This window comes from Electrona antarctica (genome assembly GCF_951216825.1).
Source record: "Electrona antarctica genome assembly, chromosome: 24".
Taxonomy (NCBI): Eukaryota; Metazoa; Chordata; class Actinopteri; order Myctophiformes; family Myctophidae; genus Electrona; species Electrona antarctica.
This window is the reverse complement of record NC_136803.1, coordinates 16213939-16347584: the sequence shown is the minus strand read 5'-3', so window position 1 is coordinate 16347584 and position 133646 is coordinate 16213939. Positions and strand designations below refer to the sequence as shown.

The window sequence follows — 133646 nt, the reverse complement described above, 5'->3', positions numbered from 1 at the left end:
GCAAACACAAAGAAGCGCTACAGTCATGTGCAAATCAGCATATTGGTATGCATGTACATGTGCGGTTTGCCTTCTGAACACGGGCATACATCAACTTGCCTGCCTGCCCCCCCCCCCCCCCACCCCACCCCCCACCCCACCCCCCACACACACACACACACACACACACACACGTGCGCGCGCACGAGAAGCAGACAGTCTGTAATAACAGGGTGATGACAGAACAGAGAGAGACGGTCTGAAAAAATAAAAGCATGTGTGTGTCAACAATGAGTGAGACCCTGCAGGCTCCTGCAGGGGCCCGTGCAGATGGCCCTGCTGCTATCTGGATAGAAGTGACTCACCCAAGGCCTTTGATTTCTGCATGGGGACGACGCGCCCAAGACTCTAGCTCTCAATGAGTCACATCTATCAGTGGCGGGAAAAGTACTCCAATGTTTTACTGAAGTAAAAGTAGCAATACTGCAATATAGAAATACATAAGCTGTTACAAGGGTTGGCTGTGTTGCAGCTTGCCTATATCAGGCCATGGCTCTTTAGCCAACTGGTAACGTAAGTGCCATAGGATTATAGCTCCCGAGTTCGCCTCCCGGCCCGAGGCGCTACATGAACACAAGTACAGAATTCCAAATGTACTTGTGTAAAAGTACAAAATAATGGTATCAAAATGTAGGCTACTTAAAGGGATAGTTCAGATTTTTTGAACTTAAGTTGTATGAAATACTTACCATTAATATAGTGGTTGCAACTGTATTAATTGATTGCCCGAGTCCCATGGTGGGAGTTCTGCTCTGGTTTTGGTGAAATATCAAGTAGTTCTGGTCATTTTGTGGGGGGCACTGGGGGCCACGCAGTAAAAGTAAATTAATCCACAAAACTAACGTCATTTGTATTGTTGACCTATTTCTAAAATATTAGTGCAACTTTCGTTCTTTTTTTACCCCTCTATCACCCAGAACTATGTTTTTTGTGTCCATATCACTACGCCCAAAAAATAGTTCCATGTGATAGAGGGGTCAAAGTTGAACGAAAGTCGCGCTAATATTTTAGAAATAGGTCAACAATACAAATTACGTTAGTTTTGTGGATTAATTTACTTTTACTGCGTGGCCCCAGTGCCCCCCACAAAATGACCGGAACTACTTAATATTGACCAAAACAAGAGCAGAACTCCCACCATGGGACTCGGGCAATCAATTAATACAGTTGCAACCACTATATTAATGGCAAGTATTTCATACAACTTAAGTTCAAAAAATCTGAACTATCCCTTTAAAAGCACAAAATGGAGAAAGTGCATGCTGCTTATTATGCAGAATGTCCCATTTCAATTAAGTTAAGATTATTCAGCGTTCAGCATGATCACAATGTTTAAAAAGACGGGTGCCATGAACAACACTGAATTATTTTGCTGATTACAATATAAAACTTCTAATCTAAAATGCAACTGCCTACAGTATACTGTATCTATGTGCAGAATGGGTGTCAGCTGGCACGGAGCAAGAAGAGACCGGAGTAAATGGAGAGGACTCGTCGCCCAATGTTCCAATATAGGAACGGGAGGAACAAAAGTCTAAGTCTATATCTAAAAATCCAATAACTTAAAACACAAATCTAAAATCCACTATCATATAAGAGGCTGCACATGTACAGTATGGGATTGGTTGATTTCTAGTATCTCTGGGGGGGGGGGTTCTGCAGTTGGACTTGAACCGCTTCCTGGCAAAGTCAAGGCACAGTTGGGTGCCTTGCCTCTCTGCTAGAGTGCACAATGTGAGGGTATATTATGCAGAGAGCTTCTGTGTCTCCAGAGTATACCTCCGGCCAAGTATGATTTTGCAAGCCCGTTTCTGATCTCTCTTTCTCTCCCTCTCTCTCCCTTTAGTCTCCCCCTCCCTCTCTCCCTCAGCCATCAGTGCTGTGTTTAATATTTCCTCCAGGGTTGCCAGGGAGACGTCTCCACAGTAAACACTAAACAGGGTGATTGAGCACCACAACAAGTCACCGCTATAACGTGTCTGTTCATTTTGTTGTTGGACCCGAACGCTAGCCGTTTGATCCATGGGAGAGAGGCTGCACAGAGATACACTCCAATAAGTCCAGGGTGAATCTTCTTCACTGTAATCTGATCTGTATTTGCGGGCATTTGTTGTTGTGGATTCCGTTGGATCTGGGGTTTTGGCTGCATGTCCCTGCTCTGACTGGTGGTAGTGGAAAAGTCCTATTCACTTTTTTTTTTCAATTCAAAATTTACTTAAGTAGAAACGCAAACGTATTTATCAAAATGAATGTACTTAAAGTACAAAAATTACAACAGTTACAAAAGTAGAAAGTACTCATTATGCAGAATGTATTCAAATGTATAAAAAAATCTTTTGAAAATAGCAGATCTACAAGCTGACTATTTTCAAATGGCCGAAGATGTATATAGGGCTGAAGTGGTTACTGTATGTTTTTAATAATCAAATCTACAAAGTAACAAGTAATTAAGTTGTCAAATAGTGGAATAAAAGTACAATATTGGCCTCTGAGATGTAGTGGAATAGAAGTAAAAGTACTGAAAACTGGAAATACTCCAGTAAAGTAAAGTAAAAAAAGAAGAAAGAAAGAAATAAAACAACCTCAAATCATACTTAAGTACAGTACTTGAGTAAAAGTACTTTGTTACTTTACACCACTGGTGACTGGTGTTCGTGCTGTCATGATCATTATCATCATTATTGTATAAATTAGATTAACAACATACATACAGAATGGATACAATTGCATTTATTCATGAAAAAGTTACAGTGCCACTTTCATCCATCACTGAAATTAAAATATTATGCAGGAGAAAAATCTCTCACACACACTTCTCGTCCCCATTCCCCATGTCCCTAAATGCCATGCCGCGGGGAGGACTTTGAGGGGGGAAGAGATTGAACGATTGTACTCCCTTCGGACTGTTCCAAAATGGGATCTCTCTAGAGAGAGAGAGAGAGAGAGAGAGAGAGAGAGAGAGAGAGAGAGAGAGAGAGAGAGAGAGAGAGAGAGGTGTGTGAGAGATGAAAGAGGGGGAATTGAAACCGGCACGGGAAGCAATTCGAGATAGATTACTGTCTCTCTAGTCTGCATGGGCCATGAATCTGTCACTGTGTGTGTGCGTGCGCGCACGTGCGTGTGTGTGTGTGTGTGTGCTCATCATGCCTGCTCCCAGAGGACGCTGCATGGGACAAAGCAGCAGGAGAGACTCGGTCCATCCATGCAGCAGTGTGTTATGGTGCTGGATGGCTGGCATGGTGTGTGTGTGTGTGTGTGCGTGCGTGTGGAGGATACCTCCACTGTGGCACACAGGCAGCTGTCACATGGCCCTACTGTATATACAGTATACTACACTGCAGTGGAGGAAAGAAATAAGTACTCAGGTGTTGGTTGTATTTAACAATGTCCAACCTTCGATTCCCGCTGGGGACGCTGTGGGCGCTGAGGGCGTGTTCCCTCCTCCGCGTCATCAGTGCCCATACCCGATGCGGGGTTGGTGAAAGGGCCTTTCTGTGTGGAGTTTGCATGTTCTGCAAAACATGCAGTAATCCTGGTCTCTATAAACTACCTCCCCCTGGCCAGCCGGGGCGCCTGATGGAGGGGAAAGGAACTGGTGGGAATAACGTGTTCCTTCCACGCGCTACGTCCGGCCGGGGAAATTCCCCCCTGTCAGGTGAAAAGAATTAAGCAGCTTGTACTCCTCATGCATAGAAGGAAGCATGAGGTCAGTCCGCTGCCCCCCCAGGTTGGCAGAGGGAGTGTACCGCCCAGGATTACATTAGATAATTGAAACTGGGTGAAAAAATGGGTCGCAAAATCATGGGATAAAAATTATAAAAAAAAAAAACAATGTCCAACCTACAGTTTTCAGCAAGGGGCGGGATGGGGAGAGGGGCACTGAGTGGCAGGGAACAGAACGAGCACGCGTGACAGGAGAGCTATGACGTTGACAATTGCAAGCCATGCTCGCAAATCGGCACAAGGCCTGGTTTGAGTATGGCTATAGCTTCAGAGTGGTCTGATTCCGAATAATATAGAGCCTATATTTCTTTCCAATATGGCTGCTATGCATATAGAGTCTATATGCATAGCAGCCATATTGGAAAGAAATTGGGCCGCTTTGTTACTTTCTTCACAGGTTTTTCTTACCAAATATACTAATTATTAAGGCTCTGTTCCATTAGTGTAGCACAGTGGTTCTCAAACTTTCTTTTTTAATTTCAAGGACCGCCATAACTCCGTTACACACCCGTACAGGGCAATTTGGAACCCACTTGAGGACACTTTAATTGAGACCCACTGGTGTAGCAGTGTTTCCGGTGAGCCAACATGCACAACTGAACATATCAGAACCCTGACTCTTTTTGACAACAGAGTTCATTACGTATGGTTGGCGTGCATAGAGCATTTTCTGTTCACATGTAAAAAATAGCTGAGTCATGGTCTGAGAGTCCACTTTCAAAGGTCCCCATTTTGGTTCATGTAATTATTGTAAAAAGAAAAGAAATACCGTCATTGCCTTCACGCTGTGGAATTCTAAACAGTGACAGTGCCCCACCCCCCTCCCTCTAAGTGCCCCTCTAGGCCATTGATCCATCCACCTCCCAGCGCCCCTTCAAATCAAAGCAGTCCACACTTCGCGCCGAGTGCCAAGTCCCTTGTAATTAACGTCGCCGGGTAGATTAGTCACCTGCTGCCCCGTGCATTCTGCTCCAGTCACTGATATCATTTGTCACAAGTCCAGTCAGTCAGCAAATCACGTCTGGCCTAATGTGAAACGAAAATAACGTGTCCCCTCTCCTCTCAACTCCCCTCCCCTCCCCTCCAAGGGTACTCAAAGGTCTTTTCGGTCAAGACAAAGAAGGAACCCATTATGGAGGTGCTCCATAGTTTGTTCCTCACCACAGGTGAACTGCTTGGCTTAAGGACTTTGCATTCTCTAAATAAATACATTATGGGGGTGGTATACCGTCTTTCAGCGACACAGAGGCCGGAGATCTCTCTCTCTCTCTCTCCTCCTCCCACCTTGTGGGTGGAGCTCTGATAACACAGCTGTACCGTTTGATGTACTGTTTACATAACGTTATGGTTGTTCAGATAACATGGTTGTTCAGTGTGGACGCCGACCTAATATCCGTATAGTTATAGTTTCCTTATTGGCTATTGAAGTGGTAGTTAGGCAATTAAATGTGGCCTGCGGTAGTGTGTGTGGGAGGGTGTGGGGGGGGGTGTTGTAACCAACTAACCATAGATATAGAAACCTAGATACCTCATTGGAGCGATCTGAATCGCGGCGGCCATATTTGGGGAGTCGTGCTGCCACTCAAAGCGACTATTGGCCAATCACAGCACGTCTTTTCCCGGGACTTGTCAGCATCTCGAGAGGGTTTGAAATAAATGGACGACCAGAGGTCACACACAGGTGAGCCCAGTGCCTTCAACGCACCCTGGGTTATGAAAAGACCCCCCCCCACCTTGCCTTTGAATGGCGTGCCGAACGTCCCCTTGGCGCACACGGAAGATTGCCTTCCCTGAAATGGCGCCCGAGATACAGATGGCCCAGAGCCGGAGGAGGCGTCTGCCTTTCTATGTCTATATGGTTGCACCCCCAGGCTCTATGGTGGCATCCACAACAACCTCATGAAGTCATTATTGATTCTGAATTGAATTTTAATTCACACATTAATCATGTTACCAAGATTGCTTTTTTTCACCTTCGAAATATTGCACGAATCAGAGCCTATTTGTCATTGGACATGCAAAAAATTGGATGCAAAAACGCTAATCCACGCCTTTGTTTTTTCTCGGCTTGATTACTACAATGCACTTTTTTCTGGACTGCCTAAGAAAACAACTGACAGATTACAACTTGTCCAAAATGCAGCAGCCAGCGTTTTAACTAAGAACTAAGATGAGAGAACATATTACTCCAGTTTTGGCTTCACTGCACTGGCTTCCGGTTGTTTTTAGGATTGATTTTAAATTTATTTTACTTGTTTATAAAGCTCTCAATGGTCTCGCACCTTCCTACCTATGTCCCTAAATATGTCCCAAACCGCCCCCTAAGGTCTTCCACTGCTGGCCTGCTCGCTTTGCCTAAACAAATGGCAACTAAAAAAATACGGGGAAGCAGCGTTTTGCTTCTACGGGCCGACGGCGTGGAACAAACTCCCACTGTACCTTCGACAGGCAGCCTCTGTAGACATTTATAAATCGCAGCTCAAGACCCACTTCTACACTCTTGCTTTTAATTGATCTTTTATTTTTTTGTTATTCATGTCCTAACTGTATTGCATTACTGCTCTTGTTGTTTTTTAATGTTTATGCCTTTTTCATTTTTTTCTGTAAAGCACTTTGAGCTGCATTTCATGTCATGAAAGGTGCTATACAAATCAAGTTTTATTATTATTTTTATTATTATAACCTTACCTGATGACAGGATTCAGACACAGGGCGGACGGGATGGGACGTCCTGGTGGCCTTAACGCTTCAGAGAAAGGGGGGGGGGGTGCACCTGGCTTGTCATTAGGTGGTGACGGGCGCGGTCCCAAGGGTCTCTGTGTAAACAACAGTGCCCTGTGTTTTGGTCAAGGTGGGGCTCACACAGGCTTAGAGGGACTTGGATTGGAACAAAAAGGATGTGGAGACTAGAGCCACTCATCTCCCTCTGTAGTGTAAGTGTAAGTACGTATTTGAGTGTTACTTGTCACAGCCCCCTGTATAGTAGCTTGCCTAGCAGGGTCTGTGCTGCCTACTCTATCTTCACAAGCCCTGCAGGTTGGGAAATTGGGGTGCCAATCAGTGCATTGGGAGCACCTGGCCAGTATTCCCAGTGTGCTCTATAAAGGGCTGGATGTTGGCCACACTCACCCTCTCTCTCTCTCTCTTCCTGATGGCAGCAACACTTTAGATTTTGTTTAGCCTTTGGTTTGCACCAACACCATACACTACATTTACCACACATCCACTCACCTACACTACTGATTTCACTGATTAACACACCACACATGATTACGTTTGTTTATATTGTGAATAAATATTACTTTGTGCACTTTTAAAAGCAGTGTCTTAATTCCTCCTTTTTGTTATGGCCTAAGAGCCAGGTCAACTACTTCAGTACAGTTTTGAGGTACTTTGACCAAAACCAAATGAACAGAAAATGTCTGAGTATTAAATCAATCAAATTGATACTTTTACTTTAATAATAAATACAATACAAATGTGAGTACTTCTTCCAAGAGACGCGCCACGAGATAAACAACGAATTAAGTGCATTTTCGCCCTTTTTCTATCTCTCTGAATGACGTCTGAAGCTAAAAAAAAATAAAAAAAATAATTAAACACGACCAAATTGAGTTCGCCGACCCTATTAAGTGCGTCACCTCGCCGGTCACAGCGTTTAATTGCATGAAGCCATGCGTTGTTCCCCTGCATGGGGAGGTGGCCTTCATTTTGTGTTGCAGACAGAGCACCCATAACACATTCAAACCGGGAAGGCATCTGTGCTGTTTTAGAATTTAGCTAGTACTGTATACATACAGTAGCCTATGAGTGTGTGTGTGTCCAAATCTTGAACATTTTTAACTCAAATATTTGCTTCTGGGAGGTCCCTGGAACAAAACATTTTGAGATGGAGGTCGGCGTATAATTTTTAGTGGTCCTTGACGTGAAATAATTTCAGAACCACTGATGTAGAAACATAATGTTTTCAGAAAACTGTTTTAGAAGACATTTGTAGAATCGGGCCCTCAGGTATCAATGGGGTTAAGACCAGAGGGCGATTCTAACATCTAAAATCAGTTTAGTTCTTACACATTCCAGATGTTTCACAACAGCTGTACACAGAGCTTGTGTGTCTGATATTTTGTTTATCGGCAACGCAAAAAAGAAAATCTAAAATAATAACACAGAGGCACTTTCTCGGTTGTAATGGGATAAGCCTGAGGTTGCTTGCTTAATGCTTAATTACATCTGCATTCATCTCACATAACCCATTTTGACCTGAGATCAGATTCTAAAAATGTCTTCTACATCCTGACAGTTTTCTGAAAAAGCTATGTTTCTATGTCAGTCGTTCTTAGACTTTTCAAAAATAGCAGACCTACAAGCTCGTAGCGCGCCACTCGGTGGCGCGCTATGAGCTTGTAGATCTGCTATTTTTCAATAGCTAAAGCATAACATAATGCTAACGCCCAAAATGGGATAATTACTGTTTGGCATGCAGAGGCCAGCCAGAGTTCATTCTACACAACCTCATCAACCCCACCTGTGATGGAATGGATCTCCGCATCCATCTATCTATCCATCCATCTATCTAGGTTTATCCATCCATTGATCTGCTCTCTAGTCTCTACTTAAGGGAAGAAACTGCCGATCCCGCCGGCACCAACTGGAAGGGAAACACCTTTCCAGACCATTACATCATACAATAGCCCCCTCGCATTATTGTAAGCGGCACATGTGCTGAAACCACTGCCACAGTGCATGCAAACCAACCACACACACACACACACACACACACACACACACACACACACACACACACACACACACACACACACACACACACACACACACACACACACACACACACACACACACACACACACACACACACACACACACACACACACACACACACACACACACACACACACACACACACACACACACACACGGTTAAACCATCATCAGTGATGAGAGAGAGCGGTCTCCAGCTGAGCCAACACAGGGCCGGGTGATGTGATCGCCCCCATGGGGAGCAGAAGAGAGACAGGCATGGGGAACTCATACACAACGAGCAGGGCTCTGTGAAACATTTCTCTGGGATCCCACATGCACCCGAGGACAGCGTGGAACAGCTGGTATTATTATTTTGTAAATGTACACCCATCCCACAGAAAAAGAGAAAAACAAAGTAGCCGAATATCTAATGTGTGGGCCTGGCAAGTCCATGGTCGGGTTTTTGGGAAAATAAAATCAGGAACGATGGTAAAGTGCCCACTTTGTTGAGCGTCTAGAAAAAAACCCATAATTGGCCCGTGTTCCGGGAGTGAAGCCAGGCGGAGAGGATGATATTTGTCTGAATTCTTAAAGGCTGGGAACAGCACCTGTCAGTACAGGGAGTGTTGGGCAGGAGGAGTAGGAGGAAGGCTCTACGTACAAGTCTACGTCCTCCCAGTGAGGGCACTGGCAAGGGAGGTGAGTCAGTATACAACAGCAGTGACAACACATTTGTGGGGAGGAATCTAATCTGGGGGATGGAAATGGGGGGGAAGTGAAGCATAAACGAAATACAAGTTGTTGGAGGCACTGGGTAGACGGAAGGCAGTAACCAAGATATTTGTGACAGGATTCAACTGAGGGGCCATCGTGCAGCAGCCTCCAGCTTTTCACCAGAGGAGAAAAACAGCAATTATGTTTTATCCAAAGTTGAGTTGAGTTGACCTGAGATCAGATTCTAAAAATGTCTTCTACATCCTGACAGTTTTCTGAAAAAGCTATGTTTCTATGTCAGTCATTCTTCGATTTTTCAAAAATAGCAGACCTACAAGCTTGTTGCGCGCCACTCGGTGGCGCGCTATGAGCTTGTAGATCTGCTATTTTTCAATATCTAAAGCAATAACATAATGCTAACACCAAAAGGGGTTCCCGCCCAAAATGGGTTTTAATAGCACAGGCAGACTATCCACATACTAGAGCATGTCTGAAATAAATGTCAGTAATTGTTTTTAAATAAATCCAATGACTTAGTGTTAATCAAGGTGGGTCACATTTGAAGATCCTTACTGCAGATGGCATCCATTGGCTATACTACTGTTATGCATTTCAAGACAAAATTAACCCATTTTGGGCGGGAACCCCTTTTGGTGTTAGCATTAAGTTATGCTTTAGCTATTGAAAAATAGCAGATCTACAAGCTCATAGCGCGCCACCGAGTGGCGCGCTATGAGCTTGTAGGTCTGCTATTTTTTTTAAATCGAAGAACGACTGACATAGAAACAGCTTTTTCAGAAAACTGTCAGGATGTAGAAGACATTTTTAGAATCTGATCTCAGGCCTAAATGGGTTTAAAAAAAGATGAGCTGGTTGAGAGTCCCTTGTTACGGTGCACTATGTTACGTTCTCTGGTGAGTGAAGTCCGATTCATACTTGGTGACGAGGAGGATGCTATTTTCAGCTCGTAAAACACCAGCGTGCGGTGGCCGGACGGAGCATATATATGGACATAAAACACCAGCGTGCGGAGGCCGGACGGAGCATATATAAATGGACATAAAACTCCAGGTCACTCCAGGCCTGGGTCGTCCTGAGACTGAGCATGCGTTGTTGTCATCACAGCACATGCACAGCGCTGGTTGTTAGCATCCGGAGGCATGCTGCTCATAAGGGATTCATTAGGAAAGGCTGCAGCCTGCATGTCATCACCCTCAAGCAGGGCCATGGTTCGGGGAGGGAGGGTCTGGGGGGGTCTCCAGACAACAACAACATGAGTCACTTTTCCACTGTAAACATAATGGCTTCTTCCCAGCAAGCAGGAGAGGAGGGCTCCGCTGGAGCACGTGGTTTATGGGTTAACGAGACGGATGACTATACCTGAGGAAATGAAAAGTGCCGCAGGGGGTGGGGGTGTTGGGGGACATGCTGCTTTTACCATCAAGACACATGAAAGCGTTTTAATAAAGCCGCCACGTGAGACTGATATTCTCTCTTAATCTCATGTTCTTCTTGCAAATATTTTTTACTTAAGTAAAAGTATCACTATAGTCTGCAATGTAGAAATAGGCTACTCTGTTACAAGTAAAAGTCCGGAATCCAAAATTTACTTGAGTAAAAGTATAGGCGTCAAAACGTACTTAAAGTACGAAAAGTAGAAAGTACTCATTATGCAGAATGTCTCATTTCAAGTTTTCAAATGTTTAAAAAACGATGCATTGTGAGCTTGTAGATCGGCAAATTTCAAATGGCCAAAATGCATATACTGTAGGGCTGAAGTGGGTAATGTATGTTTTGTAATAATAATCCACATATACAAAGTAAATAGTAACAAAAATACTGTAGTGGATGTAGTGGATTAAAAGTACAATATTTGCCTCTGAGATGTAGTGGAGTAGAAGTAAAAGTATTGGAAATTGGAAATACTCAAGTAAAGTACAAATACCTCACAATTGTACTTAAGTACAGTAGAATACATAAGTAAATGTACGTGGTTACTTTCCACCACTGCCTGAATGTCATGTGCTTAGAAAAATGATATAAAAACACAATTCATTATATACCAGCAGCTGCTACTCTCATTCACCTCATTTCTAAACGTCATGTAGCCTACATAATGTTTAGATGGATAATATGCCGTAGAGAGAGATCTTGTCTCTTATTGTTTTGATTCCTTATTTCCCCCCCTTCTCTTGACATTGTTTATAATGGGCCTGGGTTCGAGGACCATACCGGTGGTCTGGCATGTCTAGCTCATTGACCATGACTCACTGTTTATTTGCTAGATTAGCTGCTGACCATTTTCCAAAGCATGCAGCGGTCTGGGGGTCTTTCATTTCTGTACGGTACAAAAGTCAACTTGTAGAGCCTGAAATGTTCATTAAAAGGTATATTCAGTCATTTCACTTAATTCAAATATCACTTATTTTTTGGATAATCCTCCCTACTATAAAGTGTGCTGACCATATAAGGAGTTCCTCCCTGTCCCCAGTGAGCCCCTGGGGTCAAAAAACCCTAGTTTCGGTTTGGGCTTTGGGTGGCAAAGCCTTCATCCAATCAGGATGAGAGGGGCCTTCTTCCAATCATGATCGAGTGGGGCGGGCATTGGTGCACGTGCTTTTGGTCTGTTGTACTTCCCCCACTGTAGAGCGTGTGCATGTGCACATCTTGTTACCGGGTGGACCGTTTTTTTTCTCCAAATCACCCAAATCACTGAATGCTCCTTTAAGATATCAGATCATCTGCCACTTATTAATTAAGCACAGTCTGCCAACATTGACTCAAATACTCAGGTACAGTAAATGGAAATAAAAGTAGAAATATAAATATTAATTTATGGTAATAGCCGTGAATAGAGCCAGGCAAATTCTCAAACTCGTCCATGAGGGCACTCGCAAATTAGCATAGCCTCTGGCTATGAACACTTTTGAGGAACATAAATGTATTAACTAAAATATTTCCTTCTTTTTTTTGAGACACACAAAGCTGTGCATAGGAGGGGCTAGTGCCCCTCCTATGCACAGCTTTGTTTGTGTGTATGAGCACGGAATGTGATCAGACGAACAGCTTCGTGTGTATGAGCACTGAATGTGCTCAGCTGATTGGCTGAGCACGGAATGTGATGTACAGTATGATGATAAGAGCTCCCCTCACTTCACACAAGTGTGATGTTTTTTTAAACATGCCACTTGATGTTTTACTTACAGTACAAGGTACTTTGTAGATTTTGATTACAAAACATAACTTATAGCTAACTAATAGCTGATGTACAAGCTCACAACTTTGTCAAAAAAAACTGTGAAAACAGCCATTATAAAAGCAGAGAAAAGGTTGCATGCCGTGGTGTTCTGAGCATGTCTGCAGTTCCTCATGGCTGCTTTGTGTAACAATCTACCACCCTGAAAACTGAAGCAAGTTCAAAGGACAAGAAAAGACGAGTTAAGGCAACAGCGTGAGAGATCACAACGGAACACGTTTATTTCTGCTCGTGTCCTTTTGTTCCAAACAAACACCCCGAGGTCACTACAGTGTTTTACGTTTCTTTCACAAACACTCGACCCATTGTTTTGCTTAAAGTTCCGTAACGTTAAGGTTGTAAAGGGACTGAAAAGGCAATCGGCTCTACTGGGTAGAAAATTATGCAGATTGGTTCCATATATTATTATAAAAAAAAGAGACAAATACAACTTACTAAAAATAAAATAAATTTGAAAAGGCTCAGAGTTATAAGACATAGTCCTAGCTGCGAGACACACTTACCACAGCAAAAAAAACAAAAAACTAATAAAACAACAGATGAAGGGGTCGGCAGGGGCTTTGAGCTACAGTACAGACAATACATGCATTGTGCTAAAACAATCGCACAGAAGGGACGCACTGAATCTAGCCTAGCTAATCTCTCTCTCTTTTTAATAGAAACCATTAAATACGAAGTACAGTAGTAGTGTTCAAGGCGTCATTACGAGTAGTGATGGTTTTAATTCTAGGCTATAATTATGATCGAATGTGGCGAGAGGCAAAGAGCTGCTGTTGGAACATGAGGTCTGTAGCGTTAGAGTATATATGAATAGAGACGGCACCCGGAGGAAACCCTGAGGCGCAATGGACATAGTGGCCGAATTTGATATTGCAGCGTGGGCCAAACACATGAACGCGCTGGTCCGTTGACTATCATTGCGCGGTTTCAGTACAATGGCAGCGCAATCAATCCCAGAATGCACTCTGTTCCTACCCGGAAGGAGGAGTGAAATCGCCTCATGCGCTTTTGAGCAACTTAATGCAAGTGGATGGGAGGAGAACTCGGGTGACGTCTCTATTCATATATACTCTAGACTAAGGTCTGTAGGCTCTATGCACAGTGGCCATATTGGCAAGAACTCCGAGGGCCTCTTCCTTACTTCCCTTACAGGTGTTAACAATGATACCGATTAAGGCTCGGTTCCATTTTGGTGTAGCAGCACAGTGGTTCTCAAACTTCTTAATGGGTCCCCAATAGAGCGTCGCAGTCCCGCCCCCTACCATGGACCAGGAAATGATTCTCCGTTCATTTTCCTCAGACATTTCAGAAAGTATTTATTTAAAGACGTTTACGCCGCGGACAAAGCCAACTCGAGCCGTGACAAATCATGACAACAAACACAATTTTTGGGGGCGAACAAATAATTATTAAGAAAAAAACGGAAGGTTACAACACGTTTTTTGTTGTTTTTCTTCTTTGTAATTATTTGTTTGGTCCAAAATATTGTTTGTGTTGTCATGAGTTGTCACGACTCGAGTTGGCTTTGTCCGTGGCGTAACCGTCTTTAAATAAATACTTTATGAAATGTCTATGGGAAAAATGCATTGGGTTTCATTTCCTGGTCCAGGGTAGGAGGCGGGACTGCGACGCTCTATAGTGTGCAAATGGAACCAAATGGACCATTGTGCACTCTGAGTTACACACACCCGTAAAGGGTCATTTAGAACCCCTCCAGGGAACCATGAGAACCAAAATAAGCACCCTGACCCAGTTTGACGTGAATGGATAAGCCTTGAGCCTTCATTAGTATCATTGGCAAGAGGAAGAGGCCCCCGATTTCTTTCCAAATCATGGCTGCTGGGCATAGAGCCCCTTAAATCTGGTTTGAGTTGTTTAGGCGAATAGCCGAATACACAATGGTGTCCCAGGCAAGTTGTATGATGGACACCGCTATCTGATACCGCGTAACGTTTAGTACAGCATAGTGACTTGGAAAAATGCAGGACGTTTTGGAGGCTTCTTTCTTGTGTGCCGAGTGCTCTTCAGTCACAGTGTTCCGTAATGAAGTGATATTTATTTGGTTAAAATAATAGTCGAATAAATAGCTCTATATTCAGGTAGTAATCGTTGTTATAGTGTTGCTCCTCGTCTCTCCAGCTCGTTTAGTAAACAGAAAAAAAGAAGCATTTTCAGGTTGCTAACCCAATCAATCTGATCAATTAAAACAGAGAAAAACATACAGAATACAGGTTTAACAACTCTGCAAACACTATAGCAATGATTGCTATCAGAAGAGAGCTTTAACACTTCTTTTCATTTTACCCAAACGAATACCACTTAGTGGTTAACAGACTGGACGATGTTGGAGGAGCCATAAAGCTTGAATTGACTGTTGGATCCGGTTGTGTGTGTGTGTGACTGTGTGACTGTGTGTGTGTGGGTGGGGCGACCCGACTCGGGACGCCCCAAAAGCACATTAAAGTTTGAGGCGATACAAAAACAAAACTCCACTGGGAAAAGGAAAGTCGTGACATTTTCTTAACAGTCGAACGATATGAGCCAAACACACACACACAGCTTGCATCGGTACCGCGTGTGTCGTGGAAATTGGCTGGAGAAGAACCAAAAAGTTACATTTCAAGTTTTTTTCGTGTTCGTAAAAGATCAAGACATCATGCTATGTAACTGTAAAGTAAGGCACGTTTTGTGCTACTGTAGTCACTTTTGTTTTTTGTAATAAATTCACTGGTTTTACTTCAGAGCAGTGGTGGATAGTAACTAAGTACATGTACTTGAGTACTGTAAAACAAAAAGTATATCATGATGTACTATACTTTATTGTCATTTTTTGGGGGGTGGCGGTTACTTAACTTTCTCTCCACTACATTTCAAAGACAAATGCTGTACTTTTTACTCCACTACATTTCTAGGAAGGGGGAAAATAAATCCTTTTACATTTCTTTCAAAACTGTTGAGCACTCTGTCCACCACTGCTGCATGAGCATATTACAGTCCTTAAGTTGTGATGAGTCTAGACCATGGGTTACCCAAACCTTTCAGTGCTGGGACCCCCCAAAATTATCACATTTTAACCCATTTAGGCCTGATCTCAAAATTTTTAAAAAATCTTCTAAATCCGCCAGTTTTCAGAAATAAATATTTTCACGATTTTTCAAAAATATCAGACCTACAAGCTCGTAGCGCGCCACTCGGTGGCGCGCTATGAGCTTGTAGATCTGCTATTTTTCAATAGCTAAATTATATCAATGTTTAAAACACCAAAAGGGGTTCCCGCCCAAAATGGGTTAACTGGAGGGACCGCACACCCTGACAAGCAATTATAGACATTACATTTACGTAGTTTGACTCGGTTCTACAGATAAATATTGTGAGAATAGCCGATCTACAAAATCATCCGCATCCTGCCCCACCATTACATCCACGTACTGGACCATTGTCTGCGTGGGAGACCACTGGCCTACATCCGCCAGGAGGATGAGAGGGTGCTGTTCTGTCCCGTTCGTATGACCATGGTTCCACTGCGCCACTACTGCGTCAGCATCAACCCTGTAGTGAACGACAACGACCAGGTGCCGTCTGACCAGGCAGGTCAGGCTAAAATCCCGACACCATCTTGTAGATCGGCTATTTTCACAATGTTTGCCTCCCCCTTTCTTACTCAATATTTGACAATCTGGTCGATTTGCTATTAAAAAAAGGTTTTAAAAGTCCTTCCAGTAAAAATTGGAACGTTCCAATGTTCAATGCAAAAAAAACACTTAATTTGTTAATCGCTATTATTTGTGACAATTACATATCAATTTAAATTTGTAATGGTGACAGCCCTACCGACCCCCAGGTTGAGAACCCCCGGTCTAGACATACAAAGTACAAACCAACCTCTGTTTCATTGAGTTCTGACGGGCCAACGTTTACATGAAGCATCCAGTCTCTGTGACCAGCCAACGTTTACCTAAAGCATCCAGTCTCTGTGACCAGCCAACGTTTACCTGAAGCATCCAGTCTCTGGTAGAAGAGATGAATGTTCCAATTATAGACAGCGATTCAGTACAATCTATTTGGTAGGACGCTCTCTCAATTCCACCTAGACACAAAATATGAATAAACCATATGTTTGTTTTGGAAGCATTAAAGTTCCCTACAATTCCCAAATTCTCCCCTAAACCAAGACCGAAATATAAAACATGAAAATATGTACTTAACAAATAAAAACCAAAGACCTGATTGTTCTATTTCTCCAAAACGTAGAAAGTAACAGTCCTTTGGGTTTCAAAGAAAACCACTTTTAGGTTTTTTTGCATAATGAGAAGGCTCAGAGGATAAACACGAAATAAGACAATAATAATAAAATAAAATAAAAACACAAAAAGATCATATCTGTAAAGGTTTGGGTTTGGTTAAGATAAATAAAAAAAGAGCATCTGACAAAAACAAAAGAACAAACCCTACAAAAGGCGAACGTGATAGTTCTCGATGCATTAGCGGTGATATTAGATATCCCGGCATCGTCGATTCTTTCCAGTTTTTTGAAACATAATAAAAATTAAAAAACAAAAAAAACAAAGCACTTCCATTGGTTCTCAGCATCGTCTTGGTGCGAGAGGCTCATGGTTAAAAAGTTCCCCCAAAAAAAGGACACTTTTTACCCATTAAGACCCGAGTCTAAAAATGACTTCTAAATCCTACCTACGTTTTCTGAAAAACATAATAAAATAATAATAATAACAATAACAAAAAAAACAATAGATATGTTGCTGTACATCATCTCCAAAACTGTGACGTTTCTCGATTCAAGTTAAAAAATAGCAAAAAGTAGCAGATCTACAAGCTTAAAACAAGCTTGTTACTTTTGTGTGTGACACTAGTATGAGTGGTTTTCAGATCAAGGTCCATTACTGGATCCGAAAGGGTAAAGGTCCTTGCAGACCACTGCGTTTTTTTTCATCCTTTTCCCGAAAAAACACAGCAGTCTACAAGGACCTTTAATGGGTTAAGGTTAAACCATTAAGACTGGGAACACATCTGTGTCACTTTAACCATTATTTTATACTTTGGCTATACAAAAATAGCAGTAGATCTGCTATAGTTGAAAAGAATCATGAAAATGTATGCAAATCTTTAGAGATGTATATATATTTTTTTATAAATTTTTTAGATGGGGGTCTGCGTATAAGTTTGGGGGTCAATGCCATGAAACGTTTTAAGCACCAGCTCCAGAAAACTGTTAGGATTTAGAAGACATTTTGCAGAATCAGCCTCAGGTCGAGATGTGTTAAAAAATAATAATAAAAGATTCCCGGCGCCGCTGTAAGATGCTCCCTCCCCGAGCCTCCAGATAATAACAACAATTAATAATAATAAATACTACGGGTTGGCTGAAGCTGTTTAAAAAGGCTGTTCAGAAGTTCTTAAAGATCTCCAGGTCCTTCTGAGGCACGGGGGCGTCCTTCTTCCAGTCGTCCTCGGGGTAGACGTCGAAGTTGGACGTGTCTCCGTCGTGGGACACCTTGGGGACGATGGGTGGCTGCGGGGAGACAACAGCAGCAGCAAGGTGTGCAAAAAGTTCATTGATTAGATTGATTTAAAAATAAATTAAATAAATCAATAATCAATAAAGAATGAATAATCACTCACCATCTTAACACTTTGACGGCGGCTAATTGTTTAATCCAGGGTTCCACCACGCGTAATACGCTAAACCCGCTATTTGTTTAATGCGTTTAATTCGCCGTTTTTAAATAATTAAAAATAAATAGCGGATTTGTCCCGGACCTGGTGACAAGGCCGTCGCGTTATGATGACGAAACCGGAAATCAAGTCATCCTCTGCTAGCTAGGGCTTCTGGGAAATTGAGCCCAATGCATGTGAACGGGCCGTTTGTTTAAACTACAACATGCTGTGCAGGGTGGTTTCGTTTCGCATTGTCATGGCCACTGGTTCTTCTGATCATAACAACCCATCGGACTATTTTTCGCCGGATTTTTGTGGTTGAAAGCTGCAAATACTTCAGCGTATGCTCTAAAGGTAATAAAACAATCAGCGTAGAAGGCAGCGTAGAATATTGGATTAAATAGCAGGGAACGCGGGTTATGCAGTAATACTGTCAACATGTCGTAGGGGGACCCTTGCCGTAGGGGGACCCTTGCCGTAGTACGCATTAAAAACAAGAAGAAAACAAACACCCTGATCAAGCCATGCTATTCTGTATGTGTCTGATGCACTGCACTCTAATAAAATCCATTTATATCAACACAGTATATATAATAGATAATGACTCAAAAGGGAGCCATTTGCAAAATGCTTGGGATTGATGTCTCATGCCAGCACAGATTCAATAACAGCATTTTGGGATAAGAGTACAGCAGCAATAAACCACCCGCCAGATGCCCGTTTTACAACAAAGACTGACAGCTGCCTTCTCTTTTCAATTCGCCGGTTCGAGGATCCAATTTTCCTCTCAGGGTAATTGATTCTACGCGAGCCGTACGGGGCCGACGCTAACCTCACAGAAATGTCCCCGAATCCCCCCGTTAAACACAACCGCAAAAGGTGAAGACAACTTATTGATTCATTAAATGAAATGAGCTTCAATCATTGGGTGGATTGAATAGCAGGATTTTGTCCAGGCCCCGACTACAGTGGTGTGGTGGTGATTGGTTTTAGCTGGGGGGGGGATGCTATTTTTAATGAATGTGCACAGACACGCTCCGACCAGTATTATGAAATATAATGTTTTGTTCGATTAATTAGATTAGGTTCACGTGTACAACCACATGTGGTTTTAGTTAGAAATGTACTATTTTCTGTTTTAGTTCTAATTCAGCTTTAGTCTTCTGTGTAACTTTTCCAAGGAATGCCTTGATTTATAGAACCTAATAAAGAAACGTAGGACAGTAGAATGCATATATCCTGTCAATCTGTGACGGTGGAATAAAAAACAAAAACTAAGATGGACGCTAGTGCTGCACGATTCTTGCTCAAATGTGAATCTCAATCTTCCTCCACAAGAATTGAGATCACGATTCTCACACGATTGTTTTTTTTTCCATGACAATATTTATTGTCTTCAGTTGCTGAACATTCATACTACAATCAAAATGTGGCACAGACAACATCAAAGTGCTTGATTTTAAGTCAAGCACGCCCCTAAAGTCTCTTTCGTAGCAAAAACATAACGGTAACAAAAATGTATTGGACAGCCAGCCAACTAGTGTTGCATGATTCTTGCTCAAATTTAGAAAGGAGATCTCATAGGTGTCTGAATCTCGATTGTGATTCATCGCGTAGCACAAATCGACACTGATAAGATTATCGTTCATCACGTTCATGCCCATGCAGACCAACATTAATTTGCAAAAAAGTTTCCATGTCAATCTGAACTGGGACAGAAACGGGATGGAATCAACTAATGAAATGATTCCCGAGCGCAGCACGGCTGCAGCTCACCGCTCCTTGGCTGCGGCTCACCGCTCCAAGAGATGGGTCAAATGCGGAGAACAAATTTCACTGCGGTAACGTGTGTGACAAATCGTACGACTTTGAGCGGTCAGATGATCAAACGGGCAGACACTCACCTTGAGTTTTCTCAGAGGCACCGCGTCCCAGTCAATGGTCTTGAACCACCTGTGTTTCTTCACATCATCTGCCCCGTTCTGACCAAACGAAAAGAAAAAAGGAAAAGAAAGTGTCATGTACAGTTAATCAAACCATACAATGTGATCAATTATTAGACAGAAAATCTATTTTGAACAATGAAAGATAATACATACAGTATACGCTAAGGGTGGGACGAAAAACATGTATTAAATAACACTTATTCTAACAAAACAAGCATCCCTTACAGTACACCACATTTCTGTGATTAGCACCAGTAAATGAACGATCCCACAGTGTGCCCAGCATGTGGTTATTGGCAGCTGTGAATCAACTAGAAGCTCGTCTAACGCCGTGAATCTGTGTCGCAGTGAGATCCAAGTGAGATACACACACGCACAGTCGCACACACACACTTTCTGTGCCCACTGACCGTGTGTTTTCCGTGCTGGGCCGGTTGTGTTGTCGTTGTTCCGTGTTGATTTTTCTCTGTGAGTGTCGTGTGTTCGCTGTCCGTGTATAGTATATACTGTCCGTGTATAGTATACACTCGACCCATCGCATCACGGAAGGGGAAACCACGTGGGTGGGTTGCAAATATTAGAGACCTGCGGATTTAGCCGAGGTTGCCGCGGGTAACCGCGCTTGGCGGATGGTGCGGTTAATATAAATAGGATGATATAATGTGGTTGGATAACGGGTGAGTTGGGTTATGAGTTATGCCCTCATATATTTCCATTGTGGTATCCCAAGCCAGTAGAGACCTGCAGATTGGCGGATGGTGCAGGTAATATAAATAGGATGATGCGGTTGGATAGCGGGCGGATAATGAATTTGCGGTTTGCGGGTGACAATAAACTCCATCCGCAGGTATCTTAACGGGTAGGGTCGGTGGCATATCACAGCCGCGAAGCACAGGCGTAGCTGGCTCTTCTGCATGCGTCATGGTCTACGACTTGCCGAAATGAACTGCGCACAAAATGTTCGGCGTTGCTCACAATTGGTGTGATTAACTCCTCAAGCCTCAAATGTATTTAGAGATACCAACAGCATGTCTGGTTGGAGTTAATCACACTGCTTATACTGAGGTCTGCTGTTATATTATACCCCTGACTTTTTGTTGTGTTTATTGTTGCTTTTTGAGTAATGTCGCTTCAACCACTCTGGTCCTAGGGTTTTAAATAGGGAACACTTATATTATCCACACTGACGAATCACGAAAAATGGCAGGCTACTGAAACGGACACGCTTTCCAATTTTCCACTCTGTAATTATCTCACTCCAAACCGCTTTGGGAATAACAAACGAATAAATAAGTAAATAAAATAAGTCTTGCAAATCCCTCCCGAAATGGTGAAGTGAATGAAAACTCTCTCCCGCCTCCCAAGATGCTCTCCCAAAGTGCCCTTGTCTTGTTGCTCACTGGGTCTGATAAAGAATATCATGTGACAGAAGAAGAGTCACTTGTCCGAGAGCAAATAATAAAGTTTGACTGTGTTCCTGACGACGAGGGAATATAATAGTTCACCCAAAAAAATAAAGTTTTTTACTATCAATTACTGTCTCCACAGTGGTCATCAAATGATTGGCTTAGGAATGCGACAAAAACAAACCCATGAATTCGAGTAATCGCTGGGGGTGAACTATCCCTTTAAAATCCACATGTTTTGGTTTTTTTCCACATGTGAAAGAAATGGCAGTGTACTGTATCTATGCAAGGCAGGAGTCAGAGCAGGTGGGTGGGGGTCTGGGGGAGGAGGTTGCACGGGGTCACACTCACAACCGTCTCTGCCGGCTTCCAGCTAAATATAATGGGGTGCTAAGGCGTCATCGCTATTTGGCCATTGGACTGAGCAGTAGCTCCCTGTGTGCAGCGCTGCAAGTTGTTGCTGCCAAAATCACACGCGTGCCAAAGACTGTGTGTGTGTGTGTGTGTGTGTGTGTGTGTGTGTGTGTGTGTGTGTTTGTGTGTGTGTGTGTGGCTGTGTGTGGCGTTGGAGTAAAAGATTTCATTCCACTGAGAGGAATTAAGGGTTGTTTTTAAAAGAGGAATAGCTATATTTACGCTGCTTGCCAAATAGGTTACCGTACATCGGTGCACGTGCACAATGCACATGCAGCCTGTGGAGCGATGCGATCGGTTTTGATATGAATAAATCTCGGTCCTTTTATTAACTAGTGCCGGGAATTGTTTGATCCAGTGTTGCGTCGCTGCGTAATACGACAGACCCGCTATTTGTTTTATGAACCTAAATCGCATCGCATTAAAAATAATAAAAAGGTCCGCCTCTGCCGTGGAGCAGGGGGAGAGAGCGTCATGTTATGACGACGAAACCGGAAATCGATACTTATGCTGGGCTGCTAGGGCTTCTGGGAAATTGAGCCCAATGCAAGTGGACGGAGGGCTTGTTTGGACTACAACTTGCTCTGCACTCTGGTTTCGTTTCGCATTGTCATGGCCGCTGGCTCGTTTCATCATAACAAGACGACGGACCATTTCTTACCCGATTTTCACAGAACAAATGCCCAAATACTTCAGCGTATGCTCCAAAAAGGTAATAAAACAATCCAGGCAGCGTAGGAAATTTGATTAAAAGTCGGGTTCCGCGTGATGTGGCGTCAAACTGTTAATCTCCCTCCTGAGCGCTGGACATTACCATTTGACAGGACGGAGAACTCCGTTGACGCCGCTCAGGGTGTTAACCCATTTTGACCTGAAATCAGATTCTAAAATTGTCTTCTACATCCTGACAGCTTTCTGAAAAAGCTATGTTTCTATGTCAGTCGTTCTTCGATTTTTCTAAAATAGCAGACCTACAAGCTCGTAGCGCGCCACTCGGTGGCGCGCTATGAGCTTGTAGATCTGCTATTTTTCAATAGCTAAAGCATAACATAATGCTAACACCAAAATGGGTTAAAAGAGTGCAAGGGCGACCTCTTCTGCAAGCCTCCCTGAGCTAATTGGAAACAAATGTAGACATGGTCATGTACTGTAGTAACTCTTTGCTGACGTCAGACTACCTGCTGGAGTCATCAGATGTCTGTGGTGCAGGCAGGCACGTAGCCTGGATTCAATTATTGAATGATTGGGCAAATTAGCATAGGGGCCGATAGGTGAGAACGACTTTGCCGACGTGCTAATGGGGGACCATTCTAAAACATACAGTAGGTGGCATGCTGTGGTTCGCTACTAACATTTGCATGCACAGGGGGCGAAGGGCTGCCAATGTAGGCTACCTTTGTTGTTTTTCTGTTGGTTTTTTCGCCTCTGTTTTTCAGAAGCTAGACTGGGCAAGATCTAAATTGACTGGGCCAGTGCCCGAGTGGCCCAATGGACCCTACGCCAGTGTGTGCAGGGGGACAGAGACAGGGGGACAGGGACAAGCACAGGGGGTACGGGGGGGACAGGGGGACAAACACTCAGGGTACGGGGGACAGGGACACTCACCTTCATATTTCCCAGCCGTCTGGCTCGGTCGATCACCAGGAACTTCTTGATGAGGTCCCTGCCAGCAAGAAAAACAAAGGCATGTCAGAACAACCACAAGTAAAGGGCACAGGACACTGCATTTTGTTTTCGTTTTCCCGCCGTTTTTTTTCTTCTTTGAAAAACGTGCCCAGCCTGCAAGGACCTTAATCTTAGTAATCCCATTTCACATAATATAAACACAAAGTTTGGAGAGTTAACGTTAGTCGATTATTTCTCCCCTTTAATAATACCAGTTGGTATCTTGTTTTATATAATTGCCATCGTTGATTAGTCACCTTTCCAACGAGGTACAGCTTGTAAGGATCAGACATTGGTGGAATGAGCTAAATGTGTGGGTAGCGCCCAAATTTGTTTTTGCCCAAATCCCCTGCAATATTTTTCTGTGGGCATTCACTCTCGTTTTGAGCTCCAAGTGCTGGCAGGTGTGTGCCAGTGTGTTGAGTTTGGCCCAATTGAACACTTTGGTCAGCTTGTACGTGCTAGAGTGACCAACAGAACCACGTATCATACAAACATGCATGTATGTCCGAGGAAAATGACGGAATGGAAGAAAAGGTAAAAGTTCCTCCCGGAACTGTCAAGAATGAGTCGAAAGACTGATGCTGTAGCGGCTAGCCCAAGTCCCCAGAGTCTCTGGGAAACTCTGGGAAACGTTGAAGCTGCGCTGCCCTACTGGCCAAAGCTGGAACTGCAAACGGGCGGTTTTGCTCGTGCATGTAGCACGAGGAAAAGAGCGAGCAGCTGAGGTTTAACCATTGAGTTATAAAGGTTCGAGGAGCAACTTCACAAAATGCGGAAGTATACTTCCGGGTCCTTCAAAGGCCACTGAGCAACTTCCATTGAAATTAATAGTAGGCAGCTGTCCATGTTTATATATAACTCTAGGCTAGCCTGATAAAAAAAAAACCCTGTAAAATGTGGCGCGAGGAGGCCAGGCATACGTGAGTTGTGTCCCTTTGACAATCTTTTAATTGGAGAAAGTGTAGCATCCCACCCCTCTCTCCCCCCAAGCCGACAGGAACTTTCTATGACCATAAAGATGGGAAGGTGATTCACGGCAGCTTTAAGATGACACAGTGTGTTACTGTACCGGTGTTCTGATGAAATGTGATACCTGCCTCTACCAAGAGGCACCGCATTATGTCTCTGTCCGTCGAGGTGGGGAAACCTTGTATGTCCAAAACCGATGCTTTCCATGAAAACGGATGTGGGCTCTAATGTAGTTATTAAATAAACTCATCTGTTCTCTCTCGCCTTTAATTGCACCTGATTTACCTGTATATTGATTTCCAGCTCTGTGCTATTGTATGCTCTGTTTTATATTTTATTGTCTCTTTTCATTGTTTTATATTGCTATGCTCTACTGTCTTGTTTTCACTCTGTTCAGCACTTTGGTCAGCTTTGGCTGTTGTAAAGGTGCTATACAAATAAAGTTTGATTTGATTTGATTTGATTTATTATTGACTCACAGCAAGCACTCGTTAAGATTTTGGCTGGTTGTTGGTTCAATAGTTCGTCTCTGTCGGGTGGAAACCTCAGACGTCCGAAACCGTTACCCGCGTTCAAAGCTTGTCGATCGGCGACGTTTGTGTGATCAAGTTACAAAAAGCAAAACATTAGAGATAAGGTTTCTGCCTGACAGCAACAAACAGCAACATAAAACAAACAGACACAGTTAACCACTTAACCAGAATATTCAGAAAATAGCAGATCTACAAGCTCAGATCTGCTATTGTCGCTACTTGTGTGACACTCTGATAAAGTAGGGCAGTGGTTATCAACCCTTTTCATTTCAAGGCCCATTATTTATTCAGCATTTGAGCCACAGACCACCATTTGATGACATTTAGTCACTCAGACCCAAACCGATGAACTATGTTGTCTGGTTTTGAAGTGCTAATGGATAAGCGGTGAGGAAGTTGGTTTGAACAGCCTGGCAGGCATTCATACCGATGTTGATACTGGGGACCACCTGGAACCCCCTCAAGGCCCACTTGTGGTCCCCAGACCACCGGTTGAAAACCACTGAAGTAGGGCATTAACTCCTGAAATAAACCATAGAAAGTTGTAACGTGGAGATACAAGGTTTCTGCCAGAGACTGGAGACGGGCCCATAAAGTACGCCCGGCACGGATATCCACACGTCAGCAATTTTTTGCCAGAAATACAGTTTTTTTAATTTGCATTTAAATCCCTCCCTGTGCTCAAAGTGTCCCCGGTGATAATTTACAGGAAATATTAAATAAAGTAAAACAAAATGTAAATCAGCCTGATTTGGTATTAGCCTCACATTTTTAATTTCCTATTCTGTTTCAAAGCATGAATACATTATATTATTATAATTATGAACTCAGCACACAAGGTTCGGAAACGCACACACACACACGCACGCGCACACGCACACACACGCACGTGCACACGCACATGCACACACACGCACACGCACACGCACACACAGAGTGTGCTGAGCCTGTAATCGCATGGCATTCCTTGTGCCTTCCAGCTGTTCCAGTAATAGTGGTGTTGAACGGGCAGGGGGAACGTGTCGAGTCCGGATCATTAGTGAACCGCGGCGCGCTCCACAGTCCGCTCCGGCCTCGAGACCGTCTCTTTAACTCTAACGACTGAGCTAATTGACTCCCCCCCGTTAGAGAGCCACCGCCGGGGGCGTAACAGAGCCGGCGTGCATTGCGGGCCGCCAGGGACCGCAGGGGCCCCGGCCGTCTGGTTTTGAAGTGCTAATGGATAAGCGGTGAGGAAGTTGGTTTGAACAGCCTGGCAAGCATTCATAGCGGTGGCAGGCACACAGTGCAGAGCAGCTATAGAGTCGACTAAACCTAGGACGAAAAATGTTCGCAGACTACCTTTTTTCACTGACAAAAACTAAATGAAAACGACATAAAAAATGACGACTAAAACTAAGACCAACTATATTTACAATTTCATCAACAAAAACGAAACAAACAAAACTAAATCTCCTGTCAAAATATATCAAAACTTAAAAGCACAAACGCCAGAACAAGGAGTCTGTGTGTGTTTGGGCTGCCTGTGACCCTCTCTCCCCAGTCCCACCCCACCCTGTGAGCTTACTTTACTGTGACCCTCTCTCCCCAGTCCTAGCCTCGCATAGCCAGCCTTCATCTGCCTTTGCAATGCATATTGCCCCAGGCAGATTAAGTCTGGCCCCTCTCAATTGTGGGAGGACTTCACGGCCGAAGTGGTGACGAGCCAACCAGGGCCCAGTATGCAAATATGGGGCGGGACATTGCAGGGAAAAAAATCGAATACTGAGAGGGACGGGACTAATATCCATGCAGTGATATTAGTATCACTACGCGAGGCTACCCCAGTCCCACACCAGTCCCAACGCACCCCACCCGTGAGCTTACTTTACTATACTGTGAGCCTCTCTCCCCAGTCCCACCCCACCCGTGAGCTTACTTCACGTAGAAGTCCAAGTGTCGGGGGAACTCCAGCTTGCCGGCCAGGATCTTCTGGTAGATGCCAAATGGATTGTCGTCAAAGAACGGCGGATACCTGAGGGTCATGGGGGGAGAGAAGAGAGGAGGGGTTAGGGTTAGGACACCTGAGGGTCATGGGGAGAGCGAAGAGAGGAGGGGTTAGGGTTAGGATACCTGAGGGTCATGGGGAGAGAGAAGAGAGGAGGGGTTAGGATACCTGAGGGTCCATGAGGAGAGAGAAGAGTTGAGGCATATTCATACTAGGTTGACTCATCAACTAAAACTGAAGTATGAATAGGCCTTTAAGGTTAGAGTACCTGGGGGTCCACGAGCAGAGAGAAGAGGAAGGTCAACTCCAGCACGCTCTATTATTACAACAAAAGCTCCCAACCTCTTCAGGCCGTGACCTCCAAACATAACATTTCAACTGGGGACTGCCACCCTTATAAGCACAATAAGAATGTAGAGTTGTTGAGGCATTCAATTTAGAGTAGATCTCACAACAACACAAGGCTATTTTCACAATCTTTGCCTCTTTCTTATATTATTTGACAATTTGGCCAATGCTTGACTATTTAAAGTAGTTTGTTGATTACTTTTGATGCAGTAATGGTCTTTTTTTTTTTAGGCATTACAAAAAATCCTTAAAGGAGGTTATGCCATGAATCTCTCCTAGGTACTAGGAGAGCTTTTTTCTAAAAGGTTTACAGAAAGTGCTACAATTATGTTTTTATGTGGCCACAGCACACCCACTAGTTTATTAAGTATGCCTGGTTTTCAGGTGGGTGGCCACCTTAACAGAAGCCGCACCCACAGCTGTTGTTGTGTACTGTATGTCAAAGTATGATAAAGGGGGTGGGGATCATATTGTGATGTCATGTGTATCATGTGTATTTCGATTCAGCCTTTTGACTCAAAGGCTTTCAGCTTTCAGGAAGAAACAAAAATTACACAGGGAAGACATAATTCACAAAAAGTTAGACAAAAGTCTAACCACACCTGGGGGTCTATTAGAGTAATGTTAATGCATTACAACACCCCACCTCCAGCTGACCCCAGGCCGTTCCCATAATATATAAGGCAACACAGACAAGGTAGAAAGGACCAGGTCACTGTTCTGCTCTACTGCGCCGCTGACAGATTGGACCTTGTGAAACCTCACCTCTGCCAACACGCCAACCTACACTACCTCTGTGGTTCACTTCTGCCCAGCGGCCATTGCATTTCTGTGTGTGAAGGCGACGCAAAACAGTGTGTGTGTGTGTGTGTGTGTGTGTGTGTGTGTGTGTGTGTGTGTGTGTCCGCACGTTTGACCGGAGTTCACCGGTCGAACACTCCCTCTGGGCCGAGTGTGTTAAGCGCCTGTTTTCTGAACTTCTGTATCCGGGAGGGAGCGAGCGTGTGTGTAATGGCCTGTGTGTGTGTGTGTTTGTGTGTGTGCTTGGACTCGCCGCCCCCCAGGGACCTTCTATTCCTGCAGTTCCACTCTGTGGTGTGCGGTGGTCTGGTGGCGGTTGCCATGTTTGGCCTGAGTGATTTGCCTGCACACGCGTTCTGTCTTCTTCCTTCGCTTTCTCCCTTTTGTCTGTCTCTCACGACTGTTGCCAGATTTTGCAAGATAAATAAGTACAATTTAGGCTTTTAGCAGACGCTCTTAATCCAGAGCGATTTACAGTAAGTAAGAACAAAAACATGGTAATACATCAAATACATTCACAGTGACACACGCGTTACATGAACCACGCGGCCGGGATGATTTCCAACCCCTCAATGTCCAACCTCGCTGCCTCTGCTCCACACACCAGCTCATCCTACCTCAGCCCCCTCCCCCTCTGGCTGCTGTGCCGGACAGGCGAACACTCCACCTCAGTACGCATCGACAAACACCACGTCGTGTTGACTACACTACACTAATAAGGACCCATGACGGCCACCGCCAGCAACAACACGCCGGCAACAACCCGAAAAAGACATCTCTCTCCTATCGCACGGCAAACGCCACACAACTACGCTTGGTGAACGCAGCTAAAGCAGCTGCCTCGCATCAGTGCCACGGGTTCACAACTTCACAGTACACTGTGGAGGATTTTTGTATCGCATCGCGGGGCCGGGGGGACTTGAATTGACAAGTGCGCGAGTGTGTGTCTGTGTGTGTGTGTGCACGCAACAACACATAATCATAATTAATAACCCATCCGTTACTACATGTGCAGGGCACAATACTGGGTTTAAAAACACATCTGAAACATGAAGTGGAGTCTGTCAACTCCCGCAATTTCCTTCTTCCCATATTGCGCTGCAACGTAACTCTAGGATGAGCCGCCCGAAAGAAGCAAGCCCAAATGAGCAATTGCAATTAAGAAACAAGCCCCCAAAACCACAACCCACCAATATGTACAAGCAACTTTACAGGTCTGTCTGTCTGTCTGTATGTCTTTCTCTCTCACCCTCTCTGTCTCTCTCATCCCACCCCTCACACCTGGACAAGTCATTACCCACAGATGACATAACGGGAGCGGGCCCTACTGTAAATGCATCACATATGCAGCCCGACAGACAGCCGCATAATCGTACCAGAGAGCTTGTCACACCGAGCGGCTCGGCCGTGCCGGTTGAAATCCCCCAGACTGACTCTCCAGGAGGGTGGAGGGGAGGAGCGCCGTTCTCCTCTGACGAGCGGACAGTCCCGGCAGTGGTGTAAAGTAACTAAGTATGTTTACTCGAATACTGTACTCAAGTGAAGTTTTTTTTTTTACTTCACTGGAGATGTCCAATGTTCAGTACTTTTACTTGCACTGCAATCATTTTAAAACTTTAGTCACTAGTTACATTATATATTTTGATTATTACAAGGTCATGCAACCTTATTAGATGTGCTATTTTCTTTATAGATTTGAAAACTTGTGAAATGGGACATTCTGCATAATGACTAATATCCATCTACGTTTGGTACTTTTAGCACACAGATACTTTTGTGCTTTTACTCAAGTACATATTGACTGAATTCCAGACTTGCATTTGTACAATTGCAGTTTCTACATTGCAGTATTGAACTACTACTGTAACTTGAGTAAAAAAAAAGTGAGTACTTTTTCCACCACTGATGGACGGAGGATGCTGTCATAGCTTGGGTATCTGGGTCATTACCGGGGAAGGGAGGGGGGGGGGGGCTTGATAAGGCTGTTCAGAGCCATTTTCAGAGCACAGTCCCAGCCAGTTTGCAGGAATAGGTAACGAATGGTAGTCAAAACAAAGACGGCGAGTGAAGGAATACTCCTTAGCCAAAGATTTCCATTTCCTCTCCTTTAGGGCTAACGCCAAGCTCTGTAAACCACAGATTTAAGAATCATTCTAAGTCTAAGTGGAAGGCAAAGTCCACCTCACCTTCAACTAAGCAATAATAAAGTGGCCTCACACGGGTAGCCAAAATACCAATATTTTATTCTGGACGAACGGAAGTGCCTTATTCAGGGTAAAAGTCCACCCCCACCACAACAGACTTGAACAATATACAGTACAGTACTTGTATAGAGCTTGGTGTGGACAGCACTCAAAACAGCAAATCAAAGCTCACAAGCTTAGTAAAATTGACCAGAGTTGCAACTGTACTCTGACAATTTATTACTCCATCAACACCAAGGGCTCGATCTTGCGCCACCCTTATCCCTTATCACTAAACTAATTTGCCATTTTTTACTATTTTAAAAATAAATTTAAAATAGTTCAACTAGCCGATCTACATCGAGACATTGTGAGCTTGTAATCAGTGGGGTCTAAAAAAAAATCAGGATGGGACCCAACAATCTGGTATATGCATCGGGGAGCTAATATTACTGCTTCTGTTTTCCCTTTTTTGTTTTAGAGCAGGAAGCCAGGCGACTGCCTGTGAGTGACATGTTATAGCATGGCGAGACTGTGACAAGATACAGTGGAATGAGCCGTGGTGTAACTAATAACTAAAGTTTTCAAATAATTGTGGTGGAATAAAAAAAGTACAAATATTTGCCTCCTAGATTATAGAGCACCGAAGTCTGACGTCAATATCGGTAGAGGGCGCAAATCCACGGGTTCATGTACTTTTTATTTTAATCCCCATAGGGGGATTTTAGATCGCCTCATATAATAACTGTGTTTGAAAAATAAACATGTCATCCCGGCCGTTTCACTCATGGATATGAAGAATCAACTGACTGAGAGAAAACTCTATTGTTACTGCTACTGAATTGGTTACATATGACTCAGTGACTGACTGTCGCAAACGATACAGAGACACCTCCCTGACAATAACGCTGAGACAGCTTGTTTATTTTTGGACCACAATGCTTATATGAAACAATTTTAAGATGACCCCATGTTATTGTTAATGACGTCAGGACTTCGGCGTTCTATAGTGGAGTAGAAGTAAAACTACTGAACATTGGAAATACTCAAGTAAAGCAAATAAATAAAATAAAATAAAAATAAAATGGTACGCTTAGTTACTTTCCACCAGTGGGACTGAGCCAAGCCTGCTTCCCCCTCAATTCAGTCACAATGTTCCATTGTACAGAGAAAAATAATCGAACCAAAGAAATACAAATAAAATCCTACGACCACATTTGGAGCTGTACAGAGATGGATGTTTGTTAGTGTGTGTGTGTGTGTGGGGGGGGGGGGGGGATCTTTACGTGGAGTTTCGGATAATGTTAATAATGAACATCCATTGTTTTTTACAATTTGTGAACCACACACGCAATTAACATGTAAAGAAAAAACCAACAACATATTAATGACCTCTTAATTCCATGGTTGAGACATCAATTATAAACCTTATTGATTCTCTCTTATGGATTGCAACATCACTTCTGGGTTTCGAGACCATTTACCACTTTGAACCTGGTGGTGTCCCCTTGGGAATATAATCAAAACAATAAAAATAAATAAATAAAAAAGCTCTACCAATTTACGACACGTCACATGAGCACATCACGACATGTTGTGCCTTGTCTGTGTTTCAGCCTATGACTGACTAGTTTATGCTATGTGTATGATGATAGCAGTCATTTCAAACTGTAAGATATTGGGAGAAAAGTCCCGTTTAAGAAACCAAATAAATCTACTTAAATGGGGTCCATGTGTGATACAACCCTGGCTGATTAGTGTCTATAGAGTAGAGCTTAGAAGGTCTGGGCAGGCAAGGCTCAACTTCATTTGAATTTAGTCAATCCACAAGATTGATTCCGGGGGTGTTGAAGAATCTAAATTGGCGTCGAGAGACATTATTACTAAAATGGAGTCCCCCCCCCCCCCCCCCTCAAAGTCTTCTGGGACGTAGACCTTTAACCCATTCAATCCAGTTCTCAAAGTGGGGTCTGGGGACCCGCAAGTGTCCTTGATTTTTATTTATTTATTTTTACTTAGATTTTAACTTTAGATTTAAAATCTTTGCTTCAGTCTACAATAATTGTTGGGGTCCCTGACATGAACACGTTTGAGAACCATTGATGCCGCAACGGTCACACGTTTGTGAGTTTAAAGGTGCAGGGCTATTTTCGGTGTGCGACAACATCATACGACACAGTATAAATTGGGCTTTAGATACAGAGACAGAAAAGACACCCTCCCTCCCCCCTCTCCTCCCCTCCCCTCCCGCCAGCCCCGCTAATCATCCAAAGCTGGCCTGACTGAACCCAAGGCGAAGCGGCCCCGGCTTTTTCCTAAATACCACTGGAAGCCAAGATCCGTTTGGAAAATTGCTACCATGCATCACCTTGCTTCCACCTCCAATACGGAAGATTGGTTTATGTGTAGAGAGAGAGAGAGAGAGAGAGAGAGAGAGAGAGAGAACGATGAGAGAAAGTGAAAAAGAGAAGGGAGAGAGAAACTGAAAAGATAAAAGAAAAAAGAAAGAAAGGAAAAAAACAAACAAGAAAAATAGATATGGAAGAAGACGAGAGATGAGAGCAAGAGAATGAGAGCAAGAGAAAACTGATTTAGATGGCATGTTGCTTGCCAGGTGTATTTGTTGACCTGGCTGACATCCTATAGTTCCGATGCATGTACACATTTATATTTACAATGATACAATGTTTGGACTGATGCTACTGTGTATACTGTAGGTTTACCTGTGATCCTGGATTACTGAGGTACTACACTGTGCATTTTATGTATCTGTTAACCTTGCTTACTGTGAATCGCTCTGGATCTCTGGATCTAAATTCCTGAATCGTAAAATATGAGACAGAGAGAGAGAGCGATAGAGAGATGGAACCTCTTTCCTGGGTTACATAAGAGGAAAGGGGGATTGTGCAGGGCCAATGAATGAAGTGTCCCCTAAAACAATGCACTGTGCAGGTTAACGTAGAGACAATGGACCGCCTGTGGAAGTAACAAGCCATTACACCCAGCATGAATGGCTAATCCTGCTCCTCACAATACTCCCTGGATTAGGCAGGCGCACACGCAACGCACACGCAACACACACTGCACACACACGCACGCACGGTTTTCACAGAGTGGTTGGTTTTCACAGAAGGAAATCGTTCCCTTAAAAGGTAGAATTACTTACAGGAAGACCTTAAGTCATGTAATCATTCTCTCACTCACACACACACACATGCCAGAGCTGCGTTTTGTGACGCTATCTCAAGCACGCCACAGGAGGGGGGGCCCTGGGATCCGTTCGCAGCCCCCCCTCCCCCGCACTACCAGGAAGCAGAGAGGTACACCGCCATCCATCCATCCATTGGCTTTTTGAGAAGCAGCCGTTACATTCTTGAGAGGGGCACCTTTGACCAGAATAAGCGGGGCGAGATGCAGTCAGGTTGAGGCTTTTATGAAAAAGGGAGCTCTTTGTTCTGGGACCGGGAATTTGGGATGGGGAGGGCGGGGGTATGGCGGTACCTCGCCCTACATTACCAGGACAGGAACCACTTCAAAACCCCCCCCACCCCCACGTGCACACACACACATGCGGGCACGCACGCACGCTCACACGCACCCAAACTTTCCCTCCAAGGAGGTCACATTCTTCCGTCTACCGGAGGTCACGCTACCTTTTTCCTACCAGTACATTAAAAAGAAGAAAAAAAAGAAAGATGGGGGCATGGTGGAGGGCAGCCACACGTGTGTAGAGGTCCCATTACTTTGACACCTGAGGACACAGGTCCGGGGAGGGAGGGAGGGAGGGTGGGGGGTTTTCCCAAAGTGTTTAGCCACGTGCCACCACATCGTTGACATCGTTCTACAGCTGTGCCTACTGTGGGTTGCTATGGGATTAGAACAGACATCGGGTGGCCCTCTGGACTGACACTTAAAAAAACGCTGTCCGTCTTCCCCCTCCCGGCACGCTGATGAGACGAAGGCGCAGGCTGGAGGACGGCGCCATCGACCGCATGCTCCAACTTCTGACGAGACTAATGGGTCTCTTTTCAGCTACAAGAACGTAAAGTGAGAAGGATTTCACAGGTTCTGGCTGGCTCGGTTTCAGATAAGGACGGTCCTCAGAACATATCATATGGGCCCTGCTCACTACCAGGCCTGAGTTCAGGGAATTCAGAAGTGGTTGCACACTGGTATATGTTTTCTTCGCTGCGTTTTGCGGATCCGAAAGTAGTAGGCTATCACTACAGTAGCTGTCAGCCTGTCACCAACACCCCACTAGAAAAAAATGTATACAGACAAAATATACGGCAGCAGTGTGGAAACGTGATTGACATAAAGTGAGGTTGATTTCATTTTTAATTTCCTCCGAAATTAGCTCCGATATTTGGTCGAAAAAACGCACTAGTGTGCAAAAATCTTTAGACTTTTTTGGATGTTTCCAAAAAATAGTAGATCTACAAGCTCACAATGCATCACGTCGTAACGCCTTGCAAGCTTAGAGATCAGTGTACCCCCCCCCCCCTCTCCCTTAAGGGATGGGTTGTGTTTATAATAGAACCAATCAATAAGAACCATCACAGAACTTCACAGGTTCTGTAAAGCTTCAGCTCAAGGATCGGTTCTAGTTTTGCCCTTCATGGTGGAGAACAGCCAAAATACATCACATCACACACACTGCAGCTGCACGTTGGAGGATATCATGATGCAACGCTGTACCTTCCGCTGAGACGAACGCATCACGTGCCGCAGGCAGGATATAGTGCGCCTGCAGGCAGGAGATGTGATCGACTGCATGCTCTATACCTTCTGCAGGTGATTGAGTTGTTCGCTATTTAATGACTGTGCCTAGAACAAAATAATACCTCTAACCCAGCAGAGGCGTTCCCTCTGCACTTGGCATCCAACACAGCCTTCTGCATTTCCTACCGATGTGGCAGGCTGCCATGAATGTTCATAGACGTGTGTGTGTGTGTGTGTGTGTGTGTGTGTGTGTGTGTGTGTGTGTGTGTGTGTGTGTGTGTGAGTGAGAGAGAGGCCCTTTGTTGGATTACTTCCACACCTGGGACCTATATTCCACACACACGCACCTGTTTACCTAATAGTACAGCTGGCTGGTGATGTAATGATACGCTATATGAGCAACATTTGCGCTGGGCCACAGATGGCCGGCGCTTTGTTCGATATTTTGGGAATAATATCTTGTGGCCAGAGCCTTAGGTGGGGCCGAGCCTGTTCCCTTTCCAGATAAAACAGAATGATTGAGCATTATGGAATAGTAAGTCATAAAGTAGGACAAAGGCTATGGGAACCGAGTAGTTTCTATATTCCCCCCCCTCTCTCTCTGAATGCCTGATACATTATCCAACCCCACAAGTAGATGTCAAAGTGGGGGTCCAGGGACCACTCACGATTCTTTGGGGGGGAGGGGGTTCCAAATGGACACTTGACAGGTCTGTACCTCCCAGAGTGTACAAATGGAAACAAATGGACCCTTATAGGTCTAACTCTGAGAGTGTAGAAATGGAAACAAATGGGACCCTTATAGGTCTGTAACTCTGAGAGTGTAGAAATGGAACCAACATTTTGGAACATTACAGGTCGGCTCTCACTCTGGAGCTTAACCATAATAACCATAACGTTTGTCTGCATGCCTATCGGTATGTGGGGAATGATGGGAGGTCGGAAATTACGAGCGGACCCCAGGGAGAGATACGGTTCCTCTTACACCGACAGATGAGGATTCCCATGGTGATATTAGGCTACGTGGATGAGAAGAATCCCTTGGGACTCACTACGGGCTGCTATACGGTACATGACACATTCTCTCTGCTCCAGTCAACTTCCTCTGCATCCCACGAGAGTTACGTTTTTTCCCCCCCTCGAGTCGAGCGTGCGGAGTGTTGACACGGTGCATGTCACAACTCTCTCTGTCACAACTCTCTCTTCAGAGGGGGGGGGGGGGGGTTCAGTCATCTAGCCGGAGCTCAGCTGCTCTACATGAGACGACAGCAGTGCTGGAAAGAAATTAAGTACATTTACTTAAGTACTGTATACGTATAATTTTGAGGGATTCATACTTTACTTGAGTAATTCCAATTTCCAATACTTTTACTTGTACACCACTACATCTCGGATCCAAATACTGTACTTTTACGCCACTTACATGTACTGTAACCACTTACTTTGGTTAATTTGCAAACTTGGGAAATTCTACATAATGAGTGCTTTCTACGTTTGGTACATTTAAGTATTTTTGATACCAATAATTCCGGACTCTACTTTTTCCACCCGTGGATGACAGAAAGACATGCACACACAGCCACACAGCAGCAGAGACAGTGGGCCTGCTCCGTTTCCGTGCGACCTCGCGTCTATTGAGACGGATCGGCCACGCTCCCCGACGCTACCCTTGTCAAATCCAATTGCCTGGAGTGTCGCTCTCCCTGTTGCACAATGCAGTCTAGGGATTAAAGCAAAAGGAGATCCCCCCCCCCCCCCCATACATAAACGCAATATGAAAATATGAACACAACAGATGCCGCCAGCATCTTTCAAAATATAAGCTCTAGAATGCCACGCAGATATGGCAGATTTTACTCTGAAAAGCCCCGTCTTCCGTTCCCCCCCCCCAAAACCGGGAGGCATAATCTTTCATTCTTACCGCACGCTGGTCACGCTAAAGTCTCTCCAAACGAGGCATGCTGAAGTCAGAAATTAAGACAAAACATTGTCCGTCTGGTCAAAACCATGGAGAGTTCCCTAGATTAGGAGATACGAGCCATTCTTTTAGAGCCGCAAACAAGGAAGTGAACGGCACGGCGCTTGCGCTAATCAACAAGGAGTACATTGCAGACATTACATTTACATTTAATGGCATTTCTATCTCTGAGACCCCAATTTATATTGCAAAATCAATGTTAATGTAAGTGTACAAATGGAACCAAATGGACCTGTTAGGGTACCTGTGGTTCCATTTGTACACACTCTGAGTTACAGACCCATAAGGGTCCATTTGGTTCCAAACTATCATTTAGCTAGGGACCCCCTGGAACTCCCTCAAGGACCCCTGGGGGTCCCCGGACCCCACTTTGGGAACGACTGCCACAGAAGACATGCATGGCTTAGATGGAATCCAAATGACTGAAATCAGTGGGTGACTGTCTGACTAACTTTAGTCCACTGCCACAGGTTGCTGTGGTGGAGGAGGGCTCCCCCTGGTGGTCCAACTCTGAGGGTGGGAGGGGGAGGCAGTGGTGTAAAGTAACCAAGTACACTTTTGAGGTATTTTTTACTTTACTGGAGTATTTCCAGTTTTCTACTCCACTACAATTATTTTAAAACTTTCAGTCACTATAGTAACTTTGTAGATTATTTGAAAACTTTGAGTCACTAGTAACTTTGTAGATTGTGAATATTATTACAAATATACATACAGTAACCACTTCAACCCTATACATTTGAAAATAGCCGATCTACAAGCTCAGAATGCGTCGCGATGCAATGCATTGTGAGCTTGTAGATCTGTTTTTTGGGAGTGCAAATACGTTTTCCACCATTGCGGGAGGGAGAGGGAGGACATACAGTAAGCACGGTAACGGTACGTACCCGGCCAGCATCTCGAACACCAGGATGCCCAGGGCCCACCAGTCCACCGCCCGGCCGTGACCTTTGCTTTGGATCACCTCGGGGGCCAGATACTCGGGCGTGCCACACAGCGTCCATGTCCTAGGGAGAGAGAGAGAGAGAGAGAGAGAGAGAGAGAGAGAGAGAGAGAGAGAGAGAGAAGGAGAATGATCCCAGGATCAACGCATAGAAGAAGTGTACTGTACATCCAGAAATCTCGTGATCACAATATTTTCCAGCTGTTTTATACAAAAAATTTCTCTGCTTTCTGGTGTTTTTTGGACGAAAACAAGCCACATTCAACTGCCCATATGGAATGGATATTGGCGATAATCGACTCAACAAGACTCTACTGCAGGGGTGCCCGCACTTTCAAAATGACCAGCTCAACAAGATCTACCCACCCTAAAAATGATTATACCATTGCTGAAAATAGTTTCAAATCACACCTGGGTGAGGTGAGGGTAGCCTGGTTAATAAACCAGACCGAATCAGCCGTTGGCAAAAAAAAAGTTGCCTACCAGCGGATTACGGTCTGGCGAGGCTCAGTAGCACGCCTCTTTCCTACAGCAGAGAACAGGTCGGACCAATCGGGACACGGTATGCAATATAGGCGGGCTTTGGTACAGTGACGTTCAATGCTTGAGACCTTTGACTGACAGTAGCTCTGACCAATTGCGTCGAAGAGAAAATGTTCCCCGGGAAATGAAATCCAAGTGGAGCCAGCCCAGACTGATATACCGCGACAGTGTTGTGTGATATTAGTCTGGCTTATTAGCCAGGCTAAGGTGAGGGGTGCTCTTATCATCGTACATCATCATGCCCTAACATGTCGATTTGACAAAAATAGCCGATTTGCTCGTCCACATATGACGTAAATTCTCCATTCATTGTCAATGGGAATTTAATGTTTGTGTAAGACAAAAATATACACTAATAGCTGAATATGTACCTGAAGCAGCTTTGGAATAGCGGAGCTGGCGTTACAAAAAAAACAAACACATCCATCCTCCCCCACCATCCATCAAACACAAGTGTTGGTCAAACCACGTGACTTCCATTGGAAAAGCATTGAGGTGGCCATGAAACACGGACGGCACAGAGCATGTTCGTCTGATATGTGTGTACAGGGCCTTAGGCTTGGCTGAGCACAGCACAGTACAGTACAGTACAACACAACACTTCCTTTTATGTGTGGTGTCTGCAATGATACAGAGATAATAATTACAGTAACCAATAACACATCTGACAAAGGCATCATGCCTGCCCACTGGACATCTTGAATTAGGCTACTGTATATGCGCTACACATTTATAATGAAATAAAACATATCAGTATGCATACAACATTAATTATTGCAAACATATCTAATTAAGAATGAACTACGTTGCCTATGAATTAAGCCTAGTGCCCATTGTTAATCTAGACATAATGTCTTACAACAAACTGTGGAACAATATAGGGCCTGCCCTACATTATGAAATAAACATCAGCATTCAGTCTCTTGCAGTGTAAATATAAGCAATGCATCAATGCACTTATAATAAAACCAACCTCCATTCCTATAGTTACATACAGAGAAACAAAGAAACACTCGCTCCCGTCGTGCTACTGTCAAACAAACACCATTGCCGACGTGCACAAACACTCAAACAGCGTTACAAAGCACGACATCAAAGAGCACATTCCACGATCGATAGGTAAGGCTACATAAATAAACGGCATTTGAATAGTAAACACAGAACTTACATTTTGCATGAACCCACACACACTGAAGATAAACTTGAGCACAACTTTTGGAGCAACAGCTCTATGTGAACTGGACTGTCACTGAGCACACTTCGCTTCTGACTGACGGCCAAGCTACACCAGGCTTTTCTTGCGCGTGCCTAAACGCGCGGCCCGCGCGTGCGTTTTTTTAAATAGGAATGGACCTAAATTAAACGCGCGAGAAAAGCCTGGTGTAGCTTGGCAGTGAGAAGGGGAAAAGTCTCGTTTATTCACTAACTACGTGCAGGTTCATTCATTGTCATTGATTACCCGCAGGTGCATGCATGCACTCAATGACCCACATTGAGACAGGCCCAATTTGATGTCAATCAATGAAGTCACCTTAATTCAAGTGGCAGGTTCCTATTTTCCCTTTATTTTTGAATGATATATATATTTTAGGGGCACGTCATGTGATCTACCTGCACAGCCTTTGTAATCTACTGGTAGATGACAATCTTCCAGCTGCTGTATCATTGGCAAAGGGCATCTATAGACGATGGGTTCCATTTCCGTCACCGCTAAACCCCTTATCCCTAAACTTCTTTGCCCTTTTTTTTTTTACTATTTTGCAAAACATTTTTGAACAGTCAAAGTGGCCAGTCTACAAGCTCACAATGTGTCAATGTAGATTGGCTAGTTGAACTATTTGAAAATATTTTTCAAAATAGTAAAAAGGCAAAGAAGTTTAGGGATAAGGGGTTTAGCGATGACGAAAATGGAGCCCGATGTTTTAGCTCTGGCAGTCAATGACTTAACTCGCTCATACCTGTATCATTACAACATTACCAGGCTGAATACACACATCTGATCACTGAAAAAACGGTCCCATGGAATAAAGCCATTTTCATGAGTGTAATGATGGTTTAGGTATCATTCAAAACCTATGTTGGTATAAATTATTATCATTCTAAACCTATGTTTCTACATACAGCCAACCAGATGAAGAAGTTGCAGATTGAGGCTTTAACTTTTGCTTTAATGACATTTCTGAGACCATTCATGTTCAATGGAAGATGCTTCTGAACATTTACGTTTTAACTATATTAATAAAGTACCTTGATTTTATGTCCACCGTCTAACTTTTCTGAGTGCTCGGATGCTTTTCATCTGAATTTTCAGCAGTCCCTTTGATCTTTGAAGCACCAGTCTACCTTTTAAACTTTTCTACACCTCCATTGAGCACCTAGTTGATTATAGTTTTTGGCTATGTATTCTTTTCTACTGCTACTTCAAATACTCAAGTACTACTCAAATACTTAAAATAACTACTGTAATAACCAAAATCTACAGGGTCACAACATGTTGCAGGCACAACGTGTTGTTGTGAGCGTGTAGATGTGCTGCTGTCTGTGCACAACGTGCTTCCATAGACGACATGCTGGCTTCCATAGAGTCAAAATGACTCAAATCAGTCATGCCGACTGAGAACTAAGAACATCGGATCAGTGAAGAAATAAAACATAATGAGAACTAAGAACATCGGATCAGTGAAGAAATAAAACGTAATGATCACATTTGCCTGGCAGTCTGCACAAAGCAGCATCTGCCAATCCTTAATACTGTTAAAGATGAACAGTTGATGTTTACTCGGGAAGTGAGCAGGCAGTCACCAGTTACTGTGAAGAGGAGACGTTTTGAGTCACAATGACCTACTCGAGTCGTAATCATTGATTACCGTCAAACTGTATGTTATATACCGCTGCTGTTGGATGGAAACGTCATATGTCCAAAACTGTTACTTTTCAGGATTCAAATCCAAAAGTAGCACATCTACAAACTTGAACTGCGTCGCTTTGTGCCACATTTCCAAGTTTGTAAATCTGCTACTTTTGATGCTTTTGTGTGATGCCGTAGTATATGATCAGGTAGGGTACTCATCAGAATCGCATAACTCTGAGAGTGTACAAATGGAACTAATAATGTACCCTTCTGGGTCCATTTGGTTCCAGTACACACTCTCTATAAGGATTCATTTGGAACCCTCTCAAGGAACACTGTACCTGGACCCCACTTTGAGAACCCTTCAAGTAGGACATAATTTATGAAAAAACATGCAGATGAGAGGTTTCTGCCTGACAATAATATTAGTATATTTTGTCACATGTCTAAACCGAGGTTGCCCGTTGAATGAATCAGGTTGCCCCGCCCCTGTTTTCCACCCAGCTGCTGTGTGACATCTGCATGTTATTGACGTCGTCCCTTTGATCGTCGATAATTCCCAGCCTGCGTTTCCCATCCCTCATGCCGTAAAAAAAAGGGTGGACAGGGGGTCTCCAGTTACACTGGTGGGTCGGGAGGGACCCGTACCATTCCACCTGCCACGTCTCAACTTATAGATGGATAGATAGATTCACTTTCAAATATGTTTGGGGTCATTTTAACTACTCAGGCTTTCGTGTTTCACCACAGTTGCTTGATTCGGCGCGCACGCACGCAAGCGCACACGCACGCGCGCACACACACACACACACACACACACACACACACACACATCGGGAGCATGCAATTAGGGGTTCAGAGTCTTACTCAAGGACACTTCGACACTAACTCTGGGGCAGCCCGGGGTGGAACTGGCATGGGAACCACTCTACGGGCCACTCTACCATTAGCCTCGGTGGTACCCAGGCTTTTATTTTCGCTCCTATCGGCTCACTGCCACGTTACTGCCTAGTAACTTCAAACTCCTTTTTAACCACGTTCGATTAATTGAAAACACTCGTCCTTGGTTCTGCCGACTGATATTGTCCTTCTAATCAGCTTGAGGACTGAGGAGACTGTTTTTTATATATACTGTATATACATATATATTTTACATAACATCAGTGACAGACATTATATAAAAGGTTAGTTAGTTATGTAAACTAACATATACAGTATATATAAAATGAAAACGGTGATTGAAACTGATTTCAATCACTTTTGTTCCCCCCTCACGTAGCACTAGAACCCTCCAGAGTGAACATCCTGATGAAGAGCCCTCTTCACTGTCTGAGTGTCTGTCACTGATATCACCTGCTATGGATAATCACCCCCCCGATGCTCTGCGCGTTGCCGTGACGACGCTTCATTTGCATGGAAATGACAGGAGAGAGAGAGAGAGGTGCTGGGGGGGCAATCAGAGGATGAAGTGGTGAACATAAAGTCCCACGTTCACACAGCAGGGGTCACTGTTGTGCAGTGTGTGGAGTGCAGGGGCTGCAGCTACAACTGTTTGAAGCCCACCCACCCTGCCCACCTCCCCCACCCATCTCCTGAAACAGGCTGCAGCCTGAACCAAGTACTTGTCTCCGAACACCCCCCCCCTCCGTCTCAGGCAATTCCGCTGCCCTCCATTTATATAAGTGGGTCACTTGCACATCAGAGACATATCTGCTCCCCATCTGGTTTTCACTTTCCATCGTGTCGTGTGTGTATGTGTTGGGGGGATGTAATCTTACTACATTGTGTTTACATGTCACCGGTTGGACCGAGCTCTCGTGAGAAATGCCTCGTGTGAGGGTAGGCTGGACGTGACACTGATGATATAGACACCATCTCTGTCTCTCTCTTTTCCCACTTTATTTCTCTCTCTGCTGTCTCTCTTTCTTTCTGTCTCTCTCTCTCTCTGTCTCTCTCTCGGGGGCAAACTTTCCAATTCCGCTGAGGTCAGCGCAGGGGTCAGCCTTGGCGTACATCTAATTCAGATTGAATGACACAAATCGGGGGAATTCTGTCCTTGAGACTCGACGTGGTGCCTCGGGAGGGGGGTCCTCGGGGGAGGGGGGCAGGGGGGTGGTAATTCCCTCGATTTCTTCGACCGCCATCTCACCCCTCTCCTTCCCACCCAAACATCCATCGTTCCTTCTTCTCTCCGAAGAACATCCTTCTCCCATTGGACATGCATGGCGGGAGCCAAGCTCTCCTTAGCCGAACCACCAATCGGTTCAGTGGTGGAAGAAGTACTAAGTAGCCGCTACATTAAGTTTACTTGAGAACTAAAAGTACAAAAGTACAAAAGTATTGGCATCACACTATAATTAAATGGGTTGGCCCTCTGGCCTGTCGCGTGTTCGAGTCCCGCTCATTGCGACCTTTGCTGCATGTCTCCCCTCGTCTCTCTCCCTCCTCCTTTCCTGTCAATCTTCACTTGTATCCATCAATAAAGGCAGAAAATACAAAAAAATAATCTAAAAAGAAAAACTATAATTAAATATATAAAAATTACACATTATGCAGAATGTTCGATGTTTTCAAAATATCTACAAGCTCACAGCGCTTGTAGGTAGTCAATTTTGAAATTGCCAATGTACATACACTAGAATTTCGCGGGCCTTCGGCCCGCTCATCCTAACGCGATGCGTCGCAAATGGGAAGAAGGCAATGGCAACCCATGATGTTTTCATTTATGCATTTGCTTGGAAAGCGCAAAGTTGCCAAGCTGGCTGAGTGGCCCTGTTTGGTTTTGTGTATGTGCGTATGAAAGCGAGCATGGCAAGGCGCAGGAACAGTATACTGTACTGTACTGTACTGTAAGTCTTTGTACTGTACTGTAGTCATGTGTACTGTACTGTACTGTTCTCTGTACTGTTGTATTAGTGTTTTTTTATTATTATTATTATTACATGGATTAATATTCTGATGTACTGTACTGTACTGTTCTCTGTACTGTTGATATTATAGTTAGTAGTGTTGTGTTATTATTTATTATTATTATTATTATTATTATTACATGGATTAATATTCTGATGTGAGCTTTCTTTCTGTACTGTACTGTACTCATGTGTACTGTAGTGTTCGCTGTATTGTTGATATTATTGTTGTTATTAGTGTAGTGTTGTTATTTATTATTATTATTATGATTGAAAGAGAGCATGGCAAGGCGCAGGAACAGTATACTGTACTGTACTGTACTCATGTGTACTGTACTGTTCTCTGTACTGTTATTAGTGTTGTGTGCTTATTTATTGTTATTATTATTATTACATGGATTAATATTCTGATGTACTGTGCTGTTCTCTGTACTGTTGATATAATAGTTATTAGTGTTGTGTTATTATGTTTTATTATTATTATTATTATTACATGGATTAATATTCTGATGTGAGCTTTCTTTCTGTACTGTACTCATGTGTACTGTACTGTTCTGTACTGTTGTTATGATTAGTGTAGTGTTGTAATTGTGTATTATTATTATTATTAGCGTTTTGTGGCGTGTGTGTGTGTGTGTGTGTGCCATTTCAGCTGCATCGCGAGGCGATCCAAAATCCCCCCCCCCGCGCACGCACGCACGCACACACCACACACACACGTGTCTGCAGTGACACTGCGTTGTACACAGCTGTTCTATTTCATCCTTACTGACTGCTTAACACTGGACGCCAATCATCCAGTGTTAAGCAGTCATCCAGGATTCATAGAACCATAGTTACATACGTGACTTACGTTTTGTGTTGCAGCGCGTTGTTGCAGCGTGTGCGTGTAGTGTTGTTGTTGTTATCCATATATGCGCGTCGGTTCGTCCCGATTGTACCACGCCAGGTGTCGACGCGGTCGTGTTTGCATGATTGTAACTGTGTATGTAATCGCGGCGCTCTCCATCCAAGTTAGAATCAGTGTAGAACCTGTGTTGTTGTTCTTCGTCTTCTTCTACTTTTGGTTTCCGGCAGGCTGTACACTGTGTGTGTGTGTGTGTGTGTGTGTGTGTGTGTGTGTGTGTGTGTGTGTGTGTGTGTGTGTGTGTGTGTGTGTGTGTGTGTGTGTGTGCGCGCGCGCGCACACACACACACGTGTGTGTGTGTGTGTGTGTGTGTGTGTGTGTGTGTGTGTGCGTGTGTGTGTGTGTACCGTGTAACTTCCGGTAGTGTTTCCGGAAGTGTGAAAGGTAACACGAAACACACGTGGGTCACGTGGTGGGGTTTTGAGCCATTGGGAAGGGGTGATGTAGTGTTGCCAGGTCCACGTATTGTAAGCGAGTGGTAGTGTGTGAAAGTATAGGCTGTAGGCTGTAGGAAGTCAGGGTTTGCGGCCTTGTTTACATAGACGTGGCAACAATGTTTGACAATGTTGGCGGCGCAGCCAATGAAAAGAGTGGAATCACGGGATGCAGTGTTGCCAGGTCTGCGAATTGTAAGCGAGTGGTAGTGTGTGTAAGTAGCGTGTTGAATGGCATTTTTTCTGTGCTTGTTTTCATAGACGTGGCAACAAATTAGGCGGGGGTGTCGGTGCTTGTGGCGTGTTTGTGTTTATTATTGATAGTGATGTTGTTTGTGAGTGTGGACGGGAGGCGGCTGTAGTGGCAGTGCAATGACAGTTTTTACGCGGGTGTTGTTGAGTTTGGGCGTGCGGCGCGACATGAGGAGATAGCCGTGGATCGACGCGGAGGGTAAGGCTGTGTCGTGTTAGTGTGTTGTTGCAGTGTGTGTTGCAGCGTGTTGCAGCGTGTCAGTGACGTAGTAGCTGGTGACTTTCTTTTCCTGGCTTGGGCACTTGGGCACACCTTTTCAAATGTATAATAGATACATAGCACACAGTATGTCTGAATTGGTTTCGTAATAATAATCCAAATCTACAAAGTAACTCGTTTTTAAATAATCATAGCGGGGTTGCAGGCGGTGCTTTGGATGAATATTTCGGGTCATCTTTCATTCATAGACACATCTTTCATTCATAGGTCTGGTGTTCCTGCGATCATCCTGAGATAAGCGTCACTTCAGTTTTACTTCCGAAGTGCTTTCATTATCTCTCGTCTTGTCATGAGCAAAGGCATTGGGAAAGTGCACGTACGTCGTACGCACACAAAGAAACACCCCAGGTTCCCCGGCGTCCACCCGCCAGTCGACTCACTAAAAAGTTAATCAGAGAACAGGATAGTGTTGCCAGACAACAATTAAAAATTGAGCGTCATCTGCGCGGCTTTCTATCCCCCGTGACTGGCATACTGGCGGACTGGCACAGGGTTTGAAAGCGATGCCACCACATCTCCAGGTGGAAGAGGGCAAGGGAGGGGGGGGGGGCGATGTGATGCGATGTGACGGTGGCTGGCGTCTAGCTTCAAGTGAAGTGGCTTCAATGAAAGTCAAATTATTTTGTTTGTCGCTGACTCGCTTATTTAATCAGTTTGAGTTGGATACGGAAAAACGCTCCACGGGAGGTCGCAAAGGCTGCCAAAAAGCTCTGAGGGATGAAAGATCACAAGCTGGGTGCGATCACTTATAAACGTAGGAGGAAGAGGATGTGTTCTTTATAAAGTGGAAGATGAAACGACGGCATGCTGCTATAGGCCAGCGTAGTAAATAACCAACACACAACACTGAACTAGATTTGACTATGTTGGCTGATGGCGGTCTTCATTGGTTTGCTTTGGCAATGTAAACAATGTTTTCTCATGCCAATAAAGCCCCACTGCATTGAATTGATGCCAATCATTAGTTTAACAACTTAAAATGCTACTTTCTCTGTGAATAATATACGTTATGATTCTACTTAGTTGTATGTATGTGCTGTATGTATTCCATTATGTTCGTTTTTGTAGAATATGTTGTATCGTGTTGTATGTAGTTCATGCATTACTTACTGATTACAATTTACAGACACTCTTAATCCAGAGCGATTTACAGTAAGGATTCAAGGAAGGACAACACAAGGCAATACATCAAATCTATAGAAATAGTCATCTAGGATCATAAGTAAACCAAGAACCTATCATCCACTCATAAACACTATAGGGTGTACCAAAATCTCCTGGAGGGGGCGTCAACATATGTGTCACGTGGTAGCGGCCGCCATACTTGCTGGCTTGTCTGGTTTGTTTACATTGAGCGACTATCCGTGTGCTTGTATACGTTCTTTTTTTAAACTGACCTCACAATGGTGCAGACTTGCTCAGTAAATAAGTGCCACAGCAGGTCACGTCGAGGAAATGAGCCAGAAAACGGTATTAGATGTTCAGCTTAGCAGCATGGAGACAGCATCAAGGAACCCAGATTGACGAGTTTACAAAAAGACGTAGAATGGCTTAGATCGGCGCACGGGCGCAGAGACATAACGTTCAACAAAGTATCTAAGCACAGCCGTGTTTGTTCACAACATTTTCCTTGTCCTTGTAATGTATTTGGGCCCGACGTTCTTTCTATCCATCCTGGTGTTTGTTCACTATGTTATCGCCAAGAACGAGCTCGATATTTACAAAAACATACCACCGTCTCTATTCTGAGTGATGTGGGCTAGAATTTATTGCCCACGAGAGGGCCGTCCCTAGCTTTTCAGACGCCGCCCTCCTCTTGGTGACGTACACGTTTTCACACGCTATAGGATAGTAAGGATACCAGATCAATAATGACCTGACATCTGTCTACATGACATGCTATCTGAATTAGTTTAGCCTTTGCATAAGCCTGATGAATTGAGTACATACAAAGGACAACAATGGAAACAAGCCCCTGGGGTCTTATCCTCTTAGCGGAACCTTTGACTGTACTACCTGTACTGTGTGTGCATAAGGATGTTCATTAAGTATTTCATCAATAAATAAATAAATCAATGCAAATCAACGCTCAACAATGCCAGATGCACCGCGGCGGTGGATTCAAACCCACAACCTCTGCTGTGGTGAGCAGGCACTTTACCACTTCAACACCCGAGCGCCAAAAATGTTACTTAACCCATTCAGGACGGGAACCCCTTTTGGTAAGCATTATGTTATACTTTAAAGCTATTGAAAAATAGCAGATCTCCACATCACCGAGTGTCACACTACGAGCTTGTAGATCTGCTATTTTAGAAAAATCGTGAAACTGTGGCACAAATCTTTTAATGTATATTCTTTTTTTTAAACTCAAATCTTTGCTTCTGGGGGGGGGGGGGGGGGGGGGACGACGACGACAACATATTTTCAGATGGGGGTCCGCGGCCAAATACAGAAATTTCTGGGGGTCCTTGACATGAAAAAGGTTGAGCACCACTGACATAGAAACATAGGTCTTTAGGATTTAGAAGATTTTTTTAGAATTGGCCTCAGGTCTAAATGGGTAAAAATGTTGTTTTTCTCCTTTTACCAGTTCCACCCAGCGCCACAGGGACGTGCACACATAGACATCAACGGGGGCTTCAGCCCCTGCCCTTTTACCTGTCTGTAAAACAACTGCACTTTCCAGACCACGAATGCAGCATTTAGTTACTATGGTGAAAGAAATGCAAATGCCACTCCTTTCCATGCCATGCCGGAAGGCAGCATTCAGGAGAATTTTTCCGAAGTCTCCTGAACTTGAACACAGCATTTTGCGTTGAACAAATTTGTTTAGAAATCCATGTCGTTAGACTTGTTACACCGCATCTCCACTAGCTAAAGAGTGCTGGGTAGCGCCCCGAAAATAGCTGATCTACAGGCTGCGATGCGTTGTGAGCTTGTAGATCTGCTAGTTTTGTCCAAAAGTGCCCTTATTTCAGCCCCTGCCTCTGTAACGCTCTCGGCACGTCCCTGGACGCCAGGCTTGGTGTGGATAAGCCCTTTCCATTACAGTAACGAGGGACGTCTAAATAGGACTGACACACGCCAAGAGGGAAGACAGACACGCTGTGGGGCTCTCTGGCAGACCGTGTGGGAGGGTGACAGCTGCTTTGTTAATCGCTGGCATCAAACAGTGGTTTTGAAAAAATAAAAAAATAAAAAAGGAGAGCAGCGGTCCCCCTCAAGCAGCTAACAGCTGCACCGCTATCGCTGAGCCAAATTATGTAAAGAACTGAAATACCACAGAGGAAAAAAATGGGGAGAGTCCTGTAGCGTTGCCAAGGAATAAAAAAACTGCTCCAGTGGAGCTGCTTTAGTGGCCAACAGTATAAGACTGAGGTTGTACTGGTCAGCTCCCAGGTTTTAATGTGTGTGTCTCTCTGTGTGTGTCTATGTGCAGGGCATGGCTGCTACCCAGGGCATGGCACAGCTCCTACCCTGGGTAAAAAAAAAGAAAAAAACAATTGAGGAGGGAGAGCACTGTACAATATAAAATAATAGCTTTAATGGCTTCAAACCAGTGTTGAGCTCCCAAACTGTATCGGTTTAACCGGTGTGCAGACTTCCTAACTTCTTATCTGTACGTATTTTTGTTCAGCCCCTGTAGAAATTTCGGAGATGTGCGTGCTTCCCTTTTTGGATTCAAACCATTGTTGCCAGATTTTGAAATAATCAACCAGGTCTATGACAACAAGCTCAAAAGAAGCGACTAGGCTACATCATGTGGACTCCCTCCACAATTGCTTTAGCAAATACCAAAATACACCTGCCTCGCAAGCAGAACAAGTGTGGCGGTTTGGTTATATTCCACACTCTATTTTATTTATACATAATATGTGCCAGAAGAAACCCTATCAGCGTCGATTGAAGCAATAGTTCAATCACAGATGCTGATCTGATCGCCTACCATTTCCAAACACCCTGGAGCGGGTATTATTTAATTATGCACCGCTGAGACGCCAGTGCCATGCAGGGTTTTCATTCCAACACATCGCCAAATGATTCCACTAATTAAATCCTCTCTCTCTCTCTCTCTCTCTCTCTCTCTCTCAGCTGGTTTGCCGCTCGGGCTGAAAACAAATCGCTGCGGCACCATAACTGAATAACACCACTGCATACCGCAAAGAAATATATTGTGTGATTAAAAACTATATTTGAACTTGTTACATGTCATCTAATCTTCCTAAAATGCTCATTAAAAGGTGGCCTTACACTAGCCGTTTTTTTCAATATGAAATCTGATAGCACCACACACTACAGGATAATCGGAGCGGGCAGAGCAAATATCAAACATTCTTGATGTTGATCGGGCCGATCCCGATCGCGCAATGAGCGGCCCCGAGCAGATCGATTGAGTCGGGCACCCCCGAGCGTCAAAAAATGCCCGATTATCGGCTAGTGTAAGGCCACCTTTAAACAATGTTACATGTCCTCTACGCTTCCTTAAATGCAATGCAATTAAAACAATGCACCTCCACACGCTTAGACGGAAGCGAGACTTCCGCATATCGACCGTTTAAAAGGGGGAATTAAACAAGAGTGTAGAGAAGATCATTTTGGTGAGCCGTCTTTTCTCTGATGCCGCGTTCACACAGCTGGCGACAAAGCGACATGCTGATAGAAGTCATTGTCAATGGAAGGCCTGCTTCCACTGAAACCACTGAACCGGCTGAAGCTACACAGTGATGACACAGTCTGGCAGAGTCTGCTCATGTTGAAGAAGCTGGCTTAAACTTTTTCCAGTGCTCCAACCGTGTCACCATTTATTTCCACCATTCCAATTCCTGCACCGTTCCAGTAAGAGGAAGGAAACCAGTTCCCTGTGCCACGTAACCCCACTCTCTTCATATTATGCCCCGAGCAACACTTCCAACGGTGACTCTGCAGAAATGTTGACGCTTGTTTGTTTTTGTCACAGCTAGTAGTCTAATCGCAATTATTTGAGATTATCGTAATTATTTTACATAATAGTTTCCATGTTGAAAAATGCTTGCATGCATTTTCAAATATACACTATAATAAAAAGCATAAATAAGTTAAAAAGCTGAAATAGCAGATCTAAAAGCTTACAACGAGTCAGGCAGTGATGTGTATGTGTTGAGCTTTTTTGGAAAATTATTAAATGTCAGAAATGTCTTGTATATTTGTAAAAGAAATTGTCAAGAAACTGACCAGTGCAATTTTTGATTAGGAAGGCTAAAAGGCAAACATATATTTTTTTTTGGATGATGTACGATGACAAACCAAAATAAGAAAAAAAACATATACAGTAGTATTCATATGTTCCACTCCAGAGAGTGTTCAATGTCAAAAACATCATCAACCGCAAGCATTTTGTACGACAATTTATCCTCAATTTACGGTACATGTTTCAATAATGACAGCCCTATCGCTACAGTGACGGTGTCAATTAGGGCGCCGGTGTCGGTTACCTGTCCGAGAGTTTCTTGGCGAAGCCGAAGTCGGTGAGGCGGATGTGTCCCTCGCTGTCCAGCAGGATGTTCTCGGGCTTCAGGTCGCGGTAGACGATCTCCCTGGCGTGGAGGTACTCGATGGCGCACACGATCTCCGTGGTGTAGAACAGGCCCGTGCCGTTGCTGAAGCGGCCGCGGCTCCGCAGGAAGCTGAACAGCTCGCCGCCTGGAACGTAGTCCATCAGCATGTAGAGGAAGCGCTCGTCGTGGTGCGTCCAGAACCTGCCAAGGAAAACGGGAAGGGGTTTAAGCATTATGTTATACTTTAGCTATTGAAGAATAGCAGATCTACAAGCTCATAGCGCGGCGCTCGGTGCGAGCTTGTAGGCCTGCTATTTTTGAAGAATCGTGAAAATGTGGTGCGACTGTGGCTCAGGTCGTCCAATAATCCGTGGGTCGGCGGTTCGAATCCCGGCTCCTCCTGTCTACATGTCGAAGTGTCCTTGGGCAAGACACTGAACCCCAAATTGCTCCCGATGTGCTGGTTGGTACCTTGCATGGCTTCCGTCGCCAACGGTGTATGAATGTGTGTGTGAATGGGTGAATGTAATGTAATCTATGTAAAGTGCCTTGGATAAAGGCGCTATATAAATGTAGCCTGGCTTGGCCAGACTCATAGCGGGGATTCACTGAAGATTCTTTCCCGCATATGCGGGGAGGAAACATCAGTGAACCCTCGCTATGAGTCTGGCCGCGCCAGGCTAATATAAATGCACCATTTACCATTTTACCATTTACCAAATCTTTGAATATATGCTTTCAGAGCTTCAGAGCTTTAAACTCAAATCTTTGCTTTCAGATGGGGCTCGGCGGCCAATTACGTATGATTTTGGGGGTCCTTGACATGAAATATTGAGCACCACTCATATAGAAACATAGGTATTTCAGAAATGTTTTACATTTCGAAATGGGTTAAGGCCGTTGGCAGCGGTGGGGTTGGTGGAGGGAGGGCACGCGATAAACAAGACGTGTGGACCTAAAACATTTATTCAGCAACAAAGAGTCTGCTGATACTTGAAGTACACACACGCCTTGAACTCATGGAGATGTTTTTGTTTTTTGTTGCATTCCTCAGCCAATGATTTGATGACCGGGGTCATTGGTACAGTAAATAGGAGATACAGTAGAAGACTCTACGATCATCAAATTATTGGCTCAGCAATGCGCCCAAAAAACAACAACATTCTCGATGAATTCACCGAGAATGTTAAACATTCACACATGTTTAACAAGGTGACTTTGTCAACATTAGTTTGGAGGTCTCCCTCCAGGCCTCACCTGAACTCCCAGTTGTTTGCACGTTGCACAGTTGTTGGCTGACGTTGGGGGTGAAATGTAGCAACAGTTGGAGATTTAAATGGCTAGAATATATAAATGATTGAACAGGCTGCTGCTGCCGCCACGTGAGAATGAAATGCAAATAAAACCGCAGGCAGGCTTCCAGAACTGAATTGTAATTTCAGACTCTGCCGGTTTTCGATTCAATTCACAAAACTGTCTTGTGTGTAAAGCATGGGATTGGATTTACAAGATCTACAAGTTCACGGTGCCTTTGTGTGTCATTTTAGATGTTATCCGTTGGCTATTCAAAGACAGCAAAATCTACAAGCTCACAGTGTGCTGCGAGCTTGTACAACTGCTAATTTTGAAAACTCTTGAAAGTGTGTGAACTACGGATTTAGAAGGCATTTTTGTGGAATCGGCCTCAGGTCTGAGGTGGTCATGGAGGTTAGGGTCAGACTGTGGGGTCAGGATGGTGTGTGTGTGTGTGCGTGTGTGCGTGCGTGCGTGCGTGCGTGCGTGCGTGCGTGCGTGCGTGCGTGCGTGCGTGCGTGCGTGCGTGCGTGCGTAGACACTCACAGGCGTATGAGGAAAGGGTGGTTGATCTCGCTGAGCACCTCCTTCTCGTTGTGCACGTGCTGCTCCTGCTTCAGACGGATCACGTCAGGGATCTTCATCTGCTTCAGAGCGTAGAACACTCGGCTCTTCTTGTCCTTCACCAGGAAGACACGGCCGAACGTCCCTGTGCCTGGAGGAGAGAGAGGGGAGAGGAGAGGAGAGGAGAGGAGAGACACGGGGGAGGTTACATTTGTGCAGTTGTAGAACTAATTAGTGATGCATCTAATCGATAGCTGCTGCCGAGTGGCGACAGTCACTTAAACAAATACAAACAGAACGAGTGCTGACTGCTAATTGTAAAAAGGTAGCATTGTTCTTCATAAATAGCCAATATTAAATGGAGATGCACTTGCCCGTCGGCCAACCTGAAAGCAAACACCACTTGCTCGAACATTTTATTTACTTGCCATGGGCAGTCGGGTAACCCCTGGTCAGCAATGTGTCCACCAGTGGGTGTGGATGGGTAGTACTATAGGTACCAGGGTTCCCACACATTTTTACCAATGCATTTCCAAAACCTTTCCAGAATATTATATTTTCAGGCCTATATAACGATCATTCATTGCAATAATGAGTCTCTTACGCCTATGTGCAATCATGCCCAAAGACAGGCAGTGTAGCAACAATAAAGCATAGAATGCTATAATTCTATTCCACATTTTGTGCCAAATGTTTTGCTACACCACCTATCCTAGGGCATAGGATCACGCTGCAGCACGTTGAGCTTATATATATATATATAGATATATAGATACAGTATATATATTAACCCATTCTGGGCGGGAACACCTTTTGGTGTTAGCATTATGTTATGCTTTAGCTATTGAAAAATAGCAGATCTACAAGCTCATAGCGCGCCACCGAGTGGCGCGCTACGAGCTTGTAGGTCTGCTATTTTTGAAAAAGCAAAGAACGACTGACATAGAAACATAGCTTTTTCAGAAAACTGTCAGGATGTAGAAGACATTTATAGAATCTGATCTCAGGTCAAAATGGGTTAATATACGTTTTATCCCCAGGACTTTCATGACCGTGGGAATCCTGTAGGTAGGAGGGTTGGGATCAGGAATGGGATCCAACGTGTTCCATCCAACATGTTCCATCACATTTTGGAACCGGTCCAGAACCGGTTTTATCTACACCGTCAGAGCTGGTCTTCACATCTGATATGCCATTACAATACCGGTGGTTCTCAAAACCTTTTTAATTTCAATGAGGGGACAAGTATCCATGTGGAAACCCCTTCAAGTACACCAGTCCAGAGGATCCCTGGAACCCACTTTGAGAAACACTGCATTAACCCATTTAGGCCCGACGTCGAAATAAAATAAATGTTCACTCTGAAAGAATATATACCTATTCAAAGATTTGTGCCGCATTTTTCCGATTTTTCAAAAATAGCAGATCTACAAGTTCATAGCGCGCCACTCGGTGGCGTGCTATGAGCTTGTAGATCTGCTATTTTTCAATAGCTAAAGTATAACAGAATGCTTGAAACACCAAAAAGGGTTCCTGCCCAAAATGGATTAATGCAGTGGTTCCTAAAGTGGGCCCCCCCCCAGGGGTCCTTGAGGGAGTTCCAGGGGGTCCCCAGCTAAATTATAGTTTGGAACCAAATGGACCCTTATGGGTCTGTAACTCTGAGAGTGTACAAATGGAAATTTAAATTAACATGGATTGATTTTACAATACAAATTGTGGTCCCATTAAATGGAGGTCTGTATACTAATATGGATGTCAAACTGGGGGTCCTTGAAATTAAACGGGCTGAGAATCACCGCTAGAGCCGTACAAATCTTCTTATGGGGGTCCCTGTCATATCTTTTCAAATGGGGGTCCGCAGGCTAATTAGTGTCAATTTGGGGGTCCACTGCATTAATGTATGTACAGTATGCAATACTATAATCATACTGTATGTGAGTTTAAAAAAATAATGCAATTATTAAAAAAATAAATAAAATAGATATAGATAAAGAAATCCCTAGGATTCCATGTAGAAAGACAGACACATTCATTTACATCTTCAATTGATATTAAATCATGGCAAGAACAAACAAGCCCTATATTAATCTGATCATAATCTAAACACCAACAATAGGCACGCCATGCAAGGTCGCTAAACAGCAACAGTTACAGGAGACACTGATATCAAAATAAAAACACGACTACCCTTGAAAGTGCAGTTTAATGAATGAAAATGTTTCACCCCTCAGGCATTTTTGATATCCTTGGAGAGGGGAGGGAGGGAGGGGGGGTCTTTTGGCCTTTGCCCTGTCTTTCTGTGTGTATGTGCGGGAGGCGGTGATAAAACACGGGGGACGTCGGCGTGCTGTGGGTGTCACAGGAGGAGATGGAATCGCTGCCAGGCAGAGAGCGTACCATCTGGCTCGCTAGGCTACACGCACTCTTGCGCCACGGCGCCATGAATTAACCCATTTTGACTTGAGATCAGATTCTAAAAATGTCTTCTACATCCTGACAGTTTTCTGAAAAAGCTATGTTTCTATGTCAGTCGTTCTTCGATTTTTCAAAAAAATAGCAGACCTACAAGCTCGTAGCGCGCCACTCGGTGGCGCGCTATGAGCTTGTAGATCTGCTATTTTTCAATAGCTAAAGTATAACATAATGCTAACACCAAAAGGGGTTCCCACCCAAAATGGGTTAACACAATGAAGCAAATCATTACGTAGAAAAACTTCAAAACGAGGGACTGCGTTTTTAAAACTGTTAACCCATGTGACCCGAGGTCGATTCTACAAGATGTCTTCTAAATACCGACAGTTTTCTACGTCAGTTGTTCTCAAACTATTTCATGTCAAGGACCCTGAAAATTATATGTAATTGGCCTCAATCGGCTTCAGGTCTAAATGGGTTCAACTTGATGGGACTAAATTGGATGGTGATTTCTAGCAGCCTGGCACTTCTCCCCCGATATTGTTTGTCGTTTTGTCGCTTGCTGCTCATCCTCGCCATCTGTGCCATGTTCTATTACAGTGGTTTTCAACCTTTTTCATGTCAAGGCCCATTATTGTTTACTAGGCATTGAGTCACAGGCCACCATTTGATTGATTAGCCTCTCAGACCCAAGACTAAAGAATATTGTGTTATCGTTGGATAAGAATATGTCCACAATTCCATGCTGCATTGATGTTGGTGAAAAAGGAATGGATGTCCGCACACCGAGTTGTAGCTCCCAGGAAGATTTATTTATTTGTTTGTTACAACGTTTTGACCTCTGTGGGTCTTCGTCAGGTATGACATCCATTCCTTTTTCATTGTACGTATATTTTTGACCAGCACCTGCAGAATGTCTTGAGATGTGCGTGCTTCCTGTCGGATCCTATCTCGCATTGATTGGTACCAGATTTACCAGTGATAACAGGCAAACACTGATCAAAATAAAAATAACAATTCTTCTACATTCGCCCTATTGTGTAGACTTCTTGTAAATTAAGTAATGCAGATTTTTAACAATAATTGAACTCTTGAGAGCGTAAAAATGTACACTCTCAAGAGTTAAAGATCTATAAGGGTCCATTTGGTTACCAACTCTCCATCATTTAGCTGGGGACCACCTGGAACATTCTCAAGGACCACTGGTGGTCCACGGACCACTGTTTGAAAACCACTGTTATATGACGTGAAGCGGAGAGAGAGAGAGAGAGACAGAGACAGAGAGAGAGAGAGGTCGAAGCTGGAAGACGACTTGACAGAACCGGCCGCGAGTCACTCAACGAGACGATGGTGCAACGCACTGACTCATGGAATTTCTGGCTCATCAGGCTGCCTGCGTCGCTGCCTGTACCTACAAGGATCCTTTGTCTCGGGGCCCTCCCGGGGCGTTGCCACGACAACGCGCGCACAGGTAGTAAACAAGCAGTGGAAGCAGGTATTTGTTTTACATTGACGGTGATAAGGTGGGAGCCGTCAGGGATGACCCCCCCCCCCTTTTTGTGGTGTAATATTTCGTTTGCGGCCAAACTGCGTGACTTGTTATCTCTCTCTCTGTGAATGTTTCATCACATACGTAAGGCATGCGTAAGCCATGAGACTAAGCCAGAGGATCCACCTCCACAAGCATATACCTACTATTAAATAACTACACTGGATCCACTGGAAGCACAGGTTACTTTTTTCTCACTTCCTTAAAACAAAGTTGCGCCTTTACGGTCTATGAAAACAAGCCCAAAAGAACATATATTATGCATTGGCTATTTGAAAATAGCAGATCTGCAAGCTCACGTGTCCTAGTTTTGCTATTAAATAAATGAAAATGTATTATTTACTATAGTCCCACTAGACCCCATAAAATTACATCTGTCCACAAAAGATCACAGGATCTATTGAATGTTGAAGGGGGAGGTGACAAACTGACATGCAGTATTGAGCCATTTGAGCCTACGACACACAGTATGGCAGCCCCCTATAGTACCCCCCTTCACACACAGTATGGCAGCCCCCTATAGTACCCCCCTTCACACACAGTATGGCAGCCTCCTATAGTACCCCCCTTCACATTCAGTATGATCCTGTGAAGCTAAAACATGAACCTTGGTTGAAAAAAACTAATGTTCTAATGTCCTTTAAAGCTGATATAAGCAATAATATGTCAAAATATGAATGACCTTTTTATTATTTTGGTATTCAGACAGCCAGCAATGGGTAGAACGCTCCCAAAAAGAATTTAGTCTCTGTGACACATCTAGGGGCCGCAATCTGCATTCAAAGATGTTCCTAGACGCTTTGTCATTGGTCGAAAAATGACAAAGCTTCTAGGAAAATCTTTGAATGCAGATTGCGGCCCCTAGATGTGTCACAGAGACTACATTATTTTTGGGAGCGTTCTACCCATTGCTGGCTGTCTGAATACCAAACAAATAAAAAATAAAAAGGTCATTAAAATGTTGACATATTATTGCTTATAGCAGCTTTAACACAAATAATTATGGTATTGAGATCCATGGCACAAGACATTTTCAGATGGGAGTCCGTGCCCGTGGACAAATACACATTCATTTGGTGGTTTCCTTGATATGAAAATGATTTGAGAACCACTGGTTTAAACAACATTGGGGAAACAAGCAACGGTGTATCAGAGTGCAATACACCTCCCAACCGATTGAAAGTAGTATAGTTGAAAGTATATAGCGGGGGAAAAAAGAGAACGGATTAAAATGCTTTTTATTGAACAACACGATCAATAAAGAACAATGGAGGTACTTATTCCCACCCCGACCAGAGGAGAACTGTAACATCCTTGGCCAGGGGGTAAGCCTTTTATATTTGAAATCTGAATGTTTATGTAAGGGCTATTTACAGCCGGAGCAAGTGCAAAAAAAACAGGTTGACATTTCGTCATGTTTCTGTGCTGGTAATAAGCAGACAACATGAGGCACGTGTAAGGCATGGGGGTAAAGAAGCCAGGGGTCACACCTCCACAAGCAGAGGTATAGAGGCTATAAATCACAGAGGGCCATAAATCACAGGCTCGCTCCTTGTTGCCCATTGTCTTCTACAGGGAGATGTGGTGCGAAAACATAAAAAGGGCACTCATCCATCCAGGGGGAGAAGATGTTGCAGCGTGACATCAATATCGTTCACAAACCCTACCATTACTGAGGGGGAAGGACGGAACGGAAGAAAAACAAAGCAAGAAACTGCTACAGTGCTGGCTCACAGGACACGCCAATTGCACACTGTTAGGGATGCACCAAAAGGGAAATTCTTGGCCGAAACAGAATACCGAATATAGGAATAAGTTGGCCAAAAACCGAATAGCCGAATATTATATATCTTTTTTTCCCCCTTTTTTCTTATTTTTTTACAGTTTTTGTAGGCCTAGGTTACGTACTGTACATACTTTGTTTTGACTATTCGGTGATATATTTTCGGCTTATTCGGGCCAAAACCGAATAGGCCGAAAATGCATTTTTAGCCATTTTCGACCAAATATTTTCTGCGGCCCGAATATTCGGTGCATCAGTAGGTTTTGAAGAGACTTAGCCTACCAACTACCCAAATCTTAATGGATTAAAATAAATTGCTAATGTATAAACTGCAATATAATTTAGGCATTTAACTTAATCCAGAGCGATTTACAGTAAGCAAGGTTAACACAAGGTAATAATAGACATCAAATGCATAGTCAGTGTAGTGCCTCAGTAATCTAGGATCACACCAAGAACCTAGCATCAGTCTAAAGTAAAACAATATAATATCAAAGAATAATATATACATTGAAACTATACAAACAGGTCAACAAATTAACCTGGAATCTAAATTACATTGTAACCTTTGCATGGTCGTCAAGGCTAGGGCAACTGCTACGGCTAAGTACAACTCGGTAGGACCCTATTGACCCTATTTATCGCTGCATGCATAATTGCCTATACTTAATTATGTCTTCACAAAAGTCAAATATTGACAAAATATTTGCTTGTCTGGCTCTACTGTAGATAATGCGAAAGAAGCACATCAACATTTTTTCGGCAACAGTTGCCCGTGTTTATCTGCCTGCCGTGGCGGGAAATGTAATCAGTGATTCGGCATTGCTCTCCCAGCATTTTGTTTTAAACCAGTCTTCTCTACACACACACGCACGCACGCACGCACGCACGCACGCACACACGCACGCATACACGCACGCACACACACGCCACGACAGCAGAGCGCAAGTGGCCGCGGGCAAAAGAATATCCCGATATCCCGAAGAGTTGCCTCATGATTTCAATGACAATTAAACAACGGCAAACGGATAAGGAGCTTTAGCTGATTTGTTTTAGGCGGGCAAATCCCCTCTCATCAGACAAAATGGCTCGGCAAATTGGATTTTCTATGCGGGGCTCATAACTAAAGCACCCCCACACCACCCCCTTCTCCCCAGCCACCACCACCAGCACTGGATGACCGCTGTATCCCGCTGTCCGCATCCCTGGCAGGCATTAAGTTCAGACCTGGATGCCCCCCGCATGTGGTGGATATTATTAAAGCTGGATGAATTCCACAGAGCAGAGCACGCGGGCAGCAGCGTGCTGAATAATAAATCACAGCACCTGTTTCAACCAGGCCACCGAAAGAGACAAAACGCTGCACTGTTGTTAGCGCAGAAACCCCTCATCTGCATGTTCTAACTTTTTGTGGTTTTCGTAAATTAAACGCCCTACTCGATCACACCATAGCATCACACAAGAAGCATCGAAAGTAGCAGATCTACAAGCTTGGAACGTGGCACAAAGCGACGCTTTTTGAGCTTGTAGATCTGCTACCTTTGATGCTTTTTGTCATGCAGAAAGAGAGAAACCTCTTATCTACATATTCTAACTTTATGTGTATTTGCGCAAATCAACGCCCTACTTCATCATGGTACGGGGTCACACAAAAACCATCACAAGATCTGCTACTTGTTGTTGTGCAGGAATCACTTATCTGCATATTCTAACTTTTTATGTTTTGTTGAAAATTAACAGCCTACTTGACCATGCTACAGCGTCACATAAAACGCATCACAAGTAGCAGATCCACAAGCTCAAAAGCGCCAAGTGTTGAGCTTGTGGATCTGTTCCTTCCGATGCTTTTGAATCTTAATTCTGAAAAGTAACAGTTTTGGACGTGTAGTTTCCACCGGACGGAGACCAGCTGTTCATGAAAACAGGTTTGTCACACAGCCTCTGGGTACAGTCAGTCAGTCATAGGTTTGACACACAGCCTCTGGGTAGTCAGTTATGGTCTCAAATGTCCCGTTTACCATAAAAAAAGGGAACTGGTTCAGTTATTTCTTCCCCCCCTGCCTGATTTTGAACCAGTGTTTCCACTGAAAATGAATTGGTTCAGAACCCTAAAAGTTGGTTTGAAACAGAAAAAAGTTTTTTCTTGCCCTCGACTGCGAACCACACTGTGGGCATGACTATTCTACAGGTTGGAAGATGCAGATGGGATATAAACAATGGCAAAATAACTCTAAAAAGAAAGAAGAAAAACAAACAAAAAAGAGACAAGAAAGAGGAAACTGTAACTGCCATTGACAATTGAATAAGAACATGTTGAAATAGTTCCAGCACCTAATCCCCACAGCCCATGATCACTGTTACTGTGTTATTGGAACTGCATTTTATATAGTATTTTAATGCATTTGTGCATCTTATGTAATGTTGTTTTTATTGTTGTAAACTGACTGCCGGTGTTCCAAAGACAAATTTCCATTTTATGTCAAATTTAATGGACATTGGACAATTTATCTTTATTGAATTTCCCCACGTGAAATGGACATTTGGACCAGTCATATTTGACACATTGCTGGCCAGGCCTGGAATCATGCCTGGAATCGATCAATGGGGTAGGTACTCCTGCTCCCCAGGCCAGCTCTCTAACCTCTCTAATCTCTTCAGATACTGTATGCTGGCCCCCATTACAATGGCTCTGCTTAACCTATTTTGACCTGAGATCAGATTCTAAAAATGTCTTCTACATCCTGACAGTTTTCTGAAAAAGCTATGTTTCTATGTCAGTCGTTCTTCGATTTTTCAAAAATAGCAGACCTACAAGTTCATAGCGCGCCACTCGGTGGCGCGCTATGAGCTTGTAGATCTGCTATTTTTCAATAGCTAAAGCATAACATAATGCTAACACCAAAAGGGGTTCCCGTGGGCTTTCACGGAACCGGCAATGAACCGCCGGTTCCGTGAAAGCAGCATCAGTTCTAGAACCAGAGTTATTTTGGTAGAAAAGGGGCCAGTGTCCCCACAGGGAACCGATATGATCACACCCCTATAGGCCTAACACAGTGGTTCCCAAACTTTTCAGGTCAAGATCCAGAAAGAAAGATTAGATGTTATCCCGGGACCCAAACTAGTGAAAATAGCTGCATCTACAAGCACACGTCATTGTGTTTCTTTTTTTATATACATATTTATTTTGAAATAAATATATATTTTTTAAATGTAGGAAAAGAAAATGGGATTTTTACTATTTTTAGTCATGACCCATAAATATTGGTCTGTGATCCACAAATAGGTCCCGAACCACTGTTTGGGAAACAGTAGCCTAAAGTATATACACAGTACTGTAGGTTCTTATATAAACCCATTTTAACTTCATTTTAACCATGACAGCAGATTCATCAAAAATACCCGTCCTTTTTTCTGGTGACTCATACTGCCCTCCTAATACATGAGGGGGCCATGTTTTTTTTTCCATTTACAATTTTAATTTATATTTCATAATTATTTGTTTGTTTTTGTCTCCTCCGTCCTCCTGCTGGAGCCGCTTCTTTTCCCAAAACAATTATTAAAAATAAATGAAAACAGTAAATGAAAAAACACAGCCACCTCATGTATTAGATGGACAATATCAGTCACCAGGTTTTCGATGAACCTGGCATAGTTAAAATTGAGTTTGAAGTTACAATGGGTTTGTATAGGAAGTGGGCGGGACAGCTAAAATGAATATCAAATAACAAAATACTGAGCAACTTAAAAACTGTCTGGGGTGTTCACATAAGCCTGAGTAGACGATGAAATGACCAAAAGTTTTTTTGTTTTTTTTAATATCCCTTTAAGCTTCATGTTATGTTTTGGTTTATGTCTGAAGAAAAGAATATTCTCTTATGGCCGGGGGTGACGGGGGTCCCTCCCTCCATGGCACAAAGTATTTAATCATTGGGGTCTGCGACCGTATACGGGCGTCCTTGACATGAAAATGTTTGATAACCAACCATAGCGGTATGTACTGTATGTCACAGTATGATAACCAACCACTGGCCACTGCGGTAGGACACAAACAGTATGATAACCAATCACTGGCCACTGCAGTAGGACACAAACAGTATGATAACCAATCACTGGCCACTGCGGTAGGACACAAACAGTATGATAACCAATCACTGGCCACTGAGGTAGGACACAAACAGTATGATAACCAACCACTGGCCACTGCAGTAGGACACAAACAGTATGATAACCAACCACTGGCCACTGCGGTAGGACACAAACAGTATGATAACCAACCACTGGCCACTGCAGTAGGACACAAACAGTATGATAACCAACCACTGGCCACTGCATTAGGACACAAACAGTATGATAACCAACCACTGGCCACTGCATTAGGACACAAACAGTATGATAACCAACCACTGGCCACTGCAGTAGGACACAAACAGTATGATAACCAACCACTGGCCACTGCAGTAGGACACAAACAGTATGATAACCAACCACTGGCCACTGCATTAGGACACAAACAGTATGATAACCAACCACTGGCCACTGCAGTAGGACACAAACAGTATGATAACCAACCACTGGCCACTGCGGTAGGACACAAACAGTATGATAACCAACCACTGGCCACTGCAGTAGGACACAAACAGTATGATAACCAACCACTGCAGTAGGACACAAACAGTATGATAACCAACCACTGGCCACTGCATTAGGACACAAACAGTATGATAACCAACCACTGGCCACTGCATTAGGACACAAACAGTATGATAACCAACCACTGGCCACTGCAGTAGGACACAAACAGTATGATAACCAACCACTGGCCACTGCGGTAGGACACACACAGTATGATAACCAACCACTGGCCACTGCAGTAGGACACAAACAGTATGATAACCAACCACTGGCCACTGAAGTAGGACACAAACAGTATGATAACCAACCACTGGCCACTGCGGTAGGACACACACAGTATGATAACCAACCACTGGCCACTGCAGTAGGACACAAACAGTATGATAACCAACCACTGGCCACTGCAGTAGGACACAAACAGTATGATAACCAACCACTGGCCACTGCATTAGGACACAAACAGTATGATAACCAACCACTGGCCACTGCAGTAGGACACAAACAGTATGATAACCAACCACTGGCCACTGCAGTAGGACACAAACAGTATGATAACCAACCACTGGCCACTGCAGTAGGACACAAACAGTATGATAACCAACCACTGGCCACTGCGGTAGGACACAAACAGTATGATAACCAACCACTGGCCACTGCAGTAGGACACAAACAGTATGATAACCAACCACTGGCCACTGCAGTAGGACACAAACAGTATGATAACCAACCACTGGCCACTGCGGTAGGACACAAACAGTATGATAACCAACCACTGCGGTAGGACACAAACAGTATGATAACCAACCACTGCAGTAGACACACAGTATGAGAGCCAAAGTGAGAGCAGAGCTTTCCCTTCCACTAAATGCAAAACTGGGTTGTTTCTAGAGCAGAAGTAGGAGTGAGGCTGACGCCGGCCAGGTAGATGGAGCCCGAGGACATGAGTGAGCTAATGAATTTTTAATTGGGCCGCTGAAGTCTCCTCTTTTGGCCCGGGCTCCCAATATGCTTTTAGGATAAACATAGAATGGAAACTGATACGGGGCTTCCTCCGAGATGCAGGCCAGGCAGGCAGGCAGCAGATCTGGAGTGGACCCTCTCCTCTTACCCCTCGCGCCTCGTCGGTCGACGACATGCGAACGCTTTCCAAAAGCAATCAGCTAGATTGAGAAGGGAGCACTCTTCTTGTGGAATGAGGGAGCAGCATTATTTTTGGTTTTAAAAAGCACCTCCTCCCATCCAGCTCCATCAGCGTTGACCCCTGTGTGACCTATGATCTGTCCTGGACGGATTGTCCTCATTTCAGTGTTCCTGTCAGAGAGGTCGTTTGCAAGAAGAAGCCATCAGCATTCTGCATGGCGGCTAACGTCATTACATCTTCATTATATAATAAATCGAGTAGAGAAACTCCTCCTGTATGCTCTAATCCAGGGACGTTCACAGGACCTCTTAGCTGAGAAAAAGAGATGAAGCAGGGACCCCCCCACTAAGAGACGAAGCGCGCACACACACACACACACACACACACACACACACACACACACACACACACACACACACACACACACACACACACACACACACACACACACACACACACACACACACACACACACACACACACACACACACACACACACACACACACACACACACACACACACACACACTCGATTTATGAAATGGTGTTGCAGATTACACTTTTTCAAAGATGGCGTCATCGACAGCTCCATCATCAGCGTTGTGTATATTATTTTATTACACATTATCTTTTCTATTAAGGTCACCTGGAAGAACTTCAAATCTTCAGAAATGAAAGTTTATGAAATATACAGTATATAATGCTAAAAGTCTTCATCAAGGCAACAAATCTGTTTCAATCTTCCCCATACTAAATCCACTACAGACAAAGCAAACATCCCGGCCGCTGTCAAAACAATGACTTATTAACAATGGGTGGGGAGGCATTACAAAGTCGTGCCTGAAAAGTGTCAAGAGGACTGGCTGAGCCCAATGATTTGAGCTCCAAAGCTTGCGTATCGTCGGACAGGGATTTGTATCCAATTTCAGATTTAGCATAGTTTAACTTGGAGCACTTCAGCCTATCTGCTCATTTTATTTATACCACACCCACTGTGTGGAAAATCACATGGAAGTTCAGAGTTTATGCAACAGAGAAAATGGATATGAAGGAAATGTTATCTGGCCGTCCTATCCTATGCAATAGATCTCCATCATCAAACACATAAACATGTACACTGTCAACGTTTATGACCCATTTATTTATAACGTGCTTTCATGATGCATGAGAATTCATGCAGCCTTTAATTAACCATATGAACCTCCCCCTAGTGTATTCTGCATTGAACATTCTGCGAAAATAGATCTACAAGTTCCCAACTCGACACGTTATTTTTGGCAAAGACATTTAGTGTCGAGGGAGAAGAAGAAAATAAAAACATGTGGGACGCAGGTCAACTAAAATACATAGGGTATAATTAACTTGTGTCAAGCAGTAAGTAAACAAACAGAGGAGCTTTCCATGTTTGTCTGGCTAAGAAATGTGTCCTGATCATCGCCATGACTTTACAGTGCAGCGTGTCCATGATTTACATCCCGAGTACCTTTGAAATTTTGATTTGTTAGCCTACTCGCAACGAACAGATCACAAGATCACTCCTAAGTGCATACACAGGGCAATTGTAGGCCTGCCCTTCATGTTTAGTTATAGACGAGTATGCAACAACTGCACTTCAATGTCATACAGTACCAGTAGTTTCCTCCTAGTATTTTCCAAGGAAGATTTTTGTTAACAACAAGGTCACATAATTTCATCCTTCATTCACGCATTACTAAACTTAGATGTGGGCACACCCAACCCAACTGCACGCATCTAAACTTGTTTTTGAACAACCCATAAAGAATATTTTATATATATATATAAAACACATTGGCCCAAATTGTCCAATAATATAAGAAAGAGACATTTTGAAAATAGAAGATATACAAGCTCACAACAAGCTTGTAGATCTGCTAATTTTCACAAAAGTTATCTGTGGAACCAACCGAGTCAGAACAAAATTGAACTCCTACAATCCAAGTGCTCATCAGGGTGAGGGGGTCCCCAGTTCAAATATGATTATTTATTTTTTTATTTTTTTGTGGGGTCCCCAGTTTAAATATGATTTTGGCGGTGGTCCCCATTTCAAATAGGATTATTTCGGGGATACTGACCTGAACTAATGTCTGAATGTAAAGTTATACCATGATCAGCACAGATTTGCCCTCTGTATCTTCTCAAGACTTTAATATCAGGCCGCTTACACGATGGCCAAAACAAGGTCTCAGCCAAAACGGGAGACTTTTCTTGAGCTAATCTCATCATGTCTCTCTAGGTCGTCCTCAGACGAGCCCTCCATCCATCCCTCCATGTGGCAGAGACTCAAAGTCAAAATATTATCAGAAAACTGTTTTTGGAAAATCTATAGCTATTAAATGGGCTTGCTGCTGTCAAAGCCCAGAAGCCAGAACACAGAGCACTGATCTCACGTCCAAAACTATTGACATAGTTTTGAACTTGTTGCAGAGACACGGATTGATCAGTGATAAAGATGGCATTCTGTCTGTGAGCATGATAATGTATTGTTTTTTGCCTCTCACCCATTTACTGCCCTACAACACCAAAGTTCAGTAACTACCAGCACCAGCAGCATACATTTTTTTTGTTTTACACAGACTTATTTGTGTATCCCAAAGGTCAAATTAGCCTTTGTGATTGTGGGAGAAAAACAAGATATGAAACAGTTATACAGTTTACATTCTTAACTACGCTGTGTGCAGCATAGCCTCTCACCAGAGCAAGATTACATGACATGACCCACATCTCCAAAGGCCATGGCCTTTACATTTGAATACAGTGGCTCTAAAAACTTTAGATTTAGGCCACGGACCCCAATAACACATGGAAAACTTTAGATTTAGGCCACGGACCCCCTGTACACATGGAACCTTACCAAATGGACCCTTACAGACCTGTAAGGTCTGTAAGGTCCAGTTGTACACTCTCAAGAGTTACTAGCAATCATTTACCTGGGGACTGACACCCTGGGACCCCCTCAAGGACCCTTGTGGGGTCTCCGAAGTCCGAACGCCACTTCGAGAACCACTGAAATGAACGGGAACGTAGCGATGTTCCTCGGCTGCTAACCCTAACCCCTAAGAAGGTAAGTGGGGAACATAGATCCCGGGGAACAACATAAGACCCGTAGCACATAGAACGGACATAAATATGTCTGTACTCGGACAAATGTGTCCGTCCGTGGCATATATAATATTGTCCTCTCATTTTGAATGTCCTTGGCACAAAATGTAATTGTGGAAAAGAAATCCACCACAAGCCAGCATGGCGACGACACCCGGAACAACTAACTCACCCACTGTGGTGAGTTTGCTTTCAGGTCGCGGACCCGGCTGACCGGGCAACCATCAAGAAACACAACACGAGATGACACCTGAATGTGGCCAGTGTGAACAAGTGTGAACCCATAGTCATATCAAGGTGTGATTTTTTTTTATCGCAGACCCAGAAAGTTAAAGAAAAAGTGTTAAATTGAAATTTTACCTATCATTTTAGAATGGACAATTAACTTTTCGGGGCAAGTGGGCATGACCTGTACTTGCCTGACGGGCAAGTGCCTGAGAGTGTCAAACTGTCAACCACTGTGAACACATACTAGAACCTGGGGAACATAGAACCTGGCATAGGGATGATTGATGACCCCGGAAGGAAGGACTAACTCACCCACTGTGGCGATGGTGTCCAGGTCATCCAGACAGTAGGTGCGGCTGTTGGGTGGCGTTTCCCCCCCAGGGGAGCAGGAGGACACCACAGAGGAAGAGTTGGCGGCGTTGGTCCTTCCATCCTTCACACCGTTCAGCTCGTTGTTCAAGCCGACCTTTGCTTTGGACGAGGCCATGTTGTTTCTGTTTGTTTTTGGCTTCTTTTTTTTTTTAGGGATGGGGGTTTCTTTGTTTTTATCCTTCTATCTCCTGCACGTAGGACGATAAGTTATAGCTCACTATGTTGAGGACTGACAATCCACCATGACACCAATAATAAATATCACCAGTTTTGCAAAGGGAATATGATACTTTTTTGGCAGCAGTGACAGGAGCAGAGGCAGCTTTCAGTTCATGTTTCTTTGTCTTGGCTTGTTTTTTTTTATAGCACACTCAGCATCAGGCTTTGGTTCTGACTCGGACCCAGGGCTATAGCTCAGTACTGTAGCAGCTAGGTTCCTCTTTTGGGGGGGTTAAGTTATTTACTTCCACCTCGTTCACTTAAAACACCATTAGATATATTGATGGACTGAATTGAGTAAGAAGGACCCCAATGGGAACAAAGACGGCCAATATAGGCTTTCTTGGGTTTTAAATCCTCTTAGCAGACCTTGTATTGAACTGTACTTTCCTGTGCTTTTTTTTCCTCTCCTGCAAACTGTTCAAAAAGTATCCAATCAATCAGAAAGCGCCATTACGCAACACATACAAGTAAACAAGCAACGGTAGGCTAATGGTGACAGGTGTACACACTGTAGAGACCAATGCGAACCTTTAGCAGGCTAAAGCTAACGGCTAGCAACCCTCCTCCGTTCAGTTTAACAGCATTCTGTCCCATATGTGTGGTTCGGGTTGTTGTGAAGGTTTTAGAAGCTACGGTATATCACTAAACTAAACGCGGTCTCACAGGGGTCGTAGTGGGATGATGAGAGTCCTGGTTGTGTCCGTTCCTAACCTCCATTGTTGTTGTCCGGTGGTCCTATCGGTCATTCAGTGTCCGTCCATGGAGAGCCTCACCCAGCGCTCTCCCCTCTGTCTGTCTGGGCTGCGCTACAGTGTACAGTAACAGCCAACACAACAACCAACCGTCCAACCCGGAAGACAAGCGGCACGGCACCCTCTGTTGACAAAAATGCAGCCAATGGGAACGCAATTCTGCCGCGAAGCTTGGCCAATGGCGTGTCGGGGGAGGGGCGCGGCCGTCTCTGCTCCTGCTCCCCCCCTCCCTGTCATGTTTGACAGTTTGATTGATTGATTGATTGATTGATGAATTTATTAACAGATTGGAGAATTACAGTACATTTCAAGCACAACTCAATACAAAACTGTTAACTGTGGACGACAACATAAAGTATTACACTTGTTTACAATAGGGCCCAGAATGTTCAATTCATCATAACTTGACACATGCACAGGCGGGCACGCGTGTCGCACGCGCACGCACGCACACACGCACGCACACAGATAAATGTCTTATATCTCCCACGTGTCATCATCATCATTCATCTTCATCATCATCATCATCATCATCATCATCATCATCATCATCATCATCATCATCATCATCATCATCATCATCATCATCATCATCATATTTTGGCTATGCTTTATTCTTTGTATTAGTAGCTATATAGGTAGGCCTATATGTATTGTATTGTATTTGTATTGTATTGTCTATCAGTTTCTATGTCCTTTACATGTTTGTTTTATTAAATGATCCCCCATCCCATGGGGGTCAAGGGCCTACAATGGTTCTCAAACTCTCATGATGACCCAAAAATGCTCGGACCCCATCTGGAATATTATAGTGTGCCATGGTTAGCCTATAAGCCTATATACCCCCCAGAAACAAAAACATTCAAAAACATTACCAATTTTTCGAGATGTCTTGAAAATAGCAGATCTACAAACTCACCTTTTGAGGCTATTTTAATTTAATATGTGGCCTATTTTAGAGTAAGAGGGAAGATTCTATGCAATATCAATCTGGGAACCCATTGGCAAAACAAAGGAAAAACAATGTCCTCTTTTTTCCAACGTCTCTCTCTAGAGACTAATGCAAATATACAATATATTTAATTGACTCATTTTGCTGCACTGACCCCCTGGAACCCCCTCAAGGACCTCCTGTGCGTCACTCGACCCCACATTGAGAACCATTGGTATAGTATAGTACAGTTGTGGGATAATAATTATGTCAAAAATAATACTTTAAAATCAGGGTGGGGGAACAAAGTAACAAACGGACTAAATGCAATCTGTATTATGTAACCAGATCATGAAAAGAATTACTATAAACAGACCAGATTACAATAGGGGGAAAACAACCATGTAATTAGATTATAGGCCTATAGTCACATCAAGGATAGCTTGATTTGATTTTTTATTCGATTTCCAAATATATTATATAAAAAATATTTCCAAAAAAAACGCCTATGCATGAGCTCAGCAGCAGGACAATATGGCCTCTTTTCCACCAAAATAAAATAACTTTGGTTCTAGAACTGGTTCCGTTCTAGATTCTTGAAACCTTTCACGGAACCGGTTCAATATTAGGCAAATAACTGAACCAGTTCAATCCCGGTAGAAAAGGAGCCTTTGTTTCCCTTTACTCCGTTGTTTCTTCATGATACTTCTAATAATATTTATTTGGCCACGGACACCATCTGAAGAGAAGATTTGTGTTAAAGGTATATTCAGTGATTTCACTTAATTCAAATATCACTTCTTTTTTTGTTTTGTTGTGATAATCCTCCCTACTATAGTGTGTGCTGACCATATAAGGAGTCCCCAGTTAACCCCTGGGGTCAAAAAAACCTTTGGTTTCGTTTTTGGCTATAGGTGGCCCAGCCTTCATCCAATCAGGATAGAGAGGGGCCTTCCGCCAACCATGATCGAGTGTGTGCTGTTGGCCTGTCCCCCCACTGTAGTACGTGCATGTGCACATCTTGTTACCGGGGCGGACCGGGGGGTTTTCCAAATCACCCAAATCACTGAATGCTCCTTTAAACATTTAGATTTTCTCAGATTTCTGAGATTTCTTTGGAGGCCATGGCCTTTATGTTTGAATAACTCAGGGGCAGGGACGTGCAGAGTGTTAGAGGGGCAGGGGCTGACATCCCGTTAAAGCTGCTAGAAGCAATAATATGTCAAAATATTAATGACCTTTTTATTTTTTTGGTATTCAGACAGGCAAATCGACCAATGACAAAGCTTCTATAGGAAAATCTTTGAATGCTGATTGCGCCCCCTAGAGGTGACACAGAGACTACATTTTTTTTAGGAGTGTTCTACCCATTGCTGGCTGTCTGAATACCAAAAAATAAAAAATAAAAAGGACATATTATTGCTTATAGCAGCTTTAAGAGGGCACTTTTAGACTAAAATAGCGAAAGTAGCTGATCTACAAGCTATCAACGCGTCGCAGTGCGACGCGTTGTGAGCTTGTAGATCTGCTATTTTCGCTATTTTAGTCTAAAAGTGGGGCGCAACCCAGCACTCTTTAGCTAGTGGAGATGCGGTGTATACGACATGGATTTCTAAACACATTTGTTCAGCCCAAAATACTGTGTTCACGTTCAGGAGACTTCGGGAAAAAAAAGCAATTCTCCTGAATGCTGCCTTCCGGCATGGCATGATGGAAAGGACTGGAGGGTGGTATTTGCATTTCTTTCCATCTGGAAAGGGCAGTTGTTTTACAGATAGGGTAGGGCAGGGGCTGAAGCCCTCTTTGATGTCTATGTGTGTATGTCCCTGCTCAGGGGCACTTTGAGAACCAATGCTTTACTCCAGTGGTTCTCAACCAGTGGTCCTTGGGGGGGTTCCAGGTGGTCCCCAGTTCAACTTAATGATGGAGAGTTGGTAACCAAATGGACCCTGCCGCAGCCTTAGGCTAATAACCCTTGAGAGTGTAAAATAAAACCAAATCCAAATGGACCCGCTCTCAAGAGTTAAACTATTGTTAAACATCTGCGTTACTTAATTTACAAGTGTACAATTAGAGAATGACGTAGAAGAAAAGCTATTTTGATCAATGTTTGCCTGTAATCTCTCCTGTACCATGCACATCAATACAATACAGCTGCATAACAACAACAACAACTAAATATTCTGTGCGCAACCAAACGCAAACATAAACACACATGCACATATTAACTGTATGATTTCGGGTGTACCAGTACAGTACAGTGACAGTACAGTACAGTACAGAAGAGGGACCCCGACACGGTAGCTCTGTCATTTCTCAACCGTTTCAGACGCGGGGCGGCACACGGGCACACCGGAACCGGCCCGCCCCCCCCCGGGCGTGTTCCTGGGGGTCTGGATGTTCCGGGGTCCCCCGGGGCCCCCCACATGGTAACTCTGTCATTTCTCTACCGTTTCGGACGCGGGGCGGCTCGCAGGAACCGGTCCGGCACCCTGGGCTCTATCCTGTGGGTCTGAAACTTCCCCCCCCCCCGGGACCCCCACACGGAGTTGCACCACTCTAGGGTGGGATGTCTGTATTCCTCTAAAATTGGCCTTTTTTAATGTCGATTTGTCCTTTTTTAACATTGATTTAGAGTCTAAATCAATGTTAAAAAAGGCAATTTTTCCCCCCGCCGCAGCCCGGTGGGCGGCGTAGAAAGCATTAAGACACTAAGGTCTCACTCTTGGCATTTTCTGAAACTTGGCATGCTGTTCTATGACAAGTTTTGGGTCTGACATTTAGCCTCTCAGACTCAGACGGTCTGAGTCTGAGAGGCTAAATGCCATCAAATGGTGGTCCGTGGCTTAAATGCAGAATAAACTAGAAAAAGTGCCCTTCCGGGAGGATGTGATGTTTTTTTTTATTTGTTTTTGCAACAATTTTCTTCATTTTGTTGAGGAAATGCAGAGCCAGATCACTCATAGCATCTCTGAGGATAGAATTCTGGATGAGCAGGACATGTGCAGCATTTTGTACAAAACGGGCCACTCCTGAAAACTTTGGAAGGCAATCTTAGCCAATCAGTGTACAATCTGAGAAATCCAACAGACTCGTCTTGATCACATGACTACAGAGATCATGTGTACCGATTGCCATTTGTTCATACGCCTTTGATGGCAATTGGATGATTTGAGGCATTTTGTTCCAAAAATGTGTTTTGCAAAAAGCAACCTGTTGGTGGCGCTATAACAGGCCAATGTGAAAAGGGTGGGATATATTCCTCAGCCTAGTAAGAAAATGTGTGAAAGATTTCACGTAAATTGCATGCTGCGTTCATGATTTGAGGCTTTTGTTCAAAACGGGGCAATCTTGCAAACTGTGAAAGCCAATTATAGCCAAGGATGGAATATGAAATATTGGACAGATCCAACTTGAGCACATGACCAGAGATACTGTGTAACGATTTGTGAGATTTTGGACAGAATCTGGAGGAGTAATATAAAAAAATGTGTTTTACAAAAGTCGGCCTCCTGGTGGCGCTATAAAAGGCAGATGCGGAAAATGCAGGTCAAAGGTTTGTCCTTGGCCTCTAGGGAGTGTGCATGCAACGTTTCACGCAGATCGGTGCAGCTTTAGGTAAAAAATGTGAAAAGCTGCCGCATGGTGGCGCTATAACAGGCCGTTCTGGAAAATGTGGGGAAGAGGTTCATCGTTGGCATCCAGGGAGTGTGTGTGCAAAGTTTGGCATCGACCGGGTTAACGGTGCCGGAGATTAGCTGGTAACGGACGGATGGAAGGACGGACGGACACACACACGGACGGAGTGCAAAACATACTCTCTCCCCATGCCTTCGGCCTGGTGGAGACAATAATGGACCTTGACATGAAAAGCGTTGACCTGTCCTAGAAAGTAGACACTCCCTGAGCAGGCTTCAAGCGCGAGCGTCGCAGTCCCGCCCCCTACCATGGACCAGGAAATGATTCTCTGTTCATTTTCCTCATAGACATTTCAGAAAGTATTTATTTAAAGACGTTTACACCACGGACAAAGCCAACTCGAGTCGTGACAAATCATGACAACAAACACAATTTTTTGGACCGAACAAATAATTAGAAAGAAGAAAAAAACGGCAGGTTACAACACATTTTTTTGTTGTTTTTCTTCTTTGTAATTATTTGTTTGGTCCAAAATATTGTTTGTGTTGTCATGAGTTGTCATGACTCGAGTTGGCTTTGTCCGCGGCGTAACCGTCTTTAAATAAATACTTTTTGAAATGTCTATGGGAAAAATGCATTGGGATTAATTTCCTGGTCCATGGTAGGGGGCGGGACTGCGACGCTCTATATCCTCCCGTAGCCACGCCCCCTCTCCCCTCCACATACAAACAAACAAACAGACACGAGGTATAGTAACTAAAAAAAGAGTGATAGGCTATAAATAAACAACGTATTATGTGACTTTACACCTCATGGAAGTTGAGTGGAGTAGTCTGGGTTGTTAGGAAGAGAAAACGGATCAGTCCCATGTGTGACAGTGTCAAAGAGAAGTTAATTAATCTTCATCATAACAAACTGCTTGGTCGTTTTGTTTTTTATTCTGCAGGTGAGTTTAGCTACCAATGCTAAACATTAACGTGTGCGGGTGCGCGTGCGTGTGAGTGAGAGTGAGAGTGAGAGTGAGAGTGAGAGTGAGAGAGAGAGAGAGAGAGAGAGAGAGAGAGAGAGAGAGAGGGAAAGTGGGTGGGTGGGTGAAATGAACAAACAAATGTTGCTTGAAATACTGTGTGCAAGGGTCCTATAGCCTACTAGCTCTGGTCCAGAGATATATGGCTCTGCTCTGGTCCATAGCTCTAATGCGTTGCACGCATTAGAGCTATGGACCAGAGCTAATAGCTTACATACATTTGTAGAATAAATGTATACAGACACAATGTTTGTTTGGGGTGTAACCCACAGCACCTGTATGAAACTTCATTATTAACTGTTTACCAATGATGCTTTAATTGAAAGTAATAAGTGTTACATCTAGATTTATATCTCTCAATGTATGTCCAAAGTTCCCACAGCTTCCTTCCTAAAATAATATGATTTATCCGATATAAAGCTTAGCTAACATTACATCATTATATACCGATTGTAAAAGCCATTTGAGCCACCATGTTTCTAGGTTTCATCATTGTCAATTTGCCAATCAAGGTTGCCATGGTTACAGGGAGCAGGGAGGGAGGGTATTTAACCCTGACCCAAATCAGGCACAGGTGTTGCCAAACTTGCCAGTGGCAGAGGTAAACTAGATTTTGACTGTGAACTTGTTCTGTATCCTGTGTGTTTAACGGCTTATGTATATTTACTTTGTATCTAGAACAAAATTATAGGACTTTGGTCAGATAATAAATTAAATATAATTTAATATGAACCCAGAACATAAATTTGGATTGCAGTTATTTTGATCACACGTCTGAACTTCCAGTTCCCACTTGTAAAAGAGACGCAGTCTCAATGTGTTTTTACTGGCTAAATAAAAACCAGTAGCACCCAAGTATAGGGCCTTGGGTGTTGTGTTGTGACAGGATATAATATAAATGTAGTGTATACTACACCAGAATGCTATATGCTGTACTAAACATCCAAGGCTGAGTGAGAAGATGGCAGCCAACTGAATGACACTATAAGCTGCCAAGCTGGTAGAAAGAATTAAGAAATTGAGCTGACCAAGAGCCACATACTGTTACACTGACTGTACCCTGTACTGTCACTCACAACAAGCAACAGCAGACAAACATACTGCTCCTCCAGCTCACTTTCTTCTTTCTACCTTACTTGTACTCAAAGCTTATGGTGTCTCTCTCAACTTGCTCCACAGGTACACAAGCCAGGGTGATGATCCCAGACCCCCAAGCTCAGCTTCTTCTCAGCCCTGACCCTGAGTCCGTTAATTCTCCTGTGACATGCTGTGAATGCTGGACCCTGCTGGACCCTGCGCCCTGCCCTACTGTAAATCCCTGTCCACTTTACTACACCAGAATGCTATGTGCAGTACTAAACAAACAAGGCTGAGTGAGAAGATGGCAGCATGGGGAATGAGGCTGGTCGGTGCCATTGATACTGGGAGGAAAGTACTGGCCAGCTATAGCCAGATGTATGGAGGATGGACATGACTGGAGACGCCGCTGGAGGGCTCATCATGAACTCTCTATCCATGGGTTTCACAGTTTGACCCTGGACATCGCTTACACTGTACACAACTGATGAAGTCAAGTAGAAGATGGCTCAAGGTAGGAACCTTTTTGAGCGGTGCCTAACCACTCCAACTAACAGCTATAATTATGTGGTCTGTCTGTCTGTCTGTCTGTCTGTCCGCCCGTCCCTATGTATGTACCGGTATGCATGTCCGTTTGAGTACGGACAGCTGCAGTAGCGCTGGGTGACCTGGGGTGGCACTGTTGGACGGTGGGGCCATGTGAACCTCCTGATTGGGAGGCACATGCGCGCACACACACACACACACGCACACGCACACACGCACATACACACAGTACCGCTCAGTTCAGACGGGTCTAAAAAAAAGTTGCTTCTTTGCTGCTGCCGCTTGTGTCTGTGTGGCAAAGTTCTGACATTCAGTAACTGTTTCTGGCTCTGGAATTGAATGCTACAGTGTGTATGTTGTTATATTTGCCTTTGAAGGTATGTGAGTTGTAACAGGGAACGGTATGTGTTTGTGGCTCTTGATTACTTCAATAAACCTATGAGTGAATTTGCTATTTCCTTTCGAGCTAGAGGTTTTGTAGCCTGGTTTCCAGCCTGATTCGCTGCGTTCCGTGACTTGTGGGTGGGGGCTTCCCTGCACACGCTGCGAACCAGCCCTGCCCACCCTACACAAATAGTAGTGGTTCCCACTTCCCAGGTTGCTGGTCAGGATGGTGGTCCCTGGGTCAAAATCAGTTGAACACCTCTGCTTTACCCAATAGAGGGTATGCGCATGCTTAAAGTGAATGGCACATCGAGTGGTAAATTGAGTGGCAAAGCAATAGGCAAAGTGAGTTAAACATTGTTTAATGTTCTTTAATGCAATCAGATAGGACTTTTCTGTTTGGATGCATGGGCTGTCAAGGCCAGAAAGTAGTTTTTTGCCACTCGGTAGGCATTCCTGCATAACTTCCAGGTTTGGTGATGATGTCACGCGCATACCCTCTATCGAGACCCCAGACCAGTGGTGGAAAGTAATTTAAGGACATTTACTCAAGTACTGTACTTAAGTAACATTTTGAGGTACCTGTAGTTTTACTTTACTGGAGTATTTCCAATTTCCAATACTTTTACTGATAGGCCTACTCCACTACGTCTTGGATCCCAATATTGTTCTTTTACTCCACTGTTTGAAAGCTGTTACAATTACTTTGTAGTATTTGATTATTTCTACAAAACATACATGCTTTTTTATATGCCTACATTTGAAACCTTTTGCATAATGACTTATTTTTTCCGTATGTATTATTGTTGTTGATACCAATACTGTTTTACTTTTTACTCTAGTACATTTTGAATTCTGGACTTTTCTATATTGCACTATTGATACTTTTACTTTTAGTAAAATTTTTACTTTTGCACCACTGCCCAGCCAGCCAGACCTCAGTCTGACCCCCAACACTCTCAGAGTTATGGTCCTTGCAGACTGGATGTGTTTTTCGGAAAACCGACGGAAAAACACCTTTATGGTGGTCCAAAAGGTTTGAGAACCAAGTAACCGCGCTCTAATCCAATGAATCACAACTGCCATCTAATGTGTATTCAGTAAACTGAGCACATTTCACAGTAATTCAACCCGGCCCTGCTTAAAATAGCTTGCGGTCGGTCGGGTTGGGTTACATTTAATTCAGTGGTCGGAGGCTCATTGGAGGAAACCCAAGACGTGTGAGCTAGTGACCTCCACAGGGCTCCACTCCAAATACTCAACGTCATCGCAGCTGTCCCCATGTCAGTCCTTACATGACTTCACACAATTCATGTATTTTCCCAAGGAGTGGGTCGGGAGTCAGACCCATGTTTCATGATTAGTTTAAACAAAAAGTCTTCAAAACATATTTTTAAAGAAATCTAATTTCCTTAAATCATAATAATAATAATTATAATAATAATAATGTTAAATAACGTTTATGAAGTAGTGAAAATAACCGATCTACAAGCTTATAACATGGAACGCAGCCACATGGAGATTGTAGAGTCTAGATCTGCAGAGTCAGTCTAGTTTGGGTCCCGGTCAACAGCCTAATTTCTCTTTTGGGTCTTTAGCTAAAACGTTTGGGAACCACTCATGTATCAGGTGCACAGTGTGACCAAAACAGTGGGTCATTTCTGGGTCACAGACCCATTTTTATGGGTCGGGAGTAAATGTCCCTTTTTTGCATTTACTACATTTCTTTATTGTCTCCATTATTTCAAAAGAATAGAGAGGTACTGAAAATAGCTCTCTGTCCGACACTTTGTGAGCTTGTAAATCAGCTGTTTTCAACTAGTTTAGTCCCGGGGTGGGGGGACATAAAATTGCTCTTTTGGGTCACGAGCACCGCAAGTGTATAGCATTGCACGGAAAGCAGGGATTGAACCCGGGCCTCCCACTCGCCAGACCAACGCGCAACCTGTCATGCCCATTGGCAGGGCTGTTGCGGGCTGGGTCTTGGCTGGGGGCTACAATCACCCCCCCAGTCTTTGAAGCGCGTCCTCACGCTTCTCACTTCACTGCCAATGGGCTGAGCCCCATTGGCAGGGCTGTTGCGGGCTGGGTCTTGGCTGGGGGCTACACAAGCTTGAAACCAGAGCCTAATTGTGTAAACGCCCGGATATCGAACCCGCGGGTCTCCCTGTGAAAAGCCAACACCTTAACCACTAACCTAAAGGGAAATTCCCCCTTGGCTTGGGGAAGCTATTAGGTTTTAGGTCATTGGGCAGAGGCTCGGATCCACTATTCTTCTGGCTACACATTACGTCATGTCTTAGAATGAGCGAATAGGTGAAGGGGATCAATGTCACGTGATTCCTTGTTATTCCTGATTATTGACCAAATCGCCAAAGGTTTAGAATATTTGATGCCAATTGGTGGTCCCGTTTTCATTTTTCACAAGATCAGTGGTTGTTGCAATGCTATGATGAAAAGAAAAACATAAAATGTAACAATGTGTAGGTTCCCTATGCAATTACAGTGGAAAGCTGTGTTGTTTTCACCCCATGAAGGAATGGCATTTCTTACTTCTACTCAAGTGAAGTTTTGAATGCAGGGCATCAGAGTATTTTGATATTGCGTTATTGCTACTTTTACTCGAGTAATAAAAATCAGATTACCTCTCCCACTACTGCTAATAGCCTCACTCCGTTACAGTGGCAGTCTCTAGTCTTAAATATAAATTTCTTAAACGTATAAATCATACACGGTCTCCAGTGGAATCTAAAAGAAATTACAGATTGTGTAGCGCGACCCCATAAATCAAACCAAACACAATTTAGATATCCTCATTTACAAGCGCCCTCCTTTATTTTTTCACCTCCCTATAACTTCAAACTTTCCCTCAGATAATAGCGAACAGAGCAGAAAGGGTTTTAGTTTTTTTTGTATTCTTCTAAAGCACTTTGCAAGCCATGAATGGAATAGAGATATATCTGATGTCGAGCTGGAGGTGGGCCTAACATTCTGCACTTATGTCCTCAGGCTGTGAAACCATTTGGCACTCCACAAGCATATCTGTCAAACCTCAGATGGACGGCTGAGAGAACATTAAGGCTGGAGAGAGAAGATTCATACATTATTCTGCCGGTTGAGTCCTCAATATTCACCTAACCCTTCTGTGATGATGATGTGTTGATGCCTACGAAGTATTTGGGTTCATATACATCTTCTTCCCAAAGGGACTTTCAAACTAGGAAGGGTATATTATAGATTATCGGACTTCCCACACCAACACTTTCTGATATGAACAATAATGCCATCACACGGCTAGCACTCTCAATATCACGTGACACTGATCATCCCCTGTATCGCTTCTTCAACCTCACGCCATCAGGACAAAGATACAGAACCTTACCCTGGAAAAAGGTTCGTTTCAGTAGGAGTTTTGTCCCCTCAGCCATCGCGGCATTAAACAGACTGCCCCGCCGATAAGTTGGTTCTGTATACAGTGGGGAACTCATGTTTTTGTTTGTGTACTATGTGTTGTTTTTGTTGTTGGTGTTGAACAGACCTGTGAAGATGAATATCCTTCGGGACAATAAACATTATTATTATTATATGGTCAGCCTGCAATGACATGCATAAGATCTGGTCATCCCAGCTTAGTAAGATGTTAAAAGTAAAAATATTTAGGACGACCGTTGAGCCGATTCTACTCTATGGCTCCGAGACATGGACACTTTCAAAGAAACTAGAGAAACGGTTGGATGGCACTTACACCCGCCACAGCGCAAAATCTGTCTTGGAAGAGCCCCCATCGACTAATCTAATATACGGCAACCTTCCCCGTGTTTCTTCACTAGTCCAATCCAGAAGAACACAGTTTGCCGGCCACTGCTACAGAGCTGACAATGAGGTTATATCTTCCCTTCTTCTCTGGAGTCCTGCCTCAAAGCAGACCAGAGGTAGAAAACTGTCGTTCCCTGATGTCATCGCTAGGGACACATGCATCAGTAAGCAGGAACTGGGGGTGGCAATGAAGGACAGGGAAGTCTGGCGTGGCATTGTGAAATCCATGATCTCGACCGCGGTCGAACAATGATGATGTCATCCAACATCAACAAAAGTAGTATAGCATCACAATTAGTTTAACCATTATATTATACTTAGATTATACATCATGATGAATGAAGCCTTTCCGCAAGATGTATTTTCCTAGTTTATTTTTTATTTTTTGTAAACGGTTGTTTACGTTGTGAGCTTGTAGATTGGCTATTTTCAGCATGCAACCAAGTGTAAAAATCAGCCCTTACGAGTCACGACGCCATCAAGGCCTGCCAAAATACATTTTCGTCAACAAAAGTAACTGTAAAATCTTTGATATTATCATATTTAGTCGACTAAAACTTCAACTTTCAAAAGACTATGACTAAAACTAAAACATATCTGCCGATACCGATTCTGGCCCTATGCCTGTTAATAAAGTATTCAATCGATCAATAATACTTTTCAGATAATATACTTTTTGTCTGTCTGTTTTCACTACTGAATGACTACAGAATTAAATGAGTACACACATTAAATGTAGAATTTAGCCATTGACGGTCACATTGTTATTGCGTCATCAATATTGATGAAAATAATCTGCTTTATTTTGAGACTGATCCGATTCCGATATGGTATTTTTATGGACGATTCCGATTATATTGTGCATCTCTACGAGTACAACTACATCAAAATGTGCTGTCAAAATCAAGCCAAGTAAAAAAAAATACTGAGCAATTTGTGTTTGAATGCTGAGCTCACAGGCATCGAGAGAAATCATTTGTGAATTTATTTTCCACGATGTGCTTTCATTGTATCAAGAGACTCTTAGCGCACTGTTGCCGCCATTATATCCCACTCATACATGCATCCCCCATCTGCTGCATTCGCTCATAATATGACCAACCAACTGTGTAATTTGCCTTTGCAAACTGTGAGCTGTGCTGGGGTGTTTTACTTAAATAAATAAACACCACAATGTAGGAATGCTCTGTTACAGCAAGTAAAATATTCCAAAGTTACTTGAGTACAGGTATTGGCATCAACATCCATCTATAAATGCACCAAGTCTCTGTGTGTACGTACATCTGTAAAGACAGACAGACAGACAGACAGACAGACAGATCTCCATATGGGCATAAAACCAAAAGGGAAACAGACAAACGATATTTATAGATATTTCTGGACAACTGGCAATTGGACTGACTTCCCACTCAGCACATCGCTCCCTCGGGTCCTCTGGCGCACACACGGTCATATTGAAAATGGATCGGTCAGACGGTTCTCGAGGTTATGTGGGGGGCACACAGACAGACAGACAGAGAGTCCAACCATTTATTGAGATTTCCAATTGACCTTCTGTCGCTCCCTGGCAGCTCTGGGATTTGCACTTTGTAAACCTGGGCACTAAACTAACCAGTGGGGTAATTGGGGCGACATGGAAGCATTACTGTTGACAACATCATTTTCAGTGTTGTTTTGGACCCAGTTCAACCTCGTTGAGCACGTAAAGCAGCCAGGGAAATATTAAAGCTTGATTTCAAGAGATCACTTTGCAAGGCTAATGGAACAAACATTTATTTGACGGATGCTGCTGCAAAATCCACTAATCCAGATGTTGTACTTTTATAGCCTATAATAAAACAAGGCAGCCCTCTTGTCAAGAGTACGACATTTGGCCAAGGTTCTGCTCTGGGCATTAGCGGGTGAGGTCGGGTCAAGACAACTTTGGCACCATTTTGTTTTTGGCAGTTTGCCACGTGAGAACTGCGTTCGCTTCGAAAAGCCTTCGCTCAACTGCTCCTCTGCCTTTGGTGATTCTGTCCATTACATCTTAAAGATAATGTGTGATGAGGACAAGATGAACTTGTTTAATCCTGTCTCATTCTCCTTGCACGGATGGCTGACTGGCAGAGTCCAGAAGGATTTGTCCGGGGCAGCATTGCCTAAATATATTCAGTAGCCTGGTAACAGTCAGTTTTAATAAGTACTACTTTAATAAGTACATTTACTCAAGTACTGTACAATGTTGAGGATTTGTTTTTTACTTTACTGGAGTATTTCCAATGTTCTGTACTTTAACTTCTACTCCATTACATCTCGGAGGTATTGTACTTTTGTAGATTTTGATTATTATTAGCTACAAAACATGCAAATACGGATGTGAATTTATACTTTGCTCTTCTCATTCAGACTTGGCAGGAATGGATGGCAATCGCGCTCAGTCTGTACACAAATATTTTTGATGGCCGCTAGCCCCTCCTATACACAGGTTTGTCTTTAGTTCAAAGTTTGATCCAAAAGTTTGATCCAATGCTTCATGACTTATTTTCCTTCTTATTTACATTTTCACTCAGATAGTAGATGTAGGTCTACAGTACAAGTTCTGCTATTTTTGAATAGCCAGAATATAAATGGACAAAGTGGTTAAGATTATTGTGATACTACATTAACACATTTTTCTGGGGACTCCCATTGATTGATTGATTGATTGAATACTTAATTAAGTTTGCAAAAAAGTACAGTAATGCAATATTGCTAAAAGGATGGCACCAAAAGCCACGAGGGCTTGTCCATTGTGGACGAGGACAAATTAGCCATTGGGCCAGTGGGGCCGTGGCCCAGGGGCCCTTGGCTCTCAGGGGCCCTTCAGGGAAATTGGACCGCGTGGTACTGGGTTTGACGCCCTGAAAAGGGCTCCTGGGGCCCTTCATTGGCCATTGATTTTGTTCAATTTAGGTCAAAAAGATGATAAAAACACGGAAAAACAAATGTCGCGCGCATGCATGCTATGGGGGCCCTGCAAAAATTACCGGCCCAGGGGCCCTCGTTGGGGTTAATCCGTCCCTGATTGTGGATCTGTGTATTCAGTGCATCAAGACATAAAGACATACGATACTATACAGGTGGTAGGCCTACTGTGTGATGCTCTCCTACAGTATATTCTCTTTGCACAGTGCTGCTACAGATCATTAAAAGTGCTTTCCACTTTGTTTAACCCATTTTGACCTGAGATCAGATTCTAAAAATGTCTTCTACATCCTGACAGTTTTCTGAAAAAGCTATGTTTCTATGTCAGTGGTTCTTCGATTTTTCAAAAATAGCAGATCTACAAGCTCGTAGCGCGCCACTCGGTGGCGCGCTATGAGCTTGTAGATCTGCTATTTTTCAATAGCTAAACCATAACATAATGCTAACACCAAAATGGGTTCCCGCCAAAATGGGTTCCCGCCAAAATGGGTTAATGAGTGATGTTTGGCTCTCTGGCTAGCTCGCTCCCATACAGGAGTGCCTATTGTTTTCACACTAACAGTGTTGCCATGTCTGCTTATCATTAAAGCGATTTTGTGCTTGTTCTTCTGGAAATATGCTTGTAAATATTGGTACTTGCGGGTTGTTTCTAAAGTGTAACTCGGTATGCTTATTTTGGCTTGTTTCCTAATTTTGTTTAAACCAGTGTGGTTCTCAAAAATGTTCATGTCAAGGAAATGTATAACCGCAAACCCCCATCTGAAAATATTTCAAATCTTTGATTTTTTTCCCGGGATTTTTTTGGAAAATCTAGAGAACCTCGATCTACAAGCACAAGCAGATATACGAGCACATCTACAGTACGTTGCATCGCGACGCGTTGTGAGCTTGTATATCGGCTATTTTACAAATCATCATTTTTCGACCACGGTCGAGATCATGGGCCTACTGAGTACTGATGCATGTAGCGATGACATCAGGGAACGACAGTTTTCTACCTCTGGTCTGCGTTGAGGCAGGACTCCAGAGAAGAAGGGAAGATATAACCTCATGATCAGCTCTGTAGCAGTGGCCGGCAGACTGTGTTCTTCTGGATCGGACTAGTGAAGAAACACGGGGAAGGTTGCCGTACAGAGAAGTCGATGGGTGGCTCTTCCAAGAGATTGTAAGTGCCATCCAGCCGTTTCTCTAATTTCTTTGAAAGTGTCCATGTCTCGGAGCCATAGAGTATGCAGATGATGTATGCAGACAGGTTTAGGTTTTAAGTGTTCATGTGGCCCAGTAATAGTCTCTTCTTTTGGGCTTGTTTGTCCTAGACCCGGTTGCTTGTTTCCTCACAAAACACTGTCTGACAGGCAGCGAGTGCCTAACACTGTGATGGGTTGACCATCTGGCTATGCAGCGGAGCCAGAGAATGAGGTGACGACCATGATGCTCCGTGAGTAAGTGGAGCTGTCGACAACTCCAGGGAATAAACTCTGCAAATCTGGCTGCTTTATTTACTTACTTAATTACCACTTCAACCCTGGCAGACCTACATTTTGGTCTGCCAGGGTTGTTTGCTATTGTACAAGCTCACAACTATAGGGATGAGACGATAATCGTCATTATTCCTTTCCATGCCACCATTGGCTCCGGCACAGAATGCACGGAAAACGCAGCGAAGAAGACCCTGTGTGAACCGGCCCCGTGAACCGGAAGTATAGTAATCGGCCATTTTTGAGTTCGCAGGGATTTTTAATTGAGCTCCTAACATCGTCCCTAAAACTCATATTAACTCAGTCTGAGCCTCAATTCAGAGAAAAATGTCCCAAAAGATCACGCACAGAGCACATACAGTGCATACAGAGCATACAGTACTCGATGTGGTCACACCCCCCGGTGTGACATCAAGCGTTGCCTACTGATGGTGAAGCCAAAATACGGTAAATATAAGAGTATTAATTCTGGATTAATAGAAATCAAAGAATGACGAGATTCTCGTCATCTGGCAGACTGGCACAGGCAGGTTTAATACCTAATACAGAGAATCTCTGCATTTGGATACTCGATACTTGATATAACAGACCTGTAAAAGAAGCACATGGTGTTGTGTTTATTAAAGCGCTGTAGACACATGGATCTGCGATATATGTGCAATAACCTGCGTTATTGCACAACCACTCAATAGCAGTGGTTTTCAACCTTCTTCATATCAAGGCCCATTATTTATTCAGCATTTGAGCCACGGACCACCATTCGATGAGATTTCGCCTCTCAGACCCAAACTATAAAGAATATTTTGTTGTTGAATAAAACCGTGTGCACAATTCCATGCTGTATTGATGTGGTACCATAGGAGAGGTAACAGGCAACATTGATCAAAATAACAGTCAGTTAGTTGCTGCGAGAGTGAGGTCTAGCCAACACCAACTCAGGATTCTTGGATCACTGCCCTCCACAATTTCCTATCCAACATCATGAGCTCTGCGGTGTTGTCAGCCAAGCTGTACGTCTATATAGGTGGTACGCTTCTTTCCCCTCCTGGCTTTGCCCTGGGTTGGCTCCCATAGGGTCAATTTGCCTCAAGTTCTGGGTGCCTGACGCAGTGCCCTGCCAGCCTCATCCTTCTCTCTCTGACTTTGTCTTTGACCCGTGGTAGTCCCCATAGAGGTCCACATTTCTGATGCGGTCTGTCCACCTAGTGCCATTCGTAGCATTCTAGACTCCATCCAGGGCTTTTTCCTGTTGTACTGTGAGGGTCCATGTCTCGGCCCCATACAGCAGTATACTGACAAAATAACAATCATTTTACATTCTCTAATTGTGTAGACCACCTGGGACCTCCTCAAGGACCACCGGTCTATAGCACTGATTTCAACTCCACAAATCACTTAAGCGTGTCAATGTGGTTTGCTTATTTACCTATTTCTTCGCAATCCAAGACATAAACAATAGATTCAGGGCCACTAGTCCGGGACGGCCATGCACTCGAGACAAGCTTCATGGTAGATAAGCCTGCGGTGTTTGATGGCAGGAGACTCTTGTCTCTTTCTGCTTTTATCAAAGTCAAGCAGACACGCACACGCCATCATTCTAGCCGGCACACTGATAAGCTGCAGACCAAATCGAGGGCCCTGTGGCGTGAGAAGACGTATTCGTCGGGTTTCCCCTGATAAACCAAAGACAGAAGATGCAAAGGTCAAAGGCAGCATTTTTATGGGTCCCTTTATTTTCTTAGTTTTCTGGTTCCTACATTTCATTTTTAATTATTATTTCAAAACATTTTCAAAAAAATATAACCCAAAGAAATCTAAGAAAATCATGAATTAAAAACAAAATGTGGTGATTTTTTTCAGTAATTTCATGAAGAAAAATCTAATCTAAGGGGTCAAAGTATTCCCGGGGTCCCCAGCCAAAAACGTTGAGAACCCCTGTCCTAGACGACAGTTACATACTGTAGGATGTGTGTCTGAGTGCTGATTAGGTGACGAGTACAGACGTACTATATAGCCTATATAGACAGCTGTTAGTGATGTTGTGACAGGTTGACATACAGTATTAACATGCACTACATGAACTATAGTGTACTGTACAGACTTTACCACAAGGTTATGTGATTTTGGTCTCCGCCAGGTCGAGACCAGAACCGGGTCTGTCGCAGTAGTACTAGTGGTCTTGTGAGCTCGTAAGATTCCGGCCAACTTAGACTTCACCTGTACATTAAGCTGGTAGCCTATCCTAAGATCCTACCTAAGATCCTAAGTACGCGTAAGTACTTAAAAGTTAAGATGTCTTATCTCCTATCCATGTTTTTGCAGTTCGCTATACCATAGGTGTAATAATATTGCAGAAAGTGCTGTGATAATATTGATGTCAATATTTTGGTCAAAACTGCATGGTCAACGCGGAATCTGTCATGGATTTACTTTTGTAGTGTCTTGTTATTGCACTGCCAGAGATCCGCGGCTCTGTCTATTAGGGGACAGAACTGCTGTCACTGGCATATCTAAAAACTATTTCACTATTATAAAGGTTGGACTTGTTACCGCTGCCAGAATACTGTTGCGTCATTGGAAGGTCACCAGAACACCTTAAAGAATGGAATGAAGAAATGATCAAAATAACATCATATATGTTGGGCAGGGTAGATGCAGAAAGCAAAATGAAAGAGACTTGGGATGAGTTCTGGATGTATATGAACCTTAAATGATTTCCTTGTTATTTTTCTTTTTTCTTTTAACTGTTATGTTTCTTGGACTGGCTATTTGTAAGGTATGTTGTAATGTTTGTAATGCTGCTTTGTACTGAACCTAGATTTTGTACGATTTTGAAAAACAAATTTGAATTATAAAAAAAAAAAGAGCCATTCATTTCACTGGCAAATTAGCACTGCATCGTCACAACTCCCTTCCAATCAGGTGAATGTCAGGGACGTACCTTTAAACTCAGCATGACTGCATTCTGCAGGGCAAAAATAGTTTCTGTCATTAGTCAGGGCATCTGTGGTGAACATCATACTAGTACCCCCCCCCCCCCCCCCCCCCCCCCAGCCCCAATCGAAACGTGCCGACTAATGTTTTTGACATGTTTCTGTATTTTATTATTTTATTATTTTCGAGAGAGAGAGAAGGAGAGAGAGAGTCTGTATGTCTGAGCACGGGCAGCTGCAACACCTCACCAATATCGCTGGATGGCACTGTTGAGCAGCGCACACGTGCGCATGCACGCACGCATGCACACACACGCACACACACACACGCACGCACGCACGTCATTATGCAGGGCAAAAATAGTTTCTGTCATTAGTCAGGGCATCTGTGGTGAACATCAAACTAGTCACCCCCGCCCCCCCCCCCCCCCCAGCCCCAATCGAAATGTGCCGAGTATAATGTTTTTGACATGTTTCTGTATTCTTTGTTATAATTATTGCCTGCATGAGGCGAGCCATTTATTTATATGTGCTGTGCGTGTGTGTGCGCCAGTCCGTCCATCCGTCTGTCAGTGGTGGAAGAAGTATTCACATTTTTACTCAGTATCTACAAGCTTGTAGATCTGTTATTTTCAAATGTCCGAAGGCTAAAGTGGTTAATGCATGTTTTGTAATGGTAATCAAAAAATTCAAAGGCTAGTTTTTAAATAAATGTAGTGGAGTAAAAGTACAACATTTACCTCTGAGAGAGGAATTGGAAATACTACAGTAAAGTAAAAGTACCTCAAATTTGCACTTATACAGTAGGTACATGTACTTGAGTACATACATGTACTTAGTTACTTTCCACCACTGTCCGGAGCTGTAACACTCACATTACGTCCTACAAAGCAGCTTAGAAAGACGTTAAGACGCTATAGACGCCAGTTGTTGCCCATCATCATCATCAACAATGCCGATATTGAGATGAAGTGATCGAGGCTCATATTCCATTATGTATAGCAGTTAATTGTGGCATGCGTGAAGAAAGAATGCGAGTGCACGTTTATCATCTGTCACAAGCCATCAGCGTCGCGCGCCGTGCGGTTTGTTCCAAGCGTTGGAGGAGGAACGCATGCGGAGCCGGCTGTCATTGACTACGTTACATCATTCAGCGTTGTATCACTCTCTGTGACACGTAGACTGGCGTTCTCTTTATTCATCGTGGCGGGGAATGAATTGCATGTGCTGCTCACAGCAGCCCACTAGACTGCATATTAGCTCTACGTTTAGCATGGTAATGTTATACACAGTGGTGGAAAGTAACTAAGTACATTTAGTTAAGCACTGTACTTAAAGGGCGACTTCACCCCTTTTTCAACCACATCTTATTTTCTTTACATACAATTTTGAGGCATTTATTCACTTGGGTACACTGCTATTTTCAAAAGATTTGTATACATTTTATACATTTGAAAATGTGTGAAATGGGATATTCTGCATAATGAGTACTTTCCACTTTCGCTACTTTAAGTACATTTTCATACCAATACTTTTGCACTTTTACTAAATACAGAGAGTGAGTTGACAGCTGACTGAAGCCAAGAGTTAGGCTACTAAGGTTATGGAACATTGATTCAGGCCCCAAATGCACCAAGTACAGTGAAACTTGGGTCCGTTTTACTACTAAGTCCTATATAGAGGGTCCAAGTAGCAAACTCAAGTGATGTATTCCAAATATTATGAAAGTATTCTGCGGGCGGCACCCTTGGAATTGCGTCATGACGCCACCCTCTTTGAGAAACCCTGATATAGGATGTCAACAAACAGCTAAACGCTGGATATCAGTCGCCACCACTGACCTACATGTATACGTATATAGTATGTGTTGTGACTCGCTTGTAAAAACCAGTCCAGACGTTCTGTTTACGTTTTTATTTTCTGAACGCTTCAGCTGTCATCTCCTGGCTTCCACATCTCTCTCTCTCTCTCTCTCTCTCTGTCTCTCTCTCTCTGTCTCTCGCCTCGAGGCAACGTCTGCAGCAGTGTGGCTGACGTATGGAAAGTGTGCATGAAGGAAAGGGTGCTCCAAAAGAGAGAGAGAGAGAGAAAGATAGAGTAGATTTGACAGCGAGACAACATGCGCGAAGCAAGTTCAGTCAGGAAACTCAGTGCAGTTTCCGGCGGCCGTTCATTGGGCCGCCTCAGCATCACGTTCTCATTCACATGATTCACTCATCCAATCACACACTCATTCCATCTTCATACCGGCTATTTAAACTGGAAGTGTGCACTGCTCATCCTGCTTGCTTGCTGCTGCACACTGATTCTGCTGCGCTGCTGTCTGCTAAATATTTGCTGCTCGCCCTCCTCCACCCCAGCTACCACCTGTCGTTTTGGATATGCTGTTTAGGTATAGGGGATTCAGAGTCCCTATGGTTGGGACTGATGCGCTTGATCAGAGTACCTAAAACAAGATCCAATTCATCCAAACCAAACCATTATAAATATATTGCTCATTTTATATTCAATACATTTATATTTATGCATTCATGAGTTGTCCTGACTGAACCTTGAACCTTCACCACAGATTTATTTCTGATCCGGGGACCACCAGTGGTCCAGCCAAGGTGGTCTCCAGCTAAATGATAGAGTTGGTAACCAAATGGACCCTTATTAGATCTTTAACTCTTGAGAGCGCAAAATGAAACCAAATGGACCCGCTCGATCATTAAACATCAACAGCATTACTTAACTTACAAGAACACAATTAGAGACTGTAGAAGATTTTTTTTTTATCAATGTTTGCCTGTTATCTCTCCTATAGTCCTATGGTACCAACATCAATGCAGCATGAAATTGTGAAATTATTTTTTGTTTTAGACCTTGATATGAACAAGATTGAAAACCACTAGCCTTATACGTAGGCTACTGTGGCGACTGTGGCTGTGGCTGCGACTGTGGCTCAGGAGGTAGAGCAGGTCGTCCAATGATCCATGGGTCGGCGGTTCGAATCCCGGCTCCTCCTGTCTACATGTCGAAGTGTCCTTGGGCAAGACACTGAACCCCAAATTGCTCCCGATGTGCATGGCTTCTGCCGCAATCGGTGTATGAATGTGTGTGAATGGGTGAATGTAATGCACAATCTATGTAAAGCGCCTTGGATAAAGGCGCTATATAAATGCACCATTTACCATTTGTACGTACCAGGGTTAATAACTCACCATACAGATGCATGTTTGCCTGCATGTGGTAGATTTGTACAGTACATGGGGGTGTTTATAGCTATTATGATGCTGCTATGTCATCCCACCCACATGCAATCAGGCATTAAGGCAGATGTTTTATTCCCACGCTACGTATTATACTATTTTCTTGCCGTGACCCATGTTTCTACAATGACACATCCAGCAGCGTGAGCGGCTGGATGTTCTCCCCCCGCTGAGTTTGGGGCAGATAAAGACATATCCTCAGAGTTCTCAGGGAGAGAGCAGGTAATCCTGCACAGTGGGAGCTGTCAGGAGGAGTCTCTGCACATGATGATTAAGATACGGAGCCCACTCGCTTCAATGTGGGTTTTTCTTTTTCATCCTCCCTACTGTTGCAGCCACACGATAATTCAATTAGGTACAATACAATACAATGGTAAATGGTGCATTTATATAGCGCCTTTATCCAAGGCGCTTTACATAGATTGTGCATTACATTCACCCATTCACACACACATTCACACACCGATGGTGGAAGAAACCATGCAAGGCACCAACCTGCACATCAGGAGCAATTAGGGGTTCAGTGTCTTGCTCAAGGACACTTCGACACTAACTCTGGGGGAGCCCGGGTTCGAACTGGCAACCTTGCGGTTGCCATCCAGCCACTCTACCCCTGAGCCACTGCCGCCCCAATACAATACAATACAATACAATACAATACAATACACATCTTCATTTCAATTCCATTCCAATGATCAATAACAACTCTGCTGTACTTAGTAAAACTTATTTTACTTATTCTTTGATAAATCCACAAGCTCAGCTTGCAGGTCTGCTATTTCCACAATGTCTAAAGAGATTCTGCTTTTATATTATTTATAGAACGGTTTGATTTGTTGTGAAAAAGTATCACCCATACTGATGGTTCGTGACCCAGAGAACGGGTCACTGACCCTGTTTGGGAAACACTTTCAGGCCAGCTATCCATCAGTGTTGCAGAATGGGAGCTTGTATTGGTCACTGGATATTGACCCCTCCTCCTCCTCACATAATGGCTTCTAAACATAGCAGAGAAGACTCTCTGGGTACGACTTGTTGTACACCCTTTAGTCAGTGGTGAAAAGTAACTAAGTATATACTCAAGTACTGTTGGTCAGACCAGTCATTATTCCGACATCGACAACCTATCTCTAACCCTAACCTAAACATAACCGCAAGCACGGGAGCAGCGCAGTTCGAGCAGTAGTCTGACCATTGTTTCTTAAGTACATTTATTGTTTTTAACTTTACTGTAGTATTTCCAATTTTCAGTACTTTTTCTTCTACTCCCCTCTACCTACATCTCAGAGGCAAATATTGTACTTTTACTCTACTACAGTTATTTGAAAATGTTAGTTACTAGATACTTGGCAGATTTTGATTAACCACTTCAGCCCTATACACAAGATCACAATGCGTCAGGATGCGTCGCCATGGGGTGATCACTGATCAGCCAATACAATCATTGTGTTTGTGTTCACACAAACAGACAAAGCTGGGCATATAGGAGGGGCTAGCTCCCCTAAAAAACGTGAGTACATTTTCCACCACTGAAGAGGGGGAGTGTGTCTCATTTCCATGACTATTTGGAAGGGGGAGAGGGGTTGTGTGCGCGTGTAGTTTCGTCAAGCACCATGTGGGGGCACTGTGGAGCTTTTACTGCTGCCTGGCAGTGCATATCACCTTGTTGATTTGATTCCACGAGCCCTGCTCAGCCCTGAACGAATAGAAGGCTCAAATTAAACATTAAACACTGAAGAAAATGAGAAGAGTGGAATGAAATGGAGAGAGAGAGAGAGAGGGAGAGAGACAGAATCATCCCTCTCTCTCTCTCTCTCTCTCTCTCTCTCTGTCCTTACACACAACAATTCTATGTAGAATTCTCCCTCTCTCTCTCTCTCCCCCCCCCTCTCTCTGTCCCCCCCTTCTCTCTCTCTCTCTCTCTCTCTCTCTCTCTCTGTGTCTCCATCTCTAAACAGAACACACTGGTCAGATGATTCATTTGGCATAAAGGATCAGTCTCTTTCAGTCCCGATATCTTTCCACTAACAAAATGGCCTGCAGTGTAAATGCATTAGAGGTCCCCCTGGAATGACTGAGGCAGCCAGGTTACCAATGCAGGGGAACTACACAAGAGGTAAAGCTTATTGTTGCTGTCGAGCATAAACCGGTTATCTCATATTCTAACTTTTTTTCCCCTGTTAATTTCAGTTTTTCCACTATTGTTAACATCCCAATCGCCCAGGATGGAGTTCACCGTCCTTTCTATTAGTAACGCCCGACGCCCAAGACAAAGTTTTGTCCAAAAGACGAAGTTTATTGATCTGAAAACGGATCGCATCGCTCTACAGCCTGGGAGCGCCTGTTGCCCAATCCTCGATGTTGCACAAAAGTGAGACGTCATCGAAAATGTTCCCCCCCTGTTTAGCCGACAACAACAAAAATCTTAAATTGTTAATAACTCGCGATCTAATTCATCCCGTCCATTTCTAAGAAGTTAGACGGCCCTCCGCTGTCCAGTCGCTAGTCGCGATAGATTTAATCTACAACCTCCCGTTGTCGATCGCATCGAGAGTGTTTTGGCTACATTTAGCTGCTACAGCCACATCCGGCATAACATCCGGTCCGTCGGTAAAAGTGCTCCGTTGCTATAAATCGATTGGGCGCTATAATTTAATGGATTAAATTAAAGGGCAATTAAAGTGTTAACACACAAAAAGCACAACTTTGGCACAATTTGCACAACATTAACTTCATGCACCTAATCGTGCCCAATTTGGTACTACTTCACACTCCCTTTATCTGCATTAGACTCTGACTTTCTTTCTTTACACGTTGATGTCAATTATACATCACCTTGTTCTCCAAACACTATACACACACAATTGTTGCGCAATCTCTAAACATTCAGGTCTGGTGAGCAATTTGCTGTCTGGGACAATGTGAGCTTGTTCCAGGACTATACATTCTCTTTTCCTGAATCCCATTGAGGAGTTATTTTCAGCTTGGAAGTGGAAGGTACTGTATATGAACAGAGTGTCCACTGCTCCAGGCCATGGAGGAGGTTTGTGGCGACGCGAGTGTTGAGGCCTGTCGGGGCTTCATGCACCATGGAGGCGTGTCTTCCAATGCTGCTTGGACAGGGAGAACATTGCTTGTGATGTGGATGAGTAACCTGACTCCGCCAGATGGGGCAGCAGAGAGTACACTGGGTTCCCCCCTACTGCTCCCATCTGGGAACTCTCAGGCAGACTTGATGCCCGGCCACAAAACGGCCTGGCCAATCAGCGGCAGCTAGAGGCGGGATCAAGGCATACACAGTGCTGCCTTCCCAGATGGGAGCAGGAGGGGGGAACCCAGTGTACTCTCTGCTGCCCCATCTGGCGGAGTCAGGTTAGTGGACGAGGCCCTCTGACCGGAACCGGAGGCCTGCGTGATGCCTAAATTATTTTTGTCAATATTTGTGTGCTGTTTTTTTTTTTTTTTTTACGATTTTTTTTTTTGCGGCTTACGCCTTTTATTGGTTTTTTTTGAAGGGACAGACAGTAGGCTGACAGGAAACGGGAGAGAGATGGGGGAAGACATGCAGTAAAGGCCGTGTCGGGCTCGGGAGTCGAACCCGCGGCACACTGCGACTGGATTACCAGTCGGGTGCCCAGACGGTTACGCCACCGCCTGGGCTTTGTGTGCTGTTTTATGTTTGACTATGAAAGTAGGCCTACACTGAGTCATTTTTACAAAAGGAGAAATGGCTCATTCTCCAGAGTCAGTCATTCATATGCTGTGTTCCATTGCTAGGATTGTGTTTTAAATGTTGCACGTCATTGTGCTGTAAATGCTTGGTAGTGTGCAGCTGTGTGTGCTCAATGAATGTTATGTGTGTGTCATTTGAAAATATGGCTGTTTGGAGTTCCATTTTGTCAACAGTTTGAGATTTGATTCCTGCAAAGGGAGTGTCAGTGCTACTTTTGCTGTTTTTGAATTTGAACCCTGAAAAGGAACTGTATGAGGTCTGTGGTATACAGTAACTAGTACATTTAGTACTGTTTTTTGTAGTATGTTACTTGAGTATTTCCAATTTCCAATACTTCTACTCCACTACCTTTCGGATCAAAATATTGTACTTTTACTCCACTACATTTATTTGAAAACCTTAGTTACTAGTTTATTTGTAGATTTTGAATATTATGACAAAACATACATTAACCACTTCAACCCTAGCCTCGGTCCCAGGCTTACTTATCTGTGAAAAGTAAAGCCTGGTCACAACGTAAGACAGAGAAGCTATCGGTGGATGTATCGTCCGGAACATCCGTCAGATGCATTTCCCCCGGATACGATATTTTCCCGACCAATCACAACACTTGTTTCATTCGCGGAGAATGTAAACTGATTTGTAAAGCATCAACGTCATTTCCTTGGACGATACTTCCGCTAAAATCCTGCAACTTCCGCCCAAACAAATGTTAGCCTCTACAGCGTAAAATAGCCAATCTACAAGTAAAGCTCACAATTTCAGAGCGAGAGAGGGAGAGACACACACAGAGAGAGACAGAGACAGAGAGACACAGAGATTAGGGGACCCAACCCAATCAACCTTGAGTTCTAATTTCTTTATTATTGCTAAAGAAATCTGGTGGGGACGATTTGGAGGACTTAAGGCGTAAAGACACATAAAAAGTGATTTTCTTCATTGTAGCAGTCAGGGCTTTTTGTGCCTTGAAGAAAAGCGAATAAATTAAATTGCTTTAGATAGCGCCCACGCACTTGACACCAGCAGCCCAATTAAAATCTGTACAGCCCCGAGCGGCGAAGGGGGGAGAGAGAGCTAGAGAGACACAGAGAGAGAGAGAGAGAGAGAGAGGGAGGAAAGAGCATCCATATACAGTTGGGTTTTTTCATGGCGAATATGTGACAAAAGTGGAATGCTCTGGTCTTTTGATAACCTTGTTTTAATTATGCAATTACATGGCCGCGTCCTAACCCTCGCTCTCTCTGGTGCATTTAAGCCATTAAGGCCGGGAAAGCATCTGTCATTTTCAGATTTCAGTTACTGTATGTACAGTATAGAGCAACTTGGACGACAGTGGCTGTTAAAAATAGCAGAGGTACAAGCATACAAGCTTGTACATCTGTTGTTAAAAATAGCAGAGGTACAAGCACGCAAGCTTGTACATCTGCTATTTTGGAACATCTTTGGAAAAACATGTTTGGAAGATTTTTATGTAGTTCTATTTAGTTATTATTAACACAAATCTCTGCTTTTGGGGATCCCGGTCCCAAAATATTTTCAGACGGGGGCCCGTTTGGTTTTTGAAGAGTGGTTTGGAAGAGAATAGCAAAAAAATAGCAGATATATACAAACAGATATATAAGCAGATTGTATGGCCTATACATCTGCTGCTAAATATATCAACGTTGGGCTGTTGGGCGATACTGATTTAGAAGGCAGGTCTTGATGGGTTAAAACATGCTGCTTCCCCGGCTGAGGCCATTTGTTAACCATAACGACGACTTTGAACTTGTGGAAAAATATTATGAAAAAAAAGAGAAGGAAATCTCTCCTTTGAAGCGGTGCAAAGTGCTCTTATTAAACAATTTGCATAGCTATTCAGGCTGTAATCACCCAAAGAGACTGTGTGTGTGTGTGTGTGTGGGGGTGTGTGTGTGGGTGTGGGTGTGGGTGTGGGTGTGTGTGTGTGATATTACACAGTTGTCTGAAGACTCACCTCTTCAGACAGACTTCACCTCAGCCCGTAGCACTTGACCTAGCCTCGACGATCTTGTATGCAAAGGTTAAAATGTAATTTAGATAGCAGATTATTGTAGACATGATGCTAGGGCATTTGTAGACCTCACCTGGCATCCTAGAGCGTCGCAGTCCCACCCCCTTTCATGACGACGACAGGCCCAGGAAATAATTCCCCATACAATTTTCCCATAGACATTTCAAAAAGTATTTATTTAAAGATCTGTAAGCCTCGAACAAAGCCAACTCGCATCGTGACACATCATGACAACAAACACATACTTTTTTGGGCAGAACAAATAATTAGAAAAAAGTGCAGGGTACAACACTTTTGTTGTTGTTTTTCTTCTTTGTAATTATTTGTTCGGCCCAAAATATTGTTTGTTCGAGGATTACAGATCTTTAAATAAATACTTTTTAAAGATATCTTTTTGCGGCTTACGCCTTTTATTGGTTTTTGAAGGGACAGACGGTAGGCTGACAGGAAACGGGAGAGAGATGGGGGAAGACATGCAGTAAAGGCCGTGTCGGGCCGAGTCGAGCCCGCGGCACACTGCGACTGGATTACCAGTCGGGTGCCCAGACGGTTACGCCACCGCCTGGGCCAAATAAATACTTTTTAATAATAATAATAATGAATTGCATTTTTATAGCACTTTTCCAATTGCTCAAAGCACTTTTCATTCATTCATACATGAAGCGGCGAACAGTCGACGCCAGCGTCCTCACTTCCCACATTCACACACCAATGGTGGCAAGCTCACACCGACCAACTCATTGGAGGCAAAGTAGGGTTCAGTGTCTTGCCCAAGGACACTTCGACATGTGGACAGGAGGAGCCGGGATTCGAACCGCCAACCCATGGATCATTGGACGACCTGCTCTACCTCCTGAGCCACAGCCACCCTGAAATGTAATTGTCTATGGGGAAAAATGCATGGGGAATTATTTCCTGGGCCTGTCGTCGTCATGAAATGGGGCGGGACTGCAACGCTCTATAGTGTATACTTTCAATGTACAGATTATTCTTTCTTTATATATTATTATACTGTACTGTTTAGAGTCTAGCCCCTAGGATGACCCGAGGCCCACCACTTAAAAACCACATGCTACGGTGCCCAAATCTGAATTTAGGTGCTCAAATGAACTCAAACTGAAGCAATTCAGTAAAGGTCAACACTTCCTCCTGGGGTCATTTTAGGGGCTGGGACCTCCAGTAAAAGGCCTAAATACTCTCCAAGAGTTGGGGAACAACATATCAAGAGAGTGGAGTGGTAGGCCCTTGGATTGACCCAGGACCAGTGATTAAATATACCCCACTGAAAAATAGCAGATCTACAAGCTTGAGTGCCACGCTACGAGCTTGTAGATCTGCCCAAAGTTGAAGGGCTTCAACCTTGGGTACTGGGTAGCTGAAGTTGAAGCTCTGCCCTTCAACTTTGGGCACTTTTACATGTAGGCTGACCCAAAGTTGAAACAGTTGCAAGGGGGACATCTTTGGGCATGGGGTCCTCATCGTTGGATATGTTGTTCCCACAACCAAGAAGAGTATTTGACCCTTTACTGGAGGTCCTAGGCCCTAAAATGACCCCATGAGGAAGCGTTGACCTTTACTGAATTGCTTCATTTTCAGTTAATTTGACGACAGTATGGCTACAGTGCGACTGGTTCAATCCTACCCTAAATCTAGGCCTAAGACGTGACACCTCAAAGTGGGGTACATTGCATCCACTGGTCAATCCAAGGGCCTACCACTCCACTCTTTTGATATGTTCTTTCCCAACTCTTGGAGAGTATGTAGGCCTTTCCCTGGACCTTCTAGTGGCTAGAAGGTCCAGGGAAAGTCCTACATTGTAGGACTAGTAGCATGCCAAAGTTTGTGCTATTGCCATTGAGAATGCATTGGGCGTTTAAGTTAAATAACTCAGAAACTACAAATCATTTCAAAGTAAAAAGTTCCAGCATTTGTCTTCACAGTAAGCTGAATTATAAAATGTGTGAATGGAGTTTCTAGGTGAAAGTGATTTTTTACGTGCCATTGAGCCCCATTATAAATGTATCAAATTTGAAAGCACTATATTTCTAAAACTATGAAACATTTCAAAGATTCCATTTCAGGCAAACATGTCCACCGTAAGATGAACCTAAATAGGTTTGAATGGGGTTTCTATAGGTGTAAGTATGTAGGACTAGTAGCATGCCAAAGTTTGTGCTATTGCCATTGAGAATGCATTGGGCGTTTAAGTTAAATAACTCAGAAACTACAAATCATTTCAAAGTAAAAAGTTCCAGCATGTGTCTCCACAGTAAGCTGAATTATAAAATGTGTGAATAGAGTTTCTATAGGTGAAAGTAATTTTTGACGTGCCATAGAGCTGCCATTGAGCCCCATTATAAATTTATCAAATTTGAAAGCACTATATTTCTAAAACTATGAAACATTTCAAAGATTTATTTTCAGGCAAACATGTCCACCGTAAGATGAACCTAAATAGGTTTGAATGGGGTTTCTAGGTGTAAGTATGTAGGACTAGTAGCATGCCAAAGTTTGTGCTATTGCCATTGAGAATGCATTGGGCGTTTAAGTTAAATACGGGGAGGAAATATGACAGCAAACTGCCTGTCATATTTTCTCCCTATTCCAAAGCCCCCCCAGGTACATTATATATTTAAACTATTTTCAGCAGTTGTACACTTATTTTTTCAGTGGGTAGATCTTGTTGAGCTGGTCATTTTGAAAGTAGATCTCACGTCATAAATGTGTGGGCACCCCTGTATCTAGCCCCTATAGGATGACCCGAGGCCCACCACTTAAAAACCACATGCTACGGTGCCCAAATCTGAATTTAGGTGCTCAAATGAACTCAAACTGAAGCAATTCAGTAAAGGTCAACACTTCCTCCTGGGGTCATTTTAGGGGCTGGGACCTCCAGTAAAAGGCCTAAATACTCTCCAAGAGTTGGGGAACAACATATCAAGAGAGTGGAGTGGTAGGCCTTTGGATTGACCCAGGACCAGTGATTAAATATACCCCACTGAAAAATAGCAGATCTACAAGCTTGAGTGCCACGCTACGAGCTTGTAGATCTGCCCAAAGTTGAAGGGCTTCAACCTTGGGTACTGGGTAGCTGAAGTTGAAGCTCTGCCCTTCAACTTTGGGCACTTTTACATGTAGGCTGACCCAAAGTTGAAACAGTTGCAAGGGGGACATCTTTGAGCATGGGGTCCTCATCGTTGGATATGTTGTTCCCACAACCAAGAAGAGTATTTTACCCTTTACTGGAGGTCCTAGGCCCTAAAATGACCCCATGAGGAAGCGTTGACCTTTACTGAATTGCTTAATTTTCAGTTAATTTGACTACAGTATGGCTACAGTGCGACTGGTTCAATCCTACCCTAAATCTAGGCCTAAGACGTGACACCTCAAAGTGGGGTACATTGCATCCACTGGTCAATCCAAGGGCCTACCACTCCACTCTTTTGATATGTTCTTTCCCAACTCTTGGAGAGTATGTAGGCCTTTCCCTGGACCTTCTAGTGGCTAGAAGGTCCAGGGAAAGTCCTACATTGTAGGACTAGTAGCATGCCAAAGTTTGTGCTATTGCCATTGAGAATGCATTGGGCGTTTAAGTTAAATAACTCAGAAACTACAAATCATTTCAAAGTAAAAGGTTCCAGCATTTGTCTTCACAGTAAGCTGAATTATAAAATGTGTGAATGGAGTTTCTAGGTGAAAGTGATTTTTTACGTGCCATTGAGCCCCATTATAAATGTATCAAATTTGAAAGCACTATATTTCTAAAACTATGAAACATTTCAAAGATTCCATTTCAGGCAAACATGTCCACCGTAAGATGAACCTAAATAGGTTTGAATGGGGTTTCTATAGGTGTAAGTATGTAGGACTAGTAGCATGCCAAAGTTTGTGCTATTGCCATTGAGAATGCATTGGGCGTTTAAGTTAAATAACTCAGAAACTACAAATCATTTCAAAGTAAAAAGTTCCAGCATGTGTCTCCACAGTAAGCTGAATTATAAAATGTGTGAATAGAGTTTATATAGGTGAAAGTAATTTTTGACGTGCCATAGAGCTGCCATTGAGCCCCATTATAAATGTATCAAATTTGAAAGCACTATATTTCTAAAACTATGAAACATTTCAAAGATTTATTTTCAGGCAAACATGTCCACCGTAAGATGAACCTAAATAGGTTTGAATGGGGTTTCTAGGTGTAAGTATGTAGGACTAGTAGCATGCCAAAGTTTGTGCTATTGCCATTGAGAATGCATTGGGCGTTTAAGTTAAATACGGGGAGGAAATATGACAGCAAACTGCCTGTCATATTTTCTCCCTATTCCAAAGCCCCCCCCCAGGTACATTATATATTTAAACTATTTTCAGCAATTGTGCACTTATTTTTTCAGTGGGTAGATCTTGTTGAGCTGGTCATTTTGAAAGTAGATCTCACGTCATAAATGTGTGGGCACCCCTGTATCTAGCCCCTATAGGATGACCCGAGGCCCACCACTTAAAAACCACATGCTACGGTGCCCAAATCTGAATTTAGGTGCTCAAATGAACTCAAACTGAAGCAATTCAGTAAAGGTCAACACTTCCTCCTGGGGTCATTTTAGGGGCTGGGACCTCCAGTAAAAGGCCTAAATACTCTCCAATAGTTGGGGAACAACATATCAAGAGAGTGGAGTGGTAGGCCCTTGGATTGACCCAGGACCAGTGATTAAATATACCCCACTGAAAAATAGCAGATCTACAAGCTCGAGTGCCACGCTACGAGCTTGTAGATCTGCCCAAAGTTGAAGGGCTTCAACCTTGGGTACTGGGTAGCTGAAGTTGAAGCTCTGCCCTTCAACTTTGGGCACTTTTACATGTAGGCTGACCCAAAGTTGAAACAGTTGCAAGGGGGACATCTTTGGGCATGGGGTCCTCATCGTTGGATATGTTGTTCCCACAACCAAGAAGAGTATTTTACCCTTTACTGGAGGTCCTAGGCCCTAAAATGACCCCATGAGGAAGCGTTGACCTTTACTGAATTGCTTCCTTTTCAGTTCATTTGACCACCTAACTTCAGATTTGGGCATAATTACACCATTGCTTCAGTTTCAATTCATTTGACAACCTTCTTTCAACTTTGGGCACTTTTACATGTAGGCTGACCCAAAGTTGAAACAGTTGCCAGGGGGACATCTTTGGGCCTGGGGTCCTCATCATTGGATATGGTGTTCCCACAACCGAGAAGAGTATTTTACTGGAGGTCCTAGGCCTTAAAATGACCCCATGACGAAGCGTTGACCTTTACTGAATTGCTTCAGTTTCAGGTAATTTGACCACCTAACTTCAGATTTGGGCACCCTAACATGTGGTCTTTAAGTGGTGGGCCTGTGGTCATCTTAGTGGCTAGGAGGTCCAGTGAAAGGCCCACATACTCTCCCAAGATGGAGGAACAACATTTTACAATCTGGGAACCCTAGGCCTTTGTATGGCTACAGTGCGACTGGTTCAGTCCTACCCTAAATCTAGGCCTAAGACGTGACACCTCAAAGTGGGGTACATTGCATCCACTGGACAATCCAAGGGCCTACCACTCCACTCTCTTGATATGTTCTTTCCCAACTCTTGGAGAGTATGTAGGCCTTTCCCTGGACCTTCTAGCGCAGGGGTGCCCAAAAGGTAGATCGCGATCTACCAGTAGATCACAAGGGCTGTGCAGGTAGATCACATTACATGCCCCTAAAAATATATATTTAATATAAATTTTGCCACTTGAATTTACAATTTACAATTTAGGCATTTAGCAGACGCTCTTAATCCAGAGCGATTTACATTAAGCAAGAACAAAAAAAGCATGGGAATACATCACATAAAAAGCATTTATCATGAAACATAAGCTAAGAACGTAACAGTGGAATATCTATATAATGAAACTATACTATGCTATACATATGTACTATGATGTGCTATGACTACATACAATGCAATTATAGTGCTGTCTACATAACATGCTATAAGTCTGTGTCAAATGATATCTAAGTCTACATCTAAGGGGGTAGGGTAAGTGCTATGGGCCATGATGGAGTCTGAAAAGGTGGGTTTTCAGACTACGGCGGAAGATTGGGAGTGATGCTGCAGTTCTGACTGCAACGGGAAGTGCATTCCACAGTTTTGGAGCCAGAAGGGAGAAGAGTTTGGGACGTGTGGAGCGTTGTCCCGGCGTTTTTAGTGAGGGTACTTCCAGCTTCCCTGCGTTGGCTGATCTGAGTGCGCGGGAGGGTTTGTATGGTTCAATCATACTTGCAAGATATGGGGGAGCCATACCTTTGGTTGCTTTGAATGCCAGCATCAGAGTTTTGTATTCTGTGCGGGCAGCGACCGGGAGCCAATGGAGGGAGCGGGGCAGGGGGGAGACATGAGTGAATTTTTGCTGGTTGAAGACCAAGCGAGCTGCAGCATTTTGGATCAGTTGGAGAGGCTTAAGTGCACATGCCGGTAGGCCAGTAAGGCATTTAGGCATTAGGAATTAATCATATTTTGACAGCAGAAACTGCCTGTCATAATTTCTCCCCCCTCCCTATTCCAAAGACCCCCCAGGTACATTATATATTTAAACAATTTTCAGCAATGGTACACTTTTTTCAGTGGGTAGATCTTGTTGAAAGTAGATCTCACGTCATAAATGTGTGGGCACCCCTGGTTTAGACTGATGATAGGGTCTTGGTCTACCTGTGATCTTAGATGACTATTTCTATGCATTTGATGTATTACCAGTAAGCATGTCCCTGCTTACTGGGGTGGCGGTGGCTCAGGGGTAGAGTGGCCGAATGGTAACTGCAAGGTTGCCAGTTCGAACCTGGGCTCCCCCAGAGTTAGTGTCGAAGTGTCCTTGAGCAAGACACTGAACCCTTAATTGCTCTCGATGTGCTGGTTGGTGCCTTGCATGGTTTCCGCCGCCATCGGTGTATGAATGTGTGTGTGAATGGGTCACAAATAAAAAATATATATTTTATGTATATAAAAGTAGCAATACCACAATATTAAAATACTATAGAGCACTGAAGTCTGACGTCACTTTCAGTAGAGGGCGCCAGTACACAGGTTCATGTATTTTTTTATTTGCATTGAAATCCCCATAGGAGGATTTTAGGTCGCTTCATATAAGAACTGTGTTTGAAAAAGAAACCGATCATCCCGGCCTTTCTGTCAGGGGGTGGCTGTGCATCGTTAATGATGTCCATTCATATTTGATACAGCCAGTTTCTGGAAAAAATTGAATTAATTTGGCCGCAAAAGCCTTGAAACTACATATGAAAGCAATGTCGCTGCTAATATACGTCACGACCAGCTGTTGACGTGAGTGGTGACTCGACTCGTACTAACCACGAAACATTAAATATCAATAAAAATAAATAAATAAACCGTAATTAACATAGTCTCTGGGTTGTTTGACTCGTTTCTAGCGCTTATTGTGTTACTCTTTGGGTATATTTCCACCTTCAGTCGATGCTTCAAATCCATATGAGTGCAAAGGCCGGGTTGATCCGTTTATTTTTCAAACACAGTTCTTATATGAAGAGATCTAAAATCCCCCTATGGGGATTTCAATGCAAATAAAAAGTACACAAACCTGTGGACTGGTGCCCTCTACTGACAGTGACGTCAGGACTTCGGTGCTCTATAGTTCAAATGTTACTGGAGTATAAAAGTTGAATAGTATTGGCACATACTTAACATACCTAGTAAACATACAGAAACCAAATGTTTTTTTTTAGATCTACAAGATCTGCTAGATCTGTAGATCTGCTCTTTTAAAAACAAATGGATATACTCAAGATTACATCAAAATTGTACTTATATTACAGGCCCGGACGGTTAGCTCAACTGTCTGGGCACCTAGGCTGCTGAACCAGCCTGATGGTGTGCCGCGGGTTCGACTCCTGATCCCGAAGGTTTTTGCCGCATGTCTTCCCCCCCAGCTCTCTCCCAATTTCCTGTCGGATTACTTTCAACCTATCAATAAAGGCAGAAAAAGACAAAAAGAATCTTAAAAAAAAAATTGTACCTACAGTATAAGTACATTATCTGCGAAAATGTGCTGTGTTACTGCGTTTCCCGCAGGGGAGCGCATTGTGCCTCCGATGTTTGCTGCGCACAAATCACTTTGAAGATGACTTCAATTAAAAATAAAGAAAAGGGCCAGTTGTTTTTGGATCCCATGTGTTTATTTAATGTTATTTTCACACAGAAAAGCTGTAACTCAATGAAATGCACTTATGGTACTTTGTAGATATAGCAGCAATGACAACAGAGCACACACACACACACACACACACACACACACACACGCACCACTTTCCCAATTTCTATAAGTGCATGTCGGGTGAATGGTCATGACAACTATGCATGCAAATATTAAGCACTTCGACCCCATGCATCAGCATGCCTATTTCATAAGGGAAAATTAGCTTAAATTATGGCAAATCTGGAAAAAAAATGCTTACCACTAGTTTTCTAAGAAACATGGACTCAATCACCTCATTTCAAACCCACCTCAAAACCCACCTGTTTAGGCAGGCCTATGATTGATCTGTGTTTTCTGCTGCAAGCTATACTTTATTGTCTGCTTTTGCTTTTAACTGTGTTTTGTGTCAACTGTTTTTAACTTGCTGTACGGCGACCTTGAGTCAGTGCCCTGAAAGGCGCCTTGTAAATAAAATGTATTATTATTATTAGATGTGTTCATAAAGGTGTCTACTATCACAGCAAAATTTGTTCCAACCCAACTCCCTTGGGAAACTTTGTGACAGCTGCTGAAAGTTGGGGTACCATTATCAACCAATATAAGGCAATTATTTTTCTCCAAATTTCATTATACTTTAAGTAGCATGTGACATGTCAAACTAGGAGGTTTTCATGATGCTGAATCCATTGCAAGCATTAGTTTTGCACAAAAAACACTCCTTTGCCTAAAAATGCCCATAGACGTCATCACAAATGTGATGAGGTCAGCAGATTTGGCACATTTGGGCAAGTGGCTATGGCCGAATTTAGCCCAAGGAGTGTTTTCCGTGCAAAACTAATGCTTGGAATGGATTCAGCATGATGAAAACCCCATAGTTTGACATGTCACATGCTACTTAAAGTATAATGAAATGTGGAATTCTTTGCCTTATATTGGTTGATAATGGTACCCCAACTTTCAGCAGCTGTCACAAAGTTTCCCAAGGGAGTTGAGTTGGAACAATTTTTCTATGATAGTAGACACCTTTATGAACACATCTGTGAAGAAAGCTAGTGGTAAGCATTTTTTTTGCAGATTTGCCACAATTTAAGCTAACTTTACCTAACTAATTCTGGGGGGACATTCGCTTCACATTTTGTATCCACCGTGGTGCATTCGGCTTTGTCAGGCGTCTATGCGAACACAACTGTATTGACTGATGTGACAGCCAATCGCCAGGTCCACTCAGGTTATAGTGGAACAGTCATTTCACTATCGGAGGCTGGAGCCATGAGCCCCGAGACATACGGTAGCGGGGTCCGGTTCCATCCACAAGAAGTGACTCCGGGGCCGGGTCGGATCCTGGGTATTCTCCTCTACTCGATGTCCTCCGGGTGGGGGATCCTCACTGGTACAGTAGGTGAGACTACTAGGATACGGCAGCAGGGACAACACAGCAATGTGTGTGGGGAGGAATTAATTGGCATAATGACTAAATTGGGGTACGAAGGGGTACGAAATTATTGGTTTAAGTGGTTAATAACCGGTTTAGACTTAATTGACCTAACAATCCTGAAACGGCCTGCCATGGTGGATGTGTGTGATGTTGTTTGATACATGCACAATAGATTCAGACCACTGTCTGAAGGCTCTGAAATACTGTGTTCTGTTAATTTAATTCATTATTCATTATTTAATTCTTTATTCAATTAAATTAATTACTCGATTTCATTCAATTCAGTGCCCAGTTGCTGCCAAAGCATTCAGATCCTCTCTCTCTCTCTCTGTAATTGTCTGTTTGACTAGGTTATAAATGTGATGCATCGATGAGAGAGAGAGAGAGAGAGACTGCATTAGTGACGCTCAGCAGATCATGGGTTTTAATTACAAAAAGCACTTGTTGACTGGTTTTTATCAGAAGGGCTTGTTGACTGTTTTTTTTTATCAGAGGAGGGCTGCATCAAAAAGATAACATGGGGAGAGAGAGAGAGAGATAGAGAGAGAGAGAGAGAGAGAGAGCCGAGCCACATGGGGGATTCGTCTAATTTATTTTGTTTGTACCGGTAACACCCTCTCCCTGCCCTTGTCTCTCAACACCACTCATAAATCCTTTAGATCGTTGTTTAAACAGCTTACACCTTTTGTGTCAGACCAAAGGGTAGGCAAAAGAAAGATATATGATACGATCTGTCACTGACAGAAACAAAGATACATGTCTTAGTTTGCCAAGTCCTACAGATGAATACTGATCAAACCTGTGTGTCTTTTGACATAATTTAAGTAGCGAAACTATGATTCTGTCTGAACTGTGAGGTTGTAATGGTGTGTGACTGTGAGTGGGTGCCAGTCAACCGACCACACCTTTTATGTTTCTGAGCAAATATGGATGGACTGACAGTGACCTTTGTGACCATGGATGCTAGGTAGAAAAATCAAAAAAACACAGATTTATCAAAATGTAGATGGAACATGGCGATTGATGCCCAGAGATTCAGGATTGTATTGAAACAATTACTAACAACTAAAACAGTGAATTGAATTAAAGCTAAAATAGCAATGCGACACATTGTGACCTTGTAGATCACCCGTTTATGCTGTGAATACAGGTGAGCATTTGAGATTTTTGAGTGGTGCAACCTCTCCAAGGAACAGCAATGTCCGTGTCAACCGTGTGTTCAACCGTGTTTGTGTGGACCAGTACCAATGAGTACCAAAAGTGGCGCTGTTGTGCCAGAAACGGAGAGAGAGAGATAGTGCTGCACTGTTGCCTGCTAATGAGAGAGATAGAGAAGGGGGGGGGGGGTGTATTTGCACCATTCAGTTCACACGGGTGTGATTTTTTTTTTACCTGCCATTAGGCATTTCCAATACAAATGGCTCCCATTGGAAGGATTAAGGAAGGACGCGGAAACGAAAGCAACAAAGATATATCTGCAGCAAAAATCTAAAACGACCGAACATAAGGAACCTTTAACACATTAAAAACAGGAAAGCATCTGTGTCATTTTAGATTTGATCTATTATATAATAGCAACATAAATTTTTTCCCCCCCAGAAAACACTTGTAGGGATGTAGAACAATGGTTTAGACGTGGTTCATAGTGACAGTTTGTGCCATGCTGTGAGCTTGTAGGCCTACATATGCGCTATATATATATATATATATATATATATATATATATATATATATTATATAAACACAAAACTCCTCTTTTGGAGGTCCCTGGCACAAAACGTTTTCAGATGGGGGGGATTGACGGCCTAATGCATATAATCTTGGGTCCGCGACATGAAAATGGTGCATTTTTATAATGGTAAATGGTGCATTACTGCATTTATATAGCGCTTTTATCCAAAGCGCTTTACATAGATTGCGTGCACACACACACACACACACACACACACACACACACACACACACACACATTCATACGCTGATGGTGGAGGGGACCATGCAAGGCACCAACCTGCACATCGGGAACATTTGAGGGTTTAGCATCTTGCTCAAGGACACTTCGACATTAACTCTGGGGGAGTTAATATCGAATCCGACATCCGGCTGTTCTACCGGCTACTCTACCCCTGAGCCACTGCCACCCCATAAAAAGCTTTTATTATTTATAATCTTTTTGCTACTGAGGCCGTAATGGGTTAAGCGGCAATCTTTCTTTCTTGATAACCAAATTCTTGTTTACTCTGAGGCACGAAGGAATGCACACACACCCAGGCTGTTTAGAATTCACCTGCACACAAGCCAGGGAACAGTTTATATATATTCCACCCTCGCTGCATAGCGATCATCAAATTAAACGTTGAAACATCGATCCTGTAGAGTGGGGTTTTGAAGAACACTTCTTAATCCATTGAGACCTGGAACGCATCCATGTCACGTTAGCGTTTAACCACATTAACCATTAAACCGGGAACCCCTTTTGGTGTTTTAAACATTATGTTGTAATTTAGCTATTGAAAAATAGCAGATCTACAAGCTCATAGCGCGCCACCGAGTGGCGCGCTATGAACTTGTAGGTCTGCTATTTTTGAAAAATCGTTAAAATGTGCCTCAAATCTTTCCGAAAATTGTCATGATTTAGAAAACTTTTTTTTTTTAATTTCGACGTCAGGCCTGAATGGGTTAACGCGCGAACGCGTGGCCACACACGCACAAGATCGGCAGCCACTAGCTCATGATTCATGTACCGTGTGAGAACATGTAGCGCTCACACATGCAGGCTCCAGAAGAGTGGGCTTGATCAAATAAAATGCAAATCCTTTAGGTACCGTAGGTGAGCTTTAGTTTGACCAATAATGTGCTTATTCGACAGTTTGGAGGCAACTGCAACATAGCATTGCTATCAGGGGGAAAGCCTGTATATCCACATTTCGATTTTCTTTATTTCATTTTTTTTGTAAATGAATGTCCTACTTCATCATACAAGAGTGTCACACAACAGTAAAGTCACAATAGCCAATCTACAAGCTCACTATTTTCACTATTTATAAAGACTTCTTAAACCGGTGCATGGTTCTCAATCTTTTCAGGCCGTGACCCAACAAAATAATCATATTTTTTAAGATATTTTAATTTACAAACGTGTTGCTGGATTTCTCCTTACATGGTATATTGTACAACCTATCAGGAGTCCAATACCCAATAGGAAGTCAATTCGTTCAAAAATGTGTTTTCAGATTTCCCGTTTGGAAGAATACATTTTTACCCAGCTGAGAACCACTGTCTTAAACGGTAATAAAAAAAGGAATGGTTTCATGGACATACTAGGTTTCCACCCAACAGCGAAGGATGTGAGCACTCAGCTCAGAACAGCCTTACACACACATTAGGCCAGTGAGCAGTCCATTACATCCAGTATACCATTAGAATCGACTCCATCAAACTCTGTACGGAATGCATTCTTCTTTTTAAAATCCAGAGGTACAGAAGACGGCAAATGGCTCCTGCAAAGAATCTGTAATTGCATTTGCAAGATCTGTACTCCATAACAACAACATAATTCCACCTAGACTATCTCTCTACTGATGACATTAGTTAGTTAGCCATGTATGCGTGTGGTAAAAGCTGTGCTAATGATTCATTCGACACCAAGGCCCCCAAACAGTCTGTGAGATTAAGCTTTTTTGTGTAAGCCTTGCCGAGCCATGAGGCCCATAGGGCGGGAGCCTATCTCCTGTTTCTGTAGGGGGAGGCAGCTTTATGTACAAGTACACCCCCTGGACATGACGCTAGTTTGTCGCAGGGAGTTACTCCCAATCCAACCCTTGATGCTGAGTGCCAAGCAGGGAGGCATAGAGTGCCGAAGTCCTGACGTCACTCGCTCATCCCCTGGTTCATGGAAGTAATTTCTTTTTTTTTAAATGTTTTTTTTGTGGCTTTCGCCTTTATTTTATATTTTTTTATGGAGGGACAGACAGGCTGACAGGAAATGGGGAGAGAGATGGGAGGAAGACATGCAGTAAAGGCCGTCGGGATCGGGAGTAGAACCCGCGGCACACTGCCAGACTGGATTACCAGCCAAGGTGCCTGGACCGCTGAGCCATGGCCCAGGCCACGGAAGTAATTTCTGTATGGAGAATAACATGGGCTCATCTTGAAATTGTCTTGTATAAGAATTGTGGTCAAAAATAAACAAACTGTCTCTGCGAAATTGTCGGGGAGGTGTCTCTGTATCGTTTACGACCGTCTGTTTCTAGCGAAAATGTAACTAATTCAGCAGCAGTAACATTAGCGTTCTCTCTGTCAGTTGATTCTACATATCCATGAGTGAAACGGCCGGGATGACATGTTTATTTTTCAAACACAGTTCTTATATGAGGCGATTTAAAATCCCCCTATGGGAAATGGGGATTACAATGCAAATAAAAAGTACATGAACCAGTGGACTTAGCGCCCTCTACAGGTACTGACATCAGACTTAAGTGCTCTTTTGGGTCCCATTTTTACAGTCTTTGGTATGAACCGGCCGGGGATCGAACCCCCGACCTCCCAGTCCCAGGGCATACACTCTAACCACAAGGCCACTGAGCTGGTTAATCTTTTTTTCACGGCTGTTTAATGATAACTGAGTTCCCAGATGATCTCTCAGAGCCCCTGGACGGGTATGGTGATAGCTATTATTTTTGAGTGGTGCACTGTGCACACCGCTCAAATGGACACGTTTGACCCCTTACGACCTATTGACCCCTGCAGATGCCGGGCCTATAAACACTCACACATTGACCACTGCAACGCACGCACGCACGCACGCACGCACGCACGCACGCACGCACGCACGCGCACACACACACACACACACACAGCAACTATAACAATAAAAGTATACTGTAGTTGTAGTTAGCACGGGTGCGATTCTTATATAAGCTATTGTGCCCTATTGCTTTTCTTTTCTTTTCTTTTGTCAGCATGTGCGTTCCGTTTTTTTCAGAATCCGCCCTCGGCGTGCCATTAGAACGCGGCGGTAGAGGTAAAGGACTCCGATCTGAAAGAAGAGGAAGGTCAGATCCCCTCGCTGTGCTGGCGCAAACCTCACATTTCTAAAGCAGGGTTCTTCAATGGCCAGGGACTCCTTAGCTGAGAGAAATACCCTTGTATAAAATTGTGTTGCAGATTTTACTTTTTCATAGATTGATTTTTCATGGTAATGTGTATTTTCTGACATCCCTCAATGCTTTGTAAACTTGACCTTTGGCTCTGTACTTGGTCTGCTCTTCGCCCCCTCAACACCAAACCTCTTTGGTGCAGAGACCTCTGAAGACCCATGAAAATGAATCATGATGTATTGTTGTATTGATCATATGAAAGCCATGCAGCTGAGGGTGGGGGTGGGGGGGTGGGAGGTGATGTTGACATTTGGCATGCAATAATTATGAGTAACAGCCAACACCGCATTATTGCCCGTAGGGTGTAAGGAAACATCCATACATTTGAGTAGCACAATATTAGCTTTGCAATTCTCAAAAGCACACTTTCTTTCTTTTTACAGCAGATAATATCTTTGCCCAAACTACAGCACAAGCAGTGTTGAATGTTTAATGTGACTATGCACAAATACAAATGCAGATTCCACTGTTCTGACCACATAAAAAGATTGCTTGCTTACAGTATCACCATACATCTCAATGCATTGAAACGTAACCCCTGTGTGTATGGTGATACGTATATACACCCACCACGTTCTTTGCCAATACTCTATTTCGTGCACAGCCACAGTGACAGCCAGGGCACTTCATCGATCCGTGTCTCTGCAGCCACTACAAGGACCGCTGCATTCAGAGGGGAAGGGCAGTGCAGGGTGAGGTGTCATTTCCAAAAAGATGTTGACTCCAGAAACGTCTCGTGATGTTCACTTTCTTTTTGGGACATTGTGATATGGCCATAGCACAGAGAGATTCTTAAGTTCACAAGACGCTGTGAATGACTCTGGTCTCGGGTAAATGTCTCCGGGACAGGAAAGAGACTATAGTGCGTCTCTCGGTTCAACACTTAAACATCGTAGCCTATAGAGTACGAGCGTAGTGACGAGACTACTACACACAGACCAGTGAGTCTGTGTGTCGGAGGTATCAAATACACGCTGTATGGCTTGGGTTCAGTTTCAAAGTATAAATACAATGATCTAACTGTACTGTACTTTTAACTGTAGTTACTGTAGCAAACAACATGGCGACCGGAACAAGTCCTTTTTAGGTATGCTCCGCCCATAACTCTCTCTATACATCATACTGTATGTTAATAGCGAGAAGAAACTGGCGATCCACAAGCTCAACGTGTTGCGCTGGGATGCGTTGTGACCTTGTAGAACCTCCATTACACGTCTACCTTTTTGGCCTATCAGAAGCCTTATTTCACCGAATGTAATGTTCAGATTGCAGTGCACATTTTTGAGAAGGATCTTGAAAGCGTTTGAAACATGTTGAATGATTTAGAATGTTCTAACACAAATGTTCTTTTCTGGGGATCCCTGTGGTACGAAACATTTTCTGATGGGCGGGGTAAAAATTTACTTCAATTTGGTCTCAGGTCTTGCTATTTTAGAAGGATCTTTTTCTTTTACAGTAGAACGTCCCCCCTTTGCGAGCTCGGGGTGTAATTTCTCTGATCCATCACCCGTCTCTCTCTCTCTCTCCCTCGCGCCTGTTCGTACTCTCTGAGTGTCTGATGTTGGCATGCATGGGCTTAACCCATTCTGGGCGGGAACCCCTTTTGGTGTTTTAACTAAGCATTATGTACTTTAGCTATTGAAAAATAGCAGATCTACAAGCTCATAGCGCGCCACCGAGTGGCGTGCTACAAGCTTGTAGGTCTGCTATTTTTTTTAAATCGTGAAAATGCGGCACAAATCTTTGAATATATATTCTTTCAGAGCGAATGTTTTTTTTATTTTGACGTCAGGCCAAATGGGTTAATCTACTGGATGTGAAACATTAACTCAACGCTGCGTATAGCACCCCTCCCCTGAGGACCCGGCTATTCATTCCCCATGCGCTCATCCCTGGCCGGGAAGAACCACAGATCCTCCCCAGCTGTGTGTGTGTGTGTGTGTGTGTGTGTGTGTGTGTGTGTGTGTGTGTGTGTGTGTGTGTGTGTGTGTGTGTGTGTGTGTGTGTGTGTGTGTGTGTGTGTGTGTGTGTGTGTGTGTGTGTGTGTGTGTGTGTGTGTGTGTGTGTGTGTGTGTGTGTGTGTGTGTGTGTGTGTGTGTGTGTGTGTGTGTGTGTGTGTGTGTGTGTGTGTGTGTGTGTGTGTGTGTGTGTGTGTGTGTGTGTGTGTGTTCCCCAGCACTCCGTCAGCCCAGGGCGTGTGTGTGTGCGCTGCATGCATATGCGCATCCACACATTATGTTCTTATGATCCGAGCCTTTGCCGTGCTACAGAGAAAAGTATAGCTGTCAGAAGATGAAGTGCATGTAGATAGATGTGCATTTAAGGCATTCACGCACGGGGAAACACACAATATTTTTAGGTAGGGGGTTCGCGGCAAACATAATCTGAGGGTCCTTGACATGAAAGTGTGAGAATCACTACCATGGGAGAGATTCAGCACACATACACATACACATACACATACACACACACACAGCCACAGCCCATAACGTGGTTGATAGCTGCCTGCCTGCCGCTCCGCCATGCCTGGACCAGGAACAGAAAACTGAGCGGTGCCCTTTGACCCCGTCGATGCCTGGTCCTGATACCGTTTTCAAAGAGAGAGAAAATGAAGAGGAGTGGAGATAAATATTAAACAGACGGCAGTACAGTGTGAAGAGACGAACTATAGCGTGTGAAGGAAATGTGGGATTTACAGTCCGTTTTAACAGTGGGAGAACAACGGCGAGCGATCATGAATTTCATTGGCTATCGCCTAATCGCCCGCTATCGCTGGACGATGTCGCCCGAAAAGATGAATTATTTGTATCTTTTCGGGCGACGTTCCTCCACCTACCGCCCATCGCCTGTTCGCCTGCTATCGCCAGTAGTCGCCGGGTCCCATAGACAAAAAATGCACTTCCGGAAAATGTGTCTGTCAAATCGTCTGTTACATTTTGGAACAGCAAATAAAACATCCATAATACACCTCAAAGTACCTATGAATAAATACAACACATTTTAGTAGCAGGGCAAAACTATACAAAAACTGAACCGACATAATAAATATCTAGGCATGCACATAGGCTAGTACATATCCAAACATGTGCAAATGTTGGACTGTACATCTAAGATGATCCTTTTGAAACTTCTCAAGGGAACTTTCAAAGCCAATTTTTGTCTGGACTGTAGATCGTTCCACGACCAGGGGCCAAAGAAGGCCAGACTTTTTTTACCCCCCTCGGATTTGAATGCTGGTACTACACACCGCAGCCAAGCATTTGACTTGAGGTTGAGACCATTTTGGACCAAGTCGAATTTGGATGCCCAGAATGGCTTTATAAATGAAAATATGCCAATGCTGAACCCTGCGAGATGCCAATGAGAAAAAACTGACTGCAGCATACAACGTGCAGTGATATGTTCTGAAAGGTGAGTTAGTTATGAATCTCAATGCGGCATGGTACAAGGGATCCAATTTGGCCAAGATGGAGGAGCAACTATAAATGGTATCACCACGTGCGGATGTGAAGCCTCCTTCCAACTTCAATTCCATCTATCCTAATATAATTTATCTTAATATAAATCAAAATCATCTAAGCATACGTAGCTTGTTGCTTATAGCAGTAATGGAAAGAAAATAATAACATTTGATTTTAAATGTTATAGAGGACAATTATAACGCAGTAAGGCATATATAAATATATCAGCCATTGATCCTTTTAACAAGAGCTTGGGACTAAATTATAAGATCCATTGGATCTTTTTTTTTATCCGCCCATTTCCTGCAAAGCAACAGTTTTGGACATCCAGTAAAATGTTTCCACTTGACCGTGACAGTGTATAATGAAGAAGACCGTGACAGTGACCGTGACGGTGTATAATGAAGAAGCCACAGAGCTGAGAAGAAGCATAAAGACATACATGTCTTGTGAACAGGCGCAATACTGCAGCCTTCAGCTGGAGGAGGATGTATAGTATAATAGCCGGGGAGCTGTCCGTGGTGCTGAAATGACAAATCACTTCTCATGAACAAAAGCTCTATAGTCAAAGCTTTAACATCCCAAGTACAGTTCCCACACTCATGCTGGCTTTGTCACCTTGTCTTCTTTTTGTGTCACCCCCCCCCCCCCCCCCCCCCCCCTCCAATATTGAGTCATTGGTGTCTCAAGGTGCAGAATCAAAATGGATCTTTCAAGAGTGTTGACGTCAGCAGTATTCAGTATGCGCCTGTCTCGTTCTCCGCCTGTCTCGTTCTCCTCCTGTAGTGGAAGAAGTATTCGGATTTTCAGTTTACTCATGCAAAAGTAGCAATATTGGTTCAGAATGCCACCGCCCGTCTTTTAACTGGTTCACTTTTTTTGTTTTTATCATATCACACCTATACTTTAGCATCTCTGCACTGGCTGCCAATTGAGTCACTACATTAAATCCAGCCAGGCTAGGTCTTGCCCTAACCTATATCTCGGGACGTACTGCCCCCCTACGTGCCAGCATGTAGACTGACCTCGAACAAAAAGCACTCCTGGACATTCCAAAAGGTCTGTTAAATACATAAGAATGAATGGCCTTTGCATTCAGAGCCCCTGCTCTTTGGAATGCTCTGCCCCTGGAGATCAGGCTTGCTGAGTCTGTCTCCCGATTTCAATCTATTTGGACTGGTCTTTCACCAGAATGTATTTTTATTCTTTTCCCGATTGTTTTCTCTTGTTGTTTATTTTGTAAAGAACTTTAACACAGTTTTGAAAAGTGCTATATAAATAAATGTGTATTATTATTATTATTATTATCATTATTATCATCATTATTATTATTATTATTATTAAGTCATGCTAGCCAGTAGCCATGATGGGTGGCATGATCACATTTCCAAAGCCCTTCCAACACGAGAACCCACAGCCATGCGATGACTGTCAAAGGTCAATTTGTCTCTCATCTGTCCGTCCTTCCTTCTGCAACGATTTGAATCCCGTGCTAACGTCGGTGCAGTGGATTTGAAATAATCTCATCTGATGGCAATTTAAGTGGCAGAAGTATTTAATTATGCCTGTTTCCCCAGCAATAATCGTGCTCATATTATCCTCAAATTACCCTCCTGCGTCCTGCCAAATGAATTCACGTTGAAACGTGCCACGGTCATGGAGGATGTAAATGTGATAATGGGACACGGATACCGTGCCTTCGACCACAGCGGCCGTTAAAGTACGACTGGATATCGTCTGTCGGGTGGAAACCTTGTATGTCCAAAACAGTCACTTTTCACAAAGTACTGTACACTCACTTAACTAACTAACTTACTGCCAGAGTTTCTCTTGAACAACGTTATTGAGCGTTTGTTTTTACTATTCTTTCAAGACCCACAGAATAGTTTGTTCTGTAAACACCAAATATCTCAAAGTCTACATTCATCGTAACAACACCCCCCTGGGTGTTACTGCAATGTTCCCTTCTTTTGTTGTTGGCAGTTTAATATAGCTTGTTTTCATCAAAAATGCTGTCTGGGAACAAGAAGCAGAGGAAAATGTATTTTTAAATGTTTATTTTTGTGGCTTTCGCCTTTATTTTATTTTTTTATGGAGGGACAGACAGTAGGCTGACAGGAAGTGGGGAGAGAGATGGGGAGGGGAAGACATACAGTAAAGGCCGTCGGGATCGGGAGTCGAACCCGCGGCACACTGCCAGACTGGATTGCCAGCCAAGGTGCCTGGACTACTGAGCCATGGCCCAGGCCGGAAAATGTATTTTTAGCATTAGGATTCTTTTTTTTTTTAAAGATCACGTTATTTCCGGGTGTCTTCTTCGGAAGTCCTATAGGATCACTTGGGTTGCAGAAGAGCGCTCTCTATAGTAAACACTGAAAACGCCATGACGACAATGGTGGAACATGGTGTTCAAACTTGCAATTTGCTGGAGAGAGGTGTCAACACTGGCTATTTTATTTGAATAAACAACATTTTGATAACCTTTTGGGTGACAACTGACAATCCTTTTTTTAAAGAACCCCCCCCCATATAAACCCTACAGTATATTAGATGACAATTGGTTTCTTTCTGATTCAATGGCAACACTGACACATTCATGACCACTCTGTCACAATACGACTACAACTTATTTTTCTTAACATTGTTGTTGTGTCATTTAACCCCTTTTGGTGTTAGCATTATGTTATGCTTTAGCTATTGAAAAATAGCAGATCTACAAGCTCGTAGCGCGCCACTCGGTGGCGCGCTATGAGCTTGTAGGTCTGCTATTTTTGAAAAATCGAAGAACGACTGACATAGAAACATAGCTTTTTCAGAAAACTGTCAGGATGTAGAAGACATTTTTTAGAATCTGATCTCAGGTCAGAATGGGTTTTAAAAAAAACTGAAAGTTGTTTTGATTTGATCCAGGAGAAAGAAAATGAGGTGACCACGCTGCTTGCCATGCAGGGCAATTTGCATATCGTCAAAACAAGACAACAATGCAAATGCCACACAGCTCTTCACACCGCCCTCTCTCTCTCACACGGACGTGTGGGGCAACAGATGTGGGCTATTTGTGGACCACAGTTCAGCAGTGAAACACAATGGTTCCTGAAAAACTCCACTCAAAGTGGAAGGAAGGCACTGGAGCAGATTGAAATCCTTTTATTTACCGGGTGCAGACAAACAGAGCGACAACGTTTCGATGCTACATCTTCGTCATGACCTGACGAAGTGACACACTTTCCCCCCCCTGATGAAAGTAGAGACTCTCTTGTTTCTTTTGAGATAGTTGGTGTTTACATAGTCATAGCACAAACTATTCTGTGGGGTCTTGAAAGATTAGTAAATATGCTGAAAACACGCTGGCAGTGGCTGCAAACTGTTGCAGAGAAACTCTGTCAGTTAATGAGTTAAAATGAACATGCTCTGAAAATGCACGCCGCCCATCTGACCATTCAACACGTGGTGAGATCAAATCAAATCAAATCAAAGTTTATTCGTATAGCACATTTACATTGACCGAAGACAAACCAAAGTGCTGAACAAGAGCATGTAAACAAGAACAGAGCAACAACAAGAGCATGTAAAGAAAAACAAAACAAAACAAAAACAAAGCAACAAGTGAGAGCAGAAGTATAAACAGACATGGTATAAGAAGGGTATGCGTTTTCAGGCAACATTAAAAGCCAGGGAGAAAAAGTGGGTCTTTAGGAGAGATTTAAAAACACCCAGGGACTGGGCAGAACGAATGGGAAGGGGCAGGGCATTCCACAGTGTGGGACCGGCCACAGAGAAGGCTCGGTCACCTCTAGTGACACATGAGGTTCCAGGCACAATCAAACGATGGGTGGACTGGACTGTGAACACTTTATAGAGATTTTAAAAGCGGGCCAACACCCGAGTATACACCCAAATATAAGCCTTGTCATTTAGTTCTACTGGATCTCTTCTCCACTAGTCCCTCCCTAACATTTTGGTCTAGTTTTTATTTAGTGACAAAATTGACAATATATTTAGTCTTAGTTTTAGTCATCATAGCTTAGTTTTGATTTAGTTTTTACGAAGCTATCGTCAGTGAAGAAAGGTGGTCGCCATAGTTTTGAGAACCACTGTTATTTTGTTTTACTTTGTCCTTTCCTGTTATTTGACACATGTCCATGTTTGTTTTCCTCTCTATTATCTTATTTCTTTATTCTATCTCTTCCTTGAAAAGGCGACACGCTGCGGAGCTTGTATGAAAATAAAAAAATCACCCAAGAGTTTACATACTGTAACCGTGTGCATGACGCAACAATAGAGCTGAATCTAAATCTGGAGATGCAGAGCGTATATCATCAGCAAATCTGTGAAAATGGGGCCATAATCCAATGGTTTTTCCCTCCCAGGGGGAGCATCTATCTATAAAACAAGAAGGCATAATAAAGCTTACAGGGACCCCATGGGGAGCACTGTAGCCCTCATGTGATATTAATAGCTTAACAACTGCCGTTTTCCCAAGACGAGAAGAAAGAGAGAAACCACGTTGTAAACCAATCTAATACATACATTCTCCTAAGAGATATGAGTTAAAGGTGATATATTTTTATCATCTGAAAACGGCAATTGAATCAAGATGAAAATAATGTTGTCAGCGTTCCCGTCGAGCCTAAAACGAGCTTCAGCAAGGCAGCAAGGAACTACTTAAAATAGGCTACTGCTATTATTTTTTGTTAAAATAAGTATTAAGTGTTTGTTCAGTAACAGCAGTGTCCATGTCTCTCCAGCTCTTTAGTAAACGGTCAAAGTGGTCAATGCTATAGTAAACTTGACCGTTGGCTCTGTACTTGGTCTGCTCTTTTTCCCCCTGCTCTACACCACACCGGCTAATGTTCCTAAGAATATAGGGATGTTGGCTTTAAGGCTGAGCTCACACCTTTCATGCAATTCTGTGCTCGTTGGATGCTCGTTGGATGCATGTTGTGTTGTGTCATGGCCGCCCAATGCATTGCCAATGGAGGTCACATGGTTTGACCCAACATTGTGTTGTGTGAGGGGGAGGGGCGCAGTCGTGCGCCCCTCCCCCTCACACAACACAATGTTGGGTCAAACCATGTGACCTCCATTGGAAATGCATTGGGCCGCTGGGCGGCCATGACACAACACCCAACGAGCACGAGAATTGCATGAAAGGTGTGAGCTCAGCCTAAGTGGTTAATGTCAAAGAAAAGGTTTGTATCACACAAAAGTATCTGCATCAAAATGTACTTAAAGTACTAAAAGTAAAAGTACTCATATTGCAGAATGTCCCATTGCAACGCAACGCATTGTGAGCTTGTAGATCTGCTATTTTCAAATGGCCAAAATGTATTATTGAAGTGGTTAATGTATGTTTTCTAATCAAAACTAAAATCGTAACTAGTAACTGAAGTTTTCAAATGATTGTAGTGAAGTAAAAGTAAAAATTTTGGCTCCGAGATGTAGTGGAGTAGAAGTACAAATACTGGAAATTGGAAATACTCAAGTAAAGTACAAATACCTCAAAATGTTACTTAAGTACACTACTTAGGTAAAAGTACTTAGTTACTTTCCACCACTGATCCCAAGGTCATCAGGGTTTCGGGTCTCTCATACCCCTCACTCAGGTGACCCAGCCGGGGTGATCAAGTCCCGACTTACGTCCCAGTAGCTACCCTCGATCAGTCCCATTAGCGCAAGACCAAGGCCACACAATCCATTTCTCCAGAACGACTATACCGGGACTGGGAGGGGCATCAATCTGGCGCATGGAGGGACTAGGCTCTGTGGGTTGACTCCTGTCCGGGGGCCCTCCTACCAGGTCCACTCTTGCTCTCACCAGGCCCAGGACCTGTGCGTTGCACCAGAGTACCAGCACCAGACACTTCATTCAGTAGTGGTGGATTATAATGGCCTTCATAAAGGCCTCACCAAGGGTTTTTTGGGCTTCCCAAAAAAAAGACACAGGCCGGGGGCCAACCCACTTAAGTACGTCACGATGCGACGCATTGTGAGCTTGTAGATCGGCTATTTTCAAAAGATTCTTTATACATTTGAAATCTGAAATGAGGCATTCTGCATAATTAGTACTTTTACTTTTGGTACTTTAAGTACATTTTGTGTGTTTTTTTTATACATTGCAGTATTTATACTTTTACTTAAGTAAAACATTTGAGTACTTTTTCCACTACTGCTTTGACTCAAATACTGTGGTGGAGGAATCCTTTGCTGCTGTGCCCCAGACAGACACTGACCTCCAGAAGATACTGGGGTGGAGGAAGACTTTGCTGCTGCGCCCCAGACAGACACTGACCTCCAGAAGATACTGCAGCGTGTGGTGAATCAGTTGGTTGTCCTGTATATACAGTCTCTGTGGCAAGGACGCCTTTTTAGTCTGCAGTCTGGTGTCTGGAAGGACTGGAGGACGTCGCTTAGGAATGGAACATTACAAAAGGTGACAGAAAAAAATGCCAATTATCTGTTACTGCAAGCTGTCAGATAGACTAGAGAGCCCTCAGGACAGAGAGAGAGAGAGAGAGAGACCCCGTTGATGTTTTCATTGCTCAAACCTCCCATCTCCATGTTTGATAACTTCTTATATTTTGCTTCGTGCAGATTAATGCCCTATACTTCATCATCATACAAGAGTGTCATACAAACACAGTGAATATATCTGCTCTACAAGCGTCATAGATCAGCTATGTTCATTATGTTATTACTATAATAATGATGATTTAAAATAGGAATGCAAGGGCTGACATCTACGATATGAAGATAAAGCTATTCTTAACTATTGCCGTGTGTGTGTGTGTGTGTGTGTGTGTGTGTGTGTGTGTGTGTGTGTGTGTGTGTGTGTGTGTGTGTGTGTGTGTGTGTGTGTGTGTGTGTGTGTGTGTGTGTGTGTGTGTGTGTGTGTGTGTGTGTGTGTGTGTGTGTGTGTGTGTGTGTGTGTGTGTGTGTGTGTGTGTGTGTGTGTGTGTTCTGCAGTCGCGAGAACATTTCCTGCTGTGTTGACATCCCTGCTGTCCTGGAAATGTGACATGTGTGAAAACATGCACGCTACAGTGCCAGTCACTGTGTACTGTCAAGCAGAGATGTACCCATAATATTTTCTTCCTTCCTTCCCGATACAAATTCCGATACCTTTAACTTGCATATCGAAGGCGCTCGGGTGACGCAGTGGTAAAGTCCTGGCCCAGGAGGTTGTTGGATCGATAGGGACTCCTGACTTTGTCTTTTTTTGTGTTACTCATCTATACTTCTGATTGCTAATTTGCACCGTTTTATATCACTTGTGATACTATACCTTGTGAATATTTATACCTTGTGAATACTCTTTGGTATTTTCATATCCATGCACTTTCTGTTTGCTAAATTGCATTCTACTTATGTATTACAGTTTACTTATTATGGAGACGGCTTATGCCTGGGTTGTCTGCAATGTCTGCACAATGCTGCTATTGTGTGTTGTCTGTGTGTGTGTGTTTTAAAAACGTTGATGCACTAGTGCACTTTGCCCAAGACAAATTTCCTCCCGTGGGACAATAAAGTATATCTCTCATATCTCATCTCATCTCAAGACACAAAAAGTTTGCATATGGAGATAGGAGTTATCTATCTGACAGCAACGATATACTCAGTACCTCTTCTTGGAGGAGTCGGGTCAGGGTTAGGGCACCTCTGCTGTCGGGCTTTGGTTGGTTGACGTCATCGGGGAGCGTCGGGAGAAACTTTCCTCCAATGGGGCTGAGAGCTCTCTCTGAAGTTCAGGCTCACTCGGCTTCTCTCAGCCTCAAGAAACAGATACAGAGAGAGGGAGAGGGAGGGAGAGAGAGGGGCTAGGGGGAGGGAGGGAGAGAGCAGAGACAGAGAAAATACCCCAAATAGTAAGTGCTGTTAGCATTGTAAATGGTTGGAATATCCATGTCTGTCTGTCTGTCTGTCCACCCATAGACCAGTGGTTCTCAAAGGGGTCCCCAGCAAAATGTGTTGATATTGGCATCGAAACCAGTTTGACAACTCTAAACTCTATTTGAAAACAGCAGATCTACAAGCTTATCTTGTCTTATTTTTCTTTGTATAGTACGTTGAAAGCGAAAAATAGATATGGTATAGACATCATGGCTCGGCAAGGCATCATACTTATTATAATATGTTGGCCTAACTTTTGCTTGCCGACCGGTAACCTTTACAAAGTAGACGGCAGGCAACAATCTTCTCATCTGACTTTGGGAGCGTGCTCTCTCCAGGGGGAAATGACAAAGGTGGAGATGCATCTACATTTCAGTAAACAAACGGTCTTTTGAGGATATTCTTGGAGTTGTTCTCTCCTTACTCCGTACAGTATGCGGGATACACATTCCAGCATCGGGCATCATTAGCCCTGTACACCGGACAGCAAACCATACGATATGGGCGGGATCCTAAGAAAGTCATTTTCATGGGAGATAGTGTTTCACAGGATCACTGATTGTATACCGATCTGCAGTGGTGGAAAAAGTACTCACATTTCTTGCTTAAGTTAAAGTATCAATACTGCAATGTAGAAATACTCTGTTACGAGTAAAAGTCCTGAATTCAAAATGTACTTAAACCCATTCTGGGCGGGAACCCCTTTTGGTGTTTTAAGCATTATGTTATAATTTAGCTAATGAAAAATGGCAGATCTACAAGCTCATAGCGCGCCAATCGTGAGAATGTGGCGCAAATCTTTGAATATATATTCTTTCAGTGTTTTAAACTCAAATCTTTGCTTCTGGGGAGGTCCCTGGAACAACATATTTTAAGATGGGCGTCGGCTGCCAATTACATATATTTTTGGGGGTCCTTGACATGAAAATGTTTGAGAACATCAAACATAAAAACATAGGGTTTTTCAGAAAACTGTCAGAATTTAGAAGGCATTTGTAGAATCGACCTCAGGTCTAAAAGTACCAAAAGTAAAAAGTATACTTAGTCATTATGCCAAATGTCCCATTTCAAGTTTTCAAATGTATACAAATCTTTTGAAAATTTATAGCATACCTACAAGCTCACAATGTGTCGCATCGTGACACATTGTGAGCTTGTAGATCGGCTATTTTCAACTGGGTGAAACGTATCTAGGATGAAGTGGTTATTGTATGTTTTGTAATAATATTCAAAAATCTACAAAGTAACTATAGTAACTAAAGTTTTCAAATAAATGTAGTAGTCAAATAAAAGTGCAATATTTGGATCCGAGATGTAGTGGAGTAGAAGTAAAAGTATTATAAATTGGAAATACTCCAGTAAAGTACAACTACCTCAAAAATGTACTTAAAGGGTAAGACCACTTTTTTAGAGGTTTGGGTTGTTTTCTTACCTTATTATGGGCAAACTAGTCCATTCCATGAGTTATTTCGCTCCGTTGTGTTGTTTATTCGAAATTTGAGAAATAAAAAAAGTCGCTCATTGACTTCCATTGTAACGGGGAAACAGCTCTCAAAGTCACCCTTTTAGCACATGAACCAACGCAACAAAAGCTGATTCTGACAGTTTATGACACCAGGAAAACTCATACGGTTTTATTTTCGTCTTTTAAGATAGATTTATAAAGTTACTATTTTAGTCGGAGATAGACTGAAGCAGTGCTACGGCGTTCCCAACTCTCGCGGGTCGTCTTGCGAGGTTTCGTTTGTAAACAGAAGTATCCACGCTGTTTGAGATGCACCCAGCTGCAGCCTCGCATATGAGCAATCCCAGACACAGACACTTTACACACTTCTTCTAAAGTGTCTTTTAAAGTGTCTCCCTCAAACACGTCCATTGTGTATGTTTTTAGTGACAAGCGGACAAGATCAAATCCATGTGTTTACATCCCGTAGTTTCCAATAAGGAAGTGGTGTACAGTTTTGGTCCAATCAGATCGTTTTTCACAGCAGTGATTCGGTCGGCGTAGGCATACCTACCGGATCTTCTTTCTACACAAATTAGTCAAAACAAGACAAAGTTGACATTTTTTATTAAAAATAAAACCGTATGAGTTTTCCTGGTGTCATAAACTGTCAGAATCAGCTTTTGTTGCGTTGGTTCATGTGCTAAAAGGGTGACTTTGAGAGCTGTTTCCCCGTTACAATGGAAGTCAATGAGCGACTTTTTTTATTTCTCAAATTTCGAATAAACAACACAACGGAGCGAAATAACTCATGGAATGGACTAGTTTGCCCATAATAAGGTAAGAAAACAACCCAAACCTCTAAAAAAGTGGTCTTACCCTTTAAGCACATGTACTTTATAGTTACTTTCCACTACTGGTAACAAGTTTAGCAGAGGACGAGCGTGAGTGCACTGTATGCAGATCGCAGATGGGAGTTATATGCCTTGGAATGTGTTCTGAGGGCAGCATTCAATTTCATTGGCCCTCGCGCCCGTCCAATCAGCAGTGGGAGACGGGGCTAAAAGTGGGAGGCAGGTTTAATGGAAGTTTGAATTTTGGAGCGGCAGCCATATTGCATCACTCTGCTCCAGCTTCCAAACCTGCTCTCTGCTGCTCCAGTGCTCCTACTGAATTCTCCTCTGCTCCTGCTGAATTTGCACCAATTCCTGCAACTACCTCGGAGCAGCAAAGTAACATTAGTGTATGTATAGCATTTAAGCTGCCCTGAGAGCAGCATTCAAAAGCTGCCCTCAGAGCAGCAATTTAACATTGGTGTATGTATAGCATTTGAGCTGTCGTGAGAGCAGCATTCAAAAGCTGCCCTCAGAGCAGCAAATTAACATGGTTGTATGTATACCATTTAAGCTGCTGAGAGCGGCATTCAAATGTTGCTCTTAGGGCAGCTTATATGCTATACATACATGCATGTTAATTTGCTGCTCTTTTGAAAATCTTTTTGAAATCTACGAGGCCACAACATATACAACGTGTAGTGAGCTTGTCTTGTACATACGCAATTTGAATTATAAAAAACAAAACAAGTAAACAAAAAAGTAGGGACATATAACTTGATATCATAATGTATATTTGTATTTTTGGGGCCTACAGGGGACCTCGATCGAGCCGAGAAAGAAAGAAAACAAGAAATAAAACAAACCAAAAACAATATTGTCAGATTTAGAAAGGCATGCATATTTCATACAGCAGCAGAGTATCAATCTGCGCCCGGGTGCAACATCCACGCTGGGGATATTGATTCACTTTATTTTCTCATCTCACAAAATGTGTGCCCGCTGGGGGGGGTCCGGGGGGGGGGGGGGTGGGTGGGGGGGTGGCTGTCTACAGATCACACTCTGTCACATTGTTGAGAGGAACGCGAAACAAAAGTGTCTATGAATAATTCCGCAAAAAAAACCTTCCTTGCTTGTTTTGTTTTTTGTCTTTCTTTTGTGGTTGGTTTATATCCGTGCTCTGTCATGCGTTGCGGACCTTCCGGTATGGGTATTACACCCCCAGCCCACGCACGCGCGCGCGCACACGCGCACACATGCATGCAAGCACCAACCCCCACCACCAACATGCAAATACACACACAGTGTTGGAATATAACCAAGTACATGTACTCAAGTATTAACATACAATTGGACGTAGTTTGTGTATATAGGCGAGTAAATCTATTTTCCAAAGAATCGTAATACATTTTGAAAACTTGGGACATTCTGCATTATATTCAGTACTTTTACTTGTAGTACTTTTTTTTTACACATTGTTGTATCGATACCATTATACTACTTAAGTAAAAAATAAATGTGATTACTTCTTCCGCTACTGCACACACACACACACACACACACACACACACACACACACACACACTCACACAGACACACACATACACACTACACACAATACTGCACACCTGGTTACAGCTATACAGTGAGGGGGGGGGCTGTGTAGTTTGGCCCTTAGCTGTCAGAGACAACGCAAGTGGAGACATGTGCCAACAACAACACATGCAGCGGTGGCTCCCCGCAAAACACGGAGGAGCCGGCGACAGAGACACGGAATAACAATGCGGGGCTGCTGGGTGACAGAGCGCAGCAGTGCTGTCACCCAGTGTCACCCGCCACCTCACACCACAAAGCCCGGGGACGAGGACCACGGCCTGGCAGCATGCAGCAACATTTTCCATCAGCTTCCCATCATATACTGTATATTGTGCCACCCTGAACCGTATGTCATCAGGGGCGGGTGGAAACCTCATATGTTTAATACTTGTGTCTTTTCGTGTCCGGGTCCGGGTTTCGATGGAGGTCTTGTGGAGAGCTGTGAAATGGGCAACAAAGTCTAAATTATGCACCCCTGTTAGGCTCTGAAACAGGCTGCAGGCAAGGCTCAATGTATTCAGAAAAATGCACATAAAGTGAACAGAGAGTGCTGTGAAATTAAAAAAAGGCGTTACCCTCCTTTTGACAGAAAGATCCCCCCCCCCCCCACCACCACATGTGCGCACACACCAAATATGAAATAGAATGTCATTAGTGTTAATATAAAGATGAACTGATAAAGCTGTCAAAGGGAAATTACGCATGCACACGCACACGCACACGCACACGCACACACGCACAAAGTTTGATTGATTTAGATTTGTTAGTTCCCCTGGACTCAAATGTAACCTGCTAAAACCGGGAAAGCATCTGTGTCATTTTAGATTATTATTTTTTCGTTGGCTATTCAAAAATAGATCTACAAGCTCACCATACTGTAGATCTGCTACTTTTGAAAACCTCGTTAAAGTGTGAGATCTACCGAAGGCATTTGTAGAATCGGCCTCAGGTCTTAATGGCATAAAAACAAGACAGTATAACCTCCCTTCCTCCCTTGCACACCATGAATGATAAAATGCATGGCGGTCCCTCTGTTTCTCTCCATTGCCTCTCTGTCCCATGAATTTAAAACGCTCCCTTAGGTAGAGAGACACATTATAGGATGAAGGTGATCCCTGCATGTGTCCCAGGAGGGAAGGGAACATCTTCATGTTGTTCCATCGTTTTGTTAGATCCATACCATGGTATTGATCGGGTGGGGTCGACTGCAATGCGCTTTTAACCACTTAGGGAGGCATTCGCCCAAAATAGCTGAACTATACAAACACACTGCGTGCTGCAACATGACCATTTTTGGTGTAGACTGCATAAAAGAGCGTTGACTTGCAAGGTATAGTTGAAACTAGGGAAGTCCCGAAACACCGAATACCGATACCAGTGTTGTGATCCCGTCTTGTGTTTATAGCTATCTATCGATATATCTCGTGTTGTGTTTATAGCAGACTCCACTCAAATGTGCACTTGCAGTTTGGGCAACTCGAAAGCAAACTCCACATGCCCCAACATTTTATTTACCTGCCCTAGTGTCACCCCCTTACCCCTGTGTCGGATCAGTGGTTATACTGGCGTATTCGCCGATACCGATATGACCCGATATGACAAATAAGGGCCGATGCTGATACTTTTCCAATACCGATACAGTATCGGGACATCTCTAGTTGAAACTCAGGTCTGTTTCACTGAGAATAGAGCTGGGTTTAAGTGGCTAAACGTTTGTTTACTGAAGTAGAGCTGTGACTTGTTCTGAACGCTGACGAAACAACATTCATGTTGTTCACATAACTCAATGACAACAAACAAATAAACGTGCCTTTCAATATCACCAAACATCATAGGGGAAATAGCGTTATCGTGCCTCAATCGATATCATGGGATTGCAGTTGATAACGTTGTCTCTTTCAAAACCCATTTAAAGGTATAGGCTAAGGATAAGTGATTTTCCAAGTAAAAACGCTTGAAATGGACAATGCTGTAACTCTGGCAGTGAATCATGCATGATTTTCCACCCCCACCGTGCACATACTAACAGGCATCCTGAGGTAATGTTGACAAAATAACACGTCAGGGATGAAGTGCATCAGTTGCCACACGTTGTCGGGTAGTGTTGTAAACATCAGGCCGTGCAGGCAGTCTGGCATCCTTCAGCTAGTGTTGTAAACACATCAGGACGGGCAGGCAGGCTAGCATCCAGCAGGTTGTAAGTAATAACAGAGAAACACAATGATAAAGGCTAGAGCATCACTATATGAGGTGTGTGTGTGTGTGTGTGTGTGTGTGTGTGTGTGTGTGTGTGTGTGTGTGTGTGTGTGTGTGTGTGTGTGTGTGTGTGTGTGTGTGTGTGTGTGTGTGTGTGTGTGTGTGTGTGTGTGTGTGTGTGTGTGTGTGTGTGTGTGTGTGTGTGTTGTGAGATGTCTGCATGGTTTCACATTTATTATGACTGGGAAGAATGACATTTAGTTTTTTTCCCCCCAGATAAATACATTCGACTGGTTTTCCGATGAAAGTACAAAACTTAATGGCATTGAAATTATACAATACAAAAAGTATAAGAATGTACTAGTATTTTTCAAAAGGTTTTCAAAATGTGTTAATTTCTCATAAATAGCACATCTAATTTACGCGACTGGGATTGTTTACCAAGCTCACAACGTTTCGCAATAAAGATTGCTTATTTTTGAATACCTAGTCTAGTCTAGTCTAAAATAGGTCATCACTAAAGCTATAGCCGTCAAGTACAAGTTAAAGTGCCTCAACAATTTTAAGATGATTCTGTATTGGCATCATGTTTGTTTGTTTATTTGCATTGATTTATGTCTTATTTAAAAATATTTAATTTAAATTTAAATTAAGGTTACTAACTTACTACTGATGTAGTGGGGTTTGAGTATGCATGGCCTTGTTGACTTGTTTTTGTTTTCTTGTTGTGTGTTGTGCTTTGCTTTGAGGACCACCTCGGAGACGAGATGCTGCACCTCAAGGGCCTTATCCTATTTTAAATTAAATTTATACTTTAGAAAATGTGCTTTTTTGTATACTCTTCACCAAGGACACTCAGACAGGCAGACAGACAGACAGACAGACACACACATTCCTGGAATTCACGGATCGATAGCACAGCTCTTATGCTCCGTAGCGTCGCTCCCATGATGTGCAAAGCAGCAGCAGAAGGAAAACACGCCAGGGAGGAAAGCACGCCAAGGCTGGCTGCCGTGTGTCATCGGATTGTCTCGCCTGTCAATCATTTTGCTGAAGGTTACACGTCACCCTGCATTTGGTTTTTCACTCATTTCTTCTTTTTTTCACCCCCACACGATAATATTCTAGCCATGATCATCAACATTATGATTAATAACAAGAGTAATCACTTTGGAAAGCCCCCTTGCCGCCTGCCAAATAACCTGTTTCAATAAACATCTACTCCTTGCTTGTGTTGTGATAGTTTATTTAATCATTATTTGATTGACATCTTTCTCTGCCATGCATTCATTCATGACGTGCTGTGAGTGATGAATGAAGAGACTGGTGGTTAATAACAGCAAGAGTGATAACTTTGCAAAGCCATACCCACCTGCAAAAAATAATGGTAATGCGTTTGTGATCGTTTATTTAATCATAATTTGATTGACATCTTCCCTGCTGCATTCATTCAAGACGCGCGGTGATGAACAGACTGGTTAATTCGTGTCATGTTCACATACTGTATGGTAATATTCAGGGTATAATATTTGTGACAGCTGTGAGAAGCTTATGTGACAGTGGGGTGCAGTATACTGTATAGGTGACATAATTAACAAGTTGGCTGCCAAGAAAGAACGGCTATTTACGTCCTTTCAAATACAAGGTACAAATGGAACCAAACAGACCCGTACAGGGCCATTTGGAACCCACTCAAGGACACTTTTGATTGAGACCCACTGGTGTAGCAGAGTGTTTCCATTGAGCCAAACATGCACAATAGCAGCACCCTGACTCTGTTTGACCAGAAGGGAGCAGAGCCTTAATTAGTATCATCGGTAACACCTGTGAAGGAAGTAGGGAAGGGGTCCGGAAGTAGGAAGAGTTATTCTGTGTGCATAGAGCCTATTCCACTTCAATCTGACTAGAGAGGTGTAATCAGCAAGAGTAACTAACACTTGTACGAGTGATCAGGGATACATCCAGCGGATAAATCCACAAGCTGATAACAAGGAAGGAAAAAGGAAGGGTTGGGCCTTAATCAAGCTATTTCACCCCACATTACAAGAAGATCACGTCGTGTGGCTTGGACATTTTTTCTCTTATGATACGGAGGAGAATAATCAGCATGGGTTTGAGATAAAGCTGGAGTAATCTATCATCGAACTGCGAGGGCCTCGCGGGGGAACGGCGGCTCCTTAGACTGCAGGGACGATCCATCATTTAACATGCTAACAAGGCGAGAGGTTTTAACATGGGAGATAATGCAGGTATACAGTGTTATCAGTGGCTCTCAGAGACCTCTGCTTAATGCTGATGATGGGGGAATTGTGCCTTATCTAGTGGCCTGACCTTGGCGACACTGCGGCAGAATGGCCCACTAGCATACAACCATTAAGTGTTCTGCTATGTGCCTTGAGTGAAACTTTAACATCCCATGACTAATTAGTCATGTGGATAACAGGACGGATTTCCACTATCTCTATACCAACGATTTGGTCCGATTTGAGCAGTTCGTACTCTGTGTGTGTGTGTGTGTGTGTGTGTGTGTGTGTGTGTGTGTGTGTGTGTGTGTGTGTGTGTGTGTGTGTGTGTGTGTGTGTGTGTGTGGGGGGGGGGGGGGGGGGGGTACATTAACCACTTGAACCATTAACCGCTGTGTATATCGTCTCTGTTGGGTGGAAACCTGTAGTAACACTGTTACTTTTCAGGATTCAAATTGGACAGCATCAAAAGTAGCAGATCCACAACGAGTGCGGAATGCGTGGCTTCATGTTTCGAGCAGCAGGAACTGGGAGACTTGTCAGGATAGAGGGAAAGATGAATGGAGCAGTGTAGAGAGACACTGGACGAAAACCTGCTACAGAGCGCTCAGGACCTCCGACTTGGTCGACGATTCACCTACCAACAGGACAACGACCCCAAGCACACAGCTAAGATAACGAAGGAGTGGTTTGAGGACAACTCTGTGAAGTCCTTGAGTGGCCCAGCCAGAGCCCAGACTTTAACCCCATTCAGCATCTCTGGAAGGACCTGAAAATAGCTGTGCAGCGACGCTCCCCGTCTAACCTGACAGAGCTTGAGAGGATCTGCAGAGAAGAATGTGAAAAATACCCCAAGTGTGCCAAGCTTGTAGCATCATTCCCAACTAGAAAAAGTGCCCTTCCGGGCACAGGTCTCCACCAGGAGGATAGGAGTGTGTGTGATGTTGTGGCACAATGTTTAGGAGGATGTTTTTTTGTATTTGTTTTTGCAACAATTTTCTTCATTTTGTTGAGGAAATGCAGAGCCAGATCACTCATAGCATCTCTGAGGATAGAATTCTGGATGAGCAGGACATGTGCAGCATTTTGTACAAAACGGGCCACTCCTGAAAACTTTGGAAGGCAATCTTAGCCAATCAGTGTACAATCTGAGAAATCCAACAGACTCGTCTTGATCACATGACTACAGAGATCATGTGTACCGATTGCCATTTCTTCATACGCCTTTGATGGCAATTGGATGATTTGAGGCATTTTGTTCCAAAAATGTGTTTTGCAAAAATCAACCTGTTGGTGGCGCTATAACAGGCCAATGTGAAAAGGGTGGGATATATTCCTCAGCCTAGTAAGAAAATGTGTGAAAGATTTCACGTAAATTGCATGCTGCGTTCATGATTTGAGGCTATTGTTGAAAACGGGGCAATCTTGCAAACTGTGAAAGCCAATTATAGCCAATTAGGATGGAATATGAAATATCAGACAGATCCGACTTGAGCACATGACCATAGAGATACTGTGTAACGATTTGT

General features: G+C 43.4%; 1 protein-coding gene across 2 annotated transcripts; it reads right to left on the bottom strand.

Moving 5' to 3' along the window:
• Window positions 1-12689: 12689 nt before the first annotated feature.
• On the bottom strand, window positions 12690-69933 carry prkx (protein kinase X-linked). 2 transcript variants are annotated; one of them, XR_013789149.1, is made up of 9 exons: window positions 68816-69933; window positions 53618-53786; window positions 51716-51979; window positions 38009-38128; window positions 27021-27116; window positions 23538-23595; window positions 20071-20148; window positions 16486-18020; window positions 12690-16448 (listed from the first exon to the last, which is right to left on the bottom strand). XR_013789149.1 is itself a non-coding variant. In XM_079495526.1 (8 exons), exons 1-8 carry the CDS (start codon window positions 68988-68990, stop codon window positions 17895-17897), a joined length of 1086 nt encoding a protein of 361 aa, XP_079351652.1. In that variant the 5' UTR covers window positions 68991-69933; the 3' UTR covers window positions 12690-17894. The 2 variants fall into 2 exon arrangements, 1 of the variants encoding a protein (XP_079351652.1); XM_079495526.1 differs by having other exon boundaries at window positions 12690-18020.
• Between the last annotated feature and the right edge of the window lie 63713 nt (window positions 69934-133646).

Bases quoted from the DNA above. Each gene is read 5' to 3' on its own strand.
- prkx (XM_079495526.1), bottom strand. From the start codon at position 68,990: ATGGCCTCGTCCAAAGCAAAGGTCGGCTTGAACAACGAGCTGAACGGT. The intron at 51,980-53,617 runs GTGAGTGTCTAC...TTTCCTTGGCAG, and splicing joins CACCCTTTCCTCATACGCCT to GTTCTGGACGCACCACGACG. The intron at 38,129-51,715 runs GTAACCGACACC...CTCTCTCCCTAG, and splicing joins GCCAAGAAACTCTCGGACAG to GACATGGACGCTGTGTGGCA.